Source organism: Amphibalanus amphitrite, unplaced genomic scaffold, assembly GCF_019059575.1.
Source record: "Amphibalanus amphitrite isolate SeventyFive unplaced genomic scaffold, NRLGWU_Aamphi_draft 001349F_arrow, whole genome shotgun sequence".
NCBI classification, from domain to species: Eukaryota; Metazoa; Arthropoda; class Thecostraca; order Balanomorpha; family Balanidae; genus Amphibalanus; species Amphibalanus amphitrite.
The window spans coordinates 469-142,737 of NW_024882842.1; the positions used below are offsets into that span (position 1 = coordinate 469).

Genomic DNA, 142,269 nt, shown 5'->3' on the forward strand with positions numbered 1-142,269 from the left:
TCGGTGCCTGTTCACTCGGTGCCTGTTCACCGACTCGGTGCCTGTTCACCGACTCGGTGCCTGTTCGCTCGGTGCCTGTTCACTCGGTGCCTGTTCACCGACTCGGTGCCTGTTCACCGACTCGGTGCCTGTTCACTCGGTGCCTGTTCACCGACTCGGTGCCTGTTCACCGACTCGGTGCCTGTTCGCTCGGTGCCTGTTCACTCGGTGCCTGTTCACCGACTCGGTGCCTGTTCACCGACTCGGTGCCTGTTCACTCGGTGCCTGTTCACCGACTCGGTGCCTGTTCACCGACTCGGTGCCTGTTCGCTCGGTGCCTGTTCACTCGGTGTCTGTTCACTCGGTGCCTGTTCACCGACTCGGTGCCTGTTCACCGACTCGGTGCCTGTTCACTCGGTGCCTGTTCACCGACTCGGTGCCTGTTCGCGCGCAGTCGAGCTTGCCATCCTGTGTGTATGAGTCAGCCGCCGCCGCACCGATAGCCTATCGGCAGACCGTCTCCTGATAGCACACCAGTGTGCAGGGGCAGTTGGTGCGGTTTGAACGTGGCTTCGAGTGGTCTTTCCCCAGTGCATTGGTTCATTGAATTAGTTGGTGTGCAAAAGGTTTTTTGGTTTATATAGAAGAAGAAGAATTAATAAGTATACATGGGTGTACATCAGTAATCGATAATTGTGTGTTTGAAGCGACAACGACCAGCGAGCGCTTCAGGAGCATCTCTGTGTGATACTCTGATACGTGGTAACGGTTTTCGAACGACGGATATAGACACAGGGCCCGAACCGAGAGGTGAAGAGTGACAGTGACGAGAGACAAGCCCACTGCACCAGCACGACATTCCTGTGGCCATCCAGAGTACCGATGGCCAAGGTGCGCGTTGCCTTATTGACTGAGCTGTTCTAGCTGTGAACCGATAAATAAATTCACAGCACAGCGTCCAGAAAAAAGTGACATTTATGAATGCAGCTAGATATTTGAAACAAGACTGTCAATGAGTGTAAAAGTGATATTCAGCATGTCATTTCAAAGGTGTTTTACAATGTCCCTTCTTGCCGTGCTGCTTGCATTGACTGCAATATCAGGTAAGTCTTTTAACACTAGGGGTCAAAATGCCCCCCCCCCCCTCTCCTTCTCTACCGATATCATTCAACGTATTGCAGATATCGTTACCAAACTTTTAGGACCCCTCCGGGCATTCTTTTTAAGCGCGGTGGCCAAGTTTTCCTAAAAGCTATGATAGGTACACCGTAAATGACGTCAGAGTGACGTCATGTTCCACAATTTTCGACTCTCAAAGAATGCTTTGCGGGAAGAGGTGTCACGCTTACATTTTTAAAGATAATCACATCAGAGACGTAGAATTGACAGGCTTAAAAAAAATTATCTCTAATTTTTGAAAATGTTGGATTTTGATCAACTAAAATAAAAAATGGCTATATGATACCCTCAAAATCTGCGACATTATGCATATTTCGAAAACCGGGATTGGGAATATCTGATAGGTACATCTCCTTCAGTCTTCCATCGGCATACCAAATTTGAGATCGATACCTTCTTTTTTTCTTTCTAAAGTTAGTCCGAATTTTTTTAATGGAAGGATACTCAAGGACACAACCCCTACCTACCCCCTAAACAGAGCTTGTTGCGTTGGCCCTACCCTCTACCCTCCGATCGCGCAGTTCCTGACCTATGGTAGAATTTGAGTCCGAAGTTGAACGTATCATAGCCGCGCAAGGCCGGTTTCCTCAATGACTTCATCTGGATATGGCCTGCCACCAACCACAACCATACCGGTCAGTATGGTCATAAACACCGAGCGCCCGTTGCGCTTCGAACCCGGACTTTCACAACCGGGACGCGTGCTCTCACCACGCGGAGTCCAAAGCCCTACTGACTAAGCTGCGAAGTTTTGGCTATGTTTTGGCTAAGTATGGCGAAAAACTACTCAAAATTGATAACGTAATAATTACTATTTTAACCTTCCAGGCGGTGGGGGGGGGGGCATTTTTTTGCCCCCCCTTTACTTTTTTCGATATATCTCGACAACCGTGCGCCGATCGTCACCAAACTTTCAGTACCCTCCCGGGAGCAGCTAGCGCACATGGTGACCAAAAATTTTTCCAAAGGCTATGATAGGTTGGCCGCTAATGACGTAAGAGTGACGTCATTTTTGCCATTTTCGACCCAAAAAAAGGTTTCGCGGGAAGAGCTGTCAGGCCTACAGCTTTAGAGATACAGAAAAATGTTTTTGACATAAAAGGTGTGGAATCAAAAGGGCTACAAAACTGCTATTTCGGTTTTTCGAATTTTTTGGATTTTGACCCCCAAAAATCAAAAAATAGATTTTTTGAATATAATAGCCAAAAAATCCAAAAAGTTTTTTGAATTTCGAAAAAAACCGGAATATATGTGATAGTCCCTACCGCCTTCTATCTACATACCAAATTTGAGATCGATACCTCGTTTTTTGGCCAAGTTATAGCGAAAAAACTGTTAAAAATTGATGACGTCAAATTTTCAAACTCAATTTTTAGCAATTCTAGACCTCGTAGCGCAAAACAAAGACCACCATTAGACTCCCCGTGACGAGCTGCATCGAATCGATACCCATTTTATGCAAAAATATCAACTTTGAAATTTGACCTTTTTTGACCTGACCTTGACCTGACCTCCACTAGAAAGTGACCTAAACCGTACCTGATGGTCTTATAACCAACACCATTGAGTTGGAAATGAAAAACTGGCCATAAAACACGCATCACATAACCTTAGTAAAGTTGGGCTCATGTGGTGACCCTTGGTGACCTTTGGTGACCTGACCTGTGACCTGACCTGGTATGACCAGTGACCTCTAATAGCAACATATGTACTAGACAACTGACGTCTTATCGCTGATTTTCGACAAAATGCGTTTTACTCGGTGTTAGAGCGCTTTCCCTAGAAGCCCTGTGAACGGTGAAACATTTTATCTTTGACCTGACCTGTGACGTCATCGGTGACCCCGAGGTCAATGAAATTTGGTTTCCCTCGACAAATTTGACAGGGCTATCGAACGCCGTTTGAATTTTCCGGATCCGTCCAGTAGTTTCGGAGATACAGGGGGGGGGCAAAAAAGTGTCCCCCCCCCCCCCACCCACCGTGTGGAAGGTGGCTGGTAGGCCTGCCGGGTTAAGCTCAATTTTAGCCGTTATAGATCACGTAGCGCAAAACGAAAAGGACCATTAGTTTTCCCGTGACGAGCTGCATCGAATCAATACCCTTTCTTTGCAAAATAGCAATTTCTAAATTTAACCCGCGCACCGACGGGGGTCTGCGCCAACTTAGTACCGACGGGGGGGGGGCGGATGACCGCCCCCCCCTGAGATCTCGAGAACGAAGCAAGATAGCGACAAGCGGTAAACGGCATCGGATACGCACGGTCAAGATCTACAATTTTTACTAAGGTCATTTTCAGGTCAGGTCAAAGATGACGTCACAGGGGTCATAAAAGTCAAAATGGCGGCGCTAAATATGGAGAGAGTTTTTCTCGAATAACTTTCGAATTAGTCAAGATAGGAACAAACTAAGGGCATCATCGTGATCCTCTCGTCAATCCGCATCGAATGATATATATGTTGACCTCGAAAGGTCAAGGTCAAAGGTTGACCTCAGGTCACGTGACCTCGAGGTCATCATGTATATCATTCGATGCGTCTTGACGAGCTGAACACAATGAGACCATCCACGCGTCTGTATCTTGTTCCTGTACGGAGTTATTGGCCAAAAACCTTTGGTGACCTTTGATGACGTCACATGACCTCACAGCTGCCCAACAGCAAAACAGACCTCAAGGTAGTGAAGGTTGATCGTATATGAAGTCATGTATGGTATATGGGGCCATTCCGACCCGTTTTAGTGGTAAAAACAGGGAGTTGATTTTTCCCCCATTGACTTATAATGGGGAGGTCGCGAAATTGACCTGACCTTAGGTCACCGATATCAAAATTCCGAGATATACAAATTGTAGCTACTAATGACCTAATAACATCCTGCGACTTTCAAAGGCCTCCGACATCTACTGTAGCTCTGGCACGGTGACAAAGTTGCAAAAAAGTGACTTGAGGTTGGGTCATTCAAAGTGACCTGGTGACCTGACCTTGAAAGGTAGGAGGTTCAAACTTGCACACCATGTGTAAAATTGATAAGGGAATAGTCATACCAAATTTCGCGGCGCTACGCGCCGCGGTTTTTCCGCTATTCGCGAAAAACCTCAGGGGGGGGCGGATATCCGCCCCCCCCCGTCGGTGCGCGGGTTAACCTAAATTGACCTAGGGTAAGGAGAGGTAACTTCGTGAAATCCTTAACTTCGTGATTCGCAATTTCTCAGAAATCTGAAAAGTTGCAGCGCTGTCAACCATCTCATCCTATGGGGATCGGGCAGCAGGTAAAGTGACTTTCATGACCATATAAAGAACTTTGAAATTGGTTGGTAACTGTAGCTTTTGTGCAGGGGCGTCGCCACGGGTCCCCAACTTGTACGGACATATTCTGTCAGCCGTAATACTCGTCAGATGCGTTAACCCACGCGGACCCAGGGAGGGTGTTTTTCGTCCTCCCCCCCCCCCCCCCCACATACACACCTCGGACGAATAGTTGCGATAGCCCCTGAATGCCTAGTGGTTTTGGGGAAAAAATAGAAACACATTTTACATGCATTGTTTGCTTTTTCATATTTCGTCTCTTTTTGTCCTTATCCTACCTAACCATTGTCAGCCCTGGGTACTCAGCGGACGTCACTAGCCATGCTATCTGTCTGCGGTCCCCAGGGGTAACCTTTTTACTAATACCTGTGGTGGCGGGCTGTCCATAGCTAAAAAAAGAGCGGGGAGTGATGTGACCTAATGTGCTTGAATTCCCCTCGTTGAATGAAGTTCTATGGTATTTATTTATTTATTTATTTATTTATTTATTGCAAATCTTTGTGGCATCCATACGATTTGGCTTTTACGCCACAGCGTCATACATTGTGTGCCATAGCCTAAAACACATTCTCCCTATCTCTAAAATAATACACCGCGATTAAAAAAAAAAACGGGTTAGAAGACGAGTAAAAGATACAAGACACGAGTACAACGAGAGCTGCTAGACAGTTGGCACGCTAGGTGGTCTCCAACAGAGCACGTTTTACATTTCTTTTAAATGCGCAGGCGGTGCTTCCGCGGACAGCGACGGTTAGCCGGTTCCATGTGCGAACAGCTCGATCGGGCACAGACATTCTAGTCGCTTCGAGGCGGCAGCGGCGAGTCTCCAATAGCCCAGCACTGGATGCACGCGTCTCTCGCTCAGATATGTCGGCTCGGTACGAGACAAACTCCTTCAGACGCTGTGGCCCCTGGTCCCGGTACACAATGGAATGCATCAGCACGGAGTCACGATAATCGATCACAGCATCGAACTGCAGCCACCCTAACTCTCGTCTGGCGGCTGAGATGCGTTCGTGTCGATGCTTTCTGGTCACGATGCGGGTAGCGAAGTTGATGGCCTTGTCTATGCGGTGGCGCTGCTGCCGTGTCGGTGGAGCCCAGGCCGGCAAACAGTAAGTGATATGAGTGAAAGCGAGCGACTGAATTAGGTGCACCAGTGTTTTCCGCGGAAGAGTGTCTCTGAGTTTAACGTAGCCAGGTCACATGGGCATGGAAGGGCACTCCTGCATACCTGTTCCACTATGTTTCACATGGTGGACAATTCAATAGGTATGGGACAAAAAAAAAAGAATTGATACCAACCTACATTAGGTCAAAGGGTTAGCGACATTAGGTCAAAGGTTAGGTTAGCGACCCCGAGCTGCGGCTTTTTTGCAGATTTCTTCACCAAAAAAGGTCCTAGACCTAAAGCAGTGGTACCAACGCATTGGTCATGTCAAGACACGTCGAATGACATATAGGTTGTTTGAAAAGGTCAAGTTTTATGTTGACCTCATGTGACCTCGAATGGCCTTTGGTTGACGTTTACACATGATCAGTCTCATTTGCTGACTGCTGTACCTATTTGAAGTCACTGGCTACGATTTTGTCATTCCTTTTGATCTAAGCATTCATTTAGAGCCTCAGGATGACAAAAGTGACATAATTAGGGTAATATGACTGACGTATCAGTAAAATAGCCTATAGAAGGATACGGGGTGTAACGAAATTATCCGGTCACCTTTCTTCCCGCTGTGATTAACCCGCGCACCGACGGGGGTCTGCGCCAACTTCGCACCGACGGGGGGGGCGGATGACCGCCCCCCCTGAGATCTCGAGAACGAAGCAAGATAGCGACAAGCGGTAAACGGCATCGGATACGCACGGCCAAGATCTACAATTTTTACTAAGGTCATTTTCAGGTCAGGTCAAAGATGACGTCACAGGGGTCGAAAAAGTCAAAATGGCGGCGCTAGATATGGAGAGAGTTTTCTCGAATAACTTTCGAATTAATCAAGATAGGAACAAACTAAGGGCATCATCGTGATCCTCTCGTCAATCCGCATTGAATGATATATATGTTGACCTCGAAAGGTCAAGGTCAAAGGTTGACCTCAGGTCACGTGACCTCGAGGTCATCATGTATATCATTCGATGCGTCTTGACGAGCTGAACACAATGAGACCATCCACGCGTCTGTATCTTGTTCCTGTACGGAGTTATTGGCCAAAAACCTTTGGTGACCTTTGATGACGTCACATGACCTTGCAGCTGCCCAACAGCAAAACAGACCTCAAGGTAGTGAAGGTTGATCGTATATGAAGTCATGTATGGTATATGGGGCCATTCCGACCCGTTTTAGTGGTAAAAACAGGGAGTTGATTTTTCCCCCATTGACTTATAATGGGGAGGTCGCGAAATTGACCTGACCTTAGGTCACCGATATCAAAATTCCGAGATATACAAATTGTAGCTACTAATGACCTAATAATATCCTGCGACTTTCAAAGGCCTCCGACATCTACTGTAGCTCTGGCACGGTGACAAAGTTGCAAAAAAAGTGACTTGAGGTTGGGTCATTCAAAGTGACCTGGTGACCTGACCTTAAAAGGTAGGAGATTCAAACTTGCACACCATGTGTAAAATTGATGAGGTTATAGTCATACCAAATTTCGCGGCGCGCGGGTTAAGAAACAAGACAGCCTGAGGTTTTCCTTTTGATGAAGATATCGCCAGCTTTCATAAGATTTAGAAATGCCTGTAACATTCCAGCTACTGGGTTTTCAAGAAGTGGGTTTGATGTGGACAGACGCCGTATTAGCATGTATGTGCTCACATACAGTTGGGCGGTCCTGGTGCCGGGTGTCCCCTTATTCACTTCCCGCTGGACAAAAATCCTTAAGATCTCTATGAAATCAGGATGACAACTATTTCCAAGTCGGCGCCCGTTAGTCCAGAAGGATAAGAGCTTCTCCTGATGTCACTTCTGATTCTCCTACGGACTTAAATGTAGCGCTCCAGCCTGCACGAAGGCAGCGTGGCTTGAATCAAAATCAATGCGTTTTTAGAAATCGAGCCCTCCCGTGCCGTCCGGTTGAACGGCTCCAATTATTTGTTTGCCAGGATGCTGCTTCGGTAATACTCGTCACTGAAGGTGGTCTTCTGTGACACAATGCACAGCTGGAACATCGCACATAAGCTGAACATGTCCCAGATCTGGATCTTGGCCGGATGTTTGACGCCGGTGACGGCCGGCACGTTTGAGTAATGAGTTACTGGCAGCCAACACAAGCCGCTTTGACGGTTCAAAGGACAATACAGCGCGAATAGCTGCCCACTCCACCAAACGCTCATGTCTTCCCTCGACCAGTGCAGTGGATGTGTCTTGGCGTGAGGCCAAAGGTGGTGCACTAGCTATTTTCCCGTCCATTGCGTTGTCTTTTTCAGTTTGATAGGCAGAAGAACCAAGTTAAGGGGTGGATAGTGTTGGGCTGGTGGGTCATGATGTGGGCCTTCTAGTTCTTATTATCTGCCTTGCCAATAATACAAGTCAATCTGCAGATCGATTGTTGTCGTATGCTTGTCGTTATCTTGACAACTCTCCTAACCACTTGGCAAAGCGCGGCTTTAGCGGTCGCGGCCGGGATGAGTTCTAATAAATAAGAAATAGATGTCCGAATAACTTCGTTACACCCTATATTCCTACTCTTGCGTGACATTGACTTTGGGGCGGCCTTGGATCGTAACTTTAACCACAAATAGGGGCCTGATAAACTTTAACCTGCTTCAAACATGTGTGAAGACTGCATTTGCGGTCGACGAAACTTGTACGGACATTCCGTACAAGTTTCCGGGCCTTCCAAAACTTGTACGGACACTGTCCGTAGTGTCCGTAGTGGTGGCGACGCCCATGCTTTTGTGAGCGTTTCAAGATTTGTTTTTTGCTCATTTTTGCTCGAACATGACCTCAGTTTGACCTCAATAGACAATAACTCCTGACCTAAGGTGACCTGAGATTTGAAATATTGTGTGAAGGTGTCAAATTGATGCCCGGGAAGGCACTGAAAATTTGGTGGCGCTGCGCGCCGCCGTTTTCTTGCTATTCACGAAAAAACACAGAAGGGCAAAGTTGCCCCCAGCGGGGCGAGGGTTCCTCGCCGGGCCAGGGCGTTGATGCGACCCCTCCCCAAGGTTTTTCGCGAATAACTTAAAAACATCGGCGCGTAGCGCCGCCAAATTTGGCATGCCCTCTAAGGCAACCGCTTGGCACCTTCCCTGAACATTCCAGGTCTCTGTCGTTACAGGTCAGGTCACTAGGTCACCAAAACCGGTACAATGTCAGGGTAAAATTGGGCTTTATTAGCGGCAACGGAATCGCTGAGTTTATCGTTAAAGGGACTATCCCACCTTTAACATGGGGTTTGAGTTGAGATAGCCAAGTTTGCGGCGAGGTTCAGAAACCACTATCTATCTAGGTTGCAACCCCCGCGGCCTCTTGGTGTTGAAGAAATTCGTTCCCTTCATTTGAAAATGGGCCTTGCACAAGGCCCTATCTTCAACATGGAGCGACCGTTAGTGTGACGTCACCTCGTTTAGTCATTCTGATTTAAATGGGTTTGTTCGTTGAAAAATCGCTTAAAACTTGGTCTGAACTTTGTTGTGGTGCCTACAGAGTAAAAAGAATCAGCTTTATGACAGTAATGTGGCCTGGGGAAGGAGGTAATTTTGGGCTGTGACGTCACATATTTGAAAGTTTGTGTTTGGAATATGGGAAGCCTAAGATGTTTAATGAAAAATAAATGCCAGAACCGTGTTCCTGGTCATCCAATCTATAAAGTCGGGCACAATTTAACTGGTTTTAACAACATTTTAGAAGGTGGGATAGTCCCTTTAATAGCGCAAGCACTGTAAGACTTAGGGCCACCAAATTCCAGACACAACCACCCTTCCACCTTAAAAAGTTAGTGAATTGGAATAAATATGATATCCTGCCGTGGTTCCGAAAAAGACAAAATGAATTTCTACCAATTTTCACTGAAAATATTCACCGGTTTTTAGAAATTATACTTTTAAGTTTTATTTTTGTTCATTTTGGGGGCCTCCGCTATTCCTATGGCGTCATTTGGAAGCAATAATTTGGTATCTTAATTGTGACAAATGTTGCGCGCAAGGCAGCATATACCTACGTCCTACAACCACAGCAACAATATCTTGTCCCGATCGTGACCCGACCGGTCAGTACGGGCCGGCTCATCTCAACTATACCTGCGGCGATTTGCGCCAAAGCAAAATGGCAATACCGACAAAGTACAGTGCATCCTTTCGCATTCTGTCTGAATGGTTCATGGCAAAATGGCCCAAAGAGGGTCTGCCAGCAGCTGAACATCGGCCGCTCCCAGCTGTTCGTCTGGCTGAAGCGGGAGAAGCTGAGACAAGGACTCAGCAGCAAGCCAGGCCGGTGCCTCAAATCCGCCGTCCACCCGGTAGCCATGAGAGCTGATTGCCATGGTGATAGGAATTACGGCACCAGTTAACCCGCAAGTTGTCTCAGCGTCTTACCCAACATGGCTACAACATCTCCCGTTTGATAAGGCGGCCACATTTGGAAAAAAAACGCTGTTGGCTTTATATACGGCATACAAATGTAGAGTCCGGTTAATTATGAGACACCCTGTATATAGGAAATTGCCAGCCAGGGACCTCAATTTGGCTATCTCAACTCGAAACTTATGGAAACATTTGAGAGCTTACTACTTTCTGAAGTTGTCATTTGTCTGCGGAAGATTGCCCGCCATTAAAATCATTTTAAATCGCGATCTTTTTGGACCGAGCGGAGGTTCACGAATGATCACTAGCTGTACGCTCACACAAGACTATATGTATTATGTACCTACGCTCATTTTTCATAAGCTGAATAGTAGCCTAGAAAAACACACGTAAAAATCGATTTAGACGTGTCATGGAAACGTAGCTTACATGACGGCGTAATGTGTAAAGTGTATTTTTCTACCAAATATGTATGGGAAGGATTTAAACTTATAATTAGCCCATTCATCTTGCTAGCTGGCGTTTCTATTTGCCTTAGAAAGGTATTGCCAAGTGGTAATAACAACCCACCTTTCCCGTCCAGTTATGAAAAGGGCCTGGGGGGCACATGTTATATAAAAAGATGTTTTACAGTTCTTACACGGCCGTCGGTCAAACAAAATGAATAGTCATCAAAAAATGTGATTAAACTCTTACTTTTCAGATGCAGGCGCACATAGAAAAAGAAGACAGAGCATAGTTCCAACCCAATACGTTTTGAATAACGTCACAGCTGGCACAAAAATAAATACACGGCTGTTAACAGTAAGTCACATTTTAACTACCAATCTACAAACAGCCGATATACTTGTCAGGTAGAAATGTAATTGGCCTAGACATGATAATATAAACCGAAAACACTGCTAAATATCGTGGCGTTCAACGAAAATACTAATTATTATAAAGTTACTTTAATCACGACTTTAAAAAAAAAAAATATCACGACTAGCACACAGTGACATGCCATTTGCAAACCCCAGTTACCACCATCCGCTGTCATCAGTGGTCGTGGTGTTGATGATTTCCGCGGTCTCCCGCTCTCACCGGTTCGCCTGTGTTCGCCAGTTGCCCAGCCGGCCCGGTGCCAAAGTCCAATACACAATCAGTGACCCGACCCGGTTCAGGGTGGACGATGATGGCGGCGTCTACACCAGGGTCGCCGGCAGCGAGCTCGTCAGGGCGGCCGGCGCCTTCAACTTCACCGTGCGCGCCGAGGATACAGGTAGGTCGTCATTGATCAACAGGGTGAAGACGGAACGAAGCCCTACTCTCTGTCTCATCTCGGATTCATGTAAGCATAATGCTTCGTGAATTGCAGCCCATTTTGCCGATTCCTGGATTATAAAGAAGTGACCGGCAGCTGACGATGGCCGCGCTCGGAGTGGATCGGAGCTGACCCGGAGTGTTGACCCCTGTTGCAGCCTCGGGCTCGGCGCAGCTGGCGACCGTGCTTCTGTCTGCCGGTAACCAGCCGCCGCAGTTCTCTGACGACCTGTATCGAGCCAGCGTGCTGGAGAACGCCGCCGGAGGTAGGCGCCTCCAGTCATGGCCACTGGCCACTTTGTCGGTCAACCTCGAGTGACGAATGCCATGCGACTCAAGTGACGCTGACCCACGAGGTCCCACGGTCCACGGCCTTTCCAGGATCACAGTGACTGGGTGACCCTGTATTGGGGGCCCTGTACTAGGAGACCCACAGGTTCCTCCGGGGTCACAGTGACGTTGCCCCCCCCCCCTCGGGATCGCTGGTGGTGGTGCTATCCCTCCACAGAGTCACCGTGACGCTATCTCCCCTCCCCCCTTCCCCCCAGGGTCGCTGGTGGTGGCCGTGGTGGCCCAGGATCCGAACACGGACGCCATCCGGTACTCCATCAGGACCTCCGGTCTGGTCGATACCACACTCCAATACGAAATGGTCAGTTAGCATACATACTCCGGACTCGGTAATACCACACTGCAATACGAAATGGTCAATTTCATAGTCAGAAAGGTCAGAATGGTCAGAATAATCGACGTGAAATGGAACTGTCAGTTCACCATTTCGCAACGGTGTGCGTTGCCTCTAGCGCACCAGCAGTACGAAATGCTACCTTTGTAAAAGCAAATCATACGAAACGCTTTGAAAGAGCAAGTGAGCCTAAGCGCCTCATTCCGTTTGTACCTTGGTCTGGACGAAGAGGTCCATAGATAGGTATATTGCTGGGGATACTCGACGGTAACGGGAGCCTAACCACTCGATGCATTGGCAGTTCACGATAAACGAGCTGACGGGCGTGATTCGGCTGCGCTCGGGGGAGATCCGATTCGACGAGGAAGAGTACCGGTTCACGGTGGTGGCGAGAGACCCCTCTGACCTGGAGGACACGGCGTCCGTCACCGTCCGAATCATAGGTCAGTCGGCGCGCCGGCACGCCGGGTCGGCCGCCTGCTCGGTATGTAGGTAGGTACTCAGTGGAGGAGTTGGAAATGGGAGGTGCATTGGCACATCGGCGTCAGAGGTGGCCTAGTGCTCACAGAGTTCTGAACACCCACAGATGTGAACGACAACAGACCCGTGTTCAACGACTGTGACCAGTACCAGCCAGAGGTGGCCGAGAGCCAGCCCGCTGGAACGTTCGTACTGAAGGTAATAGCGACCATAGGCGGCGGAACAGGCACCGGGGCACCGTGCCCCCCTTTGATTTTGGCATTTTAACATTAACCCTATGGGCGTTGCATGGAAAGAATGGGGTCAAAAGTCGGCGGTGCCCCCCCCCCCCTTAATCGGAAGGTGTTCTGCCGCCACTGATAGCGACAAGTTAGTCCTGTAGGTATGTATATGTAATTTCAATGCTTCGTGCTGAAGATATATGTCGCTTTACAGCCCAATTTTTACCCCTTATGATTTGTCTATCACACTGGTTCTACTGTTCATCACTGGAGACAAATTCGTCGAGGATAAGTCTTGGTGGCAGAATTGACGTCTGGTTGCTTCCAGGTTGTCGCTGAAGACGCCGACAAAGGCCTCAACGCTGAACTGGTTTACGCCCTGGTTACCAGTCCCAACGCCCCCGAATCGCTGTTTGAGATCGATTCAGCAAACGGAAGGCTGACAACAAGCAAGGTACGCCATACAGTGTAGGTTGTGCAGGTGGGATTGCATTTTCTGAGGGCGGCGAGGTTCCTTTCATCGCGTGCAATATCAGAGGACACTTCTTCATGTGGCCGTCACTAATTACACACATCTTGGTGACGAAAATAATGGTTGCCTGAATATGTGGTACAAAAAGTCACCCAGCAGGCCTGAAATGTACCTACCTACCTACCTACACAAACAAATAAAGCCATACATGCAGCTTACATGCGAAACAAAACATTGTTTCTGCCGCAGAAATTCAACCGCGACGCCCCGGACCACGAGAAGTCTCTGCGCGTGATCGTCAAGGCCAGCGACAAGGGCACGCCGTCGCTGGAGGGCACGTGCGTGTTCATGGTCACCGTCCTCGACATCAACGACAATCCGCCAATGTTTGACAAACAGGTAAGCCAAATCGCTCGTCTTAGTAACTAGATCAACGGTTGAATAACGATTAAATAAATAAGAGGGCCATGTCTGATTGTGTGCAGCTGAAATATCAATGGCTCATAGTCAATTTTCACATGTCGCGCAGGTGTACAAATCTCAGGGAGGAGCATGGTGCACTGACTAGCCGAGATTTCCCAGTGAGTCACAATGCCGCGGTGTCGTTATCAGCCCAGCGTCATCCCGCAGTGTGTGTAACACTTCCGGCGGCGGCCCGTTTCAGGCGTACGAGAACAGCGTGGCCAAGGACGTCAAGGTGGACACTCAGGTGGAGCGCGTGTCAGCCACCGACGACGACATCGGACCGAACGCGGCCATCACCTACTCGCTGGAGGCCAAATATCCGCCCAACGCGCGCGACTTTTTCCAGATCGACCCGCACACGGGCATCATATCGTCCAAGACGTCTCTGGCGGCTGTGAGTAGCCACAGTTGTGAAATACTGGTTTGCACGAAACACCGCCGTGCAAAGGTAATCGGGGTGTTACAAATAGGCTGAACCATCGATAAGATGGCAACGACTTCAGGTTTCTTAGGACCCAGGCCTAGGGGTCCAACGTCAGGCATGGCTCTACTGAGAGGGCAAATGCGCGGTCAATAATCAGCGTTTGCCTTCCCGATCACGCTGATTTGTTTTGCGTCACTCACCTTCAGGAAACCTGTGGTAGACGGTGTATCACTCACTAGTTTTTTAGACACAGAGACACTGCGTGACGCCCCCGCCTCCGTGACGCTCCACCAGCTCGGCACCAACACGGAGGTGCTGCTGACAGCCGTGGCCACGGACCAGGGCAAGCCGGCGCTCAGCGCGCGGGCGCAGGTCACCATAGCGGTGAAGGACTCCAGCCTGCAGCCGCCCACGTTCACCGAGCCGCCGCAGCCCCGATACATGCTGAAGGAGAACTACCGTGACACGGAGACGCCGATCGCCACCCTGCGGGCCGTGTGAGTGGCTCAGAAGGGGATCAGTTCGGGAGACTCACCTCTGTCGGCCTGTCAGTCGCGGCCCGAGTGGTATGGGTGGCTCAGAGGGGGACGGGGGACAGTCAGGTCCGGGAGACTCACCCCTGTCGGCCTGTGAGCCGCTGACCCCGGCTATGTGGGTGGCTCAGCGAGGGAGGAGACACAGAGGGTACACACTGATGACTCGCCCCTATCGGCATGTGAGTCGCCACTGACCATATCGGTTATCGGATGTCCGGTATTCGATAACGACGACACGGTCGCGCAGTGTCGGAGCGACTGGCGCAATGTTTGGAATGAGCCTAGCTCAATGGAAGTGGACGATAAGATGCCTCCACCGTTCGCAATGGCCACCTACATGCATTTGCGAAATATTGCGGAGATGTTGAACAGCTTCAAATAAAACTCTCACTTATGCAGATTGTGTCGATCGCAACACCGTCATCATCTCCGGCGCCACGTGTTCGCAGTTCAAACCTGGAGGGCAGTCCAAAGGTGTACTACGAACTACTCCACGGAGCCCAGGAGCAGACCAACAAGTTCCGAACGTTTGTTGTGGATGAGAACGAGGACGGCGAGGCCATTGTGCGCTACGGCGGCACGAGGCAGCTCGACTACGAACAGACACCGGCGTACAACATCACTGTGGTGGCAACGGTACGTGATCGCGGTGCGCAGCTCAGGCGCGGATACAAGGGGGGGGGCCATGGGGGCCATGGCCCCCCCCCCCCTTGGCCGATTTTTTTCAAAAATAAAATAAAAAGTTAAAAAGTTAAAAAAGCTGAAAAGGGGGCCTCCTGAAAATAAAGTGGCCGAAATCCGATGAGTTTTTTTTAACCTACCCACTTAGTTATTTCTTAGAAGACTAGCTGAGAAGACTTCTTTGTTAGAAGATTGGTAAAGCTTTTCATAACTTGGAGGTCTCTCATACTCACAGAGATGACCACTTTTACAGGGCCTCCTAACCTGCACAGAGGGCCTCCAAGCCTGCACAGATGTTGAGATGTTGCCTGAACAGCTAGATAAGCTCAATAGACGCAGTTTTTTTTTTTGGGGGGGGGCCAACAAGTGGGAAGATGGGGCCTCCAACAGGTGGGATTATGGGGGGGCCTCCTGGCTTCTAATGGCCCCTCCCTTGGAGATTTTCTGGATCCGCCCCTGGCGCAGCTAACAATGTCCACGGGCTTATCCGGGTTGTATTATCCATTTCGAATGTACAAAATGCACATTGTCACTCGTATTGCTCGAGTGTGTTTACCGAATATTCTAAATTCTCGACGCAAATGAGCTCGAGTTGAATACAACCAAGTCCAAGCAAGTCCTTGGCTTCCACATGCACAGGCAGGCAGACCATCCGATGTGTCTCTGACCTGCGTTGGACGCTTTCTGACAGACGGACCAGCAGACGTCAGCGCAGGTGACGTTCCAGATCGTCCTGGAGGATCGGAACGACAACGTGCCGACGTTCTATGACGCCGACCAGGCCGTGGTGCCGGAGAACTCGGTCCCGGGCACGTTCGTGGCCGTGGTGTCGGCCGTCGACGGAGACGCCACGCGCCCAAACAACCAGGTGCGAGAGCGGAACGGCATGCACATGCAGTTAGCCGATATGAGACAGTGGTCAATCAGTAGAGCACGGTGTTCTAAATATGTATTAGTATATATTGTTATCTTGTTCGGCCAGCAGTACACAAATGTTGCAAATAAACACAAATATAAATAAAAAATTAACTTAAGTTAAATGACTTAAGTCTTGACTTACAAAGGGCTGTCTACACTGATGAATGACCACTACATATGGAATGGCATTTAGATGAACTACTTAAAAATTCCACCAACCATAACTATTTATTTAGATGCACTCATAACCCGTTGACTAACTTGTTGGGTATGACCATGTTTGATCCAGGTGACGTACAGCCTGGACCGCGAGTCGGCCGAGTACCAGCTCTTCAGCATAGAGTCCGGCACGGGCCGCATCTCCACGCGAGTGCCGCTGGACCGCGAGGACGCCTCCCGTCCGAGCCCGTTCTACACGGTCACCGTGTACGCTGAGGACGGCGCGCCGTCCGACATCTCCCCCGACGGGCAGCCCAACAAAGGTAGGTATACACATCTCCCTAGCCCAACAAAGGTAGGTATTATACATCTCCCCACAGGCAGTCCAGCAGAGGTCCACATATACATCAGTCCACATATACATCTCCCCAGACAAACAGCACAACAAAGGTACAGACATCATCTCCCCCGAGTCCAACAAAGAGTCAAATGAAGCAAGAAATCGACGCTACAGACACCTGCATTTCAAAGCTTTGTTACATGCATGAGGTCGTTGTTTTCCCACGATTGAAAGGTGTTACCTAAACGACATCACGAATTACAATGAATTCGCCGTTGCGTTTCAGACAAGCAGCGAATCACCGTTGAGATCGGAGACGTGAATGACAACCCGCCGAAATTCGAGACGGCCATCGACACGGCACACGTCAAGGAGAATGTCGACATCGGTTCCAAGGTGTTCGACATCAAAGCCACCGACATTGACAGCGGTGAGACACGGCAGACCGGCGGAGATGCGGCGCTCGCCGCCCAGCCGAGCCGCCGATCAGAGATTACTGCGGCCAGAACTGCGTGGATCTCGTCAAAATCGGATCATAATGTCAAACAAATGTCACGGACATGTTTGCTTCGATCTTAATCAGCCTTTGTTTGTGCATTCTACTTACTTCCTGATAATGACGCTCATCTGTTCGAAATGAAAGGGTCTGAAACCTTTTCGTTTTGCGGCGTATATGTATCGTCGACTGCTACATACATAGGTACCTATTTGTCTGCAGATTCCAAAATAAACTACCAGATCACTGGTGGCAACCTGGGAGCGGCGTTTGACATCGACCAGGTCACCGGCACTGTGACAGTCAAAAATAACCTCGACTATGAGACAACAAAAAGGGTAAGTAAGACATGTAGACTGCAGCGGCTGAAACAGCGACTCTCGGATCGTGGTGTCTCCATCGAAACTGTTTCGCAATGCAGTGTGTTTTCGGGAAAAGTTTGAGACAAGCTACAATAAAAACAAGATATTTTCTATTTCATTTAATACAGCCTGTTTTTTTTTGCGTTCAGGTTGAGTGTTCTACCAAATATCATATCCAAAACTAACGTTGTGCAATTTATTGCCATTTACCAAAAGTACAACATCACCGTCACTGCTTCGGATGGAGTTTACGAAGACAGTCATCAGGTCACGATTGAGGTGGAGAACGAGAACGACGTTCCACCGACCTTTGACCAGCCTAGCTACGAGAAGTCCATGCAGGAGGGTTACCTCCCTGCCACGCCCATTCTGACGGTAGGCCAAAGATCATTTAGGTTGTAGCAATCCGAATATCATCTGTGCCCATCTATTTGTCTAAAGATATGCCATACGAGCAAAATAATATGTTAGTATTTCATGTTACAAATGGTTATATTGTCAAGCATACAATGTCAAATAAACACGGATATATGAAAGCAAAACAACTTGACATCTTCTAGATATTCAATTCACCTCGTTGCGATGGGGCACGTATGATGAGCTGAGTGATTTCTGTACATTTGACAGGTGACTGCGACCGACCCAGATCCAATCGGGACACCGTCCATAATCTATAAACTGTCCGGACCGGGAATCTACGAAGATCATCCGGAACGGAATGTGTTCAGCATTAACAGCGAAGGAGAAGTGATCGTTATAAAGGTAGGTAAAAACATTCTGGTTTCATTCCTGCGACTTCTCACATTATATCTAGTATGCGATCCTAAACGTAATCGCACTCAAAGCGTCGGCGTGCGAGACGACCTGCGAGTCGATTTTGGCAAACGGATCCACTTGGTTGTTCAGATATAACCTATCCCATTTGTTTCACGACTGATCGTCTCAGACGTAAATAACAGCCAATTGTCCCCTCCCTGCGGCAGCCGCTGGACAGAGACAAGGGCACCGGAGGTCGCGAGGTCTGGGACATCTCCATCCAGGCCTGGGACGACGGCGGCAACGGCCTCTTCTCCACGGCCCAGTTCAAGCTGATGCTGTCCGACATTAACGATAACGCACCCTATCTAATTCAGGTGAGCGGAGCGCGACCGGAGCCGGGTACGTTTGTGTTCCGATTAACCAACGTTTGTGTTCGGATTATCCAACGGTATTGGACTTTAGCCTGGGATATTTCGACATACCTGCGGCTTTGCCAGAGGTATAAAGGGGGTATGGCTCTCTGTTTCGCCTTACCTCGTCTTTCTGCCGGCTTTGGGGCAGATTACTCGACAGGTTAATTCAGTGTTTCATTACGAGATCCTTCCGGTTCGATTATGTATCACTTTTACGTTGCACAAACTTAAATACCTTCTTTGAAAACCATTCAATGACAGGCAATATCTGTTATGGTTGTCAACAGTCGGCAGACTCCACGCCCGTCATAATGGAAAATAGGAAAATCGACGGTATCAGCATTTCGGTGGAGGCGGACGACTTTGACGACACAGAGATGAACGGCGCTCCGTTCTCGTTCGAGCTGGATCCGGCCGCCAGTGACGACATCAGGAGCAAGTTCAGCGTCACCACCGGCGGTAGGTGCACGCAAGGGGGTTTCCATTCCTGCCAGCTGAGGCGCGGGGGCTGGACCGGCCCGCCGCGTCGCTGCCACGGCGCCGGCCGGCCGGGCTCGCCCACCGTGCAGTGACGCCAGCAGGTGCGATAGCGGCAGCTGGCGGGGACCGATGGGGCCGTGCTGGCGGTGGTGGATACCACACCATAACCACTCGGCCCACGCCGGCGCCGCCGGTCTTATCGGGTGGACGCCACCCGGCCGACCAATCGGGGCGGGGGGGGGGGCGCCGCCCGATAAGCCGGAGGTGTGCACTGTGCACACCTCGCCGCCCGACCTAGAGATGCAGAGTTCTGACCAAATGACACACCGCAAGCTTCAACCAGTTACTGAAATCGAGGAGGGGAGGAATTCCCCTCTGCTAGAGACACCAGCGGGGCGCGAGTTAACGCTCATGTCCTCTCTCTGCAGATGACGGAACCGCTCTAATCCGTCCTAAAATGGAGTTTGATCGTGAAGCTACAAAGCAGTACAAAATTCCAATTTTGGTCAGCGACAGCCCCAGTGCCTACCCGAACCCTCTGACGGGCACCAGTCTCTTCACTGTCATCATCGGCGACGAGAACGACAACGACATGAAGCCCGGCTCCAGCGTCATCAGCGTCTTCAACCTCGAGGTAAGCCCTGCCTTCGCACTGCAGGTCACTAACCAGGATGCCTCTATCTGGGAACGGTTGCTGGGCGTCCAACAGCGAATAGCTCCCCAGGGTACAACACAACACCGGCGTCCCTCCCTCCCCCGGGGTAGGATGCCATCGTTTATCTCAGCCCCAGGGCTAAATGCCGTTATGTGTCCTTAGGCAATCCCTCAGGCCCCTTCCCCATTACACGCACATCAAGAGTGTCTTCGTCCCTCTTCCAGGGTAAGACGCCGTCTCCCATCCCTTTCCCAGGGTAAGACGCCGTTAAGCCTACCTCCCTCAGAGAAAGACGCCGCTCTTCTCCCTGACCCAGGGTTAGAAGTCGTTGCCCCCCCCCCCCCCCCGTTGGTAAGATGCCGCCGTTTCTCCTTCCCCCAGTGTAAGACGCCGTTGTTCCCCCTCCCCAGTGTAACACGCCGCTGTCCCTCCCTCCCCAGTGTAACACGCCGCTGTTTCTCCCTCCCCAGTGTACACGCCGCTGTCCCTCCCTCCCCAGTGTAACACGCCGCTGTTTCTCCCTCCCCAGTGTAAGACGCCGCTGTCCCTCCCTCCCCAGTGTAACACGCCGCCGTTTCTCCTTCCCCCAGTGTAAGACGCCGCTGTCCCTCCCTCCCGCAGTGTAACACGCCGCTGTCCCTCCCTCCCGCAGGGTAAGATGCCGCTGTCCCTCCCTCCCCAGTGTAACACGCCGCTGTCCCTCCCTCCCGCAGGGTAAGATGCCGCTGTCCCTCCCTCCCCAGTGTAACACGCCGCTGTCCCTCCCTGCCGCAGGGTAAGATGCCGCTGTCCCTCCCTCCCGCAGGGTAAGATGCCGCTGTCCCTCCCTCCCCAGTGTAACACGCCGCTGTCCCTCCCTCCCGCAGGGTAAGATGCCGCTGTCCCTCCCTCCCCAGTGTAACACGCCGCTGTCCCTCCCTCCCGCAGGGTAAGATGCCGCTGTCCCTCCCTCCCGCAGGGTAAGATGCCGCTGTCCCTCCCTCCCCAGTGTAACACGCCGCTGTCCCTCCCTGCCGCAGGGTAAGATGCCGCTGTCCCTCCCTCCCCAGTGTAACACGCCGCTGTCCCTCCCTGCCGCAGGGTAAGATGCCGGACACCGTCATTGGCCGGGTGTATGTCGACGATCCGGACGACTGGGACCTGCCCGACAAGACCTTCACCTTCGTGGACGGAGACCAGCGCCGGTTCGGCCTCGACTCCAACACCGGCGACATCATCATGCGCCACGGCACCAGCAACGGCACCTACCTGCTGAAATTCTCGGTAATCGCTTCAGCTGTGTGCGCAGCCTAGCACCTGGTGTCGCTAGCGGGCGATCTAACGTGCAATTATGAGGGATAAGCCACACGTTATACAGTACACTGACTGACTCTTTTTTTCATGAGATATGCTGTCGGCAGTCCTGCGGCGCAGACCAATCAGCACCGTGACGTTTACATGTGTGGGCCAGGTGTACGACGACCACTGGAAGTCGACGGTGGACGCGGATGTGACGGTGGTGGTGCGCCTGCTGCCCCGCGAGGCCGTCGTCCAGTCGGGCTCCATCCGCATCGCCCACCTCTCCGCTGAACAGTTCGTCACCGCCCAGAGCCAAAACGTGAGAAGCAGTGAAATTCCGAAAACATTAACATGGGGCGTATTCCGAAAACGCTAGACCCAGGGTCCATCCAAATATGTTAGACCCGGGGATAAACTAAAAACGTGACAGCCATGAGCCAAGGGCATCCAGAAAACTTTAAAACGGGTTGGGATGTGTCACAAAAAAATGAGACCCGGAGTATTTCGAAAACGCGGATATACCTACCCCTCCCCCCCCCCAAATAGCATAGCAACTGCAGACACCATATCACGCGTTTGAAGCATTTCTCCACGCCCCTCCCCCACCCCAGAGACGGTGACAGTCCCTCCGCGTTCTCCGGTGACAGTCCCTCCGCGTTATCCGGTGACAGTCCCTCCGCGGTCTCCGGTGACAGCCCCTCCGCGTTCTCCGGTGACAGTCCCTCCGCGTTCTCCGGTGACAGTCCCTCCGCGTTCTCCGGTGACAGCCCCTCCGCGTTCTCCGGTGACAGTCCCTCCGCGTTCTCCGGTGACAGTCCCTCCGCGTTCTCCGGTGACAGTCCCTCCGCACTCTCCGGTGACAGTCCCTCCGCACTCTCCGGTGACAGTCCCTCCGCACTCTCCGGTGACAGTCCCTCCGCGTTCTCCGGTGACAGTCCCTCCGCGTTCTCCGGTGACAGTCCCTCCGCGTTCTCCGGTGACAGTCCCTCCGCGTTCTCCGGTGACAGTCCCTCCGCACTCTCCGTTGACAGTCCCTCCGCGTTCTCCGGTGACAGTCCCTCCGCGTTCTCCGGTGACAGTCCCTCCGCGTTCTCCGGTGACAGTCCCTCCGCGTTCCCCGGTGACAGCCGCCCAGCGTTCTCCGGTGACAGCCCCTCCCTGTCCTCCGCCGCAGACGCCGTCGCGGTACACGGCGCTGGTCTCCGAGCTGGCGCGCACGTTCGCCATTCCCGAGGAGAATGTCGACCTGTTCGGCGTGCAGGACAACGGCGCGGGCGGCGTGGACGTGCGCTACGCGGCGCACGGCTCGCCCTACTACGCCAGCCAGAAGATGGACGGACTGGTCAGCGAGAACGTCCGACAGGTCAGACGGACGGGACGGTGGGCAGAGAGTGGCACTGACGGACGGGACGGTGGACAGAGAGTGGCACTGACGGACGGGACGGTGGACAGAGAGTGCTACTGACGTACGGAACGGTGAGCAGAGAGTGGCACTGACGGACGGGACGGTGAACAGAGAGTGGCACTGACGGACGGGACGGTGGACAGGGAGTGGCACTGACGGACGGGACGGTGGACAGGGAGTGGCACTGACGGACGGGACGGTGGACAGAGAGTGGCACTGACGGACGGGACGGTGGACAGAGAGTGGCCCTGACGGACGGGACGGTGGACAGAGAGTGGCCTTGACGGACGGGACGGTGGACAGAGTCGCACTGACGGACAGAGAGTGACACTGGTCTAGTCACGATGCAAATGTCATTTGCTTGAAGATATCGATATTCACACGTTGGCTTACTTTTCAGTTTGAGGAGTCACTCAAGATTGAGATACAGCAGGTGAACATCGACGAATGCGTCAATGAGACGACTTGCGATGGTAACAGCTGTCTGTCAAGCCTAAAGATTTTCGACAATGAAGTCTATAAAATCCAGACAAATCTGACATCCATCATAGGTAAGCCATTGACAATCCCTAAGTTGCAGCCTCGTCACAAACAAGACGAACTGTGAAATTATATTCAGTGTTTTATAGGATGCGCATAAGTTTCTCATCGAGATATAAAATTTCCATAACACTTATACAAGATTAGATACTATTCATAGGGTGTCTGGGGCTCTGCGTATAACCATTTCGGCACAAAACCCTTTTATCAAATTCATGAGTGTCCTTTGATTGAAGTGACCTGCTCGTGTCAATCACACGACCTGCACTATTGGCATATGTCACTCACTGACCACTGTGAGCCACGTAACGCGTGCGCTCCGTTCCAGGTGTGAAGACGATGATGACTTACGATTGCGGCAAATGTCAGTCGCCGCCTCCGGCCGACCCCTGCATGAACGGCGGACACCTGGTCACCGACCCCGTGCCCAGGTAGGCATCTCCTCTCCTCTCCTCTCTCTCTCCTCTCCTCTCTCTCTCTCTCTCTCTCTCTCTCTCTCTCTCTCTGTCTCTCTCTCTCGCTCTCGCTCTCGCTCTCGCTCTCGCTCTCGCTCTCGCTCTCGCTCTCTCTCTCTCTCTCTCTCTCTCTCTCTCTCTCTCTCTCTCTCTCTCTCTCTCTCTCTCGCTCTCGCTCTCGCTCTCGCTCTCGCTCTCGCTCTCGCTCTCTCGCTCTCTCTCTCTCTCTCTCTCTCTCTCTCTCTCTCTCTCTCTCTCTCTCTCTCTCGCTCTCGCTCTCGCTCTCGCTCTCGCTCTCGCTCTCGCTCTCGCTCTCGCTCTCTCGCTCTCGCTCTCTCGCTCTCGCTCTCTCGCTCTCTCTCTCTCTCTCTCTCTCTCTCTCTCTCTCTCTCTCTCTCTCTCTCTCTCTCTCTCTCTCTCTCTCTCTCTCTCTCTCTCTCTCTCTCTCTCTCTCTCTCCGCACCGTTTGTCTATGCGGACCATCAGCTGAGGTGATGAGTTGATGTTTCCTATGTGCCCCCCCCCCCCCCCCCCCACCTCTGATGGTATCCACGTGACCGGCCGGGCCGCTGTCCCTCAGGTGCCAATGTCCAGACGGCTTCGGCGGCCCCAACTGTGAGGGACTCACCATCCACTTCAAAGGCGAGGGGTACGCCTGGTTCCCGCGGCTGGGCACGTGCACCGACTCTCAACTGAGCTTCGACCTAACCACCAACTCGGACCAGGGCCTGGTCATGTATAACGGGCCGCTGGGCCCACCGACCGGCGGCATACAGGGTGAGCGCCGGGTATACAGGGTGAGCGCCGGGTATACAGGGTGAGCGCCGAGTATACAAGGTGAGCGCCGTGCCGGACGTACGGGGTGAGCCCGGGCCTCGATGCCGCCTAGGTGTTGGATGGGGAGTGTACTAGGCAGGCGGCCGTCCGTCCACTGCTACTCACGTATCAACATGCAGCATCTCCTATCCGGAGTAGATACTAGGCTACCTTGAGTTAAAATTGACAGGTAGGGGAGAGTGGGGCAAAGCGGCCACCCTAACGCTTCTCACGATGCCAACGCTTGATTTTTAAACTTGGAAAGATTCTTTCTATACCAATGTGATCCCTAGTAAGTTGCCTTTTATTTCAACTGCGTTTCATTTCCAAAGGCGTTCACATATGAAAGATATTGACAAAACTTTAAACCTATGCATATTGGCCACTTTGCCCCATACCCTGGGGCAAAGCGGCCACCGGCGTCTTCTCAAGTCCCGATATGAGAAACAAAATAGTTGCCTCGTGTACGACTAGTGTATTTGATGGTGACAAGGTTAATCGAGGATGGATGTTTACTTTATCATCTTCCTCCTGTAGGTAAACAAAGAAAGGATTTTCATGAAAATAAACATTTAATTGCATTATTTGGTAACTCATGCAACTGAAAAGTGGCCAAGTTGAATGCATGACGACACATTTCAATATAAATAATGTTTTTTATCCAGATGGAAGCAACTTATGGCCAATTGGGGGGTGGCCACTTTGCCCCGGCCACTTTGCCCCGCGCATACCGTCCGAGACAAAAATATTCCAGCTTAGCTATTAGTGGGGTAAAAAACATTAAAATTGGTAGAATACATGTACGATAACCATGCGATGCATGGACAAGAACGCTTATAAAAATTCCAAAACGCTTATGGAATAACATAACATTTAAAAATTGTAAACATAGTTGGTAACCTGGCAAGAAATGCTTTTCCGTGTTTCACAGAACAATGGTGATGGGCCTGAAACCCCGGTCTGGCTCATTCGAACGACCGTGAAGAGAAGTATAATTGGAAACCATAAATTGGAACTGACGCCAGCTATGAAGGGCTAAAACGATGGGTGGCCGCTTTGCCCCGGGTGGCCGCTTTGCCCCACTCTCCCCTACACATCCTGGCAATCATTTTTGGTGGAAAGATTCGTCATGCAAGCATTGGACAATTTCAAGATAGACAGCATCAGAGTTAGGGATATTACAGCACGTGATCGTTCCAGCTCTGCTATTCCAACAGCCCGTTTTTTCTCCCAGACTTCTTTGCGGTAGACGTGTTCAAGGGCCGGCTGCGGGCGTTCCTCAACTACGGCTCCGGGACGTTCGTGGCCAGCCCGCAGACGCCGGTGGACGACGGACGGCGCCACCACGTCGACGTCATATGGAGTGCACAGGTCAGGCACAGACACGTTTTGAAGCCTGGTCAACCAGCATCCGGGCCGACAAGTAAATACAAGTGTAGGCAGCTACACTCAAATGTTATTACAGCCTACAGGTGACCTTTCCCTCGGCAATATGATAAGTCAGTATTTCATTTACACTTCAGCGCTGTGCTGAATAGGTCATCCAGCTATCACTGTGATGACCAGAGTATCCCATTGCTGCATTTCTAGGAGGTGACGGTGCTGCTGGACAGCTGTCTGGGACGGCCAGAGTGTCAGAGCAGCGCCGAGGCGCCGCCGGCGCCGGGCGCGCTGGCCCGTCTGCTGAACGTGGACACCCCACTGCAGCTGGGCGGCTCGGCCGTGCCACTGAGCGTCGTCCGACAGGCCATGGCCTGGCTCCTGGTGCCCGAGTCGGAAGGGTTCTACGGCTGCCTGGAGAACGTCACCTTCCTCGGCACGGTGAGTCTAAGCCGGACGCAGCGCGCGGCACCCCGCGCGAATGAGCCGCTCTGCTCCTGCCTGCTGTTGTCGCGTCTGCTGTGCGCTCCGATTCATATTGAGACAATAAATAATGGTCATTCGAGCTAAGTTAAAACTAAATTAAGGCGATAAAAAGTGCGTGTCAGAGATCAGTATGTTGCAATCTGTAAGTCTTTATGCTTCGTCCTTTTCGAAGCAGCTTGGATGAAAAACTGAGCGTGGATCTGCGTTTTTACAGGCGTACGATCTAAGCAATCCAACATGGGGCGAGGAATACACCAGCACTTGCGAAGAACTCATCGTGCCAATACCAGTGATATATGCCGATTCGAGTTTCTTGGCCGCAATCTTAACCTGTCTTTTCCTGGCAGTCTGTAAGTACAAATCTTTTTCAGCCACTTCCAATGCAGTGTTTGTCTGCTTGCTTAGTTCAGTAAAGCACGTAATCGAGCTAGACCTTACATCCATGATTTTGCCATACTAACATAGGGTTGATGCCTGACGCGTGCGACAGGACGAATGGAAAAAGGGAGTCGTTATAAAATGAGTTTCTCTTAAAACCACGAAATCGCCCAGACCTGTAATTGAAGAGCTTTGTAGTCAGCAGCGGCGCACTCCCCTCTCCTTCACCATGTGTGAATACCGGTCACCGATTAGCGCACCGTATGTTATTTCTGAAAGTGCCAATTAATTATCCCTATGAGGAGGATCCGTGCGCATTTCACATGAAATCCGACAATGATGGAAAATTATGAAAATGTAGAACAGTCTGGGTGAATGATGGATGATGTGAACAAGGCCCTATATGATGTGAAAAAGAGGTGAATTTGTATCGACACTTGGCTAATAGTTTTACGAATTTCGAATACAGTCATTTAAAGTAACTGGTCCCTTTTACGATACCCGGCAAGAACAATCGTTAAAATGTTATTGACGTAACATTATGGTCCTCCGGGCCGGATAGAGTACCGTAAAATAACTGTAACCAGTTAAGGAATTGATTGACTGCGATTCGAAAGGTAACGTAACTATGAGTGTACGATCGGCTTGCGGTGATAGGTCTGCATCTGCAAGTCTCAAAACCCGAAGTGAGACTGAAATGAGCTCTACATCCACCACTCGCAGTTCGGTAAGGAGGCGAGCGCTCGTATCACAGCTCAAAGCCGAACAGGCGAAGCGAGTGGCAGACGAGAAGATTAAGGCAGCTGAGGTTCGTGCGAGGCTAGCAAGAGATGAGGCTTTAGCTGAAGCACGACAGGCAGCTGACCAAGCGGAGGTAGACGCGCTGGAGCTTCAAATAATGGAAGAAGAGGTAGGTTTGCGGAATTCGGTCGGCACTGCAGATGAAGATGGAATGCGACCAGTGTCCATGCACCACCAGCCGCCGTCCATGGACCGCGCTGTTGACAGGGTGAGCCCTGTGCCGCCGACCCCGATGGCTCGCGCTCATAACGAGCAGTCTGATCAGCGGGTCCAGTGTCAACTGCTCGGTGACACGCCAGCTGCAGCGTGTCAAAGTATTGCCGGAGCGGAGTCTGGAAATGCGGGAGGGAGTAACCAGACTCGTCCACCCGATCAAGAGAGCAACCCGGCAAACAGATCGCCCGATCGAAGCCATCGCACAAGACGATGGGTTGAAGCCAACACAAACTTCGCTCCTGTTCATGCATCGCTGCCCAAGATACAGCTTGGGATGTTTGATGGGTCTCCGTTAGAGTGGCCCCGGTGGATCTCGCTCTTTCGAGCCCTGGTTCATGATAATGCGTCACTGACTGACACAGAGCGCATGATTCACCTCCAGTCGTTCCTGACGGGAGACGCTCGTGAAGCCGTGCGTGGTCTGCTCTGTGACATGTCGCTCTATGAAGTAGCGCTGAGCGAGCTGGAGACTCAATTTGGAAACCCGACTGCTGTCGTCCAGAGCACACTCAGCAGCATTCTTCAGCACCCGGTAGTCAAGCACAACGATATCGCTGGCCTGACAAGTCTGTCACGAGCCGTGCACACGGCCGTGTGCGTGCTAAAGAGCATGGGCTACCGAGCGGATTTGGCCGCGACCTCTTCAATGCAGCAGGTGATATCCAAGCTACCAAGCGCGCTGGCCTGGCAGTGGGGCCAGCTAGAAGTAGAAATGATGCCACACGTACCCACTCTGGAGGATATTGATTCTTGGCTTGGGAAAGTAGTGCTGGCGGGTCGCCGCGTTCAGCCTGCGCTCTGCTCAAAGGTACAGGACAGTGTCGCCAGACCAGCGCATACACCGGCACCGCTTAACAGGCGCCGGGGCGACACAAGAGGGAACACAAGTTCAGCTCAGCGCACAACTTTAGCGACTGCATCAGGAGCGGCTGTCAGTGCTGAATGTGCTGTGTGCCAAAGTGGCGCCCACGCACTCGCCGAATGCCCATCTTTTCTGGAGAAAACACCGGAGGAGCGCGGTCACATCGTGCGCAGTGGCCGCCGCTGTTTCCGATGTCTCAGTACTGGCCACTGGCTGAGCAAATGTTCGAGCAGAACAGTCTGTGGAGAGCGGGGCTGCAAGGGGAGACACCATCGCCTTCTCCACATACCGTCGGCGCAATCTCCTCATCCCGCACAAACAAGACCGACGGCGACGACAGACGCCCGTGACGTAATGGCAATGACGCAGACGGAGACGCATACAAGTCAGCGCACCTTGCTACAAATTGTTCCAATCCGGATTCATGGAACTGAAGGACGCTACAAGGATACCCTCGCACTGTTGGACTCCGGTGCCGATACGAGTCTGTGCGAGGAGCACGTGCTAAAGGAACTGGGGATTGACGGAGACAGGAGGGAGCTACAACTGGCCAATGTTGAAGGAAGCGGAGACAACAGACTCGCGATCAGAACGAGTCTACAAGTGTCCTCCTTGTCTCCAGGAAGTAACGCCAAGACGGTCACAGTACCAGAGGTGTTCTCCGTCGTCCGACTGAATGTGCGTCCTCAAAGCGTGGACTGGAAGCAAAGGAAGGCCTGGAAGCATCTGGATGACATAGCGATTCCAGACAACAATGGAAAGGCCGTTGAACTGCTGCTGGGGGCCAATGTTCTGGAGGCCATGCTGCAGCAGGAGGTCAGAGTCGGCAAGCCAGGACAACCAGTGGCAGTACGAACCCACTTCGGCTGGTGTCTGACCGGAAATGTGGCTCAGCTGGTGACTCATGGCCAGCGAGAGGTGATGCACATTTCCAAGCACCGCTCAGCTGATGACGAACTGGTGACTATGCTGAAGGACTGGTGGTCAACGGAGGCATTTGGTACTGCGTACAACATGAAAGAGCCGACATCTCAGGAAGACCGGCGAGCTGAAGACATCATGGCAAGGACTACCACGTGGCGCGGCGATCGCTACGAGACAGGGCTGCTGTGGTGTGATGAAAATGTCAAGCTGCCTGACAACTACCCCATGGCCATGCGCCGGCTGGAAAACACAGAGAGGGCTCTGCGCCGAGCTCCTGAGAAGGCGACAGCGTACCAACAGAGTATGGAGGAAAATGTGAAGAAAGGATATGCGCGGAAGCTTGATGATGAGGAACTGCTGGTACAACAAGACCGCACCTGGTATTTGCCTCATCACGCAGTCACCAGCAAGCCAGGCAAATTCCGCGTGGTCTTCGACGCAGCGAGCAGCTATGGAGGTAGCTCCCTTAACGGGCATCTGCTGTCTGGACCGGACCTCCTAAGATCACTCCCAGGGGTGCTGCTACGTTTCCGTCTAGGGTCTGTTGGTCTCTGCGCCGACATAGAGAAGATGTTCATGCAGGTGGCTGTGAGAGCTGAGGACCAGGCCTCACTCCGCTATCTCTGGCGTGATCTGGATAGCACCCGTCCGCCAGATATATACCAAATGGACAGGGTAATATTCGGCGCTCGGAGCTCTCCAGCATCAGCCAGCTATGTACTACGCCGAACAGCCCAGGAGAAGAGTGATGACACTGTAGCTGGACGCAGAGCACGTGAAATTGTCGAAAGAGACTTCTATATGGACGATTTGGCCACCTCTGAACCAGACAACGATACAGCACAAGAGACGGCGGCAGAGGTGACGGCGCTGCTCTCCAGGGGAGGCTTTAGACTCTGCAAATGGAACAGCAACTCCAGGGAGGTGCTTGCGAGGATCTCGATGGAAGACAGAGCGGCTGGTGCCGTAGATCTAAACGCGTCACTACCGACACAGAAGGTCCTGGGTGTGCAGTGGGATGCAGAGCTAGATGAGCTGAGTCCCAGTGCTCCGACAGTCACGAATGTCGGGCCGACAACGCCAACTACAAAGCGCGAGATTTTACGGGTGATCGCTGGTATTTTTGACCCGCTGGGGCTGGCGAGCCCATTTCTGGTCATGGGGAAGATGATACTGCAGACACTCTGGTCGACTGAACACACCTGGGACAGCCCTCTCTCTGACGAGGAGTGCAGCGAAGTGGCAGCTTGGATCTCAGAGTTGCAGTCAATAGAGAAGATTCGAGTCCCAAGATGCTACGCGTATCAGCATCACACCAAGAAAACAGTCACGAAGACGCTACACGTCTTTTGTGACGCCTCTGAGCGAGCCTTTGGGGCAGTCGCTTACCTCAGGCACGAATATGCAGACGGTGCTATCCACTGCTCCTTGATTATGAGCCGATGTAGGGTGGCGCCGCTAAAAAGGTTGACGATCGTCCGTCTAGAGATGCAGGCGGCGGTGCTGGCTGTGCGCTTGGCGGCCCAAGTAGCTCAGGAGCTGAACTTGAATCAAAGTGACACGGTCTTTTGGAGCGACAGCAAAGTCGTCCTCAGCTACATCGAGAACAACAGCAGGCGCTTCCACACGTTCGTTGCTAATCGTGTGACCGAGATCCGTGACGTGTCTGAGCCCAGACAGTGGCGTCATGTGCCGACCGAGCTCAACCCAGCAGACGACTGCTCGCGGGGATCGAAAGCCTCCGACCTAAAGAGAGACAGCCGATGGATAAGGGGACCCGACTTCTTGTGGCAGTCAGAAGATGCCTGGCCACCAGACCAGCAGCTGTCACTGAAAGATGAGGATCCAGAGCTTAAGACCGTGATGGTCACACAACACAGCACCCGGCTGGCCACCCTTACCCTGCCTGACCCACAACGGTTCTCTAAATGGGTCCGCTACCAAAGAACTGTCGCCTGGATTCTGCGATTCACGAGGAACATGTTGAGAGTGCTGAAGTCTCAGGTCGCACAGCCAAACGCCCTCGAGCGGGAGCCACTATCTGCCGAGGAGCTACATGAAGCAGAAAACATGGCGGTGCGATGTGCCCAACGGCAGGCATTTGCTCAAGAGATTGAGGCACTAAACGAAGATAAGGAGCTCCCTTCGTCAAGCAGTCTTCTGCAGCTGACTCCAATGCTAGACTCAGAGGGGCTGCTACGAGTCGGCGGGCGGCTATCCAATGCTCCTGTGCCAGAAGAGACCCGCCACCCTGTGATCCTCCCGAGAAGTAGCTGCATTTCAAGGCTCATCATCGACGCAGTTCATCGACGACTGATGCACGCGGGAACCGAACATGTCCTAAATGAGCTCCGTCAAGCCTACTGGGTGCCGCGCGCCCGGCAAGAAGTCAAGAAGGTAGTGGCTGACTGCCCTCTTTGCCGACGACGCCGAGCTAAGCCGTGTCAGCCCCGCATGGCCGACTTGCCGACCGCACGTTTCGACACGAAGTACGCCTTCAGTTCAATTGGGCTCGACTTCTTCGGTCCTCTAAAGATCAAGGTGCATGGAGGACGAATCGAGAAGAAGTGGTGTATGCTGGTCACGTGCCTCTCCACGCGCGGGGTCCATCTGGAGCTGACATCCTCCCTGAGTACCGACAGCTTCCTGATGGCCTTCCGCAGGTATATCGCACGACGTGGACCGCCATCAGACGTCTTCTGTGACAACGGATCGTGTCTGCGGGCTGGAGAGAAAGAGCTACGCCAGCTGCTGCGACAATGGAACCAGCACACTATCAGCGATGAGCTTACTCAACGCGACATCCGGTGGCATTTTAACCCACCGGCTGCCTGTGATATGGGCGGCGCCTGGGAACGGATGGTGGGGACTGTCAAACGCGCGCTGAGAGCTGTCCTCGGGCGGCTGCTTGTTTCCGAGGAAGTACTGCACACTGTTTTGACTGAAGTGGAAGCAGTCGTCAACAGCCGCCCACTCACGCACGTGTCGACAGACCCGAACAGTTTGGAGGCACTGACGCCCAATCATCTGCTGTTGGGGCGTCCGGTCAGGCGTCTGCCTCCAGGATTGTTCCGAGACGAAGAGAGCTGCTCTACACGAGTTTGGCGGCAGAGCCAGGCGCTAACAGACCAGTTCTGGCGGAGATGGCTTCGAGAGTATCTACCAGGACTGGCATGCCGACCGAAGTGGAGATCGGAAGGTCGCAGCCTGGCAGTGGGGGATCTCGTCCTCATCGTGGAGAACGGCAGCCCGCGCGGCCAGTGGCCTCTGGGACGCGTGACCGAGACAGTTCCTGGGCCTGATGGCCGCGTCCGGTCGGCGCGCGTACTGGTCCGTGGCGGAGAAGTGCACCGCCCTGCCCGGCGGCTCTGCCTGCTGGAGGAGGCGCTCGGGTCATGAGCTCGTGTGCGCGTGGTCCGCTCCGTTGGCGGGGGGAGGGTGTTATTTCTGAAAGTGCCAATTAATTATCCCTATGAGGAGGATCCGTGCGCATTTCACATGAAATCCGACAATGATGGAAAATTATGAAAATGTAGAACAGTCTGGGTGAATGATGGATGATGTGAACAAGGCCCTATATGATGTGAAAAAGAGGTGAATTTGTATCGACACTTGGCTAATAGTTTTACGAATTTCGAATACAGTCATTTAAAGTAACTGGTCCCTTTTACGATACCCGGCAAGAACAATCGTTAAAATGTTATTGACGTAACACCGTATAGTACGACTATATCCTCAGTCAATGTCTGTCGGATGCGCAGTCAGAAGTCCAGTCTCGGTATACAGTCGCCAACTAAGGAAGTTTGTCTGTCTGTCTCGATCTGTCACATGATGGCTGTGATTTCCAGTGCTGCTCGCCGTGGCCATATTCATTCGCCAACGGAACGTGAAGAAGTACAAATCGCTCAAGGACCAGCTGGGTATGGACACGATCGGTCATGACGGCATCGACTCCACCGAACCCAGCACGCTTCGAGTCGAGGACAGGTTCAGAGGTGGGTACACGGTCGTACGGATAGACCGGGGCGCCGCTCACCGTTCCTCCACGAGGTAGGCTCCATTCCTAATCGCGTTTCAGCCTCGTCAGCTTTTGGTTCAAGGAGTTGCTTAAATCAGGCTGAATCAGGCACCAGTTTAATATCGAGAGCCCATTGTAACCGCTTGCCCACTACCTCTAGGTACCACCAATGATTTACTGTTAACCCGGCACCGCCTGGGCTATTTCCGTACCCACATCAGCCTGGGGGGGGGGGGGGGTCGGATCCGACTCCCCCCCTGTTATCTCGAGAACCAATGGTCGTATCGAGCCCCGCGAGGCGGCGTTCGAAAGGTCTCTACGAGACCTTCCCAAAGCACTCTTAAGATTTTAAGATTGAGGTCAACTTTCGGGTCAAGGTCAGGTCAAAGGTCAAATTCAGGGGTTTTGCATGATTAGGCTTACGGACAGCGGAATCGATAGCTGCTGCTCGAAACTCACCACAAATGACCTCAAAGACCTAGTGAAGGTACCATGTGCGTATAGGGGTCATACTAAGTACGGGTCAAGGTCAGGTCAGGTCACGAAAGGTCACGGTTTTCACTTTCTGCTACAATGGGCGTGCGACACATGTTTTATGGCTTATTTTTCACGCCAAATCCGATGGTAATGGTTATATGTGACCCCAAGTCACTGTGCTGGTGATAAGTGTGCATTGAAAGCCTAAAAAATCGTTTATACCATACATAACTAAACGAGGGCTGAGAAAAAAGTCAATTTTTCAACTTTTTATTTTTGACATAAAAATGCACTTTTCTAGACGAGCTTTGTCCCAGGAATCTAGTGGTGCCATATGTTTTTACATGCGATGTTCAGAAGTGCCTCTAATTCGCGAAAATGCTTATGACGTCACCATGCCCTATGCATGTTGGAGCTATTTTTTACAATTTGGGGGTCAAAAATCAAGATAGAAAGTTGAAATTTGGGACAGCTAATGTTCTAATAGAGCTCTATAACATATATTCCGGTTTTTTGGAAATTCTCAAAATTTTGGATTTTATTAGCTGTTTTCCAAAAAAATATAGTTTTTTGAATTTTTAGGGGTGAAAAACGCATTTTATGGAAAATCCGAGATAGCCATTTTAAAGAACTCGTTGTGTTGCGTCTTTTCATTTCCTTAATTTGCAATTTGCTTAAAACCTCGATTTTTGGCGATTTTTTAAACATTTACCATTTTTTGACTGAAAACGCCATGTAGTTACATCACTAAAATCGATATATCTCAGAAATTTTTGATTTTTTCTTAAAAATTGCACAGGAGACGTCAAATTGATGGGGGAGAAGGTATGCGAAGTTTCAAGTTGATAGCGCAAGCGGTTCATGAGTTATTCAAGAAAAACGGAGGGGGGGTCGGATCCGACCCCCCCCCAGGCGGTCGCGGGTTAACGCCAGACCTCTTGAGACCCTAATTTTTCGCGATTATTTTTAAATGCATGGAAGAATTTCAACCAAGTTCAGGACATGGCCGTTTCAAGACCTGCCGAAACTTTTACAATTTAGATATTTTGTCGCCATTTCAATATTTCAGGCACTTCTCATTGACTCGTAATGTTAAATTTTGAGCAAGATTTTCACCCGGCGTGTAGAGGCTATCACCAGTCAGTCTGTGATACGTTATGACGTCACAGCTAAGCCCTGCCTCTGTGGTCTTGGCCTGCGGCGGTTTCGGGCCGGCGCGCGGTCACTCGCGCTGTGGCGGGGAGCGGGGAAGGTCGAGCGGTGCCGAAAGCCGGCGGAGTTGTGCGTAACCTCTTGTCTGACAGTGCCCAAAGAGCGACATGATGACTGAGGAGCCATAAATGCTCAATGCGCGTTGCTTGTACAATACTGATATGTTCGCTGATATTTTTTTTTTATAAGCTGCAAATGACGGGCAGATGGCATATGGCTGACATAAGGTTAGGAAATATTCACCTGTATTTAAAGCCTATGGCGTTGCAGATAATGCGATAATGGGATGTCGGATGTCATCAAGTAGCTCCCGATTTGTACGGGCGCCCATCGACCAGCGCAATAATTAGCTAATTGCCTTCGCTTCACATCATAAGGCTCGCTCGTATTTCAACAAACAGATATCCTAATCGAAAATCGTATTTGTTAGGAATCGTTAACGTTTTATCCGGCATGTGTGAGTAGCAGATTGAGGAGTGATGGTCCTCTTGGTCCCATATACCTACAAGAGTCAACAAAAGCCCAACATTTACTTGACGGTCTGCTGCAATTGATTCATAGCACGTGAAACGTCAGCGAAATTCATAGTCCTTTACAGATGGCAGGGGTGTCGTTTGTACCAGGGGTAGCCAGTAACAGTTGTCAGTTGGTAGCATTAGGCCAAATGGGCGCTCAAAAACTACTACCCCATAGGGTTTCCATGTTAAATCGACCTTTTTCAAGCGAGCCTAACGCGTAAGCTAAAAGATAAAGTGCCAATATTATTGTGGGGAAAGGTAGCCTCGAGCTTCCTCTACAACCTTTTTATCTAGCGTTTTTCGATGCGGAGGCCATAACAGGTCCAAAAAGCATTGGGCGCTGCCCGAGGTACCAAAAGCCCCTCCATGAGAGCACAAGTTCCTGCGCATGCGCATATTGCCTCAACCCTGTGCAGGCGTAAATCGCTGATACTGCTCACGGACTCGATCAGCCAATCAGCATCACTGATTACACTCATAGGTGTCGCTAGCATCACGTAAATCCTGCTTGCGAACACATTTAAAGAATGAAACAGCTGCGCCATTTCCGCCTTCCATTGATTCCTTCCATTTTAGTACCAACTATACACTTTTCAACTAACTTTAGACTAAGTTTTAAACTACGGTTAGTATGTTATTTCTGGTACATATAATTTAAAAATAACTGCTTTATGAATTTGGCTTTACTCTTCAGAATGGAATGCTCTATTTTTTCCATAATCAAAAAATATATCAACTACCATGTAACTCATCCAGGTAAAATGGGCGCTTTCCGCGTCGTTGGTGTACCCGTTGTTCTATATACCCTGGTTTGTACAGAGGTCACTGATGGGCACGGGTCAATGCCGCAGTCGTGGGCGGAGCCTAATGTCATATGACGTATGAAAGCCTCTATCCAGGATGGAAAAACAGTTAACATTACGAGTCAATGACAAGTGCCACAAATATTTACGTGACAGCAAAATGTATTTGAAGAAAAAGTTTCGGCAGGTCTTGAAACAGCTATTTCCTAAATATGGTTGAAATTATTCCACGCATTTTAAAATAATCGCGAAAAATTAGGGTCTCAAGGCGTCTGGCGTTAACAGTAGGTACGACGTCTATACCTACATCATCAGAAGCATTGCCAATGCCTTTGTTACATAGTTAGGTTAAAATCTATACACATCGCCATTGTGAAGCAAGTGAGATAAATCGTTGGGTGGTCCCTGAAGTTGCATTTGGAAGGCCATCCTTCCCTGCATTATGCGAGGGGCGCTGTCCCGTGCTGCAGCAGTGCGCGCGTTCGTAGCCGAGACATGTACTGCGGCACAGCATGAGTCCAGGCGCTCACTACTAGCGACATCTATGTGTGGGGACGAGCATTAGTTGAAATACCGGTGCTTCTACGCCACCTCCCGGTTGCAGCGTATACCAAACCTGTTCTCCGCTTGGCGTGGGCCGTGGATCGATGTATTGTTACTTTACCGCGTACATACGCTCTACCACCATCCCAATCGGAGACGTTGACTCGATGAAAACGTCCATTTGGTGTAATTTATTCGGGTATACCCAACATTCACTGATATGCATTGTATATACTAGTACTCTGCACATTTACAGAGCGGGGAATTGTATTGTACCTATGTTTTGTTTATAGACCACTGTGTCGCTTTCAAAAGTTAACTCCGACAACAGAAGGGAGTGTCTACATAGAAGACACACAGGAGAGCTGTAGACATTGGCCGGTAGGTATAGGGCCTGCGACTTATCCGACGTTTTCGTTTCAGCTGAGGAGGTTCCGCCTTTGGCTGCGTCCGCCGCCTTCGTTAGCGCCAGCAATGAGGCCATTGACGACGACAACCTGGACGCTGCGCGGGACGACCTGCGGAACTACGCGTATGAGGGCGCCAGCAGTACGGCCGGCTCCCTGTCCACCATCAATTCAGGTGGGAGCGCGCAGCGCCTGTTTCTGGAGATTGCACATCGCTCTAAGTTGCCGTGTCGGGTTGCGTTCGGTTTGGAGGAGCTAACGTTTGTGCAGAGGCTGCTGTTCCCCGCACTGCAGGCACTATTTTTGTTATGCTGACTGACTGCACAGCCCAGAATCGCAACAGCGCTGAGCTGCACGTAACCATTGATAGGTATTTTTCTTTACCGAGTATTTCAAAGTGCTATTCTGTGCTTGTTCGGCTTGCTCTTGTCGTTGGTGGATTCCTCTACCATCAGGTGGCTTATTACAAAATAAATGTATCTCAAGCGTGTCTTATCATGTGCAGAGCTGTACAAAAGCACCAGGGCCAGTGTTTTGCCTCGCTAGGGGAGCGCGGGTGTCACCTAACCCGTCATCTGTGTGTAACAGGCACTACCGACGCCGACATGGAGTTTGACTACCTGCTGGAGATGGGGCCGCACTTCCGGCGTCTGGCCGACATCTACGGCGTGAGTGAGAGGTTCGGACGTGCGAGTTCGGACAGCGAGGATGGAGAGCCGTCGGCGGCGACACTCGACACGGAGCCAGGAGAGTCGTGGTGCTAAAACAGCGGCGACACTCGACACGGAGCCAGGAGAGTCGTGGTGCTAAAACAGCGGCGACACTCGACACGGAGCCAGGAGAGTCGTGGTGCTAAAACAGCGGCGACACTCGACGCAGAGCCACGAGAGTCGTGGTGCTGAACCGCGGCCACCGCGCGACACGCGCACGAGACAGTGACAGGACATTGAGGGAGGGGTTAGAGATAACGCGTGACAGCTTCACTTCTGATTTGCTTTGCTGGGTCCGAACTTTGGTTGCTTCACTACGAGCTCAGATACTCAAGTCTGGCCCGCTAAATAGGCGCTATGCTGCACCTAAGCTGCGGGTCGTCTAAGTGATTGATACGCTGCATCTGTTCCAGTGATTGATTAAGAGACGTCGGGACAATTCGGTTGTTTAGGCCGATTTCGGTTGTTTGATAGTACATCTGAGTCGTAGCGTAGCAAGCTTAACCAAACCCGTCCTTACCATTCACTGATCACCTAAGGAAGCGCAACAACAGTTGTGTTCCTCTGAGAGGCCTGAGTGCGGTCGGGACTCTCGGGCATCGAGCGCTCCGACTCAGACAATCGCTCTTTTGAAGTGCCAAGGACTTGCTTAAAATGCTTGCATCTTGTCAACGTTTGAAATCACATGTTGTGTTTTCATGGTAAAAATTAATGATTTGTACTCACCGTTTAAACGGCACATGAGAATTGCATGAATGCCTTGTGAAAGATATGCTTCTATTTTTCAGTATGTAGACATGTGTATCATTCAGTGCAAATATTGCATGTAGGCATGAAAACGTATGAATTACCAAATAATGATCAAGAGCAGTAGCGGCGGAACACCTTCAATTAAGGGGGGGGGGGGGCACTGCCGACTTTTGGTCCCATTCTTCCCATCCAACGCCCATAGGGCTAATGTTAAAATGCCAAAATCAAAGGGGGGCACGGTGCCCCGGTGCCACCCCCGTTCCGCCGCCTATGATCAATAGCGTACGAATATATATGATTCAATCTCCATCGTAATTTGTGTTACTGTGTCCATTAATCTAGTTGTGTTCAAATCAATTGCAGAAGCTGTAAAGTGTTAACGTTTGAAGTTGCTTAATTTCTGCTGATCCATGGTTAGAATTGATGATTCTCGGTAAAAATGGGTTAGGTAAATAAAGCCTTCTAAGCTTTGTGTGGTCTAGCTATCGTTGGCAGCCTGAGATGTAAGTGATCTGTAGCCAGGAAGCTGGTGTACAGTTTCACTGCGAGTACTCCAATATGTGCGCGTGTTCATGATCGTTTGTGACTGTTTCGCACGAACAGTGTCTGAACACTGTACCTATAGAAGACTGTAATACAAGCTTCTTTTCCGATGTGCCAGGACTCAGAGCACCTACTTTCTGTTCTATCTGGCCGAGCACCTACTGGGACCTGGGCATGCAATCATCCCCGAGATAAACAGTTCAACAAGCAGGAGACGTGACGCAGGTCACCGACTGAATCCGCTGCGATAGCCGCGGGTCGCTATCAGCCGGGTCGGGTCGGGTTGTAAACCCAGCGGTTAACTGTTCAGTCGGAGGGCGAGGGCGGTCCCACAGAGTTCCCAAACAGTTCACAGTCGACTCTGTACAGACGGGCCCAAACTGCACCACCGGCTCACGTCAGCGATCGACTGACAACGGGGTGAGCCAACAAACGACGGGCGCTCCAATAGCGCCCTTGGAGGGCGTGGAGTTAAAATAATGATTTCACCCGCACATGACTGGGGTGTATTCCATAACGCGAGTGACTGGGAGGGGGGTTCTACGGAGCCCCCTGCCCCAGTCTATAAAAGGTTGGATAATAAGGTTACTGATGCATCAAAAGTATACAATTTAAAAGAATCGGTACAAAGCTGTGAAGCCGCAGGGATGCGGAGCCGTGGAAATTTCAGACGGCTCCGGCTCCGGCTCCGGCTCCGGAGAAAAAAAATCGGCTCCGGCTCCGGCTCCGGCTCCGGGTGAAATGTTGTGGCGGCTCCGGCTCCGGCTCCGGCTCCGAGTAAAATGGTCCGGCTCCGGCGGCTCCGGCTCCGGCGGCTCCGGCTCCGACTCAGTACATCCCCTATGCAATCAATTAAATACGGGTGGAAGAAACATTGGATTGGTTATACGCGTTACTCTTTGCCATGACCGGCTCACCGCGTCCCCGCGCAAACGCACCTCGGAGAGAACTGGCAGAACAAAGAACTAGGAAGCGATGGCATTGGAAACGCAGTCGCCGCGAATTGGAGTTCACTGAACCATCGTAAGCTGACACCAGTCTCGGCTGCATTGGGGGTGGGGTGGGGGAGGGGAAGAGACGGTGCTGGGAGTCGCAGTCCACTGCACTGGCTTGAAAACAATGGCCGTCACCTGATGACCGGTCCTCATGCTCTGGGGATGCAGTAGACGTGGGGGGGGGGGAGGAGCAGACAAGAAGTTGATTGATTGCGTACTGTGGGATACTGGGGATATTCGGCTTTTTTCATTCACTTGATGGCCCATGACGTAAGTACCATGTTTTACTGCCTTGTACTGTCAAACCGAACTAGGTCAATTATTTTTTTCCTCTTCAAAAAATAAAAAGGAGCCGGAGTCGCCCCCTTTTTTGGCGGCTCCGGCTCCGGCTCCGGCTCCGGACTATATTGTTTCACGGCTCCGGCTCCGGCTCCGGCTCCGGGCAAAATATGCCGGCTCCGGCGGCTCCGGCTCCGACTCCGGCTCCGGCTCCGCATCCCTGTGTGAAGGTGTATTATTTCAGAACGGACACTACGATGGTGCCATCATTTCTTGAGGTCAATTCACATTGAATGAAAATGTCTAGGCGATATTTGCGTCTTCATCAGACAACACATGCACAACACGACAATTTGTGGCAACAGGAATCACGAATCGTGTGACTTCAGAACCCTTGCTGGCCCCGCTACAATACGTTGCGAAACATGCAGTGCTGCCACCTGGCCGAAAGCGGATGAGTCACGCGTGTGGCGGTGATGGAACTATCACAATGATCAGAGCGGCGACACAAACGATTACACGATCACTCACATCGAACAGAGGTGCGATCTCACTCCCTGGCCGGCCCTGAGCAGCCATTCGCCGCCCCGCGCTGGGCACGATCGGTCGGGGGAGGGGTGCCGGCGGCCACCGGTTCAGCCCACACGGCTGACCGGTCACAGGTCACACGGAGACCGGTCCCTCGCCATCGTCACGGGACGGGATGTCACACCGCCCAGTCCTATCACACCACGGGCACGGCGCTAGTCGCCAGCCGATCACAGGTTCGTCTGCTGCGCCAGAAACGTCTTGATGCGCTGCAGCAGCTCCTTCTTCACAGAGTCTGGCACAAGAGCTGCAAAATGGCAGCGATAAGAGAAAAATTGGTTCTCATTCTTAAAAAAAAAAACTGACATAATTTTCACATAAAATATGAATGAGAATTGCTAGAAACTGCCGTATTGTTCATAAGCCGATACAGGCGAGTAGGTAAATGAAAAAGTGATTATCTGTGATTAAGGCGTATTTAGTTGTCGCAAAGTTATGATCATTTTGTTTTCATTGCAAAGTAATAAAGTAAGGCTGCCTACACTGACAATGCATAGATCGAGTTAAATCGCACAAATGATGGTGCACATTAAATGTCATATGGACGAAGCATGTCCACGTTAAGTCGGCAACTGTCTCGAATAATCAAATTACAGACCGTCAAAACGGCCACGCACTGACACATAAAATACAGGACTAGAGCGATTTGTTACGGACAAACTGGGCCTTCAGTAGTATAAGGTTTATAAAGTGCATCGGAGTGGAGCTGCAAGGCGTGGCAGAGACAAAGAGCCGAAACCGAAAACATCCACTTTTCATCTATTTTCTTATCAGTAAATAAAATGTACATAGAAAGAACTACAATCAAGACAGCTGTTACCCGACCACGGAAAATACTTCTGAGTATTGCCTTGCGAAAGCCCCGACTCATAGCGCCAGACCTGGCCATTCCGGGTAAAGGGAGAATTTAGATGCGGAAAGACTAGCATGCCCATCAAAGCCGGACGCCATATAGTCCATCCAACTCAACTGACTTTAGCCTGGCCGCGGCTGCTCCCACCAACCGCAGAGCATCGCGGACAGGGGTCCCATATGTCGAGCGCCGGAGCGACCCGAGCCCGAGCTCTCGCGACCGGAAGTTAAATATGCTCTACAAGCTAAGCTACTGGGCGAACTGTCCTCGGACACACCCCGACCCAGTACGCGGCCGCGCTGCCTGGTCCCGATCGCACTCGGCGCCGCGGGAGGACTCACCTCGCCCCTTGGGGGTGATGACGGTCACCAGGTCGTCGACGGTGACATTCTCCAGACCCTTCTCCCGCACCACCTCCTTGCACTGGACCTTGAGCTGGTCGCGCCAGCCGCACTCGATCAGCCGCGTCCGCAGCAGCTCTTTCAGCCTGGCCCGCGGGCGGTACAAACAGGTCAGACAATCTGGCAGCATCAGGAATCGGACAGCTTTCCATACAGTAGGCGATTGAGCTTGATTGAGAAGGTAAATTGGGCAAGATCAATTGGGCAAATTTGACCATTTGGGTGTGATATAGTTCAGTACCTATACGATATAGTACCAATAAGAGTGAAATTATGTTATGGTTCACAGAAAAAAATGACAAGTTGACACAAACTAATGTAATTACTTGCAAGTGTGAAGCAATACCAGATGGCAAGTTGATCTGTAGGAATTTAGAACAAAATCAAAACTATAATATAGACAATTTTGAAGCAGGATTTTTATTTGAAATGTCCTGTGTCCCTAGGGCTGTTCACGGGCCCTGTGTGCGGTCGGACCGCACACAGCCTCGAAGCTCCGCCCACTTCGTCCCTACGTCAGCCTTCCGTCACCGCACACAGCGATCGCTGTGGCCGGTCGGGACCGGCCACAGCGGACCGTCCACCGCACGCAGCCGTGACGTCAGAGCCGCCTACCCATCCCCTACCCCCACGCCTGCTGGACGCACCGCACACAGCGCACGCAGCAGTGTGCGGTGCCCGTGAACACCCCTCCTGTAATTATTTGATGAAAAAGGCAATAAAACAATGAAATAAACAACAGACTTCAATGAACATGACAACAAAAAAGGCGTCAGAAGTGCAAAACATGTTAATGCCTCGATATCAACTGAATAGTCAATAGCACACAATGCATCCCTGTTTAAGGTTATATCACCTTTCTTTTTCTCCTGTTTCAATCAGCTTCTGGTTCACAGATGTCCTCATTTGGGCTTCACGGCTGAAAAAAAGATAAATCATTTTGGGCATGTAGCACAAAAGCACACCTTGCTCCCATAGAAATGCCAAAGACTGATACAGATATGACCGACAGCAATTATTAGCATTCAGTATGAGCCCACTTGTTAGCTCTACATTTAAATATAACCATAGGACCAAACAACTTGAACTTACTCAGCCATGGTTGTCTTATTCAGGTAGATAGATACTGGTTCACAACGTAAATACCAATGGAAGGTATCTTCTTCAGTGCTAAAGAAGTGCAGAAATGATAGCCCTGGAAAGGTGGAAAGAACATTAACAAGCCAATGACTAGACTGAAGTCCTCATCACCTGGCAATGGCCTGCCTGTCCACTGACATACATTCCTACATCATGATCCATGACTGCAGTGTGGCAACACAATTGATAAGCCACACCAGACAGGGTAACAAATCTGCACCAGCATATTAACCGTGCTGGAAATGAAGACAAGACCTCATCTGCAGCCTAGCGAGCCTAGCAAGGAAAACATAATGCTGTGTAGCATGTTGTAGTGTTTGTGTAATTTGTTGGTTGTACAGCGAATTCCATTCCAGCATTTTTGTATAAGTTTTCATAAGAGTTAGCAAGGAGTAGTTTTAGCAAGGAGTAGTTTCTGATCAGTGGAACTTGCTATTCTAATAAGTAGGATTGGAAGGTACCCATCTATGTACAAGACTAAATGGTTTACTTTGGCATAAACCTACATTTATTTTACAATTATTGTAATTATTTTACTACATAGCTAAGAAGGCTACACTTATGATGAAAAATCGTAACAAAAGAACAATCATTCCCTGGCTAAATCGAGATGGTTAGGTTAGGTCCGTAGTTGAGATGGCAAGGGCAATGGCCCCCAGCGCTGGAATGATGGATTCGTGGTGCCTAACACCTCCATCATAGGCTGTAATGTTAACCCGCGCCCCACTGGGGGGGGGGGGGGGCTATTCATAGCCCCCCTCCCGTTTTTCTGCAATAACTTCCAAACCACTTGACGTATCGACGCCAAACTTACAGTACCTTCGGCTGCATCAATTTTACACCTTGTGTCAAAATATAAACTTCGTAGCTACCATAGGTCGGCCGGAAATGACGTCAGAGTGACGTCATGTTCGGCCGATTTCGACGCAAAACATTGAACCACGGCAATCGCTTCCAAGAGCTTAGTTTTTTTTTAAGCTAGATCCAATTTCTTTGGATGAAAGGACTCAGAATTGACTGCGCTATCAAACTGCTATCTGGGATTTTCAAAATTTCAGAGCCCAAAATGTGAGCAAGCCAAAATGCTAATAATTTTTACTTTGACCTGACCTGTGACGTCATTGGTGACCTCGAGGTCAATGAAATTAGGTTTCGTTCAACAGTTTTTCTGGGGCTACCAGACGCCGTTTGAATTTTGATGATCGGCCCAGTAGTTTCGGAGTTAGGAGGGGGGCTATGGAGAGCCTCCCCCCCTCCCCCAGTAGGGCGTGTTATACGCAGACCCCAGTGGGGCACGGGTTAACCAAGAGATTTGTTACCGTCATTCGGGGTGACTTTGTAAAACTTTTGCTATTTTCTTCAATGCAGGGGAGATCTGAAAAGATATTTTGAACCAGGGTTTGTTCTAAGATACCAAATGGGGAATTCTGTGCATGATGGTGTATATCTGAATATTTAAAATCACTCCCTTATATTTTATTTTTTTGGTTAAAAAATTATCATTGTCACACCAAGGTCGGGGTGACTATGATACCCCTCATTATTTGCATTGTAAATGAGTTGACTGGTCAAACAAGCACAGCAATGGGGGTGTCTATGATAGGTCTGTTTGTTTAAAAAAAAAGTATTTTGCACCAATGCAAACTTGATGTCTTTTTTCTTCAAAACATAAAGTGATCACAATTCACCCACTTTCGGACGCATGTGGTCACAAAACACTTAAAAATAACACTTTAAAATGTCAAACTGTAACTTTTGTGGGCAAGCACAACTGGCAAGGAGCCAAACATGTCACAAATGGTCACATCTTCACGTCTTGTGTGGTTTTCCTTCTCACCAGGTACAATCACAGTACTCTTCCATGACTGTGGTAGCATCGTTCATTTCACTTTGAATGCATGACACATGGTACCATTTCTGGCAGTTTTCACACCCTTCCCACTTGATGTTCTTGTCCCCTGTGGCTCCAGGGGGGGTTCCACCTCTCACAGATACTACACTTTTCCTCCTCCTCTGAGTCTGGCTCCTCTGCTGGCTCGTTTTCTTTGTCTTGCTCAGCGAAGCTTCGCTTCTTTGGTTTTGTCCCTTGCTTTGTCCTTTTCTTGTGTCCCAGACCCTGATGGCTTGAGGTGCTGTGCCTGTACTGCCATCCCTGCAAGAGCAGAGATCCTTTGCCCCCTTTTCCTGTGGTTCTGTGGTTTTCCTGTGGGCTATCATAGTCACCCGGGGCATTATCATAGTCACCCCGACGATCTAAGTCACCCCGAATGACGGTATCAGTAGCAAAACCTAATCAAAACTGATGTTTCAAAAATTGCTATCAAAAGGAGCAAAGAGAATGAAGCATTAACAGAACTACGTACATACAATCTGTAACCTCAAAGTTTGCCTTAATACCATAAGGTGGTACTATTAGAGACAGTGGGGGCGGTGAAACAGGGCCCTTGTATTGTAACTCTGCAATTTAGAGCTGCCAGTGCACTGTGCACCGATTGAGTGTTAGGCTTTGTGTGGTTGAAAAACATTCTTATGCCTTATTTTTTCATTTGAATGCTAGGATGCATGGAAAAGATGAAGTTGTCTGTTTTTATGACCATATATTATAGTCACCGTGCATATATGGTTATCGCCCGCCCACTCCAGCCGTTGATTGGCTGATCCAATTTTTGTTTGGCTCCTCATAGTTTCTCCAACTGTAATGGCCCTGCCTTACGCGAAAAAAGGGGGCATGACCCCGGAGGACCTGCCGACCACTGGTATATATCAATACTGATATTGGCATAGCCATAGCATATTGATATTATTCACGATTTTGAAGCGAATCAATGTGGCATTGCAGACATTTCAATTGTATAATTGGTTGTAATTCTGAATAGGGATTGCTAAAAAATATCGATAATGGTGGATAATACTTTAAACAACAAAACTCAATAACATTTCAATATCTCAAAAATGATCAGCGGCCGGCTAGTACTCTTGCCCGCGCTCACATACGTGCACGTTACCCCTGCACACAAAATAGCCGGCTGCCGAACAGCGCTCATGCACCCCGCCGGAAGCCGGTGCGCCGCGTTTTGCACTCGCTCAGCACTAGAGAAATTGATGTTCCAAAATATCGCATTCGGTTTTATGACGTCATACGCTTTTACGTAACCTCGACCTACCAGTCTGACCAGACCAGGGTATATTGAGTGAAGACCAGAGGGGTGTTTGTGGTAACCACGTGTGTCGCCGGCCGGCACGGGAGTTCCCGGCGCAGACCGATTCGCGCGCCGACTTGTGACGTCGCTACCCCGCCCCGGCGCTGGGGAGGCGGCCCAGGACGTGTCTGTTCGTGAACTTTGTCCCATCACGATGCGACCGCGTGTCTGCGGCCTGCGCTGCCGCAGTGCGTCGGCCAGTGACCAATCCGCGCTCCGATCGGCAGCCACGTGGTGTCCGAGTGCTTCTGCGCATGTCTGGACCCGGCCCGCTGCGTCGGGCCGCGCGCTACCCCGGGACTTCTGGCCGAGCTCTTGGCCCGAGCAGACGCGTCACGTCTGGCTCCGCGATTTGGCCCGTTCTGTCCGGGATTTATAACTTAGATTAGGCAGGGCATATTTGGCAAACTTGGATTTCATTCTCGTCTCTTCGTCGCTCCATTGTCTGATTCGCTGTTTTGGTTTTTGACTTCGTTTTGGTAATTTAAATATAACAACCCGCTCTTAAATTAATTCTTTTACTTGGGGCCGTTTGGATCGAACTGATTGAATTTTTGGAACACGCACCAGGTTGATATTTTCCATTTCTGATTAACGTAAAACCCAGTCACTGATATGTGGTGAACAGCCCCACAGCACCACATATTGGTGAGCCCGACGTGATTCTTGTTCGATTTTTTTCATACTTCCGGGTTGTCGCCTCCGCTCATTCCCGAATCAATTATTTTATATTAATTTATTCCCCCACATGGATTGCTATTCCGTCGCTCCACAGTGGCTTCTGCGCCACTTTTCCATGATGGTTTCTGTGCCATCTCTCCGCCGTGTGATGAGTTAGGCATTTATCTTCTCGGTGATTTTATTTCGGCGTCCCATTGGCTCTTTCGGATTTTGCACCCGGTGTTTTAATCTTTTAATTGTTCAGTGCATTGCAAACACCGGCTATACTTTAACGATCATGACGAACGACGGCACGATGGAACCCGCTCATGCTGAGCCGGTCCATCATGTGTCGATCAAGCCGCCGGTTTTTATGGACACCGCGGTTGACGGCTGGTTTGCTATTATGGACGCCCAATTTAACATTGCCAAAATCACCAACTCGCAGACCAAATTCTACCACGTTCTCTCTGCCCTGCCTCCGGAAACCATCTCGCACATTCCGCGTGCTGTCTTGAGCAACAAAAATTTCTCTGAGCTACAGACAGCCGTCACTGACATGTACGAAAAGACAAAGCCAGAGATGTTTGAGAAACTGATCAGCAAAACGCGTCTGACGGGCCGACCCTCACTCTTTCTAAGCGAACTCAGAGAGGTAGCCGACAAGGTTGGTGTCGGAGACGATCTCGTTCGGCACAAATTTATCCAGTCGCTACCCACAGGCATTGCTACGGCCCTGGCTTCTCAGCGCGAGCTCTCATTGTCGCAGTTGGGCAAACTCGCGGACGAGCTGGTGCCTCTTGTGCAAAACTCAGCTGCTAACATGGTTCACTGTCAGGATCAGGACCCACAGTCTGACTCACAGGCGTTCCTTGTGGCTCAGCAGCACCCAAGGTACCACAGGGCCACTCAGCCGCAGAGCCGAGCCGCCACACACTCCCCTGCTCGTGATGCTCGTGATTCAAGGGCGTCTCTCGGTCTCACGCCGTTCCACCCTGACCAGAAGCCGAAAGTATGCCGTGCTCACCTGTTTTTCGGCAGCCGAGCACGCACTTGCAAGCCATGGTGTCACTGGCCCGACAAAGCTGCTGATCTGACCATGCAGCCGTCCTCACGAGCTGCATCTCCCTCCCGTGCAGCCTCAGAGTCGGGAAACGAGAGGAGCAGGCCGTAAACGCAGCCCTCGGCCTGCCGCTCCTTAGGGTAACAGCCAAGGTGAATGATCAGCCCCTGAAATTCATCGTGGATACTGGCGCTGGTGTATCCCTGGTTCCACCCTCCTATGTGAATGGAACTCTAATTCACCCGTCCGCTGTTTCGATCACGACTGCCAGCGGGCAGCCACTGCGCGTACATGGCGAGGCCACTCTTGATATTGCCCTCCCCACACTCCGACGCAGTTACACATGGACATTTGTAGTGGCTGAAGTGACAGAGCCACTACTCGGTAACGATTTTCTCGCTCACAACTCGTTGGTTGTCGATTGTGGTTCCCAAGTTCTCCGCGACTCCACCACTCTGCTCTCTGCTCCCGGTGTACCGACGACCGGGGAGTCTGTTCATTTGGTGATAAATGATCTCGCTCAGGTGCCTGAGGCAGTGCGGCCCATCCTAGAGGATCACCCCGCTGTTCTCAGCCCTAGCCAGCCGGATTACACAGACTCGCCAATCAAAACCACTCACTTCATCGACACCGGCAGCGCTCCACCCACGTTCGCCAGCCCACGCAAGCTGCCGCCCGACAAACTAACCGCAGCAAAGCAAGCACTCGATGTGCTGCTCAAAACAGGAGTGATTCGTCCCTCTAGGTCCCCGTGGGCCTCACCCATTCACATGGTTCCGAAGAGTACCCCTGGTGAGTGGCGTGTCACCGGTGATTACCGCGCGCTCAACGCCGTAACCAAACCGGACCGCTACCCACTGCCGCACATTCAGAGCCTCTCAACCAAGCTCCACAACGCTCAGTGGTTCAGCAAAATCGATCTGCTCCGTGCATATCACCAGGTGCCTATGAACCCCGCTGACTCAGAGAAGACGGCCATCACCACGCCCTTCGGCTTGTACGAATACACCTTCATTCCAATGGGGCTTCGCAACGCAGGTGCCACATTCCAGAGGGTCATGGACGGCATCTTCCGAGACGTACCGTGCGTGTTCGTCTATCTCGACGATATTCTGGTATTTTCCGAGAACCAGGAGCAGCATGAGAAAGATTTGCGCCTCGTGTTCAGCAAGCTGGCTGAGCACAAGCTTCGCATCTCACTGGAGAAATGCGAGTTCATGAAGAAGTCGCTCATTTTCCTGGGTCATGACGTCACCAGCACAGGTGTCACACCTCCCAAGGCCAGAGTGAAGGAGATTCTGGACCTCCCTCTACCGCATGACTCAGAGTCACTGCGTCGCTATCTGGGACTCATCGGCTTCTACCGGCGTATGATTCCGCGATTCGCCGATGTCACGTTCCACCTGACCGAACTGATTCGACTCAATCCAAAAAGCAAAGAACTGACGTGGACAGAGGAACAGACTCAGGCGTTCAGTGACAGTAAAGCGGCGCTGGCTGGCGCCTGCACTCTGCCACACCCAGTGCCACACTGCGAGCAGTACGAGCTCGTCACTGACGCATCACAAGTCGCGGTGGGTGCCGCGCTCCATCAGATTGTGGACGGAGTACCCGTTCCCATTGGCTTCTTTTCACGGAAGCTCAGTCAGGCCCAACAGAAGTACGCCGCGTATGACAGAGAGCTACTCGCGGCTTATCTGGCCACACTCCACTTTCGTGACATGATCGAAGGCCGCCACGTTACCCTGCGAACGGACCACAAGCCACTCGTGCGCGCTTTTCACAGCCCGCACACGGCTAAGTCTGACCGCCAACAGCGCCACTGGTGTGTCGTCACGGAATACATCACGGAGGTCTCGTACATTCGTGGCAGTGACAACGTGGTGGCGGACTGTCTCAGTCGCCCGGTAAATGCAGTGTCCCTCGATGCATGTGACCTCCATTTTATCGCGGCGGCTCAGAAACAGGAAAAGGAGAGAGACGCCGACAGTGCCGATTCAGAGCACCAGGATTCCGAGTCAGGTCCAGGATCGCGCTCAAACCCGCAGGACACCTCCCGATTGGAGCCAGTAACACTGTCTGGCGACATCACAGTCCTGTGTGAAAACACTGGACCACATCCACGCCCGTACGTACCAGAGGCGTGCAGGCGCGCCGTGTTTGATCGTTTCCACGGCCTGTCACACCCGGGTAGGAAAGGCACCACCCGTCTCATCAGCTCTCGCTATTTCTGGCATGATATGCGCCGTGACATTGCGCGATGGGTGAAGGAGTGTGAAGCATGCCAGGAAGCCAAGGTGCACAGGCACACTCGTTCTCCGCCCGGTCGATTTGATGTGCCCTCGCAGCGGTTCGAAACTGTACATATAGACATAGTCGGGCCGCTGCCCCCGTCAGTACCCCACGGGCACCCCTTCACCGCGCCATTTCGTTATTTGTTGACATGCATCGATCGCGCCACGCGTTGGGTCGAGGCCGTGCCGTTGGTCTCGATCACCGCGGAAAGTGTAGCCTCTGCTTTCCTCGACACTTGGGTGTCCCGGTTCGGAGTGCCACTGCATGTAGTCACAGACCGCGGCTCCCAATTCGAATCAGAACTGTTTTCACACTTGTCTTCAATGATAGGTTTCCATCGCCTCCGAACCACTGCTTATCATCCGACATGTAATGGGATGGTGGAAAGAGTCCACCGAACGCTCAAAGCCGCCATCCGGGCGCGCAAGCAAGAGTGGCTGCGCGCGCTACCCGTCGTTTTGCTAGGTTTGAGAGCTATGCCAGCAGAGTCAGGTTTTTCGGCATTCACTGCCGTCACAGGCGCGCAGGTGCTGTTTCCCCGCTGCGCCGTCGAGAAGGTCCCCGTCGGGACAAAGTACGTCCAAGAACTGGCAAAGCGTATGTCAGAAATCGATTTCGTCACACTCTCACAGGGCTCGAACCACGCCCGCACACCACCGACGCACGTGCCACCCGATCTCATGACATGCACACACGTGTGGGTACGCGTTGACCGCGTGCGGCACTCTCTGGAGTCCCCGTACCGCGGCCCCATGCGAGTCATCAGACGCAGCCCTAAAGTGTTCACGTTGGAGCTGCCGACTGGCGCCCACGACACTGTAAGCGTCGACAGACTCAAACCGGCACACATGCCGCCACCTGAGGACACGCTTGGTCCGAGCAGTACCGAGCCTACGGCTCCGGAGCAGCAGCCGTCACCGTCGACCTCGCTCGGGCCCCTCGCCACTGGGGCGCCCGACGAGCCGACACCGACGCCGACGACTACAAGACCGTCCAGCAAGAGGACTTCAAAACCTGGAGTGACGTCTTCCGCATCGCCGGCCAAGGACGACAAGCCGTCCGCGGCTGCGCCGGTGCACACCCGCAGAGGCCGCCGCGTGCAGTTCCGGCCGCAACCGGACTTCCGATACTTTTGAGTGCGCCCGCGTACGTGCGTTCGAGGACGATCCTGATCGCGTGGCGCCGACAGTGAAGTGATAACTGCGTCGCGCGGTGTAGTGATTCTTGCGTCGCGCAGGACCGTGCAGTGACAATTGCGTTGCGCCGTACCGTGTAGTGATTATTGCGTCGCGCAGTGAAGTGTCGATCGCGTCGCGCACCGAGTGATGTGAAAAGTGATTGTTTTGGCTTATCGTGTATGCGCTCCGCGCTGAGGCGGTGAGTACTGTGGTAACCACGTGTGTCGCCGGCCGGCACGGGAGTTCCCGGCGCAGACCGATTCGCGCGCCGACTTGTGACGTCGCTACCCCCGCCCCGGCGCTGGGGAGGCGGCCCAGGACGTGTCTGTTCGTGAACTTTGTCCCATCACGATGCGACCGCGTGTCTGCGGCCTGCGCTGCCGCAGTGCGTCGGCCAGTGACCAATCCGCGCTCCGATCGGCAGCCACGTGGTGTCCGAGTGCTTCTGCGCATGTCTGGACCCGGCCCGCTGCGTCGGGCCGCGCGCTACCCCGGGACTTCTGGCCGAGCTCTTGGCCCGAGCAGACGCGTCACGTCTGGCTCCGCGATTTGGCCCGTTCTGTCCGGGATTTATAACTTAGATTAGGCAGGGCATATTTGGCAAACTTGGATTTCATTCTCGTCTCTTCGTCGCTCCATTGTCTGATTCGCTGTTTTGGTTTTTGACTTCGTTTTGGTAATTTAAATATAACAACCCGCTCTTAAATTAATTCTTTTACTTGGGGCCGTTTGGATCGAACTGATTGAATTTTTGGAACACGCACCAGGTTGATATTTTCCATTTCTGATTAACGTAAAACCCAGTCACTGATATGTGGTGAACAGCCCCACAGCACCACATGTTCACGGGCACCAAGTCTGACTGATGCGTCGTTAAAGGGACCCTCCCACCTTAACATTAGTTTTGAGGTGAGATAGCCAAATTGGTGGCCATGGCCTGAAAATACCGGTTTGGGCATTCACAACATCGAAAAATGCTTTAATTCGGAGATATGGAGTTTCAAACTTGCAGTTTTCGGATTCTAAGGGGCTAATGCATTGGTATGCCCCCTTAGAATTTGTGACGTCAGCGGAGATCTAACGATTTTTAAATCTTTTACTAAAACGTTTGGCAGCACGCGGTGGTATATGCTGCTTCTTGTGCTGCTTTGCGCGCAACAAATGCCGCACTTTCAAATAAAGTCGCTAGGAACAGCGGAGATCCCAAAAAGTAAACAAAAGTAAAAGTCTAATATCTTGAAAACCGGTGAATATTTTTCGATTAAATTTGGTAGATATTCATTTTTGCTCTTTCTGAACCGAGCGACATCACTTTCATGCCAATTCATTAACTTTTTTGAAGGTGGGAGGGTCACTTTAAATAACCAAGAAAACAAACAAACAATCGACCTACCAGACCGTACATACCTCGACTACACGCAGATGAAGGCATGACCTCTTGACATGTCAATTTTCTAGCCGAAAAAATATGCATTTATGGCTCTAGACTTTGACGGGGAAATATCATCTACCCCGTAGTGAAAATAATATAAATAGGTCAATCTACATCGTAACCTGCTCATTATAACTTGACCGAGCCTATATGGCCTGATCATGTCAACACGACGTCGCATGCGTGGCACACCCACACGCCTGCGCAGCATACAGCTTGTTGTCAAAGTCCACATTGAAAGGTCGATACACAAAGCAGAAAGGTGACTTTGTACCATTGCCAGTCACTATTGAGGTCTGTTCAGTCATCAGTGAGTTACAATAACTTGCAGAACTAAGGTCAGCGGTCAGTACGATTCCTGAAGCACAAGAATTCGCACCAATTGATCACCGGCAGAACCAATACGACATAACCCACATATCTTTTTAAGAAGTCTTATATTATGATGGTGAGACTCACAAAACATGATACATGAGAACCGAAATGATTCCGAAAACATACGAGCAAAGAACGCCATAAAAAATGGTGCTCTACGAAGAAACCGATATCGGGTAAAATACCGGTGGGTTTGTTTCAAACGAACGCCACACACAAATTGCCATTACCATAGAGCGCCCTTTGGATACATCGAAAATGGAAGGTGGCCAAAATATCGATCTGTAATATTACAGCACGTCCTCATGAGAAGCCAGAGCATTTTGACCTAGCAATGATGAATGATTGATACAAAAATGAAGCGCCGACAACGAGCACATGATTGCCCCCCCCCCCCCCGGGCCCGGTCCTCGACCTCCGAGTTAGTTCGCCGTCTGATGTAGAGGAGCTTTGTCTTCAGGTCCACACCAAGGCGCATATCTGACACACACCGGTGGCAGCGATTCCCTCCCGGGCAGACTCTGCACTACAGACAGACGGCGGGCTGCCAGACGACAGCAGCTCGCCGGCGACAGGGGAGGGCGACAGAGGGCGCCCGGGGCCGCCTGGCGCGCCGTCTGTCCGGTCGGACAGTGCGACACGGCGCCCGCTGCTCCACAGCAGCCCATCCCGCCGCCTCTGTCCCCCATCTGTCCACCGAAGGGAGCGGGCCGGCACGCGTTCGGCCACCGTCCACCGCCGCACGTGTCGGGGAGCCCTCCTCACCATCCCGGCGTGGTGTTGGCCAGCCGACGCATACGCCTGGCGACAGAGCGTCAAAATCAATCGGTCAGCACGGTTACGTGAAGAGACCAACGTACCTGCATACATCTTGTACGAAATACGTAAAGCGACACGTTGACCTGCACTGACAAGGCAACGATACAAAGTTTTGTTGCGAGGGCCGGGGTTTTATGCGACAACGTTCTGATGACACGCCTCAACAATCCACTTCGGGCCGATCAGGACACCAAGCGGACACCTTACTGTAATTTCGACTGAAAGGGTAAGGCGAAGTCACATCACCAGATCAGACTAGGCTACACATACTAACGTCCGGCCTGCATGTCTATATTAGGTGACCACCACCAACTCAACAGCACCTCTATCTCCGCATCATCTAGCGTCGTACACGGCGCCACCTCAACACCTGTCGGACTGGGTGTATCGGTCGCCCCCCCCCCCCTCCACCCTCACCTACGTCACTGACCTGGTGTTTCAGTATCCCTCGGCACTGACCTGGTGTTCCCCCCTTTCCCTACTGACTGGCCTGGTGTTCCTGCCCCGGTCCCCACTGACCCCACTGGTGTTCCTGCCCCGGTCCCCCGCCACTGACCTGGTGTTCCTGTCCTGGTCCCTCGCCACTGACCTGGTGTTCCTGCCCCGGTCCCCCGCCACTGACCTGGTGTTCCTGTCCCGGTCCCCAATGACCTGGTGTTCCTGCCCCGGTCCCCCGCCACTGACCTGGTGTTCCTGTCCTGGTCCCTCGCCACTGACCTGGTGTTCCTGCCCCGGTCCCCCGCCACTGACCTGGTGTTCCTGTCCCGGTCCCCAATGACCTGGTGTTCCTGTCCTGGTCCCCCGCCACTGACCTGGTGTTCCTGTCCCGGTCCCCCGCCACTGACCTGGTGTTCCTGCCCCGGTTCCCCAGTACTGACCTGGTGTTCCTGTCCTGGTCGCGGATCTTCTTCTCCATCTCGGCGTCTGTGAGCGCCTCCAGGAACGGTCCCCAGTTGTCCGCCTCGTGCCGCTGCCGGTACGGCTGGCCGATCGTCGTCAGACTGTGCTCGCTGAACGCAAACTTCTGGTGCCAGCTGATCTGGCCGCGGATACTGCCGGCAGAGACGGATCACAGGTCAGACAAGTAGCGAGGGCACAGGTGACAGGTCAGACACACAGGTCCCACTCATGAGGACTGTGAGGTTGTGACAGCACATAGCACAGGTCAAGCGAGTCAATACCCCTCCTGTACCCCCGGACGAGCCATAACCGACCCAAATCAGGTCAGGGGTCGCTCGGTTAAGGGCGAGAGTCTTGGCAATGGCCAGCGAGCTAGGACTACTGGATCTGTGAGTCCTGAACTTAACACACACTACATATACCAACAACAGAACGAGACCCGTGGATGAAAATATTATAACGATGCAGCAAACATACCCCCCCCCCCTTCCGGCGCAGTGTTGCGACACCAGTCCCCGGCGCCCGGCCGTCTCGGCGGGGCGCGTCTCACCTGTAGGAGATGGCCGTGACGAACTCCCCACCCAGGCCGAGCTCTGCGCACAGTTTGTGCGCGAACTGCTCCGGACTGTTGTCAGGGTTGGCCAGGTCCCACTCGAACTGGTCCACCAGAGAAATGTTACCCACGTGGATGTTCAGCTGGCGGCAGGGAACGACAGTCAGAACAGAGCTGAACGCGACATAATGCATAAAACAGGCGGCGGTAGTCGAATCACAACAGAGCTGAGCGGAAAGACTTCAATAGTCAGAATAGACTGCAATAGTCAGTACAGGGCTGGACAGAACATAATGCCATAGTCAGACCACTGCTCAGCAAAACAGACTGCGAGCGTCAGAACAGAAAAATACCACGGAACGTAAAAAGGAACAACACGATAACGATCGATATAATTGGACATCAATTACGAGTATCGAGTATCACTATGAACAGAACCATTTCCACAAAATTCCCTGGTACGCGAAGTTGAAAACACGCCAATTATAAGCGAACCAATAACAGCCATCGACAACACACCGGCAAGAAACTGCAATAATTCGTGTCCACGCATCGCCCGCACTGCACAAACACCCTGCGTTTCCCGGCGGTGCGCGCGGCCCGCCGGCGCTCCGCGGTGCCTGCGGTCACCCACCTTGATGACGACGCGCTGGTCGGAGGCCTCCTCGGCCACCGTCTCGGTGGGGTACGTGTCCAGCTGGTGGCGGATGCTCTGCGCCACGGCCGGCACAAACACCATCGGGTTCAGGTCCAGGTCGTCACACACCACCTCGCCAAACTGCTCCGGAGTGATCAGCGTCTCTGAGAGCGGGGAGGAGGGGGGGTGAGCGGAAAAACTGCTCCGGAGTGATCAGCGTCTCTGAGAGCGGGGAGGAGGGGGGGTGAGCGGAAAAACTGCTCCGGAGTGATCAGCGTCTCTGAGAGCGGGGAGGAGGGGGGGTGAGCGGAAAAACTGCTCCGGAGTGATCAGCGTCTCTGAGAGCGGGGAGGAGAGGGGGTGAGCGGAAAAACTGCTCCGGAGTGATCAGCGTCTCTGAGAGCGGGGAGGAGGGGGGGTGAGCGGAAAAACTGCTCCGGAGTGATCAGCGTCTCTGAGAGCGGGGAGGAGGGGGGGTGAGCGGAAAAACTGCTCCGGAGTGATCAGCGTCTCTGAGAGCGGGGAGGAGAGGGGGGGTGAGCGGAAAAACTGCTCCGGAGTGATCAGCGTCTCTGAGAGCGGGGGGTGAGCGGAAAAACTGCTCCGGAGTGATCAGCGTCTCTGAGAGCGGGGAGGAGGGGGGGTGAGCGGAAAAACTGCTCCGGAGTGATCAGCGTCTCTGAGAGCGGGGAGGAGAGGGGGGGTGAGCGGAAAAACTGCTCCGGAGTGATCAGCGTCTCTGAGAGCGGGGGGTGAGCGGAAAAACTGCTCCGGAGTGATCAGCGTCTCTGAGAGCGGGGAGGAGAGCGGAAAAACTGCTCCGGAGTGATCAGCGTCTCTGAGAGCGGGGAGGAGAGGGAGTGAGCGGAAAAACTGCTCCGGAGTGATCAGCGTCTCTGAGAGCGGGGAGGAGAGGGGGGTGAGCGAAAAACTGCTCCGGAGTGATCAGCGTCTCTGAGAGCGGGGAGGAGAGGGGGAGTGAGCGGAAAAACTGCTCCGGAGTGATCAGCGTCTCTGAGAGCGGGGAGGAGAGGGGGGTGAGCGAAAAACTGCTCCGGAGTGATCAGCGTCTCTGAGAGCGGGGAGGAGAGGGGGGGGGGGGTGAGCGGAAAAACTGCTCCGGAGTGATCAGCGTCTCTGAGAGCGGGGAGGAGAGGGGGGTGAGCGAAAAACTGCTCCGGAGTGATCAGCGTCTCTGAGAGCGGGGAGGAGAGGGGGAGTGAGCGGAAAAACTGCTCCGGAGTGATCAGCGTCTCTGAGAGCGGGGAGGAGAGGGGGGTGAGCGGAAAAACTGCTCCGGAGTGATCAGCGTCTCTGAGGGGGGAGGAGAGGGGGTGTGAGCGGAAAAACTGCTCCGGAGTGATCAGCGTCTCTGAGAGCGGGGAGGAGAGGGGGTGTGAGCGGAAAAACTGCTCCGGAGTGATCAGCGTCTCTGAGAGCGGGGAGGAGAGGGGGTGAGCGAAAAAACTGCTCCGGAGTGATCAGCGTCTCTGAGAGCGGGGAGGAGAGGGGGGGTGAGCGGAAAAACTGCTCCGGAGTGATCAGCGTCTCTGAGAGCGGGGAGGAGAGGGGGTGTGAGCGGAAAAACTGCTCCGGAGTGATCAGCGTCTCTGAGAGCGGGGAGGAGAGGGGGTGAGCGGAAAAACTGCTCCGGAGTGATCAGCGTCTCTGAGAGCGGGGAGGAGAGGGGGTGAGCGGAAAAACTGCTCCGGAGTGATCAGCGTCTCTGAGGGGGGAGGAGAGGGGGGGTGAGCGGAAAAACTGCTCCGGAGTGATCAGCGTCTCTGAGAGCGGGGGGTGAGCGGAAAAACTGCTCCGGAGTGATCAGCGTCTCTGAGAGCGGGGGGTGAGCGGAAAAACTGCTCCGGAGTGATCAGCGTCTCTGAGAGCGGGGAGGAGAGGGGGGTGAGCGGAAAAACTGCTCCGGAGTGATCAGCGTCTCTGAGAGCGGGGAGGAGAGGGGGGGTGAGCGGAAAAACTGCTCCGGCGTGATCAGCGTCTCTGAGAGCGGGGAGGAGAGGGGGTGAGCGGAAAAACTGCTCCGGAGTGATCAGCGTCTCTGAGGGGGGAGGAGAGGGGGTGAGCGGAAAAACTGCTCCGGAGTGATCAGCGTCTCTGAGAGCGGGGAGGAGAGGGGGTGAGCGGAAAAACTGCTCCGGAGTGATCAGCGTCTCTGAGAGCGGGGAGGAGAGGGGGTGAGCGGAAAAACTGCTCCGGAGTGATCAGCGTCTCTGAGAGCGGGGAGGAGAGGGGGTGAGCGGAAAAACTGCTCCGGAGTGATCAGCGTCTCTGAGAGCGGGGAGGAGAGGGGGTGAGCGAAAAAAAACTGCTCCGGAGTGATCAGCGTCTCTGAGAGCGGGGAGGAGAGGGGGTGAGCGGAAAAACTGCTCCGGAGTGATCAGCGTCTCTGAGAGCGGGGAGGAGAGGGGGGGTGAGCGGAAAAACTGCTCCGGAGTGATCAGCGTCTCTGAGAGCGGGGAGGAGAGGGGGAGTGAGCGGAAAAACTGCTCCGGAGTGATCAGCGTCTCTGAGAGCGGGGAGGAGAGGGAGTGAGCGGAAAAACTGCTCCGGAGTGATCAGCGTCTCTGAGAGCGGGGAGGAGAGGGGGTGAGCGAAAAAACTGCTCCGGAGTGATCAGCGTCTCTGAGAGCGGGGAGGAGAGGGGGTGAGCGGAAAAACTGCTCCGGAGTGATCAGCGTCTCTGAGAGCGGGGAGGAGAGGGGGTGAGCGGAAAAACTGCTCCGGAGTGATCAGCGTCTCTGAGAGCGGGGAGGAGAGGGGGTGAGCGGAAAAACTGCTCCGGAGTGATCAGCGTCTCTGAGGGGGGAGGAGAGGGGGTGAGCGGAAAAACTGCTCCGGAGTGATCAGCGTCTCTGAGAGCGGGGAGGAGAGGGGGGGGGGGGGGGTGAGCGAAAAACTGCTCCGGAGTGATCAGCGTCTCTGAGAGCGGGGAGGAGAGGGGGTGAGCGGAAAAACTGCTCCGGAGTGATCAGCGTCTCTGAGAGCGGGGAGGAGAGGGGGTGTGAGCGAAAAAACTGCTCCGGAGTGATCAGCGTCTCTGAGAGCGGGGAGGAGAGGGGGGGGGGTGAGCGGAAAAACTGCTCCGGAGTGATCAGCGTCTCTGAGAGCGGGGAGGAGAGGGGGGGTGAGCGGAAAAACTGCTCCGGAGTGATCAGCGTCTCTGAGAGCGGGGAGGAGAGGGGGGGGGGGGGGTGAGCGGAAAAACTGCTCCGGCGTGACCGGCGTCTGTGCGGCGGACGGAGGAGTCAGCACGACGATTCATCAGTTCGAGCCCGTGGCATTAATGACGTAACCTGTTGAAAGCAGAAAGGCCTCCAAAATATTGTGATGAATCTTATAAAACCAGCCTTACGGCAACACAAATATGACTATACCGGGTGCCCCCCCCCCCCAAAAAAAACGTTCCGAGCTTTGGAGGCCTATATCTCAAAGTTGAGTGCAAATAACGAGCCAAAATTCTCATAAAGTTTACGTCACTTCTTTGCGCATTGGTATGCCAAATTGTAACACTCTATCATCATTTTCAAGCCAGCAATCTTATGTTGAATTAAGTAAGACGTTTTTGCTTTTTTTTGCCTATGTTGGACGGTAGCGATGATTGGCTTAGACGTACCATGTTAGGAAAAAAATAGAAAAATGGAACACGTGAATGAAACCAGCACGTGTGTTGTTGTTTGAAATATTTTTGTCCCACTTATGTGCCGAATATTCAAATACTGAGCCAAAATGGTGTTAATGGATGTAATTCGTTTCAACACTAAGTCCTGTTTCGAGCAGGAGTGGCACGGTGCATGGGTTACTGCTGATCGCCTTCCCTTCAAGAAGATCAAACAGTAACTCGACCGAATAGGGAAAAAAACTAGAGGGAATGTGCCATCCTAAGGCCTGAACCATCAGTGAGGCTAGTTGCCAGTAGCAGTCATGGCTGCAGGCCGTGGTACCGAGATGGAAGTGGCCCGTTCACTCACATTTTTTAGTAACATCTGAGCAAAAAAGTAATTTTTACATGGCATGCTAGAAACACGAACCATTTAAAAAATAATTACCCGAATAACATAAAATGTTGATTTAAAGTTGGGAACGTTTTTTTTTTCTGGGCCACCCGGTATGTGACAACACGAGAACCCACTGAACAAAGAAATATAATTGATCAGAGTCCAATTTCCCGTGCTAGTCTCACCGTTTTTGTTCCATGTGAACATGTCGCGCAGCCTCTGTCCCTCGATCTCCATGTCGAGCCGGATGGGCACCAGCTGCTCCTCCTGCATGGCGTTGTCGTGGATCAGCTCCGGGTCCGTGTCGTCGAAACTGGCGGCACGCGCAGCGGGCAGGGTCAGACGGTGCGGCACAGAGACGACGGGGAAGGGCGGAGCAGCCCGCACGTACGCGCAGCGGGCGGGGTAAGACGACGTGACACAGAGACCACGGGGGAGGGCGGGGCAGCCACAGCACATTAAACATTAACGGTATTGACAGGACAGAACAGGACTGAGAGCAGGGGAGAGGGGCTTAAAACATAGCAAAACGTGTAAAAAGGAGGTCGTCATTCCACTGCATCAGAGAATCACAAACGAATATAAACATAATGGGCAAGTGCAGTTCTGAAATTACCCATCAAAACAGCAAATTCAGTACAATCGATTAGCATCGACGAGCTAATTGTTCATGCATATTCCTACTGCACTTCCGAACGCTAAGTAGAGTGAACCCAGCGCCCGACGTTAACAAGACAGCAACTCACATATGAATGCCCTCGTAAATCGTAATTGTTGTTTGAAAAGTTTACGTCCTTTGACGGCAAAGCCAGAAGTCCATTGGACTGTCCTGGGCGATTAATTCAATCGGCTGTGGTTTCATGGCCGCTATGCAATTCTAGCGTCGAGCGAACATGAGTCGATAATGCTGATGGTAGCCCGCCCACTCAGTCATTCGGGCGTCAACTTCGGAGAGACACGGGTCAGTCATACGGGCGTCAGAGAGAGAGCCGTGTCAGCCATCGGGATGTCGAAGGGACCAGAGTCAGTCGCTGTATACTCCACCCGAGACGCATGTTACAGTAAAAAAAAAAAAAAAAAACACACACACACACACACATTTGGTCCGAAGACCGTGCCATATCCGATAGCTCATCCCCAGAGATGGAGCTTATAAGTTCCTATAACCTCATACGGCATTCGCTAGGGGTCCCAATACCGAACAAGGCCGCCTGTAAGTACATTAGCACGAGCATACACGCCGACACATGCCGATAAGTCAAGACAGGCTATTGCCGCACAAATGGCCCAAGTGTAACAGTAGTTTCTGACCTGGCCACTTCTGTTACTACCTCACATTTAAGTCCATCTAATTCAGGCCCAGCACGCGATAGAAGCCAGACCGGGAGAGCGTTCAGACGGCCTGTCAGGGGGAGCGGTCAGGCAGCCTGTCAGGGGGGAGCGGTCAGACGGCCTGTCAGGGGGAGCGGTCAGACGGCCTGTCAGGGGGAGCGGACAGGCAGACTGTCAGGGGGAGCGGTCAGACGGCCTGTCAGGGGGAGCGGTCAGACGGCCTGTCAGGGGGAGCGGACAGGCAGACTGTCAGGGGGAGCGGTCAGACGGCCTGTCAGGGGGAGCGGTCAGACGGCCTGTCAGGGGAGCGGTCAGACGGCCTGTCAGGGGGAGCGGTCAGACGGCCTGTCAGGAGCGGTCAGACGGCCTGTCAGGGGGAGCGGACAGGCAGCCTGTTCGTGAGCGCTGTCAGCCTGTCCGGCGGACCGGCCGCTGGCTCCAGGCAGACCGCCTCCCACCCCGGGCTTCTCACGGCCCGAGTCGGCGGCCGCCGGGGGGCCGTTGCCGCTCCTGGGCCGGCAGCCGGCAGTCACTGATGGCCGCATAAATACTCCCGACCGCCTGGGACCCGCGCCGGCCGACCGGCCGGTCCCGACTGGCACACAGCACCGACGGGCGCCGGACGGCCGGTACGGCACTCTGAACGGGGCCCACGAGTACTGCCTTCCCGGCAGAGCCGACAGAGGGACGGCGCAGCCGACTCGCATCACACTTATATACAGAGAGCTGTACATTATTCAACAGCCCTTCATCTCTGGGAGACACATATGCACAGGACTGGCGAATGAACCGAATTCGCCACTTTGCCTGAGACTTGAAATTAGGATTCGGGAATGCTGAACTTAACTTTAAACCAAGTCACCCGTACTGCACTAATATGTTCGCATCTGCAACTCGCTTTGTACATTTTCTAATACGTTTTGTACTTAGTCGACCACATCAGAAAAACCTGTGACCGCTTCAGACGCCTACTCAAAGCATAGAACCTCATCCGTCCCCTCTCCCACCCGCCGCCGGTCTCTCACCACATGGGGAAGGTGCGCACGCGCTTTGTGACCACCCGGTTCCGGTTGATGGGCGTCGACTGCGGCACCGGGTCCATGTGCGAGCTGTTGGGCTGGGCCGGCACGTGCACAGCGCTCTTCCGGGGCGTCTTGATCTCCCTGCCGAGCGGTACAGAGGTGTGAGAAAGAGAGAGGGTGGGAGAGCAGCGAGAGTAGCAGAGCACAGGGCTGGGGCAGAGTGGAGAAGCACAGAGAGGGATCAGAGCGCCTTGTACTGGACAACCTTAGCAGCACGGCGTGAGGCACGTTTCTAAAAAGCTTGTGTCAGTTAGCCCAGACTCTCGGCTTAATATTGACCCCTTCTTAGCTATTTATTTAGCAGATAACCTACTCAACTTACGAAAATTGGCACAGAAGGAACGATTCACGACTCATGGTATAAAACTAGACCAAAGGACGGCCGTATGAAAGTTATACGGATAAAATATGCGGCTGCTCTCTGCATCGAGCACTGCGTGCCATCGTTGCGGGTCATTGCCAGATAATTAGGTCAGCACGTGACTCTTTGACATACATATCCTCGGATTTATAGTCGGATCGCGTGAGACATCCAATCGAACGCGTGTCGGTGATCAAGCCGTACGACCGCATGGTAATGTTCATATGGGATATCGGAGGGAGCGGGAGTTAGGTATCCGAGGTGAGGCGCCTTAGGTATCCGAGGTAGGCGCGCGTTAGGTATCCGAGGTGAGCGCGCGTTAGGTATCCGAGGGGAGCGCGCGTTAGGTATCCGAGGTGAGCGCGCGTTAGGTATCCGAGGTGAGGCGCCTTAGGTATCCGAGGTGAGGCGCGTTTGGTATCCGAGGTGAGGCGCCTTAGGTATCCGAGGTGAGGCACGTTTGGTATCCGAGGTGAGCGCGAGTTAGGTGTCTGAGGTGAGGCCTGTTAAATGCCTGAGGGGACACGCATTGGGTGTCTACGTGGGACGCGCGTTTGGCGTATGAGGGGCGGCGTGTAATGTGATAAGGACTGCAGCGAGGACACTACACTCACTTGGGTACGGCGATCACCTCGCTGGGTACCACGTTCTGCATGGCCGACGAGCGGTACCGGTCGTCTTTGCCGGTGATCAGATCCTCAATCTCGGAGGCGCGCAGCAAAGACACGCTTGAGGCCAGGATGTGCTGACTGAGACCTGCAAAAAATAATGAACAAACGCTCAGCAAAGAACGTGACTCAAGTATCACGGGTACCCAGCCCCAGTGGTTTTAGCACGGGAGTCCCGATGTGCCAGAAGCGCCATGGAAGATTTTTGATGAGTCTCTACCTAAAGCCGTACAGGCTCAATGTCAGTCGTTAGGAGAGGGAAAACAGGGAAACCTTTGCTAGTCAATCATATCACATATGTCCTCGAAGAAACACAACATTTTATTAATACTCAGCATTTTTGGTGTCGGCCGCACCTATGCTGCCGGACGCTGGCCACTACAATGATGACTGTCAAACAGCCTGTGAATGGCAGTGTATTGGACACCGTCAAGACTGAGTGACGATACAGTCGACGAATTGCCCAAAACAAGCGCAATCCATTCAAAGAGAATCATACAGCGGCTGGTAAATGCACGTGTCCACAGCGTTCGAGGTTCGTTGGTCATGTATGTAAGACCGCGACATTATCGACTGAGGACAACATTGCAGCAATCTCCATCACCTCTGTGTATCCCGATAGATTAATTAGTTCTGAGATCCGCGACAGCTCACCCATGTCCATAAGCTTTTTGCGCTCCTCGACGCTGATGTACTTGCGGTAGAGGCCGGGGAACTTCTTGTAGAGGGACCCGCGGAACAGCCGCAGGTAGTTGCCCACCTGAAACACGGCGGCGCATGAGTGGGACATGGTGAGCCCGGCAGTGTGCTGACAGCCTACCGACTTTCGACCGCGGGACACAGGGAAAGCAGCGTCGAAAAGGAGCGCAAGGACAAAATAGTTGCGGTTCTGTGGAAATCTCTAAGAGCGTGGGCATTCCTGGACTATCCTACAGATGGATCTGTTAATCGTTCAACGAGATCAAGATCTATCAGACATAGTTAGCAAACACAGCGGTCAGTAATGCTCCACTGGCCGCCCACCCCCTATCCCCGACAGCAGAGGTCAGAGATTGAGGGAGGGGGGAGACAGCGCGTCCCTTCGTCCAAACTTGGCTCATCACGTCCACAAACATAAGCGTAGGAACCATGGGTGCAAGGGTGCAGCTGCACCCACAATATTTATCCAGTGGGTGCAGACAATGTATTCTGCACCCACAATAATCTGAACCAAAAACCCCTTTTTCATCAACACTACTTCCCATGCAGCACGGCAAATTCAGGATATGTTGCCTACTATCCATCTTTCGAAGCATTTGCTACTGTGATCAGTGATGGTCTTCAAAACTTACATTTGTGCTGAAAAAGGGAAATGGAGCATGTGATTGAACACATACCGAACCGATGACCCACTGTCAAAAATTTTAGCCCGATATTTTCGAAAATGGCTAAGTTGGCCGCTTTTACTTTTTGCGGTAGTCAATATTGACAATATTAGCCCTCGAATGTGTGCAGCGTTTTCCAGCTTCTAATGTGTAGTGGGAGGGGGAGGAGGTCGGTCGGACCCCCTGCCGTTCGGCCCCTGATCGAGCTAGAGCTTCGCAGAAAAAAACGAGGGTGTTGCCCGTGACGAGAGGAAGCCGATGATACCCAATTTTAAGGTCCTACTTCATTGGTTGACCTTCCAGGTCAGGTCAATATTCCAAAAGTCGGGAAAATCGGGACCTGCTAGAACTGCGTAAAGTGAAGCTGTTATCGGGTTTTTCGGGGTGCTGATCACAAATATCTGATGTTAGTTTTGATCACAGATGATTTCTTCATGCATTTAGGCCAGATCGGGTCAGGTCAGGTCAGGTCAACCATTAGGCGTCCTACCGGCTATCCATAGTAGGTGTCAACTACCACTGACGGCGTCGTAGCATGTCACGAAAGCACTAAAACTACTTCGTAAACGTTCAAATGGATGCTAAATTCGAAATCAGCCCTATAAACTACCCTAGAAACATGTAAAACTCGAAAAAGTGAACCGAGGTCATCAAAGGTCAATGACCTGACCTGACCTTCAGGTTATCTTCACACCCACCGTGATGCATGGGAAAAACATCATTTCACATGTTTGGACGTCTACAATCACAAAAAGACTGGAAACGCGCGGATAATGTGAGCTGACATACGCCAAATCGCGATTCCGGCCGAACATGGTCTCGAGAATCAGGTCACAGGTCAAAGGTCTTTTGGGTCAGGGTCATGAAATTTTTACAGTAGGTGTAAAACTGATCAACTCGAGGGTACTAAAAGTTTCGTCGCGATCGGCCAATTTTTGCGCGAGTTATTTGCGAACAACCATGGGGGGGGGTTCATCCGACCCCTCAACACATGCGAGGGTCAATGCTTCCAAATGCACTTATCGGTTGGTACCTTTTCGACATGGTACACCCTCAAAGCTCGTAACGAGCCTTCGCTCGGGTGTCGCCCCCCCCCCCCCCCCCGCTTCACCGGCCATGGCTGGATTTCTGCACCCATGCACCCACAATGTTCCAGCCGTTCCTACGCCACAAACACCGACTTCCAGTGTGCGTTACAGCAGCATCAAAGGGTCTATGCAGCGTCGGCCGGCCGGGGGGCGCCGCCTGCCGAGTGCAGGGCCCGTGCCGGCGCCCCTCGGCAATCCAAACACGAGTCCGCCGATCAATCGGCCCTGGCAAATGACGCACTAACAGCCGACCGGCCGCCGTTCACGGACGGAGCCTGCCCAGCAGAGCACCGGCGCACGGAGGGAGAGTGGGGAGCGACAGCCGCCGCCCGCACCAAACGGCGATTTTCGGGGACGCCTGGGAGCAACTTAAGGAGGTTTATGATGATTACTCTGGCTTTAGGGGCATCGAATGGAAGGTCATAATATGGTGTCCATAATTCACGGGTCGATCCGTGGCCGACGCACCGCCGACCGGCGACTCGTCGGGGAGTCGGAGAGCTGGTCGAGCGTGACCGGCATGCAGCTCCCCGCGCCGCGTCCCCGCCGCGATATGAAGCCGGTGGCCGGCCACGGCCACTAACTGAACCGAGCTCCCAATGACCCAGTAGTAAAACTACTTTACCTAGAGCACTGTCGTCGATCGCGAATGGTAAAGAATGCAAGCGAATCGATACTACCTAGTATGTAACTACCAAACTCGTTGAACAATGAACACTGAACAGTCTGGATTTTTTTTTCGGAAAACGTTAACTTCAGTCACTCGTATGAAAATAGGTAAGAAACGAGGTCATTGAAGGTTTGGTACCCACATAAATGCCACGATAAAAGTTCAAATCTTCATTTACTGCCCAAACAAGTCCCAAACAAATCTAAATCACCCACTTACTTCGCTTCCTTCCCCCGTCCCTTCCCCAAACAACCCATCGACTGCGGCCGCCACCGCCTCACGCTACGAGGGGCGTGCTGACGCCTGACACTATGAGGGGCGTGCTGAGACTATGAGGGGCGTGCTGACACTATGAGGGGCGTGCTGACACCTTACACGCGTGAACTGTCCGCAAAGCATCATTAATTCAGCGGCTTACCCCGTCCCCGCGAAACGAGCCGGTCGGCGGCCACTCGGTCGGCAAGGAAGGGGCGACAGCAGCGGCGGCAGTATACCAGCGGAGACCCTCCCGCGGTAAACCGCCTCCCTGCAGCCATCTCTCGCCAGGTGCTTGCTTAATCCTCGCACTTGAGGGGAGGAGGCCGGACGAACCTCTGTTTTTCGCGAAAAAGCGCGTAAAAACGGTCTACCGTAACAAAGCTTTTTTTGTAACAAAGCTTTCGGTAACCTCATAGGTATTAGGTACTAATAAATTTTACATTTATCTTGAAAATTTCAGAAAGTAATTCGATAACCTGTGACCTCTTTCTCTAGACCATGGACATACCAACTTAGCTCTGATTTCGAATTTAGCAATCATTTGTGCATTCAAGAACGAAGCTATTGGTCCCTGTCACGCATAGCAAAGCTGTCAGTGATGGTAAACAGCTACTATGAATATCTGGCGGGACTCTTGGCCATTGGCCTGACCTCACCTGACCCAACCTATCCCAACTACACAACTGTAGGTACACTATAAAAATATCACTTGCTCTGTCTATACATGTGCAAATTGGCAGGTTATGGCATTTGGGACTGTAAGAATCATCCTACCATTTGAGCGAGACTTGGGCCCTGTTTCACCGGTGATGGCAGCACGCTGCTATTTGATAGCAGCACGCTGCTATCAAATTGCGCGAGCCGACGTAATGTGATGACGTCACACTAATGACGTTTCGTGTAATCTGTGAGCTTTTTCATAGCTGTGTTTGGAACAGAGTTGATATCTCATTGAATGCGTTTGATACATTTGTTTGATCGCACGGCCGTGAAGCTGTTAGCAGCAATATTTGATGACATCACACAGATTGATGACATCATGGTTTGTTGATCTTTCCATGGAAACCCAATTTGACACGTGTAATAGCAGCGTGCTGCTATCACCGGTGAAACAGGGCCTTGAGCATTAGCTTAGCACAAATGTAGTTTGCATATCATGTGGAAAGCAGATAAGATAGTATATGAGCAAAATGCCCATGTGCCTTTGCTCAGTCTCCACTGAGACGTATGAGGCATAAATATTGTTGGTATCAAACCTCATCATTGGCTCCCAGTGATCTCCAGGTCACTGGGAGCTCCCTGGTAGGTATTAATTAGGTTTAACTGTGAAGTACCTAGATGTGTTTCATTTAAATTCATGTCAAGTAGGTGAAAGTTTAAGCCAGGCTAGCACTGAAAGATTAAAAATTTCATAATGAATATGCTCCATAAGTCATCACTTATAAAATACACGACTGTATACCATGACAGCCTACAAGATACCTAAGTCAAAGCATGAATAATGCATTGTGTAAGCAAACTGCCATGATAAAATAATTTATTCAGCATGTAGGTACCTTAACAAGTAACAACTGAGGAAAGGAGGTGCCAAGCTCTGTGAAGACACATTGCTTGAACATAACTCATTCCAAGAAATCAATGACATCCATCCACACTATTTCCAGTCAAACCTACTTTCAGATAAATATAGACAACAAAGCATGGCAACAGTCAACAAGCCGCACCAGGAAGATTGATTGATTGATCTGCACCAGCCCACAACAGCCTGGCTGGAAATCCGCACCAGCCTAGACCTAATAAGTAACAAGACTATAACACATAATGGATTCACCACAAAATGAAGCTTTTTGAAGTTTTGATATCCACCTCCTTGGCAGTCTGATTTCCTCACTTTTTATGTTCTTGAGCTACAAACATTTTACCAGTTTAGGGTGAGGGTCTGCACCACTCAATGCAAAATCCACACCATGCAACCATAGGTCATCACAGGATCATGCAACACTCGGTGCCTACGCACCTGCAAAAGCTCAAAATGGTTTAGCATGCTTTGGATTTTTAACTGAAGAAAAAGGCACTAGCACTACTTTTGTCAAAAATTCCAACGAAATTTGATGAGAATTATTTGAATCGCACCTCATTGTTTTCCAGCCAGACACAAACTAGGCAAGAAGGCATAAATCAAAAATTCAAAAATAATTTCGTTTGTACTTTTTGTAATAGCAAACTTGAACTATGACTTACCTCCGATCCAATACAGTAAAATTCACCACCTTCTTCCAATTGGAAGCTGATGGGCTTGTCTCCGTAAGTTTTTAAAGACATCTTGAGAATGTTTAGGACAAATAATTTTAATTACAAAACTATTGAATAAAATCACACAACCTACAACCTAAACCGGCACCCAATTCAGATGAACTGCGTCAAATGCAAGACAAGCGCGTCAGTAATGAAAATTTGGTAGCTCGTATTCCTTATATGGAAGCATTTTTACTTCATCGTCGAGATAATCCTGCCGAGGCAGTTTCCAGTTCGCTATTGCCGTCCACTGTCCAGAGATGGCAGCACTAGTTGACGCCTGAAGATATGCTGTCCCGCACGACATCAAATTGGCACCGGTCTTCGTGAATTGTTTCATTCAGATTGGCGTATCCAGGGTGTAATAGGAAAGTAGAGGCCACATCCCAAGATGCCATGGAGATTGGAGACATTCTTTGGGCGCTCCGGGATCAGAGACCGGAGAAGGACCCTTGGGAGTCACAGGGGCCAAAAGCCTGCGTGGGGTCCTGAGAATTGAGATTGTATTGTAATTGTATTGCACATTTAACCCTCGCCGGACCTATTGGTTTTCTATGTACATACGCGCCGGCCGAGGGGGGGCGGGTACGACCCCCCCTCGCCGTTTCGCCCCTGGTGGAGCTAGCGCGTCGCGGAAAAAAACGAGTGTGTGCGCCGTTACGAGACGCAGAGATTGGTACCCGATTTTAAGGTCCTGTAGCACGGGGGGACTGAACAGGGGTGCGGTGGAGTGGGGGTGGAGTGTTGTTTTCCGGGGGGGACTTTCTTTCTGGGGTCTGTTAGCGGTGGGTAGTTCGGTGCCAATGTGAGGCGCTGGAATTGTGCTGTTGGAGACTGGAAGTGTGTGCGTAAGTAAAGTTGATTTCTGGAAGCCCACCCGGCATACAAATGCATCTGATGGGAGATGCTTCATTTTGAGGCTTGATCATCATCGCATTGTATAGACGTCGACTCGGTAACTTCACTGCTCGGGCAGGATGGACAGGTTCCAACCCGTGGGTAATCGACACAGTGAGAGAAGGGCCGGATAAGGCAGTTGGGGTCTTAGTGATCACTGCCAAGCCATTTGTTGGCGTTTAACCCTCGCCCGTAAACGGCGATCTGCCACCTTCGCCCATGCAGGGGGGGGGGGGGGGGGTTGGTGCGACCCCCCCCCCCTTGGCGTTTGAAAACGGAGCGTCGTAGAGCTTAGCGGAAAAGACCAACGGATTGCTCTCGCCGAGATCTCGCGATTGGTGGTATATTTTTTGGTCCTAGGTCAACATTTGACCTACTTTTGACCGGTCAAAGGTCAAATTTTCGGAAAAATAGACTTTTTTCAACTTTCCGCGGCGATTGCGGCAAAACGGTGGGAGATATCGACTTGAAACCTTCACTATCGTGTTCCTTGATCAATTTTCTATCGTTTGGTATGTATTTCGTTTCCTTAGCTCTAAAAATGGCGCGTTGGGAGCGCCGGAAGTCGGCAAGGTCACAGTCGGCGGCAGAAATTCGAAAAATCAAAATTTAAATTTTTGAAATCTGATTATATTTTTGGATTTGGGAGGTCCATTTGCTCCCTATAGAAGCTAATATTGCTGCATATTCCCATTGAGGTGACAAGAATTAGCAAAATAGTGGTTCGGGCGCTTTTCAAAAATAGTACCGAACGCTGTTCCTCTTGTGACGTCATAGCTCCGTGACCTGACCTGACCCGGTCAAGTTTCTTATACCATATGATAGCCAATACTTGCCCCAACATGCATGGGAAGTTTCATCACGATCCATCAACCGATGTCCGTACCACCGGCAGGAAACCTCGGGCGTTGGCACTCAGTTTGTGAAAATCCGGCCGGAGGCTGTTCCCTTTGTGACGTCATAACTCCGTGACCTGACATGACCCGGTCAAATTTTTTTTATCAAAAGATGCGCAAGGTTTTCCCCATAAGGTACCCAAAATTTGGCGGCGCTGCGCGCCGCCGTTTTTGCACTATTTCCGAAAAACCTCAGGGGGGGTTGCACCAACCCCCCCCCCTACATGGGCGAGGGTTAACTTGATTAACTGGATGGTCATTTGTCCAGTCACCAATTCATCATCACTGGTCTACTCTACCCTTTCAAATTTGCCCACTTATATCGTATTAGCGTAGCTGAATTTAAGTGCCCTCGAGGATCATTGGCGTGACTGTCCTAACCGAGCTGCACTTAACTCCTATCGGCCTTAATCTAAGATTCATTCTTTTATCATACGCACTCACATTCTTACATACAAGCGCTCTTCATTTATTCACCAAAATTTTATTTAGTGCCCCTCGAAATCCCTCCGATAGTGTTAGGTGTCTGGCAACAATAACCTCCCCGGCGAGATGAATGTCTCTCTTATGAATCCATGTGTGCTCCCGCTAACCGGTGGCCAAGCCACAGGGCCGTCCAGTATTGCATGCAGATAATTATTCATCTTTGTAATTTAGTCGGATCCACAACACGTCCAATAGACTTATGATGCGAATTCGCGAATTACACCCGGCTGGTTTCCCTTTTGAGAGAGCGCTAGGCCTCGCGCTCCCTCCGGTCCACGTCCTGGAACTTACCGTTCACGTCCTGGGACCATAGTTCACGTATCCACGTCCTGGAACTATCTGCCTGGAACTCATCTGGTTCCGTGGGTCTTACGTTACCAGGACTCACGAACTCCGAGGGGGGACTCTCCCGGTCCCCCAGAGGCTGTCCATCACCGGATGTGGCCGGAAACTCCTGGCTCATACCGATGATCAAGATGCAGATAAGTATGATGACTTCCTGGGACGCACGGCTTCCTGCACCACCTGTGGATGACTTACCAGTGACCCAGCACTCCACCATTCCTGATGGATTTCCTGATGGACTTCCGCTGGGATCCGCCGTTTCATGCCTCTGAGCCTGCCTACCTTTGCCCACTAAATAATCCTGCGGGAAACCAACAACAACCGCGGTATCACCACGGTGGGTAACGTGAATAGCTCTGCTAAAGACGATGTGCTCCTTACCTTACATTACCGGTCTGGACGAATTTCTCAGGAAGTTCTGTGTCTAAGTCATGCTAGTCAACATTCCGACATAAGAGCCGGGCAAACAAACCCTCTCCTCATTTAGACTCCGGCTTATTGATCTAAGATAGTCAGCTTGCAATATACCTTGTAGCCACTCGAATGTGACAGATAGAAAGATCAAATGTATCATCTTGGGCCATTAAATTTTCGTCAATTTGTGTCGGGTGAAATACTTGCTACCAGCAACCACAAAACCAGGAGTATTCAGGTTCGCTAAAAATATAAGCCCCAACAATTTCACTGATATTGTTTACCTGGTCTGAAATATTCTGCGTCAATAAATCTCCCATAAATTACGACCGAGAGCCGACGGACCGTCCTGTCCGCCGCCAGCTCTGTCCCGCGACTAGTGATGCAAACAGTACGCCCGGACTGCCCATGATAAACGTCATTTGATGGCTATGCTCGATAATACCACGACATTACGACGACCTAGTGACATTATGATGACCCAACATCTTTGAACAATTTACCACGTTTGTTTCCACAATTGCACGCCTCGAGTAATTGAATTCCTTAACAGCTGAATTCTGACCTGAATTTGCAGCCCAGCTCATAAACCTGGGCGGCCCACCGCCGCGCCGCTTCACCCGTCGGAATTAACAGCTGGACCAAGGTCGATCAGACACCGTGTGCGTCTTCTATATGTACTCTTCGTATTCGGTGTGTGTGTATCTAATGTAAACCTCTATACTGTAGTGCGAACTCCACGAAACACCAGAGTGGAAAAGCGTTGATGACATCTCGACGGATGATCTTATTGACCTTGTGGCCAATCACCCGTTTCCAAATTTGTAAGAGCTCGATCCTTCCCACTATGCCCACAACAGAACGTTTCATAGCTTTAGTGTGTATTCTAAATTAAACACGTTGAATTTAAATGCAGTCTAATTCAGGTTCCAAGTCAAGAAGCTAATTCAACAGAATACCAATAATATATGTCTTACGCCTAACCGGTTAATTTGTTAACTTTGTCTTTGACAGGTTCGCACAGAAACTAACAGCTCTCACATCACTGTAAAAGAGACTGAAACCACGCCCTGAACTCCTCTCACAAACCCAACTGAACGTCACTGTTGAACATAAACACACTGCGAATCCCATTGTAATCCTAGTCTGCAAATGGTAAGCTGTAGATCCTAACAATGACATATACGCACTCGTGAATTTTTAGCTAAACCTCGATCACCTATAACGCAGCCTATCCGGTAGTAAGATCCCAAGAACAAAACCGCAATACAGCTTTGCACCAATAATTTCTGGCGATCGCGGAGAGTGGAGACCACAACTAGAATTGTCTGGACCGACCGTATAAATCAAAGCAATTTGCTATTAGCTTGGCAACGACCATTGAAGAGATCGGGCAAGGCGTAAACCAGGAGGGGGGGGGGGGAGATAGGATCAGGGAGAGCAGACTTTCGAACATTCAGATTGAACACTCACATTAGCAGCTGGAGTGTGACGTCACCTCGGCAGTTGCACTTGCGTCCTTTCTCGTCGACGGCTGCTGTCCTGCGTCTCCATCACTCGAAGCACTAGCAGAGAACTGGAGCAGGACGATTGCAGCGATGCGGCTGAACTGGCCCGTCTCCCGGCGGCATGGCTTCTCGGGCGCGGTGATCCCGGCGCGACTGCGGCGGTCCCACTGACTCGGTCCTCCCGTCCCGGTCTCACTGTCTCGGTCTGACTGCCCCGGTCTAACTGATCCCGAAGTAAAGCGGTCCCTTTTTTATAGTTGGTTCGGGGTGGCGTCGCCCTCTCCTTACCTGGTTCCGGGTGCTGGCTCCGATTCAGGTGCACTTCTTTTCTTCTTACTGCGGTGGCTTGAGGGCGTGCTCGGTTTTGCATTTGCAACGGCCTCTCCAAAATACGGTTGCACTGAATGTGAAAGCATTTGAATAGGCATTAGATGGCACAATTCTTCGGTTCCAGTCTTCATCGGCGAACGATGCCCGTTATTGTTGATCTGCGCTTGTTTCTGATAAAGCGGCTTGAAATCGAAATGCTTGTTTATAGTAGGCAGCCTGCAACCATTTATCCTTTGTAATGTTGTCTCTAGTTTCCGTTACACTTGCTCACTCACTCGTACTCTAGGTGCTGTACCCCTTGTTCAGATACTCCTCCGCCACAAGGACTTGCTTTCTGAGCTCATGAGCTGCTAGCGCAATGACTTCCTCTGGATATCATTTAGACAGTCTATATTCCAAAAACGTCCTTGTTGCACTGGTCGTTGCTGGAATGCTATATGGTGGGGTCAGGCGATAAAACTATTGTGACTTTCGGATTGCTTGGTGATCAAGTTGATCTGAATTGCAGGTTTGTGCAACGTCCAGTATTGAGTCGATTTTTTTTTATGCATAACTGCATTCTTGCATGGCTTCATCATATTCCATTCCGGTTGGTGCTGCCCTCAAGTGACGACGTCCGTAACGAACGGTGACCCGCTAGGTCACCGCGTCTCTTTCTTCCGCGTTACCTCGCTCTGTGCTGCTGTCTTTTCTAAATTATGGGCGGCCTGTGTCGATAGGGACGTGGGATACGGGAAAACAAAGGAAAGGGTCTCTACGGAACGCGGCCAGCGTGTCCGGATCGGGCAGTATTCGGTCGTGCCAGGATTTAAAGTTTACAGCTAATAGTAAACTAATAGAAAAGATGTAGCCCGCTACAGTCCTAGGTCAACCGGTGACCTCTGAGGTCAGGTCAAGTGCCCCAAGGTGCGCTTCAGTTTTTGGTGAATAACTTCGCAAAAAACGGCCGCAGAGCCGCGATTTTGGCAGCATCGTGTTCGCCTCGCTCAGGCGCGTCGAATGATATACTTTTTGTCCGGGTCAGGTCAACTTGGGGTGTTGACCTCAGGTCAAGGTCAGGTCAGCACCCCCAGGTCACGAAGTTGGTCGAAAGAGGTTATGTCGCATATCATTCGATTCGGCAGGTCTTCCTGAGTCCATTGGTGGCTTTCCCGACTCGCTAGCCCAATTTGCTCAAGAGTTATTGACGAAAAACTAATATGACCTTGATGATGTCATAAATGACGTCACACAAGGTCAACATTGCAAAAGTGACGCATCTAACCTTGCAAGGAGTGCATCAAATCACGATTCTGTGTGCTTGAGATAGTTGGAGATCGTTCCCGGCGCCAGAATAGCAGTTTTCATTTTTCTCCGTTGACTTACCTATAATGGTGAGGTCACGAAAATGACTTGACCTCATATGACCTGTAGGAAAAATCCGAGATAAACAAATTGTGAGACTCATAATGGATAGTAGATCCTGCAAGTTTCATTTCCCTGTGACATCTCCTCTGGCAGTGAGGGCGTTGCGAAGTTGCGACATCTGAAGACCGTGCAGAGGTTCACTTATGACGTCATAGGTCAGTGACCTGACCTGACCCGAAAATGCGGTTGGTTTTAAAAGATCCGGCTTGAATCAAAGGTCAGTTATGCCAAGTTTCAGCTCTTATCGCCAGCGAGTTCGGAGCTATCGCGAAAAAAAAACCCTATGGGGGGGGGGGCGGCACCCGCCCCTCGGCCGGCGAGTTAATAGCGATCCACTTTTTTTATTTTAATTGCGTGGCGATTACTGCTCAGGTCAACATAGAGCTCTTAAAGGCCCGGCGTAGGAACTCGAAGGTGACCAGGTTGGCCTATGTAGTATGTAGGTAGCAGTCCATCACACTGGTCCTCAACGACATGGCGGTCTCTGACTCCTCAGTGACCAGTGTGGCCCTTACTGGGCTGTGTACGGACCTCAAGAGGACGAATTGGTGCACACACTGGCCAACATTGAGTTCTTAGAGTGACCACGGTGTAAAAATATCAACGTTGGGCTCAGGCAGTTGTGTCACATTTTAACCTAAGCCCTGTATGACGTTTTGAAGCGTCCCTATCAAACCTGGAGGCCCATAATAATCATGAAAGAGCCGAGAGTGAGAGTCCAGTAGGGTGATCTCTCTGCGCCAGTCGGGTGTCGGTTGATCTCTCTGCGACTCTGCGCCAGTCGGGTGATCTCTCTGCGACTCTGTGCCCGTAGGGCCGATCTCATTGGGCCAGTCGGGTGATCTCTCTGCGCCAGTCGGGTGATCTCTCTGCGCCAGTCGGGTGATCTTTCTGCGCCGTAGGGTGATCTCTCTGCGCCGTAGGGTGATCTCTCTGCGCCAGTCGGGTGATCTCTCTGCGGCTCTGTGCCCGTAGGGCCGATCTCTCTGGGCCAGTCGGGTGATCTCTCTGCGCCGTAGGGTGATCTCTCTGCGCCAGTCGGGTGATCTCTCTGGGCCAGTCGGGTGATCTCTCTGCGCCAGTCGGGTGATCTCCCTGCGCCGTAGGGTGATCTCTCTGCGCCAGTCGGGTGCTCTCTCTGCGCCAGTCAGGTGATCTCCCTGCGCCGTGGGGTGATCTCTCTGCGGCGCCGCGCCGCCGCCCCTGGGACGGTTCCGCCTCGGTTCTCTCTGAGCTGTCCGTCCCACGTTTTCGGCTGACCGCCCGGCCGGATTGCTGCGGGCTGGGTTGTCACGTCGGATATGACGCGCCCCAGCTGGCGCACGCAGAGGTGTGAGCTCTAGGAGCCGCTCCGGGGAACGGACTGTCCGCCGCCATCGCCCATCGCAGCTTTGGTTCGTCAATTTGTGTTTCAGCTTTTATATTCAATTGACGAGAATAACGATCAATTATCGGGTAGTTTATGTCCCATGAGTTTCGACTACTTAGTAAACAGAGCGACTAATCCGTGCTTTATTTATTCGTCTGGTATCGAGCGATGTTCGTTGTGTGCTAAGGCTGCTTCTTGAAAAAGCAGCGGTGACTGGCAAATAAAATAAATACGAGCTCAGTGCATACATTGATAGCAACATGTGTAGCTGTCGCCTGTCGTTATGGTTACCTATATCTGTAAGTAGTACCTATATGTAATGAAAGTAAAGTTCATGTCGGATATTTTTACCTTTCCTTAGACGGCCCTCTGCGCGTCCCACTCCCAATGCCTTGCATTCAGGGGCGTAGGATCCTATACAGTTGGGGGGGCTTCAGCCCCCCCAACCTGCTGGTCAGCCCCCCCAACTTGCCAGGCAGCCCCCCCAACATTATAAAATATGGACAAATTAAAGAAAGCTCAACTTGGCAAAGTTACAATTTTGGGTAGTAGTAAAGCAGGCGTCACACTTCTTTTTGCAACCAAGGAGATGTGCTATAGGTTAGACTGTAGGGTGTAGGTTTTAGATTTTAGGTGCTAGATTTTAGATTGTAGGTTGCAGGTTTTTGGTTGTAGGTTGTAGGTGAGTTTAGGTCAGGTTTGGTAAGGTTTGGTCCGATTAGAAAGCATCTCTGGAGTCTGGGTAAAGCGCCTCTCTGCTTTACGACTAACTACCCAATTTTGGCCTTAAAACTAACTGGGGGCTTTGAAAATGTGCATTGCAATAGAGGGAGTAAATCAAATTTATAAAATGACTTTCGAGTCATTTGAAAGAAGATACTAGCAAAACAAAACCAGGAAAGTACACATAAAAATCAACTGTGGTTTTAGCAAGCCTGAAATAATCAATTGGTCAGCATGTTAGGACACCAGTACAGCAGGCGTCAGCAAGCAACCTCGGTTGCGGTATTTTACAAGAACGGTTATCTTCATATATTTATGTGGGCTATCTCACCCAAGGCCATCTATATGTTACAGGCCGTATGAAAACTCAGTCCGTTTGCAAACGGCCTGGCCCGATTCAGGCCGTTTGCAAACGGCCTGGACAGCCCAGTCAGTATGCAAACGGACTGAAAAGTCAGGCCGTTTGAATACGGGCTGAAATTCCAGGCTGTATGCAAACCGCCTGAAATTTCAGGCCGTTTGCAAACCGTCTAGGCCGTATGACAACTTTCCAGACACCAGGCCGTTTGCAAACGGTCTAGGCATTTTGAAAACAATCTGTCTGCATAAAGTTACAGCTGGACAATGTTGAGTTTGTTGAAGCACGACCGTTTCATGACATTACATGGCACCATGAAATCCTGAGGTGCATTCGGCATCCGGAAAAAAATATTGTCACTCGGATATCCTCCGTCGGAAAATTATTGTTGAGCGCCTATCTTCAGCATGTCTCGTTATCGCGATACCGTTCGTGATCCCCGATGATTCTCGCTAGTTCCGGAAAATTCTCCCTGATTTTCCCGATGACGAATGAAGGCCTGGTCAGGAAGAGATTAGCAGAACTGAGACTCGGCCCTTATAGCGCCCGGTCGACCCGGGCTTCCCCCGGACTTCAAAGTTTCGCCTTCCACCGCAATGGTCAAGTATTGCCGGCGTACGCCACCGGCCAGCCGCCGGCGGTCGACCGGGCGGTATATAGGGCCTTGGACCGGGCGCAGTGAGAACTCTAATGTGAACCAGTGGCGCGGGAACTTCTTCCAGACTGGGGGGGGGGGGGGGGTGAACTATAATAGAGATCAACCTAGGGTACCCCCAATTCTGGCTTTCTCATCGGTTTTAGGCCACTTATTTTTCAGACCTTGGCCTTTTGAACAAAAAAAAACGAAAATATTTGCAAAAAAGATATTCCGTCTCAACTGAGTGAAGAAACTACCGTTTTGGCAACCTGGAATAAAGGTTTTAATCTGCCAAATGAATTGCCGAGCCAGTGAAAGAGGTGGATTTTTCACTTACAAGCTTTCTTCCTGTATGACCCACAACCCCTAATTTGGGGAGGACAAGCTTCTCCAACGGTTCCTAACCTCATGAAAAATTGTGGGGCACCGCATCCACGGTCCCAAAGCTGTGCAGGAGCAAGCTTCCCCCACTGCCCCATTCCCCGGTTCCCGCGCCTATGTATGAATCTATGAAATTATGTTGGTAGATTTCCGATTTCGATTCCTCCAGCTTGGGGGGGGGGGGCTCAAATACATTACGAGCCCCCCCAGCCGAAAAGTTGGAGGGGCTCAGCCCCCGCTAGCCCCCTCCCCCCGGTTCCCGCGCCACTGATGTGAACTCTGATGTCCATTGCGCGCTCCGGCGTTTTATGCCGCAAAATAATCGGTGAGTCTTGTAGTGATAAGTTTCACCAGACCTCACCAGTACCTAGTGGCTTCACCAGGCTCCATCAACTGGATGGCCGTACACAGGCGGATCGTGAACTTGTATAATTAGTAATATTGTCGAAAAACGGCCGGGCCGAGCATCAGCACAATAAGAAAATGTTCGACGTATGTAGACGAGTCATTCGGCATGGAATGCGCAAGCATTCACACGGATGCAACCTGATCATCGATCAACCTGGATCCATTAAGCTCAATCTTCAGAGGCTGTTGTACTTCGCCAGGCCGTTTGAAAACTGACTAGACCGTTTTCAAACTGTCTAGGCCGTTTCAAACTGCCTAGGCCGTTTTCATACGGTCTGATATTTCAGGCGGTTTGCAAACAGCCGGCTTTTTCAGGCCGTTTTCAAACGGCCTGACTGGGCTAGGCCGTTTGCAAACGGACTGGGTTTTCATACGGTCTGTAACATATAGATCTCACCTCCCGAACGTTGTCACACCGTTTTTGTAACAAGACTAGTAAAATATGTAGAGGTGAAATCAAGGCCGGTGAAATATCGTCAGCTGATTATGTTTATGATTATGTCAAATTTTTAAAATGATAACGTCATAATGAATAAAAATAAAATGGCATTATCTTAAAAGGATTTGGTGAAAGAAATTTGCACATTCACTAACTTTTAACTGTTTTTTCCATCTTTTTTTCCAAGATATCTCTTATGGCTCGCCTTCAGAAGAAAGCCAAATCCTTTTTACGGAATTTGACGCCATCGCAGACATTATCAGCTGACGATACAGCACAAAACTTTGCCATGTTACTATGCGTGCGTTCGGCATCCGGATAATCAGGGAAAATTATCCGGGATCAGCGATAATTATCGGGGATTACGTTCGGTATCGCGATAACGAAACATGTTGAAGATAGGCACTCACCAATAATTTTCCGGCAGAGAATATCCAAACGATATTTTCCGGATGCCGAACGCACGCTAAAGCGGCGCAGAAAGCAGAAAAACACAACAAAACAAAGGCACGACACTTGACGGCTTCGTTTCGTTTGTTTAGGGGTGGGTGCAAGCCGGCCATGTGGGTGGAACTCGGACGGTAGGACGAACGATGAGGACGATTGTTCAGGGACGTACCCAAGATGGACGGGGTGCCCCCCCCCCCTCGGAGTTTTCAGGAGGCCCCCGTAGGCCGAAGGCCACGGGGACCAAAATCACGTCGGAGGCGAAAGAAATTCAAGGGAATACCAAAAATCACGTCAGGATATTCAGGACCTCTGACCAGCCTGACAGCTAGGGTCCTTCTTACTTCCTGGGGCCTCCTGTGAATAACTGCTAGTGTTTGTGTCTGACCGCTAGGGCCCCTCTGACTCCTCAGTAGAGAGGAGGCCCTCTGTAAGAGGAGGCCCCTCTGTAGAGAGGAGGCCCCTTTAGAGAGGAGGCCCTCTGTAGAAAGGAGGCCCTCTGTAGAGAAGAGACCATCTGTAGAAAGAAGGCCCTGTGTAGAGAGGAGGCCCTCTGTAGAAAGGAGACCGCCTGAAAGCAGAAGGCCCTCTGAAGAGAGGAGGCCCGCTGTAGAGAGGAGGCCCTCTGAAGAGAGGATGCCGTCTGTAGAGAGGACTCCCTCAGTAGAGAGGAGGCCGGAGGCCCTTTGCAGAGATGAGGTCCTCTGTAGAGAGGAGGTCCCCTGTAGAGACTAGAGAGGAGGTCCTCTGAAGAAAGGGTGCCCTCTGAAAGAGATAAACCCTCAGTAGAAAGGAAGTCCTCTGTAGAGAGGAGGCCTTCTGTAGTTGATAGGCCCTGTGAAAAGAGGAGGCCCACAGTAGAGAGGTGGTCCTCTCTAGAGAGGAGGTCCGGCTGTGTTTTGATTTTTTTTTTTTGCAAATTTGTGTACGTACAGGTAGGTCAAGTCAATACTAGACCGTGACTGTAATTACACCAACCAAACCAACCGTGTCAAATTGAATCGGAATTCATATGTGTACTGTGGAGTGTGAAGGAACTCCGGCTTGTACTACCATACTAAAAGAGTTGTAAAATTTGTGATTTGGAGCAGTGTTTTAACAAATGCTTTTGCAAATTTTCTCGGCGCTCCGCGCCTCCGATTCATACACCAATGAATAAGAAAGGTAACTGTAATAACACCAACCGTGTCAAATTGAATCAAAATTCCCTTAAGTGTATAGTCGACTACAGAATGATGTTCCACTCCTCAGAAGCTATCAGTTGACTGGAGCGCTAGTTGTGCCGTTTATCACGCAATTAAACGCCTGTCGATTGTGAGCATTAGGACAAAGTTATAATTTGTGAACTCAGCCCGTGTGATGCGGCACAGCCTACCACTCCAGGCAAATATTTGCCCGTGAAAAGTGGAACATCATTCTGTAGTCGACTACCTATACTGTTAAGAAACTCCGGCTTGTACTAGCATACTAAAAGGGTCGTAAAATTTGTGTTTTGGAGCTGTGTTTTGACAAACGTTTTTTTTTTTGTGTGCAAATTTGCGCAGCGCTTCGCGCCGCCGGTTCGTTAACAGGTCAATAAGAGAGATCGCTACTGTATGCTACTAATGCATTAGGCTAAAAGTGCGGTTACAATATCAACTTCTGGGTTTTTAAGTCGGTTGATACGCCCCCCCCCCCCCAAGTAAGAAATCCGTGGCGACGCACTTGTATAGGTGGATTTAACTTAAACTACTGAGCCGAGTGACTTATAACGATAAAGCTTCATCTTAGAAGCGGCGAATACCAAATGCCTTTTGATCTCGACATACTCGCTCCCCCTCCCCCGGTCGTCAGAATTCATCCATCAGACCCGGCATGTCGGCCGACCTGTAACCCCCCCCCCCCACAAAAACGTTCGCCTAGATCCTCCCTTGCCCTCTGTAGAGAGGAGGCGCCCTGTAGAGAGGAGGCCCCCGGGATCCTCCGCCCCCCCCCCCTTGGCCAAATCCTAGGTACGTGCCTGCAATTGTTTCGTGCATTTTGAGAGTATTCGTGTGGCTACACGACCTACAACTTTAAAAACAAAATTATGCTTCGAATGCTATGCAGAATGTGGGGGTTTTGCGAAATACTACAACATAAATTGTTCTGTCACTGTCCTGTTTTACCGATCACAATCCGCCTAATTTGTCGATACCGCTATCGTGGCCCTAGAAGTAGTCGAGGAGGTCCCTGAAACAGCCAAAAGGGAGCCATTAAACAGTCTACAATCTTTACACAAAAACTTGACCCTTCCGAAATGAAGTGGGTGATTGGTGAAAAATGAGCACCTAGATTTCAGGAAAGTGCAGGGGTACCTCCAAGGAACCCCTGAAACAGTTTGCCAAACTAGGGGATAGGAATCTAAATACTGAATCAATCAAGAAATTGAATCTCTCATCAGCCTCTTAAGTATAAGAAGAGCATACATATACCGTTTTAGTGGCATCACTTTGCATTTGAAAAGAGCGGGAACATACACTGCATAAATGTGGTTGCAAAACGTTGAGCCGGAATATAAATACCTACGCCTTATTTTATAAGCCTGAACTTGGATCCAGGGGGAAAAAGTCATATCACTCAAGGTGACTCAAGTCATAGACCCGCTTTTCACCACCATGGTCCACGCTCCCTCCCCCCCGGTCAACACCTTTTCCACTGCTGTTCCCCCCCCCCCGCTCAGCACCTTTCGTCGCCGCCCCACCGGCGTCCGGGGTTCAGCCCCCCCCCCCCCCCAACCTATTTTGCGATCCTACACCCCTGCTTGCATTGCAAATATAGTGGAAGGTGGCCAGTGGGGTAAGGCAGACCAGCTTAAGTTTGAAGTAAAGTCACTGCTTACGGTATTGACGGTATAGCTAATAGCAATTACAATTAGCAATACCGTCGGCCTCGAGCAAAGCGCCTTTCCACAAAACGACTTACTCAACACAACAATGTATAGGTATAGTCAAAATGCCAAATCAGTCTCAAGTCTGCCTTCTCAAACAAGAAAGGCATTCATTCATCTATAAAGCAGCAACTCTCACCAAAACAGCTTAGTACCCACCTACTTCCCAAACCCATCACAAGAACAAGAACAAGAACAATTCTTACAATAACACAAGAACAATAACAATACCCAATTGGTAGTTAACGCCACAGATAGCGCATCTATGAGCTCTCCTAGTGTAAGTGCTCAGATGTAGACATGCAGATCTATATATGTCTGAGCAAGTCTACAGCACACATCAAAAAGACCTGATGTGTATCGTTTGCCCTCCTGTAACCTTAGCAGAGCTTACACGCCTTCCGGCAGCTGCCGTGCATGTAGTCGGGGTTCTTGTCGCACTCACCCATCTCAGCCCAGGCCTCGCAGTAGCCGTTGACGTTGTTGCAGACCATGCCTCCGTTTCCGTCGCACAGGTCACAGGACTTCTTGCAGTAGAGTGTCATGTAGGATGGCGTGGCGGCGCATTCGCCGGTCTCCGCCCACTTCGGACAGAGTTCATTGAGATCTTCACAGGACTTGTCGGAGCACTTATCGCAAGATTTGGCGCAGTAAATGTTCATGTAGAGAGGGTTCTTGCCACACTCCCCGGCAGCTGCCCAGTCCTTGCAGTACATGTTTCTATCGGTGCATTTTTCTGGTTTGGTTATCGGCGGCGGAGGTTTGGTCACGTCCTTGCACCCGTAGAGTGTGTTTATTTTTTGGATGTCGTAGTGGGAGAGTCCCTCCCGCTGTCCCATCGTCACAGAGGTCTGCTTCAGTGCCGATATAGTCGGCTGGTTACGGTTTCTAGCGAACGCATAAGGCCCATAGTGCATGATGGATCCGACGTCGTAGGGGGTGCCCTTCAGCTGCACTTCATTCGTGGTGTACTTCTTGAAGTTGTAGTCTTTGCCGTACTTGATGTTGTCGTAGTGGATCATCACGTGGCTGTCGCGGTCGGGACGGCTCTGCTCGTGCCAGAAACCGATGGCATGCATAAACTCGTGCACGACAATGCCTGGGAAGAGGCAGCCGTTTCCCAGCGAAAGCTCCTGCCCGGGACTGGAGACCTGGCGCCCCACGGAGCTGTAGCACCCATCGCCCTTGATGATGCGCACGTAGCCCTGGCTGGCGTCGTCGGTCGGACCCAGCGGCCGCACACGGATACATGTGTTGCGCTCAAACTCGAGCACGGCCTTGGCAATCGTGGCTCGCTCGTCAGTGTTAAATCCTGAGGCGATAACGTACGGAATTTCACCGCGCAGCCACTTTTGGTCATCGTCCCTGATCATATTGCGACCCTGCCTCTCAGGATGACCATGCACGATATCTCCTTCAAAAAAGTCGGCATCTTTTATATCATGGTTTTCTGTCGGATCTGCTGCCCCCTCAGGGCGTTCGTCAATTTCGTTGGATATTTTTGCGGCGTTGGAGAAGTCGGTTGGGCTTAGATGCTCACCATTTTCATCCGTGTATTGATCGGAGCCTTGCGTGCGTTTTTGGACTGTCGGCGCTAGTGGATACAAATCCTGTTCTGTTTTGTCGTCGCTGCGCTTGATGGCGGCGCGATCTGACCAGAATGAAGTCATTTCCTTTGGGATTCTTGACAGCATTCCTTTCGACTGACCTTCTACATCGGCTCCAACGTCGTTCCTGGTGACCAGCATTCTAATGAGCGTCATCAGGCTCTTGGCGTTGATCATCGACTCTGTACCTCCCTGCTGGCCGCCGGTGTCGGATGAGTCGATCCCTCGAACGTGTCCTTCCGTGCCGACGAGCAGCAGTGCCGCACAGAGCGCCAGCGCCGGCAGTGAGCAGCTTCCTGGTGTCATGGCCGGACCTCTGGCTTTGGATGACTGCCGATTTGCAGCCCAGTCTGCTATTTAAGGCAATGTGCCGCCGGCATAGCGACCGGGTCATGGGGGCAGTGTGCGCCACCCACGGCGCTCCCTACGGGCCATATCGGTGCAGCATCTGTGTCGTCCGCCGCCTGGGGGCAGGTCACCGCCGTGCAGTCACTCGGTGGCCTCCGGCACGGGGGGTCGGTGTTCCGCCCCAGGTCACTGCCCGTGTGCAACCGTCCTACCGTTAGCTGCTCGAAAATTCGGTCAACTTTCATGGTGTCATTGGTTACTCGGCATAGGGGAGTTTGCACCTGCGCTGCAGCAATCTGTGTCACCCTCACTAACCCCTGCAGCTAAACGTGTGCTGCATTTATTTGTATAAGGCAAATCCTCCCGCAAATTCTTTCAACACTCGTTGCATTAACATAAATCATCGATAAATTCATACGTTAATGCAGTATATAACGGTATCACACGGCATGAATTGGCATCATGTGCCTGGTGTTTGGGCTGGAAAATCGTTAAACTCTATACCTATATAGGTAACGATTAAGTAGGTACTGCCTATTTAAAAAGGTGGCATTTCAACATAAGAAACTCACAGCGAATGGAATCGTGAATTCGCGTTGGTGACCTAAAAACTTATCATTGACAGCTCATTATTGCCAGAATTTCAAGAATGTCAACTGTAACACTTGTGGCATTCCTGAATGTAGGTAGATAGGTATCATCGGTGATGAAAAATCACAAGTGGGCCGAGGGCTCGACATATGTGTAACTCTCGGGATTTAGGAATGAGCCGCTGGCAAGCCAAAACATCTGGCTAAGAGGGTTACCCATTTCCCTTGAATACCATCCAAATGGCCTTTATCGCCGATGCGTCCTAAAACTCTCGAATATCAAGAACAATGCTAGGTAGTTGGTTTGCGATCATTTTTGTGGCACATATTCTTATACCTACCGAGAGAACGATTACGGGGTGCGAAGGTCTGTGTCTGTTTAGACAGAATGCAGGAAACTACATATTAGGCATTCTGATGAAGGTGCAAGTCGAAATATATTAACCCTCGCACGACCAGGCCATTTCTCATAACACGAACGACCAGGGGGGGGAGTTGTTACGACCCCCCCCCTGGCGTTTCGAAACGGAAGGTCGTAGAGCTTAGCGGAAAAAAAACCAACGGATTGCTCTGAACGAGATCTCGCGATTGGTGGTATATTTTTTGGTCCTAGGTCAACATTTGACCTACTTATGACCGGTCAAAGGTCAAATTTTCCGAAAAATCAAACTTTTTCAACTTTGCGCAACGATTGCGGCAAAACGGTGAGAGATATTAACTTCAAACCTTCAACAACGTATTCCCCACTCAATTCTGCATCATATATGGTGTTTTTGGTGTATTTACCCTATAAAAGTAAGAGGCCTATTGCTGATGAGTGATATGGTGTCACATCACCCTCCGGTGTTTGTCCCGATTCGTCGGCTGTTGACCACTGCTCCGCTATAAATACTGTAGGTAACGACTCAGAAAAGATAGTGGATATCCACTGCAATGTGGATAGCATCAGCAGGAAACCTCGGGACTCGGTACACACTTCGTGAAAATCCGGCCGGAGGCTGTACCTCTTATGACGTCATAACTCCGTGACCTGACCTGACCCGGTCAATTTTCTTGCACCACACGATAGCCAATGCTTGCCCCAACATGCATGGGAAGTTTCATCATGATCCATCAAACAATGTGGGTATCACCGGCAGAAAACCTAGGGATTCGGCGCACACGTTTGGTAACTGTCGGCCGGAGGCTGTACCTCTTATGACGTCATAACTCCGTGACCTGACATGACCCGATCAATTTTTTTTCGGCAAAAGATGCGCAAAGGTTGCCCCAGAGGGTATTGAAAATTTCAGCCCGCTACGACAAGCCGTTTAGCGTGCACTTCGAAAAAAAACCTCAGGGGGGTTGATACAACCCCCCCCCTAGGCGTTCTAGGGTTAACCTGTATTTTTCTTTTGAATATAATTACTTATGAGCATAAGGTTATTAATAACATACCTAATAATTACATTAATAATATTCAGAAGTGCCACAGCAAGACTAGGGGGAATAGGTCAAAAACGCCCCCCTGAACCCGGCCGGGCCTGGGGAGTAATTCCAACCACTGCAGCCCGGGGGGGCGTTCCCCCCCCCCCCGTCTAACTCCGTAAATAAGGGAGCTACGCAAACAAAGGCGATACCATACGATACGATTGGGTATTGTACCATACCATACCATACGATGTGATGGGCTAAGCGCGGATGCTCGTGTGCATGTTTTGAATGCTTGTTCTACCTCCCCACTCGTTCGGTTTTATGCATGCGTTTGACACTGAACAATTTAGCCTCGGTTATCGCGGATGCTCTACGGATGTTTAATACAATACAATACAATACAATACAATTCTAAGGCCCCCAAAATTTTTCACCTTAGGTCAATTTTCAAGGTCAGAGGGCAAGGTCAAAGGCAAAAACCGGCACATGTGTAGTGATCTCAAAGTAAGCGTTCTAGAGGACGGCAGGACGCATAAAACCGGCAAAATTGGGTGTCAAACGAAAAACGAGATTCTGAGGATTCCGAAATGGGCTCAACATCAAAAGTCAAGGTCAGGGTCATGCTCAAAATTGACCTCAAACTTTGCACTTTTCGTACATCTGGCGTGCAGCTAGCTTTCAAGATGTTTTGAAATGTTTTGAGGCTTATCAGGTCCCTATTTGTGGTTTATCTTACGATACAAGGCTGCTCAAAAGTCAAGGTCACAGAAGAGTATCCTTGCCAGAGGCTATTTCACTGATCCAAGTCAATACATAAGACAATGATGCCATCCAGAGGCTCTAAATGAAGGCTTAGACAGAGGTGCACAAATAGCCCAGCCTGTCTCCTACACGGTCTCCGATGGCTCCGGTTTGTCTCACCGATCATCCTTAGGTATATCCCAACATATCTATACTTTCAAGTAAAGCTGGTTATTTACATTACAGTGATTAATATTTGCAGGACGTAAACGCTATTCCTGAAGTGTTTTTATTTCTGAAGCTATCCGCAGATTTATCGTCATTTTTTAAGAAGCCGACAGACATACAGTATGCGCTGATTTGGGCAAAGTGCGAGGCAGGACTTGGTACACCTCCACCTGAAATGCATACTGGACACTGGTGGTGTATAAATAGACTAGAGTGAGGCGGTCTGGTTGTTGACTGTGTCAGGATCAGGAAACACTGGAAAGTCAAGAACTACCCTCATAAAACCACCGGGACGCTCAATTAATTCCTCTCATCCAATGAGGGTTCAGTTCCACATGGACCAGACGGGCGTCCATCTGCCGTCCCATAGCGTCCCTCTCCCGTTTAGTGGGGCAGTTACTACTTGGCGGGCTGAAGGTGAAGTGACGTAACGCTGCAGTGTACGGTGCACATCAGTGTTTCTGTTTAGGAATATGAAACTTTAAGGAGTGTGTAACAAGTTTTTTCCTGGATCAACATTACTTCATTTAGGTAAGAAAACATTATTTGAGGACGATTTTGCAATATTTGCTAATGGGACGAAGCCCATTAAATTGCTATGGAATATTTATCATATTGAGGACCACAAACGTTCAGAAAACGTTTTGACTGTAGGCTTTAAGAAGCGGCTTTAAATCCTTTTATAATCCATCGCTGACTACATCTAGGTATACTGCAATCTATACACATTTCACCTGCATCGCTAATCTCTTCGCTAATACAGATCCTGGTCTATTTTTTCTTGCTTAGCAAACCTCAGCTGTCTTGTAAAATTTTCACGACGCATTCATACATTACAGTTTAGAGGCAGATAAATCCGATATTCCTGTTTTCTGCGTGGCTCTGTGAGGTCGGTCCCTGCCATGGATGGTGTGACCATCCATGCTGCCGATCGTTAGACGCGCTAGTTTTATTGGGGGGTTATATGACCGTAGGACATCGACGGCCGACGGAACTGCCTCGCCTGGCGGGGTCACCAATGTGGAACACGCTGCCGGTTTTTCCGAAGTAAAACTGGAGATTTGCTAGACAAAGTTAGACTAAGTGAAATTAATGTACTTAGCCATATGAAAGCAAATGTTTGACGGAAAGTAAGCGGCCATTTTGTGGCTGCTGGAGACAACTGCCGGGAAAACTAACTGCATTCCCGCAACATCCAATTACTCATCGATACGTATCAAATGAAGCAGGGCAGATTACCATATTATTTTTCTTAGGATGTCGGAATATAACAACATGTTAAAATACAAAAAAAGGTGCAATATCCTTGTTTATAACACAGCCTTTGTTCCGAGTCTGTGCCTTTGGATGGATCTCATGTGCTTAAAATCTTAAGAAAAATGCACTAAGTATCCATTTGAATTATTACTTATGCCAACATGAATGGTAGAAGAATAATCAATTGTAATTTGTTGTCAAGTCTAGATGTGTTTTCTCCACTGTCAATGACTGATTTCTTCTTGCTGAGTAATGTTTTGCAACCTATTAATTTCTATGCCAGTGGTGGCTCAAATATTGCTGTTATAGCTATGCAATGTGTAATCTTATATTGCTTAAATAAAGTTAGGCAAATTCAACTGAAATCATGACTGTAATATTTGAAATATGTCATCTGATTGACCTTCATCATACCAACATATAGCCTGGGCAAGGATTATGTCAAAAATGGCAAGGCAAGAGGAAAATAGAACAAGTCAGATTGTATTGCCACTCCTTTAGTCAGAGAATGAGGACAAGTTATAAGCAAAAAGCACAGATCACCTTGAAACCTTGAAATCAATGTCAAAGCCTACCTGCCTGACAACTTGTAGGTATGGTCTCCCTCTTTTTGAAGTAATGCAATGCATTAGGTAGGTACATTGCTAGGTGTGAAATTTATGGAGAACTTCACAAACCCCATTACAAATCAGTTTTATAAGCAAAAGCATATGCTTCAAATTGCTATGCTTCCCACACTAACTGAAAGGTTTTTGAGCAAACTCATGAGCAAACTCCATGCCAGCATATCTTGTTATTGAGTAAACATGTTGACTACTTAACCGACCATTCCTTTTTCTATAATCATATTAATTACAATTCTACACAGACCTGTAGACAATTCATGACACATTTTCCACCCACAAAATTATTATATACACAACTGAACACAAAGCCTATGTTGAAAATAAGCACATATCTCTGTAGCATTTTTGCTGTATAGGTACCTGTCTATAAAACATGAATAATTTGATGTTGTGAGCCTTGTGCCCAGATGAATGTTTGTAGTATTGGTGTTACAACAAGGAAATTAAAAATTTGTCATGCAGTTTATGGAAGTTATACCTAGGTAATGTTCAAAATGAAGTGAGATGCCTTCAATTACTAAATCTCCAGTACATTGAAGAGCCATATATTCTTTTGAAGGAAATTATTAGGTACCTATTTACATTAGAGCTAGGTAGGTAGTTACCTACATGTTAGCATCTTTCAATGTTGTTCTTTATGAATCAAAATGAATGGAAAATTTAAAAAAAAAAATAAGTAGAAGTGATCAGATAGGATAGGTAAAGCAATTTCACAATTCATTTGACTTTCAGTTTCAGTTCTCATCAAGCCAATTAGGTTGGGTACCTACCTACTTACCAGCACCTCCATAATCGCTCCCCAAAATGCCCCCTGCCACGAACCTCTTATGAAGAGTTTATAGAAGTGCAGGCTGCAGATTTCCGGCCCATGCAGAGTTTTCATTTCTTTGGCAATTCCTTAACTCCACTTGGAGCTCACAACCTATTACCACACCATCACAAAATATAATGTGAAAGTCCTTATACACTTTGCTTACACTGCACAAGACACACATCCACAGCACAGTACAGCAACTGAAGCGAGCTGTTCACTGTTACAATTATCTTTCAAATTCAACTGACACCGATAGCTGGTTACCACGCAACGCGCTAGCAAATGGCGTCAGCTTGTCCCACGAATGGCGGTTGCTATGGAAACCAGCTGACGAAACTTTGCCAGAACCCATTTTCGAACAGGAGTTTTGTTTTAACTGATAGGCGCCCAAAGAATTTGTGCGCCGTTTTTCGGAACATGCCCACCACTTTCGCAGTTTTTCATCCTACATTTTACCTACACGGTGTCTCATGAGACACAATGTTAATCCAATGGGAACTGTCTCGTGGGTGTCTCATGGAGGAGATTTGTAGGAACTGTTTTTGAAGACACGTAAAGAAATGTAATGACCAAATGCCGTTGACAGCTGATTGTACCGACCAATTGCTACCAGTTAGCTGTTTTTATAGTCATTTTTGTACAGAAAACACAAACTGAAATCTGTCTCGCGGCTACCCTCTTCGGCTCTTTCCTGTCTCCTACATTGTAGGCAAGTAGGAAGGTTTGTGCACCTCTGGGCTTAGAGGACAACATATGCCAGATTCGTGATCAGCGGGTACGAATCCATCGTATTCGGAAACGACCTTTCATGTGTCAAGGTCAACCAAAGGTCATTCGTGCTTCAACTTTCATTAACACAATGGCCGTAAGAAGGTAGGTGTGGTGATGTTGCATTTTAGATGAACCAATGCAATACACAATACAATAAGAGCTACCACAGAGTATTCGTTCTACCTCAGTTATCGAAGAGCGCAGTTACAATTTCACCGCGGCCGCAGCCACCCAGTGTGGCGGAACCCCAGGCGCAGCCGCCACGACACCGCGCTGCGTCGCTCCTCTGACGTGCGCAATGCGCAGTCGAATTACTATAGGCATGCGCGGTATGACATATGCACGCTACATATGGCCTTACATTTGTGTGCAGCCCCCGGCTCATTGGGGTTCGGCAGCTATAGAGCGCCCGTCGCCTCGTCGTTACCACGCCAGCCGTGGAGACTAATGACCGGCATGCACCTCCCAGTATGAGCTGATCAATGAGCAGGAGGCGGACGGTCCCGACCCCGGCTCTGTTTGGGGCCAACAGCGCGGCGGTGGAGCGCCCTCACCGCGCCCTCCCGGAGATTTCTGGGCGTCCGGTCGGCGCTGAGAGCCCTTACCGCGTCGACCGCCGACCCGGTGCAAACAACAATCGGCGCAGAGCAAACACACTGCCGCTGCCTCGCTGCCCTACCTGGAGAGTGGAACTAACCCCCAGTCCCTACTGAATTACTGCTGCTTATGGCATGGAACGCTGGATGGAAAGATAATGCATCAAAAAAGTGCCCAGCTTACCATATTCACCAGGAGTACGTACTACGTAGCTCTCTGAAAAATACGGAGCAGCCTTTAGCTACAGTAAAATGCGGTCGATGTCCTTCTATAATTACAGTTTTCCCTGCGCTCCTTCCCAAACTCCATCGCCATTCTTGCGTTACCGCGTCTCGTGTAGGCGACTCGTCCACGATCGGTGTGAGGTCCTCCGGGGCGCGGCGGCCGTTTTATCAGCCGTAACCGTCGGCGTGGCGCGCTGAGCAGCGCGAGCAATGTGTCCGACCACCTGCCGCCTCTAAACCGGCCATTTCCATAGAGAAGCGGCTGCCAGCGCGGGCTGACCGACCGTGCGATCGGCCGCCGCGGACCGGCGCCAATTCTGCGGAGCTGAGCCGGTCCGCTGCTGGTGGGGTTGGTGCTGCTGGTGGGGTCAGTCTACCGGTACTGCTAGTGGGAAGGTGCTGCTGGTGGGGTCAATCGCGCCGGTCCGCTGTTGGTGGGGTTGGTGCTGCGGTGGGGTCAGTCTACCGGTACTGCTAGTGGGACGGTGCTGCTGGTGGGGTCAGTCTGTCGGTCCGCTGCTGGTGGGGTTGGTGCTGCTGGTGGGGTTAGTCTACCGGTACTGCTAGCGGGACGGTGCTGCTGGATCACCCGTCGACGGTACCGATGGATGGTATCGATGGAACGTCATTATCAGAGGAGTGCAATTCCACTGGCATTGTGACTTGCATTTGTAGTCCATTAATTTACAGAATCTTTATCAGAAGTGAGTGGCTTGTGTCACACTGTGGAACTACCCCAAGCTGGATTCCCACCAATGATATATGTATATACACGGCACGTCTGAGTCTTTTTGGTTGCTATTTTTGGCCCGATGCCATTATCAATTTCAAAACGTGTCTCGATTTCTGATCTTCTGTCGCTGGGCCCTGTCGCATTGTCATTGGCCTCCGCACCCCGTCCCCAGCCCGTTGGTTACCCCAGGCGCTGTGAACAATAGGGTACGGTGTGACCTGGCACACATCAGCCAGCCCCTCGTTCTCGGCCGATACCGCGGTGTGAGCAGTCGGTGTCAGCTTTCGGGAGAGGAGGAGCCCGGTGGCACCCCGCGCCCGACCCCCGCCCCAGACTATTTTAGTTAGGCGGCCGCTCCGATTTGTTTACGCGGCTCCGTCGGCTGACTTGGGAGTCACGAGGTTGTCACCGACAGAGTTGGTGCTGTGTAATCGCTGCCCTGAGTGAGATACGCAGTGCAGACGCGTACAGACGCTGCTGGTGCTGAAACATGAGCAGCGCGGCCGATGGAAGTGGGGAGGGCAAGTGCGGAGACCAGTGCAAGGACTCGAGGCGCGGCCTCGTGATGCAGGTGGGACCGGGTCAGGGTGGCGCCTGCCGGGTCTAGAGAGGAAGTAACACGTGTCACGTTATACTGTACACATACATCGTCATTAAATGTGCATAGCTTACCCATTTTTACATAACAAAAATGTTTCATTGTGAAAATTGATCAGTGTGTTGCTTAGCCGTAAAGCTGCGCTATTCGACAGTCACTCCTGGCTTACGAGTACGTCTTCCCGGACGTGTGTATAGAATGTTGCGAAAGTTGGCGACTGACTCAAGCTTGATCTCGTCTTATACGCGATGTTTCAGATGTGATAGGCATTTTCTTATCATTGTAGCAGCGTGCATAAATCACATTATTCTCACTCACTGAGTATATGTCATATTATTCTATCATAGTACTCATGCATCACTCTGTGTCCTGGCTCAGATGAGTGAGCGCCGTGTCGTTTTGCCGACAGGTTGTGACTGCGCTGTCCCTCTCCATGACCGGGTTCAGCATAGGCGGCAGCCTGGCGTTCACGGGCGTGTTCACAGAGCAGATGACGGCCGACCAGGGTGTCCTGCCGCTCACCCGCTCGCAGATCTCCTGGGTGGCCTCCGGTTACGCCATCGGCAACACGCTGGGCTGTCTGGTGTCCAGCTACGTCAACCCGCGGCTGGGCACCATCCGCCTCGTGCAGCTGTGCGCACCGGCCCTGGCCGGCGGCTGGCTGCTGCTGGCTCTGGGAGGCGATTTTTGGACCATGTAGCTGTGGGCATTGTCTTTGGGCCCACCATCACATATATTGGTGAAATCTCGTCAGTAAACATTCGCGGAGTGCTTGCATTGTTCTTCAACCTAATGTTAAGTTTTGGTATGCTCATTACTTTCTTGTGTGGCTGGAAGCTTGGCTGGCGACATACGTGTCTAGTAGTGGGCATCGGGCCCGTCGTTGTAATGTTCCTAGTCTCGCTCATGCTTCCTCGCTCCGCCAAATGGCTCATCTCAAAAGGGCATCCGGTGGAGGAGGCACAACGCTCGCTCCGTTTCTACCATGGCAAGGACTATGACGTCGATCAGCAGATACAGAAAATCAGGGAGTCGCTCGGAGAGGAACACCGGCACGACGCGTCTCTGTTCGAGGTGCTGCAACTTCTCAGACACAGACACTATCTGGTGCCCTTCTGTCTGATGCTCTGCATGTACGTACTGTTTGTGTTTTCCGGAGGATTTACCACAGCGTCATTCGCTCCGGTAGTTTTCAAAGATGTTGGTGGCTTCAGCAACCCGTACATCGGGTCGATCTTGGTGGGCGCCCTCAGAGTGATAACTTCCATCATGATGAGCTACATCGTGCAAAAGAGCGAGCGCAGAACGTCACTGATGATTAACGGCGTGGTTGGCGGCGCGGCCTGCCTCGTCAGCGGCTTCTTCTTCCACTACAGCGCCGCGCTGGCCGACTATGCCTGGGTGCAGCTGGTCTCAGTGCTGGTGATCGTGAGCGCCATGTCGCTGGGAATCGCGCCGCTGACCAACCTTCTGCTGACCGAGCTGCTGCCCAACGCCATCCGCGCCGAGGCCGGAGGGATCCTGCTGACCTTCTTTGGCACCATCAACTTCATCATGGTGTACACCTTCCCGCTCGCCGTCGCCGCTGTGGATATGTCAGGTGTTTATTGGTTTTTCACTGTTATGCACTTCTTGTTGTTTGTTTTTGCTAAGGTGTGCTTACCTCATACACGTGGAAAGTCCATAGAGGAAGTGCAGAAAATGTTTGTAAAGAACGTTACCAACTGTGCCAGTGATCCAATCCATGTGCACCTTAAGGACAAGCGAGGGAGTTTGACTTACCAGACATTCCCTATTCATGATTCAGATTCTGCCAAGCAGTCTGGGTCTCCGTAAGGTTGTTCACTAACTTTTACTTCGTAAGTGAAGTAAAATTACACGTGTATCGGTAACTCTTCGCATGATAAATGCTGAAGGGTTGTGTTGCCTTAACTCAAATAGCGCTTTTTGTAGCAGCCCTTATAAATGTAGCGCTATGGCTGCAAAAAGCGAAGTTATATTTCGCTGTGCTGTTTCACGGTGTCTTATGTTGTGGTCGAGTGTGATGACATAGGATGATTGTTAATAACCTTTTCCTCGAATAATGAAATGTTTAAATGTCGAAAAGGTATATGATTTGGGTATGTTTGCTAATTGCTTGTCTGATGATGCCCTATGGACGAAAATTCACTGAACTATATATCACTTTCGTCATAGCATTTTATTATTCGAGGAAAAGGTCATTAACAATCATTCTAAAATATTAAAACAAGATGTTCCTCGCGAGAGCACTCAACAACATATCTTCGGTGATGACATAGATATCGTATGATGCATATAGTGTCAATGCATAAGAAACTAAATATTCCCGCCTGTAACACCAATATGCTGTGTACCAAAGTGTATGTGCGTGCGCCGTGCAGGCCGATAACGTTTTACTATGAGGCCAACCGATAGGTAGGTATGCATTTTGATGTGGTTTCATTGCTGAGCGTCATCGTCCGCATAGTTGGTAGAATCACTGGTACCTATGTTTTCAATATACAGTGCAAAAATTACGGTCCCTGTTTGAAAATTAAGAATTCCTGCATTTCAACCAAGTATGTGCATAAACTCTTCTTATCTTATAGCTAGGTAATTTATGTTATGACTTTAGTCCAGCATATGACCGACATTGACAATAAAAGTAATTTCATGGTCTGATAATGACAAGTTGCTTGGTTAATGCTTCTCAGCAAATGAAATCCCAATCAACTGATTTATTTGGTCTAATATGTGTTCACCAAAAATTGAGACAAAGTTTAGCAGACTGTATCATCGGTAAAAATGTACCGATTTAAACAACCGAGGCATTATTGTAAAGCTGTAAAGCCCATTGCACCTGCTGCAAGCTGTAGATCGTCAACAAATTTGTCTGATCCCCATAGGTCTCTTTTTGGACATTTGCTTGGAAGTGTTTTCACATGCTCTGGTACCAGTGGACCGTGAATTTGGCCAATTCATGGCGGTAACGAGCTACCAGTTGATATTTTCTTTGAAATCTAAAGACACCAACAAACGTTATAGCTTTCGGCAAAACACATTTCATACTCATTTCTTAACCCTCGCATGTGTAGGGGGGGTCGGATGGACCCCCCCATGGTTTTTCGCGAATAACTCGCGTAAAAAGCGGCCGATCGCGACGAAACTTTTAGTACCCTCGCATTGATCAATTTTACACCTACCCTGAAAATTTCATGACCCTGACCCCAATGACCTTTGACCTGTGACCCCTTTTCCGAGACCATGTTTGGCCGGAATCGCGATTCCGCGTATGTCGGCTCGCAATAGCCGCGCGTTTGCAAGCTTTTCGTGGTTTCAAACGTTCAAACATGTGATTTGATGCTGCTCCCATGCATTAGGGTGGGTGTCAAGGTCACCTGAAGGTCAGTTCAGGTCACTGACCTTTGGTGACCTCGGGTGACCTCGGTTCACTTTTTCGAGTTTTACATGTTTCTAGGCTAGTTTTTGGAGCTGAATTCGAATTTAGCAACCATTTAAACATTTACGAAGTAGTTTTGATGCCTTCGTAACATGTTACGAAGCTGTCAGAGGCGGTTGACACGTACTACGAATACCCGTCACAACCCCTACTGGTTGACCTGACCTGACCTGACCCGACCTGGTCTAAATGCTTAAAGACATCATCTGTGATCAACACTAACACGATATTCGTGATCAGCACCCCGAATAACCCCTTAGCAGCCACACTTTACGTCTTTCTAATAGGTCCCGATTTTCTCAAAAAGCTGAAACTCTGCTTGAGGCTCATGATGAATAATAATAATATAAGAATAACCAGTAACCTCATAATATAAATCAGAAATAGGAGCCAAAAGGTTATATTTAAAGTTATCGAATATTTCGCTCCTGGAGCTTCGTCAGCGGTAATTATCGCTGACGAAGCTCCAGGAGCGAAATATTCGATAACTTTAAATATAACCTTTTGGCTCCTATTTCTGATTTATATTCTGAGGTTACTGGTTATTCTTATATTATTATTATTAGGTCCCGATTTTCCCGACTTTGGGTCATTGACCTGACCTGGAAGGTCAACCAATGACCTAGGACCTTAAAATTGGGTATCATCGGCTTCCTCTCGTCACGGGCAACACGCTCGTTTTTTCCGCGAAGCTCTAGCTCGATCAGGGGCCAAACGGCAAGGGGGGGTCCAACCGACCCCCCCCCCCCCCCCTACACATTAGAAGCTGGAAAACGCCGCACACATGCGAGGGTTAAATTTCAGGCGTGGCGAACGGCTTATTTGGCCTCGTTACAATTTACGAATGGAATTTTTACATCGGCCGGGGTGCGTAAGGCGCCCCTTGGTTAGTGTGCTGGAGCGAGGTCGGACCAGAAGATCACCTTTTGGTTACATATGTTGTTCTGCATGAACCTCTAGTACTAAATAATACATTTGGCTCCGAAAGTATCATATTATATGGACCAGCCTGGAGGAATGAAGTCGAACTGATGATATGTTCTGAAATAACACATAGGTACACCATAGCATTCAGCGTTAGTTTGCATACCGACATGTAAATGGACGTTAGCTCTTACGTTATCGATAGCATCACTACAGAACACTCCATTGTCTAGCTAATTGTCGCCCTTTAACTAAAAATATAATTTTTATTCCTTAAATAGTTCGACCTTGTTATGAAATTTTTGGCATTTCTTGACCATTGCATATTTACGTCTATTGCCTATTGCTGTTCCCAGTCGCTTCGAGAAATCATTTACGCCGTTTGTTACTCAGCCTAGCCTCAGGTGTGTTATATCTTCTTCGTGTTGGTACAGCTGATACCTTACTGATCAGCAGCATTGCGCCGTGACGTGCCAAAAAGCCGCTCCACGTGCATTTTCGGGGCCCCGACCCTTCCTCAGGTCAATATTTTCACAATTACACCACTTTCCCAAACCCACATAGAACTTTCTTTCCACCATGCGGTATGTATGTAACTAAGTTCGACATTGTAAGTTTTCATTAGGTATTTGTACGTGCGAGACTCTCCTATTGACGCACTATTTTGGGAAAGTCTGCCAATGGGCTTTTGGTGGTCCTTATTTAAAGCGACCTCCTACGCGACCGTTTTAATTATATCCGTAACATTTTATGCTCGATATGATGAGAAAAGTTCCTTTTATCTCTATGGTAAGTTACACCGAAATAGCTTGCTTCGCTTTTGATGTGTAGTTATTCAAAGTTTGTGTCAATTTTTAGTGAACACCTTATCGCTATAAATAATCTGCTCGGCGTGCCAGCAATGCCTTGACGTTTCTCTCTGCTGCAGTTTATTCTGCCTGGAAGCCAGCAGCGAGGTCGCACCTGAGGCCCCACGTGAGGCCGCATGTGAGAGCTCTGAACGGAACAGAAACGTGCTGTCACATAGACGTGCAATGAATCTGAAGGTATGTTCTTTCTTGTCCAGATAAGCGGGTTACGTAAGACCATATGATCAGAGCAGATCAGCCATGGGACGCAATTCCATAGAAATATCTTTTGTACCTTTCCGCTCGTTGGAGTTTCAAGGTTTCATTTCTGTCACCTGGCTGCGAAAATCGTTAATTAGTCTCAGCAGCTACAAATATCTCAAGTATTTTTAGGACACCTGCATCAAACGTAGGTAATATGCGCAGCATTTCTTTTTTAGTCTTACTATGGTATAATGTGGATTGGGGATAGTTCGTCAAAATCCTGTCAAAATGTGTCTATTTATTTCATGACAAGCAGCAGGTCATTATTGCCCAGTAGTTACAGTCTGGCCAACATCATCATCTTTCTCAAACATCTTTTGAATCTCTTCAATGGTCTTTCCACGTGTTTGAGGCACGAAAAATTTAGCAAAAACGAGCATAGCCACGTGCATGGCTGCAAAGAACCAGTACACTCCAGGCATACCGAGCAGAGCGATCAGCGCTGGGAAGGCGTACAGCATGCCAAAGTTGACCACGGCCGCCAGCAGCAGCACTATGCCCCCGAGCTCGGCGCGCACCGCGTTGGGCAGCAGCTCGGCCAGCAACACATTGGTGAGGACGCCGATGCCGAACGACATGGCGCCCACGATCACCAGAATCGACACCAGAGACACCCAGGCGTAGTCGGCCAGCGCGGCGCTGTAGAACAGGAAACAGCCGGCCACGACACAGGCCGCGCCGCCGACAGCGCCGTTCGTCATCATCAGGGTACTCCGCTCGCATTTGGACATCACGGGGCTGGTCAGGACAGAGGCGGTCACTCTTAGGACACCCACAAAGATTGAGCCCATGTACGGGTTATCGATCGCCCCGACCTGTTTGAACACCACTGGAGCAAAGGCGGCTGTTGTGAATCCACCAGAGCTCATGAAAAATATAAACGATACAAGAACAATGCAGAATGGCTGCGAGTATCGTCTGTGTTTCAGTAATTTCAAAACGTCGAGTAGCGACGCGTCACACTTGTGCTGATCTCCGAGCGAATCTCTAATAGAACGGATTTCCTTATCCACATCGTAATCATGACCATGGTAAAAACGGAGCGAGCGTTGTGCCTCCTCCACCGGATGCCCTTTTGAGATGAGCCATTTGGCGGAGCGAGGAAGCATGAGTGTGACCAGAAACATCACAACGACAGGTCCGATGCCCACAACTAGACATGTATGTCGCCAGTCAAGCTGCCATCCGCATAAGAAAATGGCGAGCATACCGGCACTAATCATCACGTTCAAGAACACTGAGAGTGCTCCGCGAACGTTGACAGACGATATTTCACCGATATGTGTGATGGTGGGTCCGAAGGCGGTCCCCACGCCGATACCGGTCAGCGCGCGGCCGGCCAGCATTGTCCAGAAGCTGTTGCCGAGCGCCAGCAGCAGCCAGCCGCCGGCCAGGACCGGGGCGCACAGCTGCACGAGGCGGATGGTGCCCAGCCGCGGGTTGGCGTAGCTGGACAGCAGGAAGCCCGGGATGTTGCCGATGGCGTACGCAGAGGCCACCCAGGAGATCTGCGACCGGCTCAGTGCGGGTCGCGCGTCAGCAGATGTCATCTGCTCGGCGAATATGCCAGAAAAGGACATGCACGCGCCGATATTGAAGCCGACCACGGAGAGAGCCAGAGCGGTCGCCACCTGCCGACAGAGAAACACAGAGCGGTCACCACCTGCCGACAGAGAAACACAGAGCGGTCACAATCTGCCGACAGAAAACACAGAGCGGTCACCACCTGCCGACAGAGAAACATAGAGCGGTCACCACCTGCCGACAGAGAAACACAGAGCGGTCACTCACAACCTGCCGACAGAAAAACCCAGAGCGGTCACAGCCTGCCGACAGAAAAACACAGAGCGGTCACAACCTGCCGACAGAGAAACACAGAGCGGTCACTCACAACCTGCCGACAGAAAAACACAGAGCGGTCACAGCCTGCCGACAGAGAAACACAGAGCGGTCACCACCTGCCGACAGAGAAACACAGAGCGGTCACTCACAGCCTGCCGACAGAAAAACACAGAGCGGTCACAGCCTGCCGACAGAGAAACACAGAGCGGTCACCACCTGCCGACAGAGAAACACAGAGCGGTCACCAACTGCCGACAGAAAAACACAGAGCGGTCACTAACTGCCGACAGTGGAGGTAGAACAGGGCGGTCACAGCCTGCCGACAGTGGAGGTAGAACAGGGCGGTCACAGCCTGCCGACAGTGGAGGTAGAACAGGGCGGTCACAGCCTGCCGACAGTGGAGGTAGAACAGGGCGGTCATCGACAGGGGAACGGGGGAACAGACTCAGAGCAGTCAACACCTGCCGCAGAGGAGAACAGAGCGGTCAACTACAGAGGAACATAGCAGTCAGCAGAGGCGGATCCAGCTCAGAGTTTTTTGGGGGGCAAACCATAACAATTTATCGATTCTTTCCATGCCTCGTCCATAGGCGTAATGTTAAAATTATGCCGTTTGGGAGGGGCAAATGCCCATCCCCCCCCCCCTGGATCCGCCACTGGCAGTCAGCGACAGGGGAACAGAGTGGTCACCGACAGGGGTACAGAACGGTCACCGGCAGGCGAACAGAGCGGTCACCGACAGGGGAACAGAGCGGTCACCGACAGGCAAACAGGGGAACAGAGCGGTCACCACCCGTCGGCAGAGGAGCAGAATAATCACCTACAGAGGATTATAAATCGCTGGCTCATGACTCGAGCTCAACTTAATCAGCAGTCATAATGGCGGATGAGCTGGTGTACAATGCAGTACAGTAAAATGCAATGCAATACAATACATACAGTAAGTATTGATTAGATAACATTGAGTCTAATAGATTAGGTACATGAAATGGCCGAATGATCCCACCTGGGCCCAGTTTCACCAAGTGGGGTAATTTCGGCATGGGGTAGATTTCCATTCTACCCCATGGGATAGAATCCAGTTTCACCAGCTCAAACTACCCCCATGGGGTAGTTTCGGCATCTCTTGTGAATGTTTGCTAAGCAAGCAGCATCAGCAAAACAACGGAACGTTTTGATTGGTCGAGAATTTCATTTCACGACGGCGTGAAATGAAGAACACATTCGATTTGGCTTCTTGTATTTGTCTACCAATCACCTTGGTAACGATGGCACCATGGCACCTCAGTTTCCAAGATTCACAACTTTATTGAGAAAGGAATGCAATGCACAACCGCGAATCTTGATGGATAGGTTACATTATCGAATATCTATTTATCTAGTTTTAATATCGAATAGTATCGAATATTTTAATATTAATTAGTGTTTTAGTAAATTAGATGCTTAGATTAGATGTTTAGATTAGATATTTAAGATTAGATTAGATGTTAAATTAGATTAGATGTTTAGTGTTTTATAATTAGAATGTTTTAGTAAATTAGTGCATGTTTTAGTATCGAATACACCTTGCTTGGTATTTTTGACGACTTTTAACTACGAATCTTTTGCACCAGATGCTTTTTATTTCTAGTGTGCATTACAAAATACATACATTACAGATGCACGGCACATAACGCAACTTAAAGGGACTATCCCACCTTCTAAAATGTTGTTAAAACCAGTTAAATTGTGCCCGACTTTATAGATTGGATGACCAGGAACACGGTTCTGGCATTTATTTTTCATTAAACATCTTAGGCTTCCCATATTCCAAACACAAACTTTTAAATATGTGACGTCACAGCCCAAAATTACCTCCTTCCCCAGGCCACATTACTGTCATAAAGCTGATTCTTTTTACTCTGTAGGCACCACAACAAAGTTCAGACCAAGTTTTAAGCGATTTTTCAACGAAAAAACCCATTTAAATCAGAATGACTAAACGAGGTGACGTCACACTAACGGTCGCTCCATGTTGAAGATAGGGCCTTGCACAAGGCCCATTTTCAAATGAAGGGAACGAATTTCTTCAACACCAAGAGGCCGCGGGGGTTGCAACCTAGATAGATAGTGGTTTCTGAACCTCGCCGCAAACTTGGCTATCTCAACTCAAACCCCATGTTAAAGGTGGGATAGTCCCTTTAATTGAGATATGCACAACAGCGACAAAAAAAAAATAGATATGGAAAGTATCGAATCCACTTGGCCTGGTATTGTTAACAACTGCTTCTTACGAATTTCGTGCACCATATGCTTTTTATTTCTAATGAGAATTACCTAGGTATGCACGACACATCCTCTTGCTGATTTAGGTACGGCATTTTATATTGATTTCAGTTGTTAGCGTCTTGACATTTGCTGGATATTTGCACATTGACCGTAATACATAGATGCCTCAAATCAAGGCTCAAATGATAATTTGAATAGATCACACAAGTACTTGGATCATTTCAACAAGACGCAGCATGTAACCACCGTGAAAAATGTGCATTTTTATTGTTTATATTTCAAGGCTTCCTCATCCGGTATTCAAGGTCACTGTTGAAGAAAACCTTTAATAGTTAAAAAAGTAAAATTCCTGGCATTCAGCTATGGGCGACATCTATGTATAATGCTTCTTTTGGTGTTGTAGATCACAAGCATGGTGGCGCAGGCTACATGCAGTAAAATACTTGGATGAAATTTGAAGTAGGTATGCTATGAATAATGCGTACTCAAACGTGACAGGTGATTGGACTTCAATAAATTATGTTCTTATTACTATTTTACTGTCAATTCTTGCTCACAATCGGTATCATATTCACAGATTACCCCACGAATGTCTGCCGTAATTTTGGTCGGATATTTGGGGTAGAACCGACGATAATCAGCTGATTGATTGGCTTGTTCAGTTGCTCACGGACCGTGAGCATCTGTTTGCATGGCAAATTTGGGGTAAAATAAGAACTACTCCATGGGGTAGTTTGGAAGTGGCCAATCAGAACCTACCCCATTTGGTGAAACTGGTTTGGGGTAGTTTCGCCGAAACTACCCCAAACAGAGCTTGGTGAAACTGGGCCCTGCAGAAGCAGTCCTCGTTTGGTGTCCTCTGATTTGTTTCTTCCGTCAGCATCATCACCGGCCATCCTCAATTTGTGCTTCTTCGTCCCACTATGTATTCTGAAAACGAAGTAAGCGCTTAAAGCTGGATTATTTCTAAAAGATCGCATTGATTTGTTAACAATGAGCTCGTTTTCCATTAGGCCAGGCCTAGCTATTAATTTATCAACCCGCACCCTGGTGGGAGGTGTTTGAACACCCCCCCCCCCCTCTGTTTTTCGCGAATATCTCAAAGCGCCGCCGTTTTAGGCACATCTTATCATGCATCAATTCTACAAATGCTGTGAAAATTTCAGACCAAGGTCATTCAAGGTCAGGTCAACAAGTCACTTGAAGTGACCTCACCTCATCAAAAGTTTCAATGTCTGCCATAGCTACACTGAGTGACCGACGCTTTGAAACTTTCAACGATTGCTAAGAGCAATAGCATGTACAAAATGTATCCCTCAGAATTTTGATATCGATGACCTAAGGTCAGGTCAATTTTGCGACCTCCCCATTATAGGTAAGTCAAAGGGAGAAAACTGAAATGCGCCGCTTTTGGACGAAAACCATTATAAATACTCCCAAACACTGAATTACAAGTAACCTAGACACTCTGAACATGAAAATGGTGTCCGTGACCCCCGTATAAGCCCCTGAGGTCATCTCAGATTGATACCCGATTTTAAGGTCCTAGGTCAACCGGTGACCTCTGAGTTCAGGTCAAGTGCCCCAAGGTACGGTTCCGTTTTTTGATGAATAACTTCGCAAAATACGGCCGCAGAGCCGCGATTTTGGCAGCACCGTGTTCGTCTCGCTCAGGCGCGTCGAATTATATACTATTTGTTTGGGTGAGGTCAGCTTAGGGTGTTGATTTTGTTGGTCGCGGTCAGGTCAGCGACCCCCCCCCCCAGGTCACGAAATTGGTCGAAGGAGGTCATAATGCATATCATTCGATTTGGCAGGTCTTCCTGAGTCCACATTGGCGGCTTTCCCAACTCGCTAGCTCAATTTGATCGGGAGTTAAGACAGACAGACAGACAGATAAAACTTTATCCCAGACCACACTGTCCATAAAAACCCTTCACGTCATAAAGACACACACAAACACACATGCTAAAAAAGAGACACACTGCAGCCTACGCGTTATTGACGAAAAACTAATATGACCCTAATGACGTCATAAATGACGTCACGCAAGGTCAACATTGCAAACGTGACGCATCTAACCTTGCAAGGAGTGCATGAAATCACGATTCTGTGTGCATGAGATAGTTGGAGATCGTTCCCGGCGCCAAAAAAAGCAGTTTTCATTTTTCCCCAGTGACTTATGTATAATGGTGAGGTCACGAAAATGACCTGGCCTCATATGACGTTTAGGAAAAATCCGAGATATACAAGCTGTGATACTCGTAATGGATACTAGATCCTGCAAGTTTCATCTCCCTGTGAAAGCTCCTCTGGCAGTGAGGGCGTTGCGAAGTTGCGACATCAGAAGACCATGCAGAGGTTCACTTTTGACGTCATAGGTCATATGACGTTTAGGAAAAATCCGAGATATACAAGCTGTGATACTCGTAATGGATACTAGATCCTGCAAGTTTCATCTCCCTGTGAAAGCTCCTCTAGCAGTGAGGGCGTTGCGAAGTTGCGACATCAGAAGACCATGCAGAGGTTCACTTTTGACGTCATAGGTCAGTGACCTGACCTGACCGGAAAATGCGGTTGGTGTCAAAAGATCCGGCTTGAATCAAAGGTCAAATATGCTAATTCTCAGCTCTCTATCGCCAGCATGTTTAGAGCTATCGCGAAAAAGACCCTATGGGGGGGCGGCACCCGCCCCCCCCCCCCCCCTCGGCCGGCGAGGGTTAAATTCGATAACCTGCTGCCTGGTTAGAAGCAGTGAAAAACTATTTGCTATATGTCGGTGCCACGGACTCTCAGATAGTCGTCTATCAGAGTGTTTTGCTGGTACAGTAATCGGTATGCCAATTGCTACGTGCCCGTCTGGTCGGTACTGAGCGCGATGTGCCCCGCCCGGTAACTAGCAGGCCGCTGTGTCGCGCGCTCAGTGGCCTTGACGAAGTCATGTCGGCGGCCATGACTCTCACTGCACGTCCCGCTGCCGTTTAAGGCGGCTGGGAGATGTTAGACTAGTGACCGCATCAATAACAATCAACAGATAAGAAGATATTCAACAAAAACGCTTTTATGGATATACATAATAATGTATTAAAAGCTCACATTTGTGAGCAGGTATGTGTTCTCCATGCCCCACTGTCTTTCTAATTCGAATCCATTTTAATTTGAAGCAAATGTTCTTCCTTCGTCAGTTGATATGTTTTTATGCATAACTGTCATTTTTCTCATCAAGTTTAGATTCAATTGTCAGTCAGTCATGTAATCCTATTACCAGTATAGCGCCTTTTGGGGCGACTAACGGAGCGAGCGAGAGGGTGAGCCTTGCACGTGCGAAATTTCGAGGGGGTACCTCCAGCTGACTTGTGCACGGCACCCTACTAACCGGTCTCTAGCGATGTGCCAAATTTGAGCACAATCGGCCCAGCCGTTCTCGAGATCTGGAAGCGGCACCCTGCACGTGCGCACGTGCAAAATGGGTCCCAACTGACTTTTGCACGGCACCCTACTAACCGGTCCCTAACCATGTACCAAATTTGAGCGCCATCGGTCCAGCCGTTCTCGAGATCTGGAAACGACCCCTGCACGTGCGCACGTGCAGCAGCACCCCAACTCTGGCACATGGATATGCAGTGCCTAGTGGGTGCCTACCTACATGCCAACTTTCAGCGCAATCGGCCGAGTAGTTACCGAGATATTGCAACAATTACAAAAGTGACACCTCTTCGTTTTGCACGTGGCACGTGCATAAGGGGTCACCCACATGCATCGGGAATAGTCCAATACTTGGTAGAAGGAATGAAGCTACCCCACAAAAATTACCGCATGTAAATCGGTCAAGTGGTTGCTGAGATATAAGCCTCGCAAAAGCGTGACCACGGCCGGCCGGCCGGCCGGCCGGCCGGCCGCTCATACTCAGAAATTTCCGTTATTCTACGTAAGACTCCGCTCGCTTCGCTCGCTCCGTAATCAGCATAAAAACAGGGGCCGAGCACAGTCATCTCTGAGAAGTCTGTGGCCGCGATGAGACTCATAGCTCGCTAATTTTTTCATAGCATGCCCGCTTCCAACGCTTATGAATTGACGATTCGTTTTCATTGACATTGGATGGGTTAACCCTCGCGGGCCGAGGGGGTGGGGCGGATGCCGATCCCCGTAGTTTTTTTTTGCGATAGCTCCGAACACGCCGGCGATAGAGAGCTAAGACTTGGCATACCTGAACTTTGATTCAAGCCAGATCTTTGGACACCAACCGCATTTTCGGTCAGGTCAAGTCACTGACCTATGACGTCAAGTGAACCTCTGCACGGTCTTCAGATATCACAACTTCGCAACGCCCTCACTGCCAGATGATCTTTCACAGGGAAATGAAACCTACAAGACCTAGTAACCATTGAGTGTCTCACAACTTGTATATCTCAGATTTTCCCTAAAGGTCATATGAGGTCAGGTCATCTTCGTGACCTCACCATTGGCATTATAAGTCAATGGGGAAACATGAAAACTGCTATTCTGGCGCCGGGAACGATCTTCAACTATCTCAAGCACACAGAATCGTGATTTCACGCACTCTTTGCAAGGTTCGATGCGTCACTTTTGCAATGATGACCTTGCGTGACGTCATTTATGACGTCATTAGGCTCATATTAGTTTTTCGTCAATTACTTCCGATCAAATTGAGCCAGCGAGTCGGGAAAGCCACCAATGGACTCAGGAAGATCTGCCGAATCGAATGACATGTGATATGACCTCCTTCAACCAAGTTCGTGACCTGACCGTGACCCGAGGTCAACACCCTAAATTGACCTCACCCAAACAAAAAGTATATATCATTCGACGCGCCTGAGCGAGGCAAACACGATGCTGCCAAAATCGCGTCTCTGCGGCCGTTTTTGGCGAAGTTATTCACCAAAAACGGAGCCGTACCATAAGGCACTTGACCTGACCTCAGAGGTCACTGGTTGACCTAGCACCTTAAAATTGGTTATCAATTCCTGTTAACCTACGGCAGCGGTCATTGCGGTTCAGTTTACATATAATTCTTAAAGATAAAGAGGTATATTAGCGTAACTAATAATAATACATTATAAATGTTAAAGATATAATTTGTCGAGCATGCTCGTAAGCAGAAAGACTATATCGTGAATTATAATTAACCCTCGCCCGCACATGCCATTTTCCCATCCTAGAACGCACATGGGGGGGGGGGGTGGTTGCCACCCCCCGCGCCATTTCGTTCCTGTTGGAGATAGAGCTTAGCGGTAAGACCAAAAAGATTCTTTGGGAAGAGACGAATCCAATGATACCCAGTTTTACCTTCACAGGTCAGTCATTGACCTTCCAGGTGAGGTCAAACTAAAAAATGTTGCTGTTTTGGGTCACCGTTGGATATCAAGTGCGCTGCTTATCAAATACCGATGACGATGCTGTTTTCTGGTGCCAAGCCAACTAGAACCTCTTTGTCACACTACCCGACCAGAATTTTGCTGCTGAGGTCATTTCAGGTCAAGTTAGGTCAAGGTCAATTATATGTGTTTGTATGTCTGTGTGTGTCTGTGTGTATACTGATGTGTGCACCGATTGTTTTTGGGTCCATATGACATGAAATGATGATCTGAGAAGCTTTTACCAAAAATGCAGTCAAAAAATTCACAAAAAGTCAATTCAGCTTGCCTAAAACGCTATTATCTTAGATGACCTAGGTTGACCTTGACCCTGACCTTGACCCCTGTACATCGTCGAACAACATGTTCCATGATAGGTGGGAGGTAAGACTGGCAAAAAAGGCCGAAATCAGGGTGTCAAAAGCTCACAAGGCCCATGGCAAACGCAAGATGTTGAGAATTGGCCATTTGGGTCATGACATGACCTGAAAAACAAGGTCATATCTCCGAAACCAAAAATCACAGAAACTTGAAATTTTCAGTGGACATCAAGAAAGGATAGAGGAGCAGCTATACGAAAAATCAGCCTTCTAGCTCTAAAAATGTTGAGTGCAAAGCAGAAAGACTACCTGGGGGGGTGGCAACCCCCCCCCCCCCCATGTGCGGGCGAGAGTTAAAGCAGAAAAATACGATGCACATTTTGCCTCTCCAGCCATAAACGAATGGGCCACCTTCGCAGACCGTCCAGGCCAGGCCAAGAAAGCGGCGCTGCGCCACCCACCTCTGAGCTTCCTCACCTGTGCCTCCTGGTGTCCTCGCTGGCGCCCGGTTCACCACTCACTGAACAGCGACCGAGATATGCAGAAGAGCCACCGCGGTGGCACCGGGACGGCCGGTGCAAGCCTAATGTGGTGAATGCTGTGCAGGCTGCCGCCTCATGATAAAAACAGACAGCCTGTTAGAAGTCAGAGATTACTGCTGTGTCCTTGGGAGGGACTCTGCTGATAAAACCTGTCGTCGTCGTGTATGTGTTACGGCCCGTTTGAAAACTCGGCCCGTACTAAAGTGACCATCCCACCTTAACATAAGTTTTGGGATGAGATAGCCAAAATTGGTTCCCTGACATGCACTTACCGGTTTGAGCACTCACAACATCGAGCAATGCCTCAAGTCGAAAATATATAATTTCAAAGTTGCAGCACCTTGGATTCAGAGGGGCTAATGCATTAGAATGCCCCCTCTGAATGTGTGACATCAGCGCAGATCTAACGAAGTTTTAAATATTTTGCTAAAACGTTTGGTAGCACGCGGTGGTACAAAAAAAGGGTGACAAAACTGGTACATATACATAGACCCGGGAACAGGGGGGCAGCGGGGGCGCTTGCCCCCCCCAACTTGAGAGCTGAGGGGGCGGCGCCCCCTCAACATTGAGGCAGCGAGAAAGGATCTTTCCTCCCTTTTGCGGACTTCTTTCCTTCTTGTTTGCTTTATACATCTAAACATTAACACACGGCATTAAGTCCTTGCCATCTGAATTGTTTCTGCTGATACAGTATCGACTATCGATTTGACAACATATTGTCATCCCTCCATGGTCATCCCGCTTTGATTTGGGTCTGACCTTGGCCATAAGTTTGGCAGGCCAGATTTTATACTGGACCATTTTGGGTCAACTTTGAGAAATATTTAACGTACAACGGTGGTAAAATCATTGCTATATGTAATGTAGGTATGTGTAACACAGTTTATCCGCTCTGGATGTGAGGAAGGGGTGTGGGGCAATGGGTGCACTGACGTGGCGCCCTCGGAAGGCCGGTATGGGAATAAAGCTCAGCGACACTAAGGGCGGTGTCGTCGGTTATCAGTAGCACCCTCAGAATCAGCGGCGTAGGGCCCCCTCAGAGCCGCCGGTAAGGGGCCTTTAGAGGCACTGGTGTGGGGCCGTCATGAAGGTGCCCGTGTGGGGCCTCAGAGCCGAGGTGCTAGTGTGATTCTCTCGGAGGCGCCGGTGAGGGTCCTTACAGGCGTTGCTGTGGGCCCTCATAGACGCTGGTATGGAGCCGTTACAGACGGGTGTGGGGCCTTTACATAGAGCTGCTAACGCAGACCCTCTACAGGCCGGCAGGGGGCTCTCAGTGACCGGCAAGGGGCCCTCAGGCCGGCAGAAGAAGTCCTGTGGGGTCCTTAGAGACCAGAATGGTACTGTCAGTCTGACAGTGTCAGACGCCAGTGGGGCCCTCAGAGTCACTGGTGTGGGGTCCTCAAAAGTCATCCGTGGGTGACCTTTAGATGCGCAGGTGTTAGCCGTTGGGTTCTCAGAGCCGCCGATATAGGGCTTTAATAGGCAGTGGTGTAGGCACTCAGAGTTGAGGGTGTGAAACCCTCAGAGACACCGGTGTGGGCCCTCATAGGCGCCGATGAGGGTCCCCACAGTTGCCGTTATGGGGCCCTCAGAAAAATAAGTGTGGGACCATCACAGGCGGGACATGCCCCTAGAACTGGCCCCTCATAGGCTGGTAAGAACTCTCAGAGGCCAGTAACGGTCCTTTGGAGACCACCGATGGGCCCTTAAAAGCCGCAAGAGGCCCTCAGAAGCCGGCGTGGGGCCCTTATGGAGATCTTAGTGTGGTTATTTAGGGCTCATGAGGTGCTCTAACGAGCTCCATGGGGCCCTTCTGAGTCGAAATATGGCCATCGTTAACCCTCAGCGGTCAACTGGCGCCGCAGGGCCCCTCGGACCCGAGAGTCCCTTTGAACCCGATGGGAGGGGGGGGTACGTATCCCCTTAGGCCCCTAGCTACGCCACTGTTTCATATGCATCATGTCAGGTATTTTGGGCTCGCCCCCCCCCCCCCAACTTGAAAATCGTTCCCGGGCCCCTGTACATATATGCTGCTTTGCGCTCAACAAGTGCCTCACTTTCAGCTGCCAAACTATTGTTTCCAAAAAAGTCGCTAGGAACAGCGGAGATCCCAAAAAGTAAACAAAAGTAAAAGTCTTGTAAACCTTGATGACTTTTTTCAAGTAAACATCTTGAAAACCAGTGAAGATTTTTCGGTGAAATTTGGTATATATTCGTTTTTGCTCTTTCTGAACCGAGCGATATCACTTTCATGCCAATTCATTGACTTTTTTGAAGGTCCCTTCCTCTAATACTGACCGTATTGATACCGTCATCTTGGTCAGTATTAATGCCTCGCCGGTCTGTAGATACGAGCCGGGTAGTTATATAGGATACCGACCGGGCAGTATCAATACAACCCACTTTTTTCCTCACGGCCATTTCAAAACTCGGGCCATTTCAAAACTAGCCAGCTTCACCTTAGTACGGCCGAATACAGGCAAAATGCACATAGTTCAGTAAAAGTCCAACCGATTTCGACAGTTCGGCATAGAGTGTCGAAATCGCCTGCACTGTTACCAAAATGTATGCACTGCCGCCTAAATTGGGCGTTAAAAGGTGTAATCTCTCTTCCATACCTCAGCAACTATTTCATAAGCCCGCAATGCATTTAATTTAATTATTGAATGTTGCGTTTGTAATACACTGGCAGATTTAAACTTGAGGTTGGGGGACTTATGGCCGATGGCTGCTCAGGCCGTCAAGGTTGCTGAGCGGGGGGAGGGGGGAGGAGGGTGAGGGTCGAGGGACAGGGTGAGGGCGATTATATTACATAAGACATACCTAGCAGAAATGAGCCCCGCGATATTTGGAAGTCATTTTCATTGATTCATGAACTTATCAATGCATAGTTGTGATTTCATTGCATAGCTCCACAGAATTGTGATTCGCGCTCGGTGAATTTCTCTAAATGCTGCTTAAACTATTCCGATCATCGGCGATAGCATGACACACTGAATCGATCACTTTTTGTTAAATATCAGTCCCGAAAACTAATCATATTACATACAGCATGTCACACTCGCTGCCTGTCGTTCTTTTGGGTAATCTCTGGTTATACTGTTTCGATGTTGTCATCGAATGGTTGTGTGCACGAGTCATGTTTGACGAACATTTACATGTGGCGTTTAATTGTTCATGGTATTGGCAGTATAATGACGTTTACCGCCTGCCTGTACGTCTGTTCTGTGATTGTATATCACTTTTTTGACCAAAAGCTGTTCGTGGTCGAAAACTCAGAAATCGTGACGTCACTAAAAGCTCAATCTCTCAAATAATTACCGAACGAATTTTTTTAATTTTGTCGCAATTAACTTCAATTAATTCCAGCTACAAATACTCAAAATCTGGCGAGCCTGCACCGTTTTCAAGCTATGGCGCGGCGAAAAAGTGGGGCGCTTAACGCCCCCTCGCCCCCCCCCCCCCCCAGCAACCTGCCACTCGTGGGTAATGCAGGGTTTGTGTTGTGCTCCAGTTTAGCCATTCATGCATAAATTTGCGGACGATGTACGGCCCTCCAGGTATTTAGTGGTTGGTTGCCAATATCACAATAAGCGATCTGCATTGATGAATACGTCTAATGGCTGTTGAAAACCATTGCCGAAAAGTGTGCACGAACCCTCTTCTCATTTCTATTGAGTCATTTTACAGGAGTGTCTCTACTCTCTGTCATTCAAAGTTATTACACCAAAAGCACATAAGGTAACAAACCACTCTTTTGCTGGAGAGCCGTACCTATACCGATGTGCAAATGGACAGACAGGTATACTATTGTATGTATTTTATATATTGTATGTACAGATAAAACAACACAGATTACTAGCGCTTCGTGTTTGTTGCTAATTGGCGCCGTAAGTTTTTGAAGAAAAAATATGTTCCACAGCTACTAGCGGTAAAAGCAATAACCCTCTTTTTGCTTTGAATTTCAGGCTATACTCCAACCCAAAAACGGCATTTTGTGTACCAGGTATATGGTGAACTTTTGAAAGCTGTTCGATTTGTGTGCCTATCAGCCTGCTGATTGCCTTTCACACGGCACTTCAGTGGCCGGCTAGTCTCCTCAGCGGGGTTTTTGGATGTGAAGCTATTTGTGCCCGTGGTCAGTGGGGTCCCGCAGAGATGAGCTCGTCCCGAAGTTTCTGGACCGATGCTATTCATCTCAGAAATGGTCGCGATGGGAATTGACACAGTGTGGAGCGACGCCGCCATCCCGGCGAGACTTGTTTCGACAGATGGGAAGCCGGCAGTCGCATCAGCGTTTGAAACGGAAAAATGGCGGCGGTTAGACTCCACTCCTGAGGCAGGGAGGAGTCAAACCGACTCAATACCATCAGGAGCTACTAGGTTTCTGGCGATGGCTAGTCATAGACCTGTGGCAAATGAAAGTACAGGGTGTCTCAAAAGTTCGCTTACAGGTACCAGCCATGCTTTTTTGTCAATGATTCTGAATCAACATGAAATTAACAGTCGAAATTTTGCATGGGCATTGGTAACAACCTTCCTCAAGTAGCTTCATTAATTTCAAGCGCATTCGACCCTTCATGAGCTCACAAAAAGGGTTCACCTCTGACCATGGATCAGGCATGAAAATGGAGGTCGCGTACTCGGGTCGGCTGAGAAACTCTCTGCTTCACGAGTAATGGGAATGGTTAGGTCGGAAATGACACATGGCAAAGTGTCGGCGAGGATGAGTACAACATGATGGTCATCTAATAAAAACGGTGGCTAAAATTTTTGAAGGATAAAACCATGCGAGACTAACAGCACTTTGAACGACCCTTGTACCGCAGCAGACTCGTGCTCCGGAAAGCAGCTGAAAATGCAGTCCTAACTATTGAAAACTGACTAGAAGCTCACAGACAGAGGTTACCCAGTTTCAAAAATTGCAGGTCATCATAAAATAAAGACAAAATATCATTTAAAATTGTTTATAATATCTATAACGCTAAATTTTGAGGGAAAATAATGCGAAAATCGTCCATGCCGAGGACAAGTGACCCTCCAAAAGTGTCAGTTAATGTAAAGTTGTATCTAACGAAGTTTCAGGAGGCAGATCTGGAGCAAATAGCTTTCTTTTACACACAAAATCCGGACAAAACCGCACGATGGACAGGTTTTGGCCGTTTACAAAGCAGAACCTCTCCTGAGGAAAACACTCCGGAACCCAGCGAAGGTCTTGGCATTGGGAATGACGAGCGTTCGGGATTTGCAAATTTTGCCAAATGTGTCTAAGAAACAGATGGCCGACACATTCTGCTACGATATGCTGCGAAAAATTTGCCCCTGGCACTTCCCATTTGTTCAGGAATGGGGTTGTTTTGAAAATGAAAATGGTGCTTGGGAGGTCCGCGCCAGTCATTCATGAAGGAGTTAGCGCCAGAGAACGGACCTACAAAATACTCACGGATGGTGTCGATGCAAGCTATCGGCTTTCAGGGAGAAGCGGATGTTGCCGGGGAGCTCGTCAAACCTAAATCCGACGCAGAAACTGCGGGGGATTCCCCTACAAGAGCTTGAAAGCTGGTAACCTTTTATCAGCCTCCGGCAGCTGACGGAGTGACGAAAATCGGTATGGGCAAATATTTTTGGAGATACAGCAAAGGGTTTGGTTTCCAACCTTCCGAATCAGTTGTCAAAGCATGCATATTTGTCTAGTGTACACACGGACACCAAAACCTTAGATTTTTGGCCGGTTCTTATATGCTTTATTGACATGGGAAATGTGTAAACGAACTTTTGAGACACCCTGTAGGTATGTGAGACGCTCCAATGAGCCATCCAATGAAAGTGTTCAAGGTAAACAGCGTATCTGTTAAAAAAATAATAATTACATTAGATTACACACCAATGCCTTTTTTCAATGATAGATAGTTTGGGATGAAGATAATGTGGTGGTTTGAAAATGTCTCTGCTTGATACAAATTTGACCTAAGCGCAAGCACATACACTACGCAATGCACACTATGCAAACGTTTAATTTCATCTGTCATGAAAAGGTGCGTGTATTTTTGTAGACTGCAAAAGAGGACAAAAGAGAAATTTGGTTAGACTTGGTCCAGTTTGATGCATTCGCCAGACGCCCCGTCATGAAAACGGCTAATAACACAACAAGCAAAAAGAGGAAAAGAAGTGAATATCCCAGGCTGCTTACACAGCAGATTTATTATCCAATTCATATAACAGGCTGCTGAATGTTGAGCCGGTATAATGCTAAAAATCATGCATATGCTCAATTCATGTAATTGTATAATGTATGTATATACATGCAGGAAAATTTCATATTATTTTGTTTTCCGGAATTGGAGGACTGAAGGCAAACTCTTGCATGCCGGCTGGGTCCCGACTGGACTGATTCGGTTCCGGGTGAATCGATTCAGTGAAGACCCGACAGTCCCGACTGGACCAACGCTCAGTCCCGACTCCAAAGCCCCGTCTGGGTCCGGCTGGACCGGCTGCCGGTCCCGGCTGGACCAGCCCCCGGCCCCGACTGCCGGCGCCGTCGCTACGGTGCCGGCGGCGGCGCGGCGCGGCCGACGGCGGCCGTTCCACCTCGCCGTCGATCGGCACACCTTCCCGGCAGTGTGTGGCCGACCGGCCGGCGGTCAGCGCGGTGAGGGCGGCGGCGGGCGGTGCAGGTGTCCCGGTGGGTCGTCACGGAGCCCCGGCAGGGGCGGCGCCGCGCGAGGTGACGGGACGGGAGTGAGGGAGGTGACGACCCCTGGTGGAACTGCGCCGCCGACTTCACGGCTTTGTCACGTCCAAGTCGCGCTGTGGGCCACAGGTGAACGGATGTAAATATTTATGGCTTCTGATGTACAACGCAAGAGACGCTGACGTTCAGCTGACTTGCAACAACGGAAGGAAGTCATAAAAGTACAACATCACTGGAAGACAGGCAAAAGGCTTCAAAATGGGCGTGACAGGTATGTGCCAATTTTCTAACCTTTTGTTAATCGAAATGGGTGCAAGTTAAACAAAAACAAAAATTTCGCAATTCTCTTACGAAGTGCTGGTGTGTTTCACCCGAGTCGCTTAATGTATAACTATAATCAAAACATTATACTCCAAACAGCTTCGCTATTTTGTTTAAAATTAACTAGATGGTCAATCATTCGTCCAAATTCATTCAAATAAGATAACGACCCGTGTCATTTGCTACCTCCAATGAAAATATGATTCCAGACGGAAAATAGCTTCACAAGCTATTTAGCTCAATGAAATATGACGGCATATCAATCGAACAGCATGTTACTGATGTCATTGAGAAAGTGAACATCGGTTGTACCTAGCGCCATTAAATAGTTACGTGTCATAATTTGCGCCCGCGGCCGGCCGAGTTCTTCAGTCCGTCAGTCTGTCGTTCTGTCAGTCTGACAGTCAGGTTGTCACTCAGTCCTACAGTCACTCTGTCGTTAGTCTGTCAGTCTGTCAATTCTGCCAGTTACGCCGCCGCTCATAGCTCAGTTCTCACGGCGCCCTGAGTGGGAGGCGGTCGTTCGGTAAGTCAGTCTTATTTGCCATTCTGTCAGTCAGTATGTCAGTCTGCCAGTCTGTCAGCCAATCTGCCGAGTCTGTCAGTAACGCCGCCGCTCAGAGCTCAGCTCCCGCAGCGCTGTGATCCGACATGAGGCCTCCCGTCTTATAGGCCGCTGTCCTGCTGGTGACTTTATTAGCCGGGTCCGCGGCACCAGCCCAGTCTGTGGGCCAGCAGCCTTGAAACCCTGACGGCACGGGAGGGAGCGGATATGGGAATGGTGGGCCCAGTCTGTGAGCCAGCCGCTCTGGAACTCAGAGGAAACAGGATGGAGAGGCCAGAGGGTGTGGAAAATGGCGGATTTATTCTATACTCTGTACTCCAGGCGCTCTGGGACTCAGGCGGGACAGGAGGGGGAGGGTGTGCTACAGTCGGCCGACCAGCCAGGCTACACGACTGAGATTCCAGCGGGACAGGATAGGATAGGAGAGCCCGTTCGATCCGAGTGGAGAATTTTGTACTTAGTTACAAGAGAAGGGCATCAGCTAAGTAAGCTGGTCTACCTAAGTGTTAGTTTTGTTTGATGTGTCGGGCCAGCTGTATCTACTTTGGCCTGCTGACGCATCGACAGCAGCATTTGTTGTTTGTGAGAAAAAAGAGCGTCGGTGTCTCATTTCATTTCATTTAATCTTTCCGGTCGATCTCTCTTCTCACCCGAAGGCATGAGGTGGAAAAATTAATCCCACTCTTTTATCGCGGATACGGTTTTGGTAGCCCATGAGGATATCGGTCCCGCTCCTGAAAAACGGCACTCACCCACTCGCTCAGTTAGTTTGCTTTTCTTCCCACGTCATAGCAGTCTCACCATTGGATTGAGCAAATATTTAGCCGCTAACAAGCTGACAGAATTGTGCCTCCCGTTGCCCTTTATTTTGTCACAGTTTCGTTCTGAACATTCAGCTGAACTCCCTCTCCAGCCACGAATTGGACACCCACGAATTTGGTGACAGGACTCTGACAGATGGGTCACAAATGGGTCTCCATATCCAAAACTTGGTGACAAAAGTATGCATACTGTGAGCACTGAGCATAGATAAGTATATATTTAAGTGCTATAAAGTAAAAAAGATATAAATTTGAATGTTTAACAGGGCAAACCATGTCAGCTGAAAAACTAGCGATGACCATCCCAAAATATTCGACTTTTTCACAAACATCTGATGTTGGCTGGACACTCACAGTTCACTTGCATGTGCCAAGTTGATGAGATGATAAAATTAACCTTCGCCGACATAGGGCGGTTGATGCACCCCCCCCCCTAACGTTTTTCGCAAATAACTAGCGTAAAAAGCGGCCAATCGCAACAAAACTTTCAACAGCTTCGCGTTGATCAATTTTATACCTACCCTGAAACTTCATGGCCTTTATTAAAATGACCTTTAACCTGTGACCTATTTTCCGAGACAGTGTTTGGCCGGAATCGCGATTCGGCTACGTCGGCTCGCATTAGCCTCGCGTTTGCAGTCTTTGCGTGGTTTCAAGTGTTCAAATATGTGATTTGATGTTGCTCCCATGCATTAGGGTGGATGTCAACAGTCAAGGTCACCTGAAGGTCAGGTCAGGTCATTGACCTTTGATGATCTCGTTCCTTTTTTCGAGTATTCCATGTTTCTAGGCTAGTTTTTTAGCTGAATTAGAATTTAGCAACCATTTGTACATTTACGAAGTAGTTTTGGTGCCTTCGTAACAGTTACGAAGCTGTCAGAGGCGGTTGACACGTACTACTAATACCCGGTGGAACCCCCACTGGTTGACCTGACCTGACGCGACCTGGCCTAAATGCATTAAGACATCATGGCCGGGGGGATCCAGGGCGTCGCAAGTCCATCTACGACACGTCGCAAGTTACGACACATGTTCCGTCGCAAGTTGTGTCGTAGCGAAAAAGGAGGGATGTTGAGGAAAGAGGGGTTTGTCGGAGGATACGACAGAACGTAGCTGCGACAAGGTTTAAATACCCGCTTTACTCGAGAATTTAAAAGGCTACACGATCAGCTGATCCCGTAGTAAGCGTCAGTAAGATCGAAAACTCTATCAAGCATAAAGGAACATTCGTCCTTCTGGTTTGCGAGCTTATGAGACAGCCAGTTCAAGCATGTTCTCTGATTCTGAAGCTTTGTCTCAACTGGGTGACTTGTGGTTGCTAACGCTCACGTGAGTTGCCATGAATTTTGCGATCGATCACAAGAGATTCGTGGCGCTATAGGGCATCTAGAAGCGATGCTTTAGAAGAAATGAGTTAAGAGAGTATGAGGTCACAGAGAGTTAGTAGAGTTGGAGATTGAGGTCACAATTGGAAGTTACAGAGGTCATCTGGGACACTTCAGGTCACGGAGGTCAACTTGGGGTCATCACAGAGCTCAATTGGAGACCACGGAAGTAATCTGAGACACGTCAGGTCACAGAAGGCAACTTGGGGGCACGTCAGGTTACAGAGGTCAACTCGGGGTCATCACAGAGCTCAATTGGGGGTCATCTGGGACACGCTAGGTCACAGAGGTCAGCTTGAGGTCATCAAAGAGCTCAATTGGAGGTCACGGAGGTCATCTGGGACACGTCAAGTCACAGAGGTCAACTTGGGGTCATCACAGAGCTCAATTGAAGGTCATGGCGGTTATCTGGGGCACATCAGGTCAGATAGGTCAGCTTGGAGTCATCAGAGGGGTCACTTAGAGGTTACAGAGGTCATATGGGACACGTCAGGCCACAGAGGTCAATTTGAGTTCATCACAGAGCTCAATTGGAGGTCACGGAGGTCATCTGGGACACGTCAGGTTACAGAGGTCAACTTGGGGTCATCACAGAGCTTAATTGGAGGTCATCTGGGACACGTCAGGTCACAGAGGTCAACTTGGGGTCACCACAGAGCTCTATTGGAGATCACGCAGGTCATCTGTGACACGTCAGGCTACAGAGGTCAACTTGGGGTCATCACAGAGCTCAATTGGAGGTCATCTGGGACACATCAGGTCACAGAGGTCAGCTTGGAGTCATCACAGAGCTCAATTGGAGGTCACGGAGGTCATCTGGGACACTTCAGGTAACAGAGGTCAACTTGGGGTCATCACAGAGCTCTATTGGAGGTCATGGGGGTCATCAAGGGACACGTCAGGTCACAGTGGTCAACTTGGGGTCATCACAGAGCTCTATTGGAGGTCACGGAGGTCATCTGGGACACATCAGGTTACAGAGGTCAACTTGGGGTCATCACAAAGCTCAATTGGAGGTCATCTGGAACACGTCAGGTCACAGAGGTCAACTTGGGGTCATCACAGAGATCAATTCGAGGTCATGGGGGTCATCTGGGACACATCGTTTTTAGAATTTGGAGAATCTTTTGGGGGATGCCCCTCGCAACGTCCAAGACCGCCTTTCTGGATTCGCCAGTAGTTGCTGGAATGGTGTTAGGCTACTTCATATCCATGAATACCCCAATAAATGTGAATATAACATATTATGCACCATGTTCAACACTCTCGCTGGCGCGGATTGAGGCCTCATAGACGAATCGTTGGTTCTTGCTTTATAACTCGCGTTAGCGGCAACGGATTGCAACGCAATTTTCAGGATCTCAAGTTTCAACAATTTTCCACGTACCATGCAAATTTCGTGACCATGACCCCAATGACCTGTGACCTGTGACCTCTCCCTCAAGGCCATATCAACTTGCGACACAACTTACGACTGCTATTTCATATTCGTAAGTTGTGTCGTAAATCAGGCACTTTGCGATAGACTTTACTTCTTAAGTAACGCTACTCATCAATTGATCCCTCCAAAAACGACTTACTACACAACTTGCGACACGTCGCAGCTGCGACGAGGCTTACGAGTGTCCTTTTATGGCAAACCGTATCCAGCGCCGTCCGGGGCCGTCGCGAGGCGTGTTATATGACCGTTGGGAGACCGCCGCGCCGGGCCGGCCGGGGCGGGGCGGCGGCTAGGCGGGGTCGCCGCCCTCGTTGGGCTCGGACGGTCGGCTGGGAGGAGGAGGGGGGGGGGGGTCCCGAGGGGGAGGGGAAGGCGAGACGAGTATGACAGTCCTGAGACAGTTCAGGGACCGTCGTGATGGCGAGCGAGTGGCCCGGGTTTCCCTGCCGTGGGTTATATGACCATTGGGGTACCGCCGCGCCGGGCCGGCCGCGGCGCGGCGGCTCGGCGGGGTCGCCGCCCTCGTTGGGCTTGGACGGTCGGCCGGGAGGAGGACTCCCCCCCCCCTCCGCCCCGGGGGGGAAGGGGAAGGCGGGACGAGCATGACGGTCCTGCAGAGACAATACACGGACCGTCGTGATGGCGAGCGAGTCGACCGGGTTCCCGGCCATGAGAGGCATCCGTGTAACAGTAACGTGCCCATATAGTGGCGGTAACGCGTGAGTTGTTCCAAAATAGTCTGTGACCGGGCTCCCGCCGGGCCTATGAGGCGGGTCAGCGTTGCTACATTGCGGTCTGTAGACGGTACGGCCTGATTGGCGTGCCGGCTTCCGATGACACGCTCACTTACTTCGTGGGACATATGAGACGTGCGGGACTAGCAGTGGCCAGCGCGCGGCAGTATCTGGCAGCAGTGAGACGCCTTCATCTACAGTGGGGGCGGCCAATGGCGGTCGGGATACCCCCTCTAACCCAGCGGCCGCGTTCCGGGGCTACGAGCACCGGGGCGGTGGGGCGGAGCCCCGCTGGCAGGCGCTCGACATATCCGCTCTTCGACGGCTGAAAACGCGTTTGGGGTCGTTATTTTCATCGGTCTTGGACCAGCAGCGGTGCGTGTGGGCTGCATGCATGTTAGCGTTTTACGGCGGCCTGCGGAGCAACGAATTCCTTTTTCACCGATCACGGACGGGCGATGGGTACTTCACACCCGTTGGCATCAAGAGTCCGGGTCGGCATTCAAACCAGCCGGCAGCGTGGACCGTCGACCTACGTTGAGCTCCCCACAACGGGCACGTCTACCTGTCCGGTGCGGGCCATGCGCCTGTACCACCAGGCAGGGGCTGCGCCAGACGGGGCGCCGCTCTTTGCCCTGGAATCGGGGGCAGTGCTCACGCGGCGCAGTTTGAACAATATTTTTCGCCTCGCGCTCGGACCCGGGTTCTCTTCTCACTCCCTAAGGAGTGGTCTGGCCAAGACTGGCGCGGCGGCGGGAGTGTCCTACTCGGTACTGGACTGACTGGCGTGCGCACTTACTTTGTGGGACATAATATGTATGAGACGGGCGGGACTAGCAGCGGCCAGTACCTGGCAGCAGCTGGCAGCAGTGAGATGCCTTCATCGCCTGTGGGCTCGGCCATTAGCGATCGGGCTGCCCCCCCCCCTCCCAGCGGCCGCGTCGCGGGAACGCCGAGGCGGCGGGCCGGCGCATTGGGATCGTTGTTGTCATCGGCCCGCGCTGGCCGCTGGGCGTCAACGGGCGGCGGTGACGCGAGCGGGCCGCCGCTTACAGCTGGTTATGACCGTTGGCCCCTTTTATGGCAGGTCGGCCCTCGGCGTCGGTCGGGACACCCTCTGGGGCTCGTGTCCGTGCACCTCATGTCTGTTGGGGGTGTCACGTGACTGACATTGGAGTGTCACATAATCTGTGGACTTCGGGCCGGCGCCCGCCGGCAGGCTCGGAGTGAGTGTCATATGCCTGTAGGGGGAGCGACGGAGCGCCCAAGGCGGCACCGCGGCCAAACGCGGCGCGCCTTCGCTGGGCTCGGCCGGCGGGGGGTGGGGGTGGCGGTCCCTACCTGGAGAGGGGATGGGACAGCGGGACGAGTACGGCGCCTATTACGGCTGTTGAGACGGTAGGTACACTCGGGGGCAGATTGATGTTCTACAACTCTTTATCCACCGGGTTCCTATGGCTCAGCATTGGCAGCAGCCGCCTGGTACCGGTAGACTGTGCCGCTTCACTTACTTGTCAAGCGGCACAGCCTACCCAACCGTATGACACCGGTCTGGGTCGGTGGCTGGAAGGTGATGTGGGCCGCCTGTGACGTCAGCGCAGCGGTGAGGGCCGAGCCCGGAGGCATGGCTCGGGTCAGCGCGGCGCGGCGGCTGGCGAGGGCTGGGGAGTGAGGTGGGGTGGGAGCACGGACATCGCGCGGCTGAGCGGGTGTAATTAACTTTCGCGTCTCAAGGCGCCAATTATTCTACCTAACAATTGTGCCAAAGCAGTTGTTAAAATGTCCTATCCGCAAGACAGCGCCTAGCATCATACTTGCAATGCACATTACGACACACTTAACCCTCGCCCTGGCAGGGGGGGGGGGGGGTCGATGCGACCCCCCCTAAGGTTTTTCGAAGATAGCGTAAAAACGGCTTCAGGTTCGGGTGACCTTGGGTCAGGTCACCAGGTCAGAAAAACCGGTACAAGGTCATGGTCAAATTTCAATTTTCTTTTTGCACCTGTCCAACTCACAGTTTTCGACTGATTTCCTTCAAACTTTCAGGATGTGCTAAGTTCACCGAGTTGTATAACATATAGTCCGGCTTTTTTGAGGTCACTGACCTGAGGTCAGTTAGAGGTCATTACGTTGTAATGTTAAGCCTATGGGAAAATACTAAATTCGGAAAATACTGGAGATATCCGCTTCGTTTGATCTTTTTTGTGCTTTGAAACCACGGTACTTAACAGCAGGTCACTTGGTGCTTCTTTGTTTGGTGTACTTATCCATGGGTCAGGTCAAATGAGGTCAACTGAGGTCAAATGACGTTTTTGCCAATAACTTGGCACATAATGACGCTAGAGCTTAAAAAATGGTATCATTGTGTTCCTGGTGATCAACCGAATCAAATGATATGCGATATGATGCAATTTGGTTAATTTAAACTTAATTTATTAAGTTAAGTTTACTTAAAATTTAAGAAAAACTTTAAGTACACTTAAGCAAGCTAAAAAGTATATCATTCGACGCGCCTTGACGTGCTGAGTTCACTGGTGCTTTTCTTTTTGCTCTATCTTACTTAGATCAAAAGTTATAAGCGAAAAACTTTTGACCTGTTTTTAGCGAAATTTTTTACATTTATACCCCCCAAAACCCCCCTAAATATTGACCTAGAGCAATCAAATTTGCACAGGGGCGAGAACTCCGGGGGGCCCACCTACCTACCAAATTTGGTGTTTCTAGATGCCATAGGAGCCAATCGCGAGGGGGGGGGGTCGCATCGACCCCCCCCCCCCTGCCAGGCCGTGTTATGAAGAATGCCCTGCCAGGGCGAGGGTTAACCCGCGCACCGACGGGGGGGCGGATATCCGCCCCCCCTGAGGTTTTTCGCGAATAGCGGGAAATAGCGGGAAATTTGGTATGACTATAACCTCATCAATTTTACACATGGTGTGCAAGTTTGGACCTCCTACCTTTTAAGGTCAGGTCACCAGGTCACTTTGAATGACCCAACCTCAAGTCACTTTTTGCAACTTTGTCACCGTGCCAGAGCTACAGTAGATGTCGGAGGCCTTTGAAAGTCGCAGGATATGATTAGGTCATTAGTAGCTACAATTTGTATATCTCGGAATTTTGATATCGGTGACCTAAGGTCAGGTCAATTTCGCGACCTCCCCATTATAAGTCAATGGGGGAAAAATCAACTCCCTGTTTTTACCACTAAAACGGGTCGGAATGGCCCCATATACCATACATGACTTCATATACGATCAACCTTCACTACCTTGAGGTCTGTTTTGCTGTTGGGCAGCTGTGAGGTCATGTGACGTCATCAAAGGTCACCAAAGGTTTTTGGCCAATAACTCCGTACAGGAACAAGTTACAGACGCGTGGATGGTCTCATTGTGTTCAGCTTGTCAAGACGCATCGAATGATATACATGATGACCTCGAGGTCACGTGACCTGAGGTCAATCTTTGACCTTGACCTTTCGAGGTCAACATATATATCATTCGATGCGGATTGACGAGAGGATCACGATGATGCCCTTAGTTTGTTCCTATCTTGACTAATTCGAAAGTTATTCGAGAAAAACTCTCTCCATATCTAGCGCCGCCATTTTGACTTTTTCGACCCCTGTGACGTCATCTTTGACCGGCCCTGAAAATGACCTTAGTAAAAATTGTAGATCTTGGCCGTGCGTATCCGATGCCGTTTACCGCTTGTCGCTATCTTGCTTCGTTCTCGAGATCTCAGGGGGGGGGGGCGGTCATCCGCCCCCCCCGTCGGTGCGAAGTTGGCGCAGACCCCCGTCGGTGCGCGGGTTAAGCGTGGCAATGGGACAGCCGATAGAACTTATGTCACTCGTGCATCGAGGTGCGGAGCTATATTTTGTATAACATATAAATATTAAGGCCTTGATTGAGCAGATTGGTGTCTATTGTTTCGCACGGCAATCGTCCAGAGACGTGGGAACTGGGGGTTATGAGTAGTGCCGCAGCCAACGTTCCAATTTAAAGCGATTATTGCTGTTGCTCTAATATGTGGTCGCAGCCTCCAATAGCAAACCGTTCCAACCAGGAGCCAAAAAGTCGGCCACTCAGGGGGGTTCGAACCGGGCTTCTCCCACCGGCCAATTCACGACACGAACGCTCATCCACTGAGCTACCGAGAACGGTCCTCGTCCGCACAAAACAAAATGACATTCACCCGCTGACCGCCAATGACAGTATTGTGACATTTGATCGCGTTTGACCGCGGCGGGTGATCGCTGGTTTCGGCAGCTCAGTGGATATACGCTAGCGTCGTGGGGTAACCGGTTGGAGAAACCCGGTTCGAACCGTCCCAGTTGCGCGACTTATTTGTTCCTAGATGGAACGGTTTGCTATTGGTGGCTGCGACCACACATTAGAGGAACAGTGAGTTGCTTAAAGTTGGGACGCCGCGTTATCCAAAAACCCCAGTTCCCACGTCTCTGGACGATTGCTGTGCGAAATAATACACCAATGAGCTCAATCAAGACCTTAATACTTATCTGTTAAAAACAATGTAGCTCCGCAACTCGATGCACGTGTGATATAAATTATATCGGCTGTCCCAATGCCACGTTTATTTAAGTGTGTCGTAACTCGTAATGTGCATGGCAAGTATGATGATAGGCGCTGTCTTGGGGATAGGACATTTTAACAACTGCTTTAGCACAATTGTTAGGTAGAATAATTAGCGCCTTGAGACGCGAAAGTTAACTACACTCGCTCAGCCGCGCGATGGTCTGTGCTCCCACCCCACCTCACTCCCCAGCCCTCGCCAGCCGCCGCGCCGCGCCGACCCGAGCCATGCCTCCGGGCTCGGCCCTCACCGCTGCGCTGACGTCACAGGCGGCCCACATCGCCTTCCAGCCACCGACCCAGACCGGTGGCATACGGTGTGGGTAGGCTGTGCCGCTTGACAAGTAAGTGAAGCGGCACAGTCTACCGGTACCAGGCGGCTGCTGCCAATGCTGAGCCATAGGACCCCGGTGGATAAAGAGTTGTGGAACATCAATCTGCCCCCGAGTGTACCCGCTCCGATCTATCGCCCGGGGGTGGTGGTCTGGAACACGCCAGTGGTCTGGGACAAGGAGGTCGGGACGGCGACTGACCTGGGAAGTAGGTCAGTGCGGTGAGTGGCGTGACCTGGCGAGGTCCAGACGGCATTGGCCTGGACGGTGGACAGTTAGGTCTGTTCGGTGATGTGACCTTGCGAGGTCCGTACGACATGCCCTGGGAAGTAAGGTCAATTCGGGGACGTGCCTGGTAGAGGTCCAAACAGCGGTCGCCTGGAAAGTTAGGTCAGTTCGGTGACGTAACCTGGTAGAGGTCCGAACGGCGTATGCTCTGGAAAGTTAGGCCAGTTGGGTGAGTGATATGACCTGGCAGGAGCTCGGACGGCGACTGACCTGGGAGTTAGGTCAGTTTCGGTGAGTGGCGTGGCCTGGCAGGGGTCCGGACGGCAATGACTTGGAATCTGGGTCGGTTCGGTGACATGGCCTTGCCCGCTCGACATGACCTGAAGAGTAACGTTAGTTCGTTCGGTAAGTGGCGTGGTCTGGCAGGGGTCCGGACGGCAATGACCTGGGGTGAGTGACGTGGCCAAGTTAGATCTGGAAAGTTAGATTAGTCCAGTGACGTGCCCTGGCAGAGGCCCGGACGGTGACCGACCTGAGAGTTAGGGCGGTTCGGTGAGTGGCGTGACCTGACAAAGATCCGGGCGGCAAGGGCCTGGAATGCTCGGTCAGTTCGGTGACGTGACCTAGCAGGGGTCCGCTCGACAATGCCCGGGTAAGTTAGGTCAGGTCGGTGGCGTGGCCTGCCGTGTGTAAGCGTGTCCCTCGACGAGCCGCTTCGTCGTGTGACGTCCCAAGTAGCGGAATGTTCCTTGCCCGCGACTTATGGCGTATCACTGGATATACCAACATGGTTAAACGTAAGCACGTGCTGATGGCGTTTGAACGATTTGGTTTATTGATGTTTCACCCAAGTGACCGTAATGTTCATGCTTATTAGGTATTCTGCGCTTAAAGTATCTGCCTGGGCATCCCCCATGCTATTATCACCATTATTTATGTATATACATAGCTGTGTCGTTTAAATAAAAAGCTGGCCAGCCATTTGCTCTAGCCATTTTGAAAGACACTCTTGCGACTTCACGTTGAGCACAAGAAAAAGATCCATCGAGTCAAGCTGCCCTGGTGTTTGAGGGGTGTCGATTGACACTGCCCTGGTTTTGAAGGGTGTCGATTCACACTGCCTTGGTGTTTGAAGGGCGTCGATTCACACTGCACTGGTATTTGCGAAGGGTGTCTATTCACACTGCCCTGGTGTTTGAAGGGTCGATTCACACTGCCCTGGTGTTTGAAGGGTGTCGTTTCACACTGCCCTGGTGCTTGAAGGGTGTTGATTCACACAATTCCTTGGTGTTTGCGAAGGATGTCGATTCACACTGCCCTGGTGTTTGAAGGGTGTCGTTTCACTCCGCGCTGGTGTTTGCAGGGTGTCGATTCACAATGCCCTGGTTTTTTGAAGGGTGTCGATTCACACAATTCCCTGGTGTTGCGAAGGGTATCGATTCACACTGTCATGGTGTTTGAAGGGTGTCATTCAAACTGCCCTGGTGTTAAAGGGCGTCGATTCGCACTGCCCTGGTGCTTGCGGAGAGTGTCGATTCATAACTGCCCTGGTGTTTGAAGGGTATCGATTCACACTGCCCTGGTGTTTGAAGGGTGTCGATTCACCCAATTCCTTGGTGTTTGAGAAGGGTGTCGATTCACGCTGCACTGGTGTTCGAAGGGTGTCGATTCACACTGCCCTGGTGTTGGAAGGGTGTCGTTTCACACTGCCCTAGTGTTGCGAAGGGTGACATTCGTTGGGTGAGCACTGCGCCTTGTGTGATGGGCCACCGGGCATTCCAATAGCACTTTTTCTACTCTCGAGAACCAGTCCTTCTGGTAGCTTAACGAGGAGACTCTGAGTGTGCCAATCTCCTACCATTACCTGTCGGTTCCAGTTGGGGCTTTTGGTGGCGGATGAGGAGCGCAACCGAAAAATGGGTGAGTACGGCCAACAACAGCCAAACTGGAATGGGTTGCAGCACGGGACACAGTAGCGACAGAGAGGAAACACTAATCGGTATTAGGGTCCCCTAATAAAGTTTAGTGGCCCCTCTGGAGTGAAGACCAGCTGGGTCGGAGGTGGGTTGGGGAGCGGCAGTCCGTGGGGAGGGGCGAGGGCGGGGAGGGCGAGGGAGGAGACGAGAGGACAGACGTCAGTCAGTGAGAGGGGACGACGGTGACAACAGAGGCGGGCCGCGAGTGGCGCGTCTCCCACCCCCCATCCCCAACGGCGCCAATGTCCTCAACATTGTCTCCTCCGTCTCTTTTTTCGTTTTTTTTATTACTTCTCTCCCTCTCTCGTCCGACGTCGTCTCACCCATGCGGTTGTGGCGGATGAGGAGCGCAACCGAAAAATGGGTGAGTACGGCCAACAACAGCCAAACTGGAATGGGTTGCAGCACGGGACACAGTAGCGACAGAGAGGAAACACTAACATGATATTTGTGATCACCACCCCGAAAACCCCTATAGCATTAGCAGTCACACTTTACGACGCTCTAACATGTCCCGATTTTCCCGACTTTTGGGTCATTGACCTGAAGTGGAAGGTCAACCGATGACCTAGGACCTTAAAATCGGGTATCATTGGTTTCTTCTTGTCATGGGCAGCACGCTCGTTTTTCCGCGAAGCTCTAGCTCGATTAGGGGCCAAACGCGAGGGAGGTCGTACCAACCCCCCCCCCCCCCTTGTGCCGTCGAAGGACTCAAAATGGCCTGTGCCGGCGAGGGTTAACCTGATTCAAAGAATGAATGAATGCCTGAATGTGGAAACTGTAAACAAATGAATCCTTATAGAAGCATTATTCAGCAATGAAACAACACTGCTAAAGCTATTTACGCTGAGCGAGGAATACAAACAAATCGCGGAATCAAATGAGACTCAATCGCTCCATGTTCTTATCTCATTGGGGAATGTCGGCGTTCTTCTAACTTGGCAATGCCACACAGGCGACTTGCTGTGTTATATGTATGTACCAATAGCTGATTGTTCTTAACGGCTTGAGTTCCTCATCGCTTAGCTTCATTGAGCTGTATGGAAGACATCTCCTCATGTTTACATGCCTTTGATCATCTCACATCAATAAAAATATCATCTGTTGAAAGGTGGTCCAGGATTCAGGTCGTGTTGTTTACTTCAGAATCAGACGATTCTCTCAGAAACTCGCAGTCCTCCGCTGTCGGTGCTGGTAAAAGAGTTGGTGGGGTGTGAGAAAACTGGACTGGGATCAGCACGCTCTTCTTGTTAGGCGTCCGTTTGTTTACATGCAGGGCTCGTGTTGTACATACTTCTTTGAGAGCCGCGTTCGTCTTCCTCGGCCTCAGAGGCTGGATGTGAGGTGTGGGAGGGCGTCCGCCTGCCTCGGTGGCTGGGATGATGCCAAAATGGAGCAGGTGCCCGGAGTAAATTGTATCTATTCGTCCTAGACAAGGGATATATTCTTAAAATGTAGGTACTAAGACAAACTCAAGATCTTCCGTCTATTTATCTTTTTTAAGAAATATTGTTAAGATTAATCATAAGAATGTCAAAGACGCAGCCAGCTAACGTTTAGCCTCCTTACGGCTCAGCAAACTGCACCGCTCACTAGGCATGTTAATTCACCAGAGGCATATGCTTACCGAGTGCACCAGGGCTGTTTCACTGGCCTCCATCTGTACTGGTTTCGGTGAGATTGCACGTCATGTGGCTCGGCATTTCTGTCGGCGGTCGAGGGCTTGTTATTGTGCCGGTCCGAGGCAACTCAGCAGATTTATTATTTACCGGCCGAGGGGCGGCACAGAGAGCTGCAATTTTCTACAGTGGCTGCTCGCTGCTCCTGTATTCATGCCATTTACGATTCCCGTCTGCTAGCACGAATAGGTAACGAAACCTACATATATAGCGCGGAGAGTTATCATCGTTTGGAATAGTTCAGTACTGATGATTCACTACCAATGCAATTTTTCACTTAATTTTAATCCCTAGATCATGCAGTGATGTCGATTTTTAGTTTGGGTTTCTCTTCTTACTACAGAGATATGTATTTATCTATAGCACGCCATTCCATAGAACCTAAGGGCACGCTGACCAGGCGCCATGCACCCTATTGTGCCTGCGATGTTCTAAGAGCGCCGAGCGGGACTACCCCACCTGGTCGCTATGGTCTCGCTTCACGTGGCGCACAAAAGCACCTGGGTACAGGGCGAGCGGGGCTGGCAGGCAGTACATAAATCTGTCCCGGACAGCCGTTCCCACAACAATCCATGGCGGCATGCGCGGGGCGGGGACAATGGCCGGGGGACGGGCACAGGTGGACACGTGCAGTGGTGGGACAGTGGGCGGTGGAAGGTGGGACAGTGGACAGGGGACAGTGGACAGTGGACTGTGGACGGTGGGCAGTGGACGGTGGGACAGTGGACAGTGGACAGTGGGCAGTGGACAGTGGACAGTGGACAGTGGACAGTGGACGATGTACTGCGAACTGTGGACAGTTGACTGGACAGTGGACGGTGGATATTGGACCGTAGACAGTGGACGGTGGAGCTTGGACTGTGGACATTTAACGGTGGACAGTGGACGGTGGACAGTGGATAATGAGTAGTGGGCGGTGGACGGTGGACGGTGGACTGCGGACCGTAGACAGTGGACAGTTTGGACAGTGTGGGCACTCTGACAGTGGACAGTAGGTAATGGACGGTGGACGGCGGCGGGGCGGCGTTCCAATGCCTATATCGACCGGTGCGACCCACCCTGGTGGTACCGCGACCCTGCCCGGCCCGGCCCGGCCAATGCGTGTCATGCAACAGTATCGACCGACGCGCCAGTCGCGGCCCACATCGGGTCCCTGCCGTAGTAGTCTGTAACACAGTGGACTACGTCGTCAGTCTGTTTCACTTTCAGTCTCTGTACCGGCAGTGAAGTGCAGTCTATCCTATATATAGGACTGTACATATATTGACAATCTGTCGGACATTGGGCATGCGCCATGTACCGAAGGCAGGCCTGGGTCGACGGGCACCGCCGCTCACCAGAAATGCCGGTACCATGTAGTATGAGTAGCGGCGCGCAGTCCAGGCCCGTTCTCTGTGCGTCATATTCATAACTGCATGCCATTACAAGCGAGATTGTTCCGGAACTGTGCGCCCACTGGTACGGTCTGCTGAATATATACCCATGTGCTCTGCTTTCCGCAGACAATTCCTTGACTTTTAGGCCCTTGGTCATTCGGAGGCCGGCCGGCATGGTTTCGGCCATCTCTGGAATGGCGGTCACGATTTGAGGTGCACCCGGAGATCATTGCGCTGATGACCTCCCATTCAGCGCCGCCGACGGCGACGGGGCCGCGCTGCCGAGAGATTTCGGACCAGCAGCGCTACCGACAGGTCCGGGAGGTTCGTTGCAGTTCGGACCAGCCGCGCTGCCGAGAGAGCCGAGAGGTGCGGCTGGATTAGTCGGACCAGCCGCACTGCCGCGAGGTGGGGCTCGGTCAAGGTCGTATAAGAGGGCTGGGCTCGGACCAGCCGCGCTGCCGAGAGGGCCGGCTCGGTTCGGACCAGCCTCCGAGCCAGCCTCTACGAGTATAGTTCAGCCTCTGAGAAACTAGCGCAGACTCCGGACGGCGGACCGAGTATGTCGGTATGTCTGGATGTTTCACTTTCAGCTCTGCGCGTTATGTATGTTGCAATGGCAAATATAGCAAATTCTGCTGTTGTCGCGCCCCTACAAGACTTCTTGATTGATATAGGAACACTAGCTTCTTTAGCAGCTTTTCTCAGTGTCATCATGCTTTATGCACCATCATCAACCGCAACACATTAGCAGATGAGCTTTGAACATGGGCCATAAAAATATACCTATAGGTACGGCGAAGCAATGTGACCCGGTTACTTAAGACCCATCACCGGTTTTGCTGGTGCAGCGGAGGAACCATCACCCTTTTATGCTGGCGCGTGCGAAGGAAACCATCACCAGTTTTACTGCAGTGCAGGCGGAGGACACTCGGACACATTACCGAGTTATAGCCCTGGGAAACGACTCCCTCAGCTGTCCGTTGGGCTCATGCCTGACGCCTCCGTGATCTAGACACTCTGTTGGCTGAGTAAAGGCCGATCGCCCACTGCACTGAAAGAAAAAATGACACCAAATGGGGGGTAGGGTGACTCTGCCAAAAAGTCCGCCCCACGGGGGTGTCAAACAAACTCTCTTTTGGGGCATCATAACACCGTAATATGGTGTCCGTGAACGCCGTTTATTGGCGTACTTGGACTCTTGATTTCGGAGTTTGGATGCCCCAAAAGAGAGTTTTTTGACACCCCTGTGGGGCGGACTTTTTGGCATGTCACCATAAATAGAGTCACGACTCCCCTTAGGACTCTTTCTTTTGGGGTAATGATGCCCCAAAAGAGGGTATTTTGACACTCCTATGGGGCGGACTTTTTGGCATATCACCTTAAATGGAGTCATAGCTCTCTTGAATTACCCCCTACCGAGGTGCAAATGACACTTTTCTGGAGTGTTATCTTCCTAAAGGTGTCAAATATCCCTACGCGCGACGCGCTTCAGCAGAATCGTCTTATTTGGTGTTTCACCATTCTTTAGCGAAACAGCAAACCACGGTGCCGCCATTCACTGTTGTCACCGTGACATGTATAGATGTCTTCCATTTCCATCATATCCTGAGAAATTTCAAGGTATTGTTCTCGGAAGATCTCTAGATATGACTTCAATGTCCACATCCGGTCGCGTATTTACAAATTGCAACCGAGCTCCGCCGTAGGGTATTTTATTTCCGCCGTAGTGTATTTAACTTGGGGTATTTTCTACCATACATCTGCCTGAGCTTGGGGTAATTACAATTTGTCGGTGACGTTCAAAAATGATGCACCTTTTTTCGCAGTATAGGATATCGCATGTGCGTATTTCTGCCTTTTTGGGTGCGCTTTTCCCTCCATCGGTTTTTCGTGAGTAACTCGCGTAAAAACCGTCCGATCGCGACGAAACTTTCAATACCCCCGATTTTATCAATTTTACACATACCCTGAAAATTTCATGACCCTGACCCAAATGACCTTTGACCTGTGACCTATTTCTCGAGACCATGTTTGGCCCGAATCGCGATTCGGCGTATGTCGGCTCGCATTAGCCGCGCGGTTGCTGTCTTCACGTGGTTTCAAGCGTTGAAACATGTGATATGATGCTGGTCCCATGGGTGTCAAGGTCACCTGAAGGTCAGATCAGCTCAATGACCTTTGATGACCTCGGTTCACTTTTTCGAGTTTTACATGTTTCTAGGCTAGTTTTTGGAGCTGATTTCGAATTTAGCAACCATTTGAACATTACAGGGGGTGTAACGAAATTATCCGGACACCTTTCTTCCCGCTGTAATTAAAAAGCAAAACAATCTGGTACTTTTTCTTTTAACTGAGCACGTAGCCACAAACACAGTGGCGAATGTTCTGGAGCATTTCAGCCATGAGCCAATGGATTCTCCAGCACACTGGTTTTGATGTGGACCAACGCCGTCTAAACCTGTGCCTGCGGTTGAGCGGTGCTTATGGCGGGTGGCCCTTCATGCACCTCCTGCTGAACAAGAGCCCACAGGTTTTCGATTGAATTGGGATCGCGACTTTTTCCAAGTCATAACCGTTAGCCCAGAATGATTGAAGGTTCTATCAGCATCACTTCCCGTTCTTTTAGGGACTTTTAAGTAGTGCGCCGCCCCGCATGAAGATAGCGTGGCTTGAATCAGGCATCAGTGCGCGTTCAAAAACCGTGCCCTCCTATGCCGTCTGGTTGAGCGCCTCCAATCATTCATTGGCCAGTATGTTGCTCCGGTAATACTTGACGTTGATGGCGGTATTCTGTAACACTATGTCCTATTGGAGCATTGCTAAGCAGCTGAACATGCTTCAGATCTGGATATTATCCGGATGTTTGACGGCGGCGAAGGCCAGCAAGTTCGAGCGGCTGGCCGCCCATACATGGCCGATTTGACGGTTCTATAATACAGCTCAAACGGCTACCCATCCAACCAGACCACCTCACCGTTATCTTTCTTCGACCAGTGGACGCGACCTGAAGTGAGGCGAAATGTGGTGAACTGGCTGTTTTCCCGTCAGTGTCAGTTTCGCTGTCTTTTCCAGATTGAAGGGCACTAGAACCAAGTTAAAGGGCGGGTAGCGGTGAACCATGATATGGGACCTCTTATTATCTTACTTGGTAAGAATTCGAGTCAATTTGCGGATTGATTGGTGCCGTTTCCTTGCCGCTATCTTGATGACTCTCCTCACCACTTGAAAAAGGGCGGCTTTTGTGGTCGCGACCGGGATGAGTCTGCCACCGAAGTCCCAGCTTATTACGCCTCAGGCAGATGTGCAATTGGCTGCTGCTGATGTCCAGCTGCTGGCAGACCAGCTTCTGGCTCAGGACGCCGTGGATGCCGCCATGCAATTTTACCACGAAAGGAGAGATTGTATCCCTTTCTCGCAACTGCCTTAGACGAAAACTACCATGTGAACCCGTCTGTGAATCGACTCCTACTCAGAGCAATAGTCACGTGACAAGGTCAGGTCACTGCTGAGCTGAAAACCGATAGCAGAGGCACGTATTCATCTAATATTCCCACTTCTAAACTCAGAAAGGATTAGGAAATTGTGCAAACAGATATGGCGAAAAAATGGATGTCCGGACAATTTCGTTACACCCTGTACTGAAGTAGTTTTGGTGCCTTCGTAACATGTTATGAAGCTGTCAGAGAAAAAAATTAGCGTTCTACCCCTCCAACTTTTGCTGATTTGTAGAACTTCATTGCTCAGCAAACCAATCTTGCTCGCATTGAGGAGCTTTGAAATGTCTGTGTAATTCATAATGTTAGTTCTGTAATTAAAAAAATTGATTCAGTGTTGCACATTATCTAACTTTACTGAACAACTGGGCATCGCAGGTTTGACGGCTTTTGCTCCACCACCTTCCATGGAAAAGCTCCACCCTTGCCTATGGGGCAAAACATAAGGGACAAAAACACAAAACAAGACAGATAAAAAAACAAAACAAAATTAACTCTTAACCTAATGAAATTCAGGCTGGAGCAAAAACATAGGTAATAGGTATATATGTCAAATTAGAATGAAAGATTAAAATCAACCTGACCAGGCCATATGGTCTGACCTGGTCCTAACGCCTTGGTCCTAACCACCTTACTTCGCCTAACTTAACCCAATTCAGCCTAGCCTACCACAACACCTGCAGAGGTACCTTCCTGGAAAAATGATGCCCAGGGAGGTGACTGTCAAACTTATTGGAATACTACCATGATTGCTTGTCAAAATGTGTGTTATTATGCTCTTGTTTGACAAGTGATGTATGCTAAATGTGATATTCAATAATTGTCTCCTGGCTGTTGACTGGAGTGATCAAAATATTCAAATAATCAGGGTACAATGCTGTGCATAGTGCACACTAATCATGTTGTTTTTGTGTAGGCCCTCTGCGCATTGTTTTGTGCACTGCTATGTGCACCTTAAGTAAAAAAGTGACTGGTGGACTGGAGGTACATGACAAAAGGTTGTGCAACTGTGAAGTTCATGCCCTTGGTCTTGCTGGTGCCAAATGCCTATAGCTATAGCAGGATCAGTGAGGGTTGTAGACATGCTACATACATTGTGTATTGAAGATATTGGCACAAAGTTCATCCGTAATTACTATGCTTAACGCCTAATGTAAGAAGCAACATAAATGTCCAGGATGATAAAGCTCTCTGGTCAACATCACACAAATTTATTGACATAGTTTGCAGGTACACATTTACATACATAGCAAATACTTTCAATTTGATTCAGAAACTAGGTGCTAGTAAGCTTGCATTTTTGTAGGTACAACAATGACCATATATAGAAAAAGCATAAAAAACCATAAAAAAGACCATAAAGAACCTTCTCATGGCATTCATCACATACTTTTTTACCGAACAAGTACCTATCTACCATGCAATGATTCTAAATTTTGTCCGCAATCCATCTATATCTCAACTGACACATTGATTTTGAAATACCCTATCCAAACCTATAACTGTACATAAGAAGAATGCAATACTACAAGAGCTATGAATTTCTGAAGTTATTCTCACATGCTGGAATGTTGAAACTCTACTTTTGTCGTCCGTTTCCACGTTTGATTGAGCCATCATATAGAACTGTTTTCGCTTTTCAGTCATAAGCTTTCGCACAAATCTTGAATTTTTACACATCATCTTGAACCATGCTCCAGTCTTTTCAACAAGGTACTATGTAATATTAAAGCAATTTTGATTTGTTACAACAGCTTCAGATCATGACAGGCTTGAGGTTTGTTACAAACCTCTACAAAATGTGTATCAATTCCCAAACTAAGTAATTGATCATATCAGTATTTGCAGTTTCCACACAATGTTTCGTCCTATATTCTATGTTTATATAAAGAAACTCAAATAATCCACAAATTGTTCTTGAAACACTCCCACTTCAACTTCAAGAATTCACAGCAATAACAGTACAAGTTCAGAAGCAAACAAACATTGCGCCAGATTTCGTATGAAACGCGCCATCATCCTGAAGTTTCTACCACAGATGGTAGTTCAACCGCAGACGTAGTGCGAAAACCCCTGCCCACCTTACCCCACGGCGGAGCTCGGTTGCAATTTGTAAATACGCCATCCGGTCTGCAAACTTTGATTTGACTCCAAGATTGGAGTCTAATCAGTATAACCACGCTCATGCAAGTATTAAGCTTTATTATATGCAACATGAATCTTTTCACCGAGTTTTAGCCGTCAAAGCATTACCACACAATCATCTTACATCATACAGAAGTTGTGATGGGCCAGTCCTAAATCTCAAACTGCCAAACTGATGAAAATGATGAAAGAAAGACAAGGAACGTCAAACCTACAGACAAAACGCGGAAAGTTCGACGCAAAAAAAGACTGTCACAATCAGCGACATCTATGAGAAAAAGTAAAACTTTCAGTAACAGCACGATAGCAGCGCCACCTATATAACATCCGTTTAAAGGAGTCGTAGAGGAGTCTGAAACCTTAAATAGGGAGTATACTTTTTCTGTTAGAGTTTAACGTTCCCGTAATGAAACGTCACACTTTTGTTAGAGAGACATATCTTCAGCGAGGTATTTAGTCGTAGTTCTTTAAAAGAAAGCCGTACATCAATGGAAATTTTCAAAAGGGAGTGGTAGATCATAAGGGATCATTCAACAGGGAGTCGTACACCTTCAAAAGCGAGTCATACCTATATGTAAACTATATATATATATGGCGTCGTACATATCTTAAAAGAAAATCGTACCATAACTCAAAAGGGATTCGCACATTTCCAAAAAGGAGTTGTACCTCTCGAAAAGGGAGTTGCACATTTTTAGGGCGAGTCGCACATGTTAAAAAGGGAGTCACTCATTTTCAAACGAGAGTCACACAGTTTCAAAAGGGAATCACTTATTCTCCAAAGGTAGTCACCTACGTTCAAAAGAGAGTCATCCTTCTTTGATGAGGAGTCAGATATTTTGGCAAGAGAGTAAAGCACCTTTTATGGGAGTCAAATGTGTAAAAGGAGTCTCGACTCCATGTTAAGTGAGTGCAATAACGTAGAGTCAAGACACCTCATTTTAACTTGACTCTCATAAAGGGGTGTCTTACTCCCTTGCTAAAATGCACGACTCCCTTTTAAAGATAGCCAACTCCCCAACAAAGGCGTCAACTATTGCCGTTTTGGTGTCGGACACCCTCGCAGAGCTCACTGATCCGATTTAAGGGTGTCATGACCCTCTCAGGAGGACACCATATTTTGGCTTCGTCGGAAACCGACGCCAAACGATGGGGTCAATGACCGTACATTTTGGAGTCGGACACCAAAATCTAAGCACTCAGACTCTAAAACATGGAGTCGTCGTAGATGTGGGGTGTCAAAATTTTTATCAGTGTGGTGGCAGTTCCTGCTCCTGGAACCACCCGCCACAGTGGGGTCACGACAGGAAAAAAAAACAAAGAAGAACAAAAAAAATTGTTGAGACCATGACCGATGGTCCGTCCCCTTCGCTGGCTCGTCTCTGACTGTCCTATATCCCGCGCTCCCCTCGTGCCTCCCGCCCCAGCCCGCCCGCTCCACTTATCTCTCTCCCTCCCACCCTCCCTCCCTCTCCCTCGCTCTCTCCGGCATCTGTCTGCCCTCGCCCAACGCCTCTTAGCCGGGGGCCGCTAAGTTGCCATTGGGCTCATGCCTGACGCCTCCGTGATCTAGACACTCTGTTGGCTGAGTAAAGGCCGATCGCCCACTGGTGGCAGTTCCTGCTCCTGGAACCACCCGCCAAACCCCGCCAAACGGAGCGACCACGCAATAGGCCACGTAGCTAATTGTAAGCTCCTAAGAGCTTTCACAGCCACTCGTAGTGTTCCCTAGAGATCGGGACCGGAACCATCCGGAGCGGTCTGCCCCCAAGGGCAGGAACCCGAGAGCTGGTCCAGCCCACTGTAAGCTCCCAAGAGCTCACAACCACTCGCCATGCTCCCTTGAGCTCGCGACAGGAAAACCCCCGTAGCAGTCTGCCCCCGGGGCAAGGAACTCCCAAAAGCTTAACCAGCCAACTGCAAGTTCCCAATTGAGCCCCCACGGCCACCTATCATACTCCCTTGAGCTGCGCCAGGAAACGCCCGTAGCGGTCTGCCCCGAGGGCATTAAGCTCCCAAGAGCTCGCGCAGTCAAGTGGAGAGCTCCCGAGAGCTGCCACGGCCACCCGTCATGTTCCCTAGAGCTCGCGCAGGGGAAAACACCCGAAGCGGCCTGTCCTTAAAGGCAGGAAGCTCCCGAGAGCTTGTTTAGCCAACTTTAAGCTCCTAAGAGCTCTCGCAAATCGCAGCCATCCGTGATGCTCTCTTGCGCTCCCTAGAGCTCGTGGCATGAAACATACGTAGCGGTCTGCCCCCAGGGCAAGGTGCTCTCAAGAGCTCGGAGCTCGCATAGCCAAATGTAAGCTCCCAAGAGCTCTCGTCAGCAACCTTAGAGCAATAAGCTCCCGAGAGCTCGCACGGTTACCCGTCATGCTCAATAGAGCTCCCGCTGTGAACACTCTTAGCGGTCTGCCCCCAACGGCAAGAGGCTCCTAAGAGCTCGCACAGCCAACTGTAAGCTCCCAGGAGCTCTCGACACGAACCCCATAGAGGCTTCCCCGAGGGCAATAAGCTCTCAAGAGCTCGCACGGCCATCCGTCGGCTCCCAAGAGCTCGCGACAGTAACACCCGTATCCGTCTGCTCCCAAGGACAATAGGCTCCCGCCGGCTCGAGCAGGCGCTTGTGCTCCTAAAGCTTCCAACAGTAGCGCCTATGCGGTCTGCCCCCAAGAGCAATAGCTCTGAAGAGTTTGCGCAGCCACCCGTCCGGCTCCAACGAGCTCTAGACATTGGCACCCATAGCGGTCTGCCCCCAAGGGCAAGAAGCTCTCGCGAGCTCGCGCAGCCATCCTTCAGGCTCCCAATAGCTCTCTACAGTAGCACCCATAGCGGTCTGCCCCCAAGGGCAATGAGCTCCCGAGAGCTCGCACAGTAACCCGTCATGCTTCCTGGAGGTCGCGACAGAAAGCTATCGTAGCTGCTAGCCCCCAGGGCAAGAAGCTCCAAATAGCTCGCCCGGCCACCGGTCAGGCTCCCAAGAACTCTCGACAACAGTGGCCTTGGCGGTCTGCACCAAGGGCAGTAGTACCCAATAGCTCGCGCAGCTCCCTTCGTCAGGCTCCCAGGAGCTCTCGACATCAGCGCCCAAAACGGTATGTCCCAGGGCAAGAGCACCCAAAAGCTCGCACAGCCACCTGACATGCCCCCAGAGCTCTCGACAGTAGAGTCACTAACGGTGTGCCCCCAAGGGCTATAAGCTCCCAAGAGCTCGCACCGCCAACTATGATCTCCCAAGAGCTCGCGCGGCCACCCGTCATGCTCCCAAGAGCTCTGGACAGTAGCGCACATGCAGCCTGCCCTCGCACCGTCAACTATGATCTTCCAAGAGCTCGCAAGCCCCCGTCATTCTCCCCCAGCCTCCCGACAGTAGCCACCCACGCGGTCTGCCCCCAAGGGCAACAAGCTCCCCAGAGCTTGCACAGCCCCAACGCCCGCACCGGTCAGATGACCGTATAGGTCGCCGGCAGATACAGATAGTCGGACGGGTCGCTCTGGCGCGTCCACACATCCGGAGCTCACACCCGCCGCGGCCCGCGGCCCGGTTGTGAAACGAAAGAATTGCTGGCACGCAGCCCGCCGAAAAAGGCAGCGCGTTACGCCCTCCTCGTCGATCCAGTGCCGGTCCCCGCAACGCCGCGACACGTGCGAACCGTCGCACACTGCCCGCAGATGGCCGAGCCGTTCGCGCCTACCCCCCTGCGAGTGACGAGGGAGGGGGTGGCGAGCGCCCCTGTGTGTGCCGCCCCGCCACTCGAGCCGGCCAAGCGCCCGCCCTGTCACCGCGCCCTCCCCCTCCCCCACCAGGGATGGGGGCGCGCAGCTGGGTGGACGCCGCCCCGCGGCGCATCCTCCAATCCAGTAATTAGACCGGGACCCGCGCGTTGGCCGCGCGGTGGACCTTCGGCCCATATCGCGTGTCCCTCCCCGCGCCGGGCGGTCGCGGCGCAGCGGGCGCGGACACGCGGCGGACAGAGAGAACAGGGCGAACAGCAAACATCGGGTAAGATAACCGGACCTTTTACTCCCGCCCAAGGCGAAAAGCACACAGATCTGGGAAGAGAACCGGGCCGCTCCCGGCTACCAAGTACGGCCTTGGGTGTCGCTCCTTGAGGGTCAGGCGCGGCGGCGTCCGGCGAGCGCCAGGGGGCTCCCGACAGTGCCGCACCCAGTAGCTGCGCCTAAGGGCAATAAGCTTCCAAGAGCTCGTAGGGCTGCCGTCGGTCCCACAGGGAAAGCTCCCAAGAGCTCGTACAGCTTCGGTCGCCCCAAGGGCAATAAGCTCCCA

General features: G+C 50.6%; 6 protein-coding genes across 10 annotated transcripts; 2 read left to right on the top strand and 4 right to left on the bottom strand.

Moving 5' to 3' along the window:
• Positions 1-498: 498 nt before the first annotated feature.
• On the top strand, positions 499-39,469 carry LOC122372351 (DE-cadherin-like). Of its 2 annotated transcripts, XM_043349453.1 has the most exons (34): positions 499-1,082; positions 10,693-10,793; positions 11,094-11,250; positions 11,450-11,557; positions 11,840-11,943; positions 12,278-12,419; positions 12,563-12,654; positions 13,006-13,131; positions 13,399-13,548; positions 13,814-14,008; positions 14,333-14,535; positions 15,024-15,210; positions 15,947-16,123; positions 16,463-16,655; positions 16,959-17,102; positions 17,391-17,506; positions 17,747-17,905; positions 18,158-18,292; positions 18,514-18,663; positions 18,990-19,161; positions 19,611-19,816; positions 20,918-21,100; positions 21,288-21,434; positions 22,290-22,478; positions 22,921-23,071; positions 23,389-23,491; positions 24,096-24,292; positions 25,566-25,702; positions 25,922-26,152; positions 26,412-26,547; positions 33,227-33,373; positions 37,373-37,531; positions 37,945-38,113; positions 38,160-39,469. In XM_043349453.1, the coding sequence occupies exons 1-34, from the start codon at positions 992-994 to the stop codon at positions 38,164-38,166; spliced, it is 5,064 nt and encodes a 1,687-aa protein (XP_043205388.1). In that variant the 5' UTR covers positions 499-991; the 3' UTR covers positions 38,167-39,469. The 2 variants fall into 2 exon arrangements, with proteins under 2 accessions (XP_043205388.1, XP_043205387.1); XM_043349452.1 differs by having other exon boundaries at positions 37,945-39,469.
• A 1,381-nt stretch (positions 39,470-40,850) lies between these two features.
• LOC122372352 (transcription and mRNA export factor ENY2-like) lies at positions 40,851-46,692 on the bottom strand. 4 transcript variants are annotated; one of them, XM_043349455.1, is made up of 5 exons: positions 46,621-46,692; positions 43,568-43,670; positions 43,332-43,394; positions 42,416-42,561; positions 40,851-41,468 (listed from the first exon to the last, which is right to left on the bottom strand). In XM_043349455.1, the coding sequence occupies exons 2-5, from the start codon at positions 43,573-43,575 to the stop codon at positions 41,392-41,394; spliced, it is 294 nt and encodes a 97-aa protein (XP_043205390.1). In that variant the 5' UTR covers positions 43,576-43,670; positions 46,621-46,692; the 3' UTR covers positions 40,851-41,391. The 4 variants fall into 4 exon arrangements, with proteins under 4 accessions (XP_043205390.1, XP_043205389.1, XP_043205392.1 ...); XM_043349454.1 differs by having other exon boundaries at positions 46,610-46,674; XM_043349457.1 differs by having other exon boundaries at positions 46,590-46,624.
• Positions 46,693-53,865: 7,173 nt separating this feature from the next.
• Positions 53,866-70,011, bottom strand: LOC122372349 (SWI/SNF-related matrix-associated actin-dependent regulator of chromatin subfamily B member 1-like). The gene is made up of 9 exons (XM_043349450.1): positions 69,808-70,011; positions 64,841-64,946; positions 64,133-64,274; positions 63,101-63,238; positions 60,929-61,056; positions 56,725-56,891; positions 56,088-56,233; positions 55,516-55,689; positions 53,866-54,619 (listed from the first exon to the last, which is right to left on the bottom strand). Exons 1-9 carry the CDS (start codon positions 69,886-69,888, stop codon positions 54,580-54,582), a joined length of 1,122 nt encoding a protein of 373 aa, XP_043205385.1. The 5' UTR covers positions 69,889-70,011; the 3' UTR covers positions 53,866-54,579.
• Positions 70,012-84,194: 14,183 nt separating this feature from the next.
• On the bottom strand, positions 84,195-85,727 carry LOC122372348 (zinc metalloproteinase nas-13-like). The gene is made up of 2 exons (XM_043349449.1): positions 85,523-85,727; positions 84,195-85,126 (listed from the first exon to the last, which is right to left on the bottom strand). The coding sequence occupies exons 1-2, from the start codon at positions 85,725-85,727 to the stop codon at positions 84,195-84,197; spliced, it is 1,137 nt and encodes a 378-aa protein (XP_043205384.1).
• An 8,526-nt stretch (positions 85,728-94,253) lies between these two features.
• LOC122372353 (facilitated trehalose transporter Tret1-like) lies at positions 94,254-96,898 on the top strand. Its single transcript, XM_043349458.1, has 2 exons — positions 94,254-94,344; positions 94,771-96,898. The coding sequence occupies exons 1-2, from the start codon at positions 94,254-94,256 to the stop codon at positions 96,195-96,197; spliced, it is 1,518 nt and encodes a 505-aa protein (XP_043205393.1). The 3' UTR covers positions 96,198-96,898.
• Positions 96,899-100,089: 3,191 nt separating this feature from the next.
• Positions 100,090-110,168, bottom strand: LOC122372350 (facilitated trehalose transporter Tret1-like). The gene is made up of 3 exons (XM_043349451.1): positions 110,140-110,168; positions 104,798-104,897; positions 100,090-101,488 (listed from the first exon to the last, which is right to left on the bottom strand). The coding sequence occupies exons 2-3, from the start codon at positions 104,861-104,863 to the stop codon at positions 100,121-100,123; spliced, it is 1,434 nt and encodes a 477-aa protein (XP_043205386.1). The 5' UTR covers positions 104,864-104,897; positions 110,140-110,168; the 3' UTR covers positions 100,090-100,120.
• Between the last annotated feature and the right edge of the window lie 32,101 nt (positions 110,169-142,269).

What these genes read in the sequence shown, in the direction of transcription:
- LOC122372349 (XM_043349450.1), bottom strand. Translation starts at nt 69,888, where the DNA reads ATGTCTTTAAAAACTTACGGAGACAAGCCCATCAGCTTCCAATTGGAA. An exon ending in GTTCACATGGAACAAAAACG is followed by an intron (nt 56,892 to 60,928) that starts GTGAGACTAGCA and finishes CCCCGCTCTCAG; the next exon opens with AGACGCTGATCACTCCGGAG. An exon ending in GACCAGGACAGGAACACCAG is followed by an intron (nt 54,620 to 55,515) that starts GTCAGTACTGGG and finishes CTCTGTCGCCAG; the next exon opens with GCGTATGCGTCGGCTGGCCA.
- LOC122372353 (XM_043349458.1), top strand. Translation starts at nt 94,254, where the DNA reads ATGAGCAGCGCGGCCGATGGAAGTGGGGAGGGCAAGTGCGGAGACCAG. An exon ending in CGTGATGCAGGTGGGACCGG is followed by an intron (nt 94,345 to 94,770) that starts GTCAGGGTGGCG and finishes TTTTGCCGACAG; the next exon opens with GTTGTGACTGCGCTGTCCCT.
- LOC122372352 (XM_043349455.1), bottom strand. An exon ending in GAAACAGGAGAAAAAGAAAG is followed by an intron (nt 42,562 to 43,331) that starts GTGATATAACCT and finishes CCCGCGGGCCAG; the next exon opens with GCTGAAAGAGCTGCTGCGGA. An exon ending in CATCACCCCCAAGGGGCGAG is followed by an intron (nt 41,469 to 42,415) that starts GTGAGTCCTCCC and finishes GCCATTTTGCAG; the next exon opens with CTCTTGTGCCAGACTCTGTG.
- LOC122372351 (XM_043349452.1), top strand. Translation starts at nt 992, where the DNA reads ATGAGTGTAAAAGTGATATTCAGCATGTCATTTCAAAGGTGTTTTACA. An exon ending in CCTACCTGCTGAAATTCTCG is followed by an intron (nt 21,101 to 21,287) that starts GTAATCGCTTCA and finishes TGTGTGGGCCAG; the next exon opens with GTGTACGACGACCACTGGAA. An exon ending in TCACCGCCCAGAGCCAAAAC is followed by an intron (nt 21,435 to 22,289) that starts GTGAGAAGCAGT and finishes CCTCCGCCGCAG; the next exon opens with ACGCCGTCGCGGTACACGGC.
- LOC122372350 (XM_043349451.1), bottom strand. Translation starts at nt 104,863, where the DNA reads ATGGCCGGTGATGATGCTGACGGAAGAAACAAATCAGAGGACACCAAA. An exon ending in AACGAGGACTGCTTCTGCAG is followed by an intron (nt 101,489 to 104,797) that starts GGCCCAGTTTCA and finishes CTCTGTCGGCAG; the next exon opens with GTGGCGACCGCTCTGGCTCT.
- LOC122372348 (XM_043349449.1), bottom strand. Translation starts at nt 85,727, where the DNA reads ATGACACCAGGAAGCTGCTCACTGCCGGCGCTGGCGCTCTGTGCGGCA. An exon ending in CGTTGGAGCCGATGTAGAAG is followed by an intron (nt 85,127 to 85,522) that starts GTCAGTCGAAAG and finishes TTATCGCCTCAG; the next exon opens with GATTTAACACTGACGAGCGA.